At 35.4% G+C, this 126298-nt stretch overlaps 5 protein-coding genes across 12 annotated transcripts; 1 reads left to right on the top strand and 4 right to left on the bottom strand.

Moving 5' to 3' along the window:
• Positions 1-4681: 4681 nt before the first annotated feature.
• LOC132608762 (protein IQ-DOMAIN 22-like) lies at positions 4682-9592 on the bottom strand. The gene is made up of 4 exons (XM_060322497.1): positions 9162-9592; positions 7232-7432; positions 7016-7093; positions 4682-6432 (listed from the first exon to the last, which is right to left on the bottom strand). The coding sequence occupies exons 1-4, from the start codon at positions 9483-9485 to the stop codon at positions 5902-5904; spliced, it is 1134 nt and encodes a 377-aa protein (XP_060178480.1). The 5' UTR covers positions 9486-9592; the 3' UTR covers positions 4682-5901.
• A 5004-nt stretch (positions 9593-14596) lies between these two features.
• On the bottom strand, positions 14597-71396 carry LOC132609881 (uncharacterized). Of its 2 annotated transcripts, none has more exons than XM_060324073.1 (16): positions 71257-71396; positions 21696-22095; positions 21351-21476; positions 20732-20836; positions 19601-19890; positions 19159-19472; positions 18290-18330; positions 18133-18201; positions 17944-18044; positions 17165-17243; positions 16955-17053; positions 16802-16870; positions 16185-16234; positions 15306-15387; positions 15125-15219; positions 14597-15025 (listed from the first exon to the last, which is right to left on the bottom strand). In XM_060324073.1, exons 1-16 carry the CDS (start codon positions 71307-71309, stop codon positions 14920-14922), a joined length of 2079 nt encoding a protein of 692 aa, XP_060180056.1. In that variant the 5' UTR covers positions 71310-71396; the 3' UTR covers positions 14597-14919. The 2 variants fall into 2 exon arrangements, with proteins under 2 accessions (XP_060180056.1, XP_060180055.1); XM_060324072.1 differs by lacking the exon at positions 71257-71396 and adding an exon at positions 23637-23997.
• A 5897-nt stretch (positions 71397-77293) lies between these two features.
• LOC132612323 (uncharacterized) lies at positions 77294-77761 on the bottom strand. Its single transcript, XM_060326613.1, has one exon. It carries the CDS (start codon positions 77759-77761, stop codon positions 77294-77296), a length of 468 nt encoding a protein of 155 aa, XP_060182596.1.
• Positions 77762-104296: 26535 nt separating this feature from the next.
• On the top strand, positions 104297-112461 carry LOC132609879 (F-box protein PP2-A12-like). Of its 7 annotated transcripts, none has more exons than XM_060324066.1 (5): positions 104297-104808; positions 105121-105243; positions 106548-106666; positions 110582-110662; positions 110747-111314. In XM_060324066.1, exons 1-4 carry the CDS (start codon positions 104494-104496, stop codon positions 110652-110654), a joined length of 630 nt encoding a protein of 209 aa, XP_060180049.1. In that variant the 5' UTR covers positions 104297-104493; the 3' UTR covers positions 110655-110662; positions 110747-111314. The 7 variants fall into 7 exon arrangements, with proteins under 7 accessions (XP_060180049.1, XP_060180050.1, XP_060180051.1 ...); XM_060324068.1 differs by having other exon boundaries at positions 104298-104808; positions 110636-110662; XM_060324067.1 differs by lacking the exon at positions 110582-110662.
• Positions 112462-119882: 7421 nt separating this feature from the next.
• On the bottom strand, positions 119883-121175 carry LOC132612322 (uncharacterized). The gene has a single exon (XM_060326612.1). The coding sequence runs from the start codon at positions 121173-121175 to the stop codon at positions 119883-119885; it is 1293 nt and encodes a 430-aa protein (XP_060182595.1).
• Between the last annotated feature and the right edge of the window lie 5123 nt (positions 121176-126298).

Below are 126298 nucleotides of genomic sequence, written 5' to 3'. Positions count from 1 at the left end.
AAGAAAGGGGGTCAGTACGAAATATGTACTGAATATGTAAAGCAGAATCACATAAGTCAAATCATATTGGTTACAGAAAATGAGTACAGAATCCAGAGTGTCAAATGCATATTTCCAAAACAGACAGAATGCGTACAAAAACATATGTCATATCATATCATATCCGGTCCCTGACACGGGACTCGGCAGACAGAATGTGACCACCCTCCCGACGCTGGTGCCACTATACAGAGGAATCAGAAAAAGGGGCGTGGCCCCGTATCATATAATGTCATATCAAAATGGCCATACAGATCAGATCAGAATAGGCGGACATGGCACATCATACTCCACAGACCCATGTACGCGTATACCTGCCCCCTCACAACGGGACGCGGCGAACAATGCAGAGAATTACGCTTGACAACATATCCTGGCCCGGGCTCAGTGTGGGAAACATTGGGACATCCACGAATGGAGTAGTGAGAGACTAATGCAATTTAAAAATATCATAAGTATTTTCAAAGACTCGATGAGGCGTAGCGAAGACAAACAAATCAAATGGAGTCGGACGGAATCAGAATTAATACAATTCGGATATCATAATAATTTACAAAAATATAACTTTACTGAAGTCATTCCGAGTGTCAAAATAATTTATAAGATTTAATAGAATATTTAGAATAATATTCGTTAAGCGATTAGTAGGGTAATTAAAACACTTCTTTCAAAAATCGCTTAAAAAGGAATCTTTAGCATATTAGGGGCAAAACCGTAAATAGCGGGCCCGCCTCGGGACAAATAAGGCGGCGGGCTCAAATTGTGCCCTCTAAGCATATCGAGTCACCTAAAAAGGTTCTACAGACATTCTTTGACTTTCTGAGTAATTTGGAGCAAAATCGCATAATTTCAGAAAAAGCGTATCAAAGTAGTTCAATTCTATTGAAGGAAAAACTGAAATTTTGTCTTGCGGATTCCGAGGGCCAAGAGGTCCTTCGAGGCCCGGATCCGACCCTAACATACTAGGGGCATGCCAAGGGAAGAATTGGGTTTGCTTTACATACCTTTCACGCTCCTTAAGCCTTTCCAATCTCACTTCCCGTTTCGTCGAAAAACTGCAATTGGTCAAGTTTACCAATTGTAAGCTAATAATACCAAAGTTCCAATTTGATGCATAATTGGCTACCGAAATTTCGGCAGCACCTCTCCTATACATATAGCACCCCGAGAATTCAACTCGGCTATAATTCATCAACAACAACCCAAACAACAACATTAACATCAACAAAAAGCATTAACAACACAATTATCCTTCAACTAGTCATTGTTTCCACAACTTGCCATAACTTCCCTTCTAATCCAAACTTTCAAACTAACATCATTACTTTCACATCCATAATTACTCAAGATCATCACAACATAGATTTAGAGGCATTTCATATCATTTTCCTTAAGATATACACTTGATATACATAATATACAATTTTCCGCCAAAGTCTTAATTTATGCAAAACATCAAATCTTTGGCATATAACTTCATAACAAGTTTCCAACTTCCAAATTCATCAATGATCATCACTATTAGCAATCAAACAACTTCATTTCCTTAATGTCGGAAAATTATACTAAAACGACATAAGTTTCTATATTCCAATTCAATACAAACTTATATCATTCTAACTTCATTCACATATCAAGCATTACAATAACACTCCAATACACTAAACAAACTTAATCCATTTTATTCTCAAGCCAAATACACCACACGGCCAAGTGCTATTTTAGCAATTCAATCAAATTTATTCCACTTTCATTCTCAACATGAATTCCATCACATTCACAACTAGAATACAACATAGTTTCAACACATTTTTGGCTATACAACATATATATACACACGGCTACACCTCCAATTCCAAACCCACATTGCAAACTTCCATTTTTCCATCCAATCAACACATTTCTACATACTACAACACAAACAAAACTCAACAACACAATAAAAAGGTAGAAATTCTTACCTTTTCCTCAAGTCTCCTTCACTTGAATATATGATCACCTTGGAGATTCTAGTGCTCCCCACTCCAATCCAACTATACCAAGATGCAAAGGAACCTTGAATTAGTAGGAATTTAACAAGAAATGAATTTTTGAAGCAAGATTTTGGAGGGTCAATTTTGCCCCTCAAACCCGAAACCCTCTCCCTTTTCTTTCTTATTTTTGCTTTGTTTGGTCTTGCCTTCTAATGTCTTGAATCTTCTTATACATATAATATCAAGACTTGGTCACATGACCAAGTAAAAATGGGCTTGGATCAAGGCCATTATGTTAATTAATCTTATGGAAATTAAATACAAATTTTGGGCTTGGGCCAAGGCCATCATGGCCGGCCACCCCCTAATATTTTGGGCCTCAATTGTTTCTTATTTTACAAGCCCAAAAACTTGTGAATCGTATTTTGTAATTCCCGAAACAAATTTCCAAAATTCCAAAATTACCCTTAGCCTTGTCCCACACTTTCATGACTCTATTCTTTCATGCATAACTCCTATGTTCAACAAGATATAAAATTAATCTTATATCTCAAGAATCCCATATAATTCAAGTTTCTCCAAACGTGTGAAAACACGGGATATAACATTTTCGAATCCAAAGGTTTTGCTCCTTCGAAATTTTCTTTCCGATCTGTCAAGATATCGTTTTTCAAGGGATTTTCTTGATTTTCTGGTTTCAATTCTTGGGGGTTTCTTCAATCTAAAAAAAACAATCCGGTATGGGGAATTATTCGAATCCCCCAAAATCCCCCCTTCTGACTTAAAAAAAACAAATATTTATAGGGCGAACTAGGGTTTGTTTGAGAGGAGCGGGGGGAGACAAAATTAAGTGGGGTGACAGTGAGCGTGGAGGGAACAGGATCGAGTGGGGTGTGATGGAGGTAGTGGAGGTGTCAGAGTAGTGGAGGCGTGTGATGTAACGTGGTAGGGAAAATCAGTGGGGGGTGTGTGCGGCGGCTAGGGTTTAGGGTAAAGGGGAGGAAGAGAACGATGGGGAGATGGTGGTGTAGAGGTGACGATGGTGGTGATGGTGGTGATAATTGACGGGAAGGTGGAGAGGTGGAGAGGCGGAGGATGATGGAGAAGAGGCGATGATGAGGCGGAAGAGAAAAATGAGGGGAAACCCTAAAAGGGTTCCCCTTATTTTGAGTAAACGAGTCAGACCCGGTCCATTTGTGGACTGGGTCAATTTTTAGACCGGGTATTAAGAGAATAGGCTAATAAATTAAAACACGAATTATTCTAAAAATTGAGATAAGTGATATGGACTAGTCCAAAAAATATTAGGAGTCAATCGGGATTTGATTTGGAGCCCGGTAAGTCAAAACACGGACTGAGTGCAAGAAACAGTTTGACTTCTAAATTTGAATAAGAGACCCATTTTAATTAATGAACATACCGAGGGTGACAAAATATTACTTAATACCAAAAAATATGTGATTACTAGACTCGGGTAATAAAATCATATGGTGTTATAATAGCCGTGTAATAATATATGTTACTTTTCTTTGAAAATCCGCACTAAATAAATACTATTATTTATTTATGCAAAGATAAATGCGTAAGCTGGTAAAATGCCGAAATGATAAGAATTGTGAATTATAATAATATTAATAAATAATAATAATAATAATAATAATAATGATAATAATAATAATAATAATTATTATTATTATAATAGAATAATAAAATGTCGGTATTGATAAGAGGCTAATAATTATAGTAACCAGAATGTATTTTTTTTATTTTTTTTCAAAATATTAGAAGCTTAAAAATAGGTATTTTGGCAGAGAGACGGGACAAAATTGGGTGTCAACATATGACATATATCCACGTGGGATTTATTAATTCATAAAGAACGTGAAAAGTCAAAAGTGAACAAGTAAAAGTGCACGGAGAAAATAAATATGTGTCGGAGAATTAAAATTGAAGTGCATACGTATATACATGAGAAGAGAATAAATATTCAGTACTATGACATATATCCACGTAGGGTTTGTTAATTCTTAAAGAACCTGAAAAGTCAAAAGTGAACAATTAAAAGTACACGGAGGAAATAAATTTGTGTAGGAGAATTAAAATTGAACTGCATACGTCTATACATGAGAAGAGAATAAATATTCAGCAAGAACGTGAAAAGTCAAAAGTGAACAAGTAAAAGTGCATGGAGGAAATAAATGTGTTGGAGAATTAAAATTAGAGTGCATACGTCTATACATGAGAAGAGAATAAATATTAAGTACTATAACATATGTCCACGAGAGATAAAAAAATAGTTGGGTAAAGTGTACAAGTTATATAGCTGATGGTACAAACATTCATTGCGTGTATAATTTATAAAACTTTTGGTACAAGTTGGTGATATTGTGTTAGTCCTCCTTATCCGTTTATATATAATAGAATTATATAGGCAGAATAGCTTGGGACCCCCCTGAACTTGTCGATTTTTATTCGATGTACACCTAAATTATGCGTCGGCTTAATTACCCCCTGAACTTGGTCATATGATAGTCTCGACCCCCCCCCCCCCCTCCCCCCAGATGCTGACAACCCATGGACGTGTGACACACACGCTGCCACATGAATTTTTTTGGTCCATGTGGCACTTTTTAAGGATAAAATATATATTTTTTACCTTTTTAAGTTCACCAATTATTTAGATCATCTTTTTCGGGCCAGATCTGTACAAAAAGAACTTGAAACAACAATATTTTGACCATACTTTTTTTTATTTGGCTAAAGATAATGATATTCTAATCAAGTTATTTTTATATATTTGGCCAGGAAAAGAAGAAATACACAGTTAAAGCAAATAATCATTGTATCTAAAAAGAAATAAATAAAATATCACCCAAATATTTTAAGAATTTGACCCGAAAAAATGATGCAGAGTTGAAATAAATAGTAATTGCATGAAAAGAAAAATACGCAATTTTTTTTGTAGAAAATTCACTGGCTAAACTTCATTACTTTTGCTAAACCTTCTTTTTATTTGGCTAAAATAAATAGAGTTTCAACTAAGCTATTTAGATTTGGACCCAAAAAAAGAAGAAAAAAATACATAGTTGAAATAAATAATCATTATATCTAAAAAGAAAAAAATACAATTGAGATAAAATATGCAATGAATATTAAGAAAAACTAAAAAGAAACACAATTGGAAAAAATAAATCATTATATTGATTATATAACGATTAATAGTTGGAAAATACTCCACTTGAAAGCTGATTTTTTTTATTTTTGACACTTCCACGAGCCTAAAAAAGAGTGTGTTCACGCTCTTTGCCACATCATTGTCTAGGGAGGTCGAGACTATCATATTACCAAGTTTAGGGGGATAATTAAGTCAACACATAGTGTAGGTGTGCACTAAATAAAAGATGACAAGTTCAGGGGGTCCCAAACTTGGGCACCTAACTTGGACTCAAGTTTGCGACCATGAGCGGCGAGGGTGGTAAGTAGATGAACAAGCCAAACGTCAATTTCTCCATTTTACACTTCTTGGCTTTCAAATGAGGAATGTCATTTTGCCTTCTTACTCTTTCAAATTGCAGGATATAAGGCGCTTGTCTTTCTTCTTCACCATCCAACATGGATGTATGTGGTTTAATTCCCATATCACCATATAAATCCAATGTTGAAAAATGCTAGGAGTGAGACTTCAACCTCCCAATTTGCAAATTTGTCCGAATTTTGACATTCTCATTTTCCCCCGAACAAAAGTCAATTTCAACCATATTTTCCATGACACGGTTGACTCTAATTCCTTTTCTTTTTCTTCGGCATCTCCAATTAGCATAAAATCGGTTGGAAGATGCTCAATTCTTGATTCCTCAATTCAAACTTACAAATTTGAACACGAATCATCCTAATATATATGAGAAAAACCGCGACTAAAATCATCCGAAAAGCGCCTAACAGGCATTCCAATCCTGTCTAATCTACCAGAACCTTGATAAGTGCCTTTGCTGATGAAGTTAGAACCCTTTTGCATGTTATTTCTTGAGTATCTCTTTGTTGAGTTTAACATATCATACTGAGGCCTTAGTTTTGGTGCACTCATTGATCTCGTTTTTGCCTTAGCTGCCTCTGTGTAAGACATGTAATTCGGATGATTATCAGAGCATCCACTAGTACTCTTAGTCGGCGTAAATGGTCTTGTCCTTGAACGAGCACATCTAGATGATGCTGTATTATCGGTAGAGGAGTAACATGTTTCATCATAGCTAAAACTTAATTGGTCCGAAATCAAGCTAAGTTCAGAGGAATGAAATAAATTCTTTTGTTTGGCATTGGCATATGGTTTTATGGTGTATATGTCAAAAATCTTGTCATCATCAATTGACCCATTTCTTGCAAAATATTCTTGTCTTTTGCCCATATGGTTTGAAGAATTCCTCTGCATAAGTACACATTTTATGTTAGGCATAAGTTTATGCAAATAGATAATGCAGAAAAGGTACAAATCTACTCTCTACTATATAAAGGGCAACCCAGTGCACAAAGCATCGATCTCATGTTAGATAGTGAGGTCAGGGGAAAGGCCGCACCCCAAGGGGTGTGACGTAAACAATCTACCCTGATGCAAGCATATAGATATCTTAATTGTATCCTCTGTTATACTTTAGGGTCATTCATACTCTTGTTATCAGTAAATCTTCTCGTATTTCCCCTTGACTCTAATGGACCTCTAGCACGGATTGAGTGGATTTCACGCGTCAAAATACTTCCAGAAAAAAAGTCCAAATTTACCCTCTGCTTTTCACTATCATCCAAAATTACATCTGTTATACATAGGGTGGAGCTCCGTTAAGTTTAAGGGCAAACATGTTACGAGACAATTTGCTAACGACAAGGGTATGAATGACCCTAAAGTGTAACAAAGGGAAAAATTAATTTCATTTAATAAAAAAGGATATTTTTGATTGTTTTCCCTAGATTATGTGTTTCCTGAAGGATAAAATATCTAGCAAATTAAATACCTTGAGCATAAACATTTGATCATTCTTCATGCTCCTTGCACGAATAATATGCTCGAATTTCTCAGGAGTTGCAGGACCCTATATATCAAGATTCAAAATGAACATGTTTAAATAACATGATCAGCCAAACACCATCATATGAAATGAAACGAAATGGTTAAGCATATTCATTCAGGAGCGATTTTTTAGAAAATAGGAAGATGTTACGTTACTTACATGATGAAGAAATTGAGCAGACTTCGCGCTCAAAGAAGGGGATTCAAAAACCTGAAATCGTCCAGCTCGAGCTCTTGATTGAGCTCTTATCAACGTCTGCATACGTCTTAGCATATCCGCAGTTTGCTTCCTTACAATATGACCTCTTACTAGTGCTTGAAGCTTCACAAGTCCCTTCAATGCACGTAAAGCTCTCCTTGACTACAAATTAACACACGAAATGGAAAATTAGTAAACTAGTAGTTCGATCGAGTGTCACTAATTTTGGCAAATAAATGGTACATTGGTGGAGAGACGAATACAGAAACTAGAGTCGGTGAATTCTCACAGTTTGACCAATGCTTTGTATTAACAACTTGAGACTTGAGACATACCTAAAGGAAATAAGTTTAAAGGCGGATGTATTAAGCTCTCGCGACGCGCAAAATTCGAAAAAATATTGAACCACATTGAGTTTGTTATACACAACTTATTTTGCATTTTTATAAAAAATTATTTTTAAGGTTCTAAATAAGGTTCAAAACATAACCCAAAATTGAAAGCGTAAACGAATTTTACACGATTTGTGTAATTTAATATGTTATAAAAAATTATTTGTTTTAATTTTCATTTTGTTAATTTCACTTATTATGATTCTTAATTACCTTTTAAGGTAATCTAATAGTGAAAAAGATCTTCATAGTGTGAATGTATAGACAAACTTCATCGAATTTTTAAGTACACTTAGGTTCATTCCCTATATTTAATGAAACTCGAAAACTCTGCCCCCGACCACAACATTCTGGTCCACACAGGTCCAAAATAGTCTACTATCCTCTTTCATGTATACATTTGACTATGTGGTAGCCATCCACCCACCACCTGCCGACCACAACAACAACCATGCACTCCCAAACAAAATTTGTTAAATCTGCAATATTAATTTGCACGTAGCTCGACTATTTCGTCTGACACATTTTACCTTCCATCAGTATATGTAATAACAGATAATTCAGCTCACCAAAACTTAAGTAGAAGGAATGAAAGCATTTATTTCGTCTAATTTTCATTCTATTTTATTGACCATTAAGATACCCTGGTCGCATTAACATGTGTGTGTGTGTTAAATTTACTATTTTGAAATATTACTTCATTCGTTTCACTTTTGTTTGAAGTACTAGTACTATTTTTGTATTAGTTCGTTTAAACAAGAATGAAGCATTTTTATTACTATATTTCTGGAGAAGCCTTTATAGTTATACAAATATTATGACATATTTTAAGATTACAAGTTTCAAAAAGTCTTATAATCACACAAATATTATAATTATTTAAGATCACAAATATTAAAAGAAAGTATATTACTTCTTAAACTCCGTTCTCAGTTAGATTAAGAGTAAAAAAAAGTAATTAACCTATTTAATTAATTGTCCATTTCATGACCGACTAATAAACTGTCCGACATCTTTGTTCCATTTTTAACAAAACCTTCGATCACCGTCTTGCCGTCCTTTACAGATTACAAGTAAACTCTTCCTAACAACAAGAATTATTCGTATAATTGAAAATGATTTTTTTAAAAAGGTATAAATACTTTCTCTCTTCCATTTTATGACTTATGTGGCACGTTATTCGTCTCATTTCGAAAAAAATCTATCTTTATAATTAAAAATAATTTAATTTTAAATTTCTCATTTTTATTCTTAATAACTTATCTACTAGTCGTGACACTGGAGTGGACCACGTTCACTCTAACGTTGTTTTTTTTTTTTTACCATGAACTGAGGAGGACACATCGTATTTTTTTTTCTTTTCTAGAAATGACTTATTTTCTAGAAAACTCATACCAACCACACTCTAAAAGTCTCCAAATTTCAAATTTCAATATATTTCGTGCCAACAAATACCTTCACATAAAATGAAACGAAGAAAAAGAGGGTATATAACTAACCAAATAAGCTCGGAAATGTGACTGTATCACTATGGCAGCCCACTCTTCACCGTTCCACGTCCTCACGACAGCTGTATGGACACTACTTGTCGTCGTGATGATGGAGTGGACCGCACGATTAGTGGGGTCCACTCCAGCATCATTTTTACGGTGATCGTTGTAGTGCAATTTGTCATGGTAGTTATCGTGGTGGTGGTGTTGAAAATCTTTATCTTTGTAGGATTTAACATCACTCCATTTCTTCTTAGTGGAAGAAGAAGAAGAAAAAGAGTCATTTTTCTTGAAGCCAAGGAGTGCTTTGAACCATTTTGATGCTTTGCCCATATTGTTGTGTGGTTAGAAAAAAGAGCATTTGGTTTGTAAGAAGTTGAGTAGAGAAAGTGGTTGAAAAGAGAAGTGAGTGAGAAAAGAGGAAGGAAGATTTGTATGAGTGTTGGAGAAGTCAAATAAAATGTGCTATCTTGTAGGACATTTGGGAGAATATATTAGTATTGACGTCGTCTTCTTTGGATCACCAATTCCTTTATTTTGCCCATTCTTATTTTATTTTTCTTTTGGTTTCCCACACGTATTGAAGAAAAAATTGCATGGTTTGCACTTCAAATGGGTTGGTCTTTAATTTTTTCCCTTCAAACGGGCCGGTCTTTAATTTTTGTCTTTCAAAATCGAATCGGGACATAAGTTCTTTAAAGGTGCGAGATGTCACTTGTGAAAATATAAATTTATACTCCGCGAAAAAAATTGTTTGTTATGAGGGGAAAAAGTGCAAATGACCCACACATGTTTGGTATCGTATTGAGGCTCGACTAATTCGAATCCGGGCAGAAAAGTCTCACACTGGGGTAAAAAGGGCTCGCTAACAAAGGCGACTACATATCTAGAGTTCGAATTCGAGACTTCTGATTAAGGATGAAAGAATACTTATATCACTCCACTAACAACCTTGTTGGGTTCCCATTAAGAAGGTTTAACCTTACACTTGCTATTGGATATAATTTTGAGAGTGTTTTTTTTAGCCAGTTGTAATATGTTAGTTGTTTTACTTTTCGGGTTATAAATCTCACTTTTTATATGGATGGTTACCTATTCATAGGGGATCTAGAATTTTTTCTTTTTGATGGGAACCCGTAGCCGCTACCATTCGGGTGCACACCGGGTAAATCCAGCTCCCGTGCAATACCTCACAAACTATACAGGAGAGGTAACTCACACTAGGCAAGCCCAGTGCAACGAGCTCGACCCAGAAGGCAAATCCCCTGTTATCGTAGGCAGGGGTTTTCGAACCTGAGACCTCCATTATGAAAGCCTCATGCTCAATCAACTGAGCCACCCTTGCGGGTTAGGGGATCTAGAATTTTAAGTTGATGATTTCGATCTTTTAAAAGTATAGGTAAGTGCACAAATAGCCATTTTAGGACCATTATTTAAGAAATCGAAGCTTATAAAGTTTTTAAAATTTAGCCGCTTCAGAATCAAAGTTAATATGTCGGGTCAATCTAAACATAATTATCCTATATTCATACTGTCTAATTAAGAACCCTATCATCTGTTTAGTTGACTCAAAGCTATTCAACAGGCTTTGACATAGTTTAGCTTCTACTTAGAGGTGTGAATTCGACCTGTATTTAGATTCTGCTAGTCCAAACTTCATGCTTGAAGTTTGATTCTAGACGGCTAAACATTAAAAATCTTGAATGGGTCCTAAAAGCGGCTATTTGTGCACTTTAGCCTAAAACTCAACTTCATTATAAGAAGAAGCATTCCAGTTTGTGGGCTTCACTAAATTATATTTTTACCTTTAAGATTATGACATCTTAAGATACTGCTAAACATATGAATCTTACAAAATCTATAAAAGATAAATTATAAATCGGACTGTCAAATACAGTTTAGATGATTCACATAAGAAAATAGGATAATACAGGTCTAAATGCCCCTCTTGATTTCCTAAAGAAATGAAAGAAAAAAAAATACTCATACCCATGGCTTTTAATTAATAGTAGCAATAACTTTTTTATATTTTCCTCCTCCTCTATGGCTCATAAAAATATAATACTTGCCAAGACAAAGTAGCATGTTGAAATTTTGAATTCACAAAATCTGTTTAGATTACAAAGTTTTGTCTGTAATGGAGTAACATATTGAAATTTGGAGATTCCACTAGTGAGTCATCAACGTTTTTTGTAAATTTGATGTAAACACTTTTGTTGGTATTTATTTCTCACTTCTCATTTCTATATTTTGTGTATCTTTTAGCCTTATATGAACAAATGAATATAAAAAGCAAAGCCACTTTCTTTGTCTACTACTACATTGTACTTTTGCTGTCTTAATTTGTTTTCATTATTTCCGTCCAAAAAAATAACATTTTTTTATTTAAATTAATTTTAAAATTTTCATTTTATCCTTAATGAAAAGCTTTTATAGTCACATAAATATTATGAAATATTTGATATCACAAATTTCAAAAGTCGTATCACCACACAAATACTATTACATGTTTAAAACGTACTTAAAAATTCTAATTTTTTATTTCTTACATTTCATGTTGAATCAAACTATACTAATCAATGTTAAAACTTGAAATTATAATGTCTCACGTTCTGTACTACATTGCAATATCTATACATATGTACAAAACCACCAAGAGTTATAGTGAGATGAACGAATTCAGCCTAGTTGGACTATTAAATTTCGAACAACGAAACTTGAACGAAGAAATATCATTCATTCATTCATTTCAGGCAGAAATATATATACACAGAGACTATAAATAATTAGGACTAACATAAGAAAAACGACAAAAAACGTTTACATCAAAATGGACAAAAAGACTGGAATATAATCTTTAAGAAAGTAGCAGTATGTTATTCCTACAACTGACACGATATGTCGTGAACTAATTGGTGACTACATTTACTTGGCACGTGAAAGTTGTTTTAATACCATAATAATTAGGAAAATAAATTCGATAAAAAATTGCACAATCTTTTACTACGTTTTCTTGCTATTTGTAGAATTTATATCTCAATCTGTGGTATGATTTCATGCTAGATTTAACATATAAGCTTTTATATCATGTACACTATATTATATTTTTGCAATGGATCAAATATCTGGTAATTAAATAATAAGGTTGCCTATATCGCATTCCTTTGGAATGCCATCATTTTCCTTTCCTGAATTCTACATGAACATGAAGTGTTTCATACATCGAAGCGTATTTTCTTATACAGTCAAACCTCTCTATAATGGCAGCGATTGTCCGAAAAATTTCATGACTGCTATAGTGAAGTGTGTTGTTATGTATGTAACTGGCATTTGATGTTTGAATCTTATTTAGCTGTTATAAATAAAACTACACACAAAAAAATTATTTTATGTACTTTTTATGTTAGAAACGAAAACAAAATGCTTGTTACTCTTAAAATCTCAATTGATTTTCATATTTCTTTAATTAAAAATTGAACTGACTAATAAATTCATAACTAGGTGTACCGTACCGACAAAGAATTAGAATCTAAAAAATATATGCATTTAAAATTAATTAAAAATTTAAATATTTCAAGTTTGACTTAAAAATTTTACAATCGTAGGTTTTTTCGTAAATTCCAGTATCTTAGTGGTAATATAACGCTGGAATTGATGAGGATTTTTGTCCGAACTTTCAGCAAAAAGGAATTAAATAGCTTTCTCTTGACGATTACCATAAATATTTTAATACATAACATAATTCTTACAAAAAATTATCAAAAAATATTTGAGTAAGGCTTTCATAGAGAGATAATTTTACAAAGAGTATACCACTATAATGACTGCTACTGCTGTTATAGGTAGAATGTTGTTATAGAGAAGTAAAATATAACATAAAAAATTGATTCCAGATAAAATCAAGTCGTTATAATGAAATGTTGCTATGAATGATAATTATAGAGAGATTTCACTGTACGAAGAATAGAAAAAAACTTAATTGAACAAGGAGCAAAATATCACTGAAATTTAAACTAATAGCAGCATTATTATTCAATTCAAATACCTGCACCGACACTGACATCTCAAAGGGAGAAAATTGTCTTATTAATCTGTTTCAATTCTTCTTAATTTCCAAACTAATTAAGGGCCCACTGAAGATTGATGGAGTCATGGAGAGTCGTAAATCATTGCGTAGATTTGTGCCATTCATTCTTTTCTGATATATTTAAAGAGTTTAAGTTACATATCCGTCAATATAAAGTATTTTTTTCACTAAGGTTACTAGAAGAACATTTACAAGTCACCCTTTTAAATGAATTTGCAGTCTTAAAATAAAACCAAATTACTTAATAGATAAAATTGATCTGATTGTACTCCCTCCATCTCATATTACTTATCACTTTTTCTTTTACACGTCTCTTAAAAAATCATAAATAAAAGATGTATTTTATTACCTTATTCCTATCTCTCGCCAATAAATATATTTTAATCAATATTGACCGTCTTCAAGAATATTTAATACTAAGGATAAGATGAGAAAGATTTAATTAATTTTATCTTGATTTTATAAATGAACAAGTAATTTGGGACATATAATTTTAGTAATGTGGCCAAGTAATATGAGACGGAGGGAGCATAAAAGTTTCTTATTACTGGGTATATATAACTTAAATGCATGCTCCCTCCGTTCACTTTTACTTATCCACTATACTAAAAATAAATTTTCACTTTTACTTATCCACTTTAACATATCTCCAATGAAATTATACACCAATTAATATGAATATTATAATAAAATATATACTTTATTTATTAAATTGTAAAAGCGTTAAAAGTGAACAAATAAAAGTAAACGGACGAAATATTTAAAATGGCGGTGCATAGCCAGTCAACAATAATGAACTTAAGACAGTCAACAATTGCTGTGCTTCCTTTTCCAATAACAGATCTTCTGCATGCATTTCACAATCAAGAATATTTTTGCTGACCTGATTAATGATCAAGAATACAAGTAGCACAAGGTGCACATTTTGTGTTGGATTTAACCATTAAGTATTGAAAATCTATTGACCCGACCAATCAAGATTGAGAATAATCTTCCCGACAATACACGTGTCTAATGTTTGTTGGTATATTACCTAAAACCTTATAGATAAAGAAAACTAGATTGTCGTGTAACATTTACAATTTTTAGATTGTATCCTTACGTTGTACTATAAAAAATTTAATTTACTCAAAAAGAATCTTTAGACCTTGATCTAAAAATCCATAAATTACAAGAAAAATATATAAAGGGTCATTTATTAAACAGGTAACTCCCAGGTTCTACTCTCCCAGCCGAAATATTCTCAGTTCACATGGCCGAAGAAATGGTCAAGTCTACTCCCATAGAACTTGCCTACATGTAGTGGCAAAGCTAAAATTTTCACTAAGAAAAATCAAAATAAAACTAAGTAAACACATGAAGAAATCAAAGTGGATTCAACATATGGTATACATACATAAAAAAAACAAAGGTTTACCTATCTACAGAGTGTAATTGCCTACTCCCTATATTCTAAAAGACTAGGGATTCCAACATATATGCTTCTAACAACACCCCTACACTATCCGGGTAAATGGAAAACATTAGCCTAAACCTTAGAACAAGAAAACAATGTCAGAGAGAAAGAAAGAAAGCTGTAGACTGTCGTGCCTTATGTATTTTCTCATTCACATTCACTAGGGATTCCTATGAATTATTATCTGGAGTAGTAACCCGATTCCTGTCGATTTGTGTTTGATATTATGTCCCTGTGTTCTTCCTAGCTGCCGTCAATCCTGTAAACGGGAGAATTATGTCTGTCGTCCTTTGGATTATGTCTTCGAACGATGGACGGAGTGCTGGATTGCTGTTTGTATTTATCGAAGAAAACGAGGTTTAGTTCGAGTTCATGTTTGCATACTTTGATGATAACATCAAACGGAAACAAAAATGAGAGAACGAGTACCTTTGCCAACAATCATTGATAATTGCAGAAACTCGAGTATCAAGATTCTCAGGAATTTCCAATCTACGATCCATAAATCCAACAACTCCTACAACCTTTAAAGGGAAATATCCATTGGTTCCAATTGTAATTACTAAGACGAAAACCTGGCCAGAGAGTTAAGAACTAAGAAGAGATTCACCTGGACAGAATTAAGGTTGCTCCATGGAATAGATTCAGTCATTAACTCCCATAGGATCACTCCGAAACTAAAGACATCAGATCTGTGCGACAGTGGAAGAACTCCGTTAGAAAGCTATCCCAATTCCATTCCAGGAAAAGAAAGCTCAGGGTGTGTTTGGTATGAAGGAAAATGTCCACGGAAAATGTTTTCTTGCAAACTGAAAATTAAGTGGTTTTCTTACATCTTTTCTTGTGTTTGGTACGTAAGCAGAAAATATTATCCCAAAAGCATTTGTATCTAATGTAGGCAAACACTATAAGAGTTGGGGATAGGGGTGTGGGGGTGGTGGGGATGGGGGCTATGAGGGTAGGGTGGGGTGGGGTGGAGCTTGGTGGAGGTGAGGATGAGACAATCAATATGTCATGTCATTTGTGGAACTTGTTTTCCCTACTATTAAGAAGTCATTTTCCTCATTTTTAAGGAACTTGTTTTCCTACGGAAATGTTTTCCGAAAATTTTGACCAACCAAACATGGGAAAATTGAAAAGTATTTTCCTCCATACCAAACACACCCTCAATGTTGACCAATTTCCGGCAAGCTATTAGTTGTAATTGATAGTAGAATGTACAGCAATATAAATATATCCACACACAAAAAGAGAAAAGAATTCTTGCATAGTAAACAACATTTGGCACCAGGAAACAAACACTGCTACTCTTTAGGGATAAAATGGTTCCCGCAGTTCTATCATTGTCTTCCTATTATTGAACTTGTTCCTTGGGGAAAAAAGGCACAAAGGAGCAAGGGCTCAAGCAAATGAGTCTCAACCATCCACCTAGTCACCTACCCAAATTAACGGACACAGAAATATTTAATGCAAGGTTTTGGGAACTTACTTTTCTGTTGAAGGTTCATTTCGAAGTACTTCAGGAGCCATCCACTGGGGCTGCAGTGATCAAGAAAAAGAAAACAGACAGGTAAAGGCATAAGTAGGAGTGGCAAATGGTCGGGGCTGATCGGACATGGGCGGGTCGAAAACGGGTTAAACAAAAATGGATAAAATATCCTACCCGTCCATATTTAACATGGATAAAAAATGGGTTAACTGACGGATGATATGGATATCCATATTATCCATGATTTTAGGAATAGTAAGGTGAGAACATAAGCTAAAAGCCAAAATAAGCTTAGACACTCAAAAAGCAAAAACTCATGAAAGATAAGAAGCAGACAAATAGGTATTGATAATATGGTTAGCCACATTATCCATCTAGATATCCATTTTCAGTGGATAATATGGATATTATATGGATAATATCCATATTTGATGCTGTCTACATCACACCCCCTTGTAGTACGGCCCTTCCCTAGACCCTGCTTTCGCGGGATGCTTTGTGCACCAGGCTGCCCTTTTTTTTTTTTTTTTTTTTTTTTTTAATATTCATATTTTTAAGAAGTCAGCTATATATGATGCGACCAGAGAAAAGGGAAAAAACGAAGTTAAGATGCTTACTGTCCCTCGCCCAGATTTTGTTGTTAAAAAAGTTGCATCCCTAAATCTTGATAGACCAAAATCTCCAACCTGAAGAGAAAAAATGTCATACTTATATTAACTAAAAGGGCTTTCACTCAGAAAAATTTGAAGCATCCATTTAGCAATCAGTACCTTGACGGTCCAACTTTTATCAACAAGCAAGTTTGAAGATTTCAGGTCTCTATGTACAATAGGTGGGTTTCGGCGATGCAAATAATTCATACCTCTTGCCTGAAGTCAATTAAACGAGTGTGAGAAACACCACGACTTTTTTACTAGGTCAAGTTTCACACTGAAAACATATTAGAGAAGAAAATTGATGAGTCCAAGTAGAAACCACACCACATCGAGGGCCATCCTAAGACGCCGTCTGAAGTCTAATGGCTGACTATTTCCATGTAGTGTTTTGAAAAGACTTCCCCTGAAGGACATGATGAGAATGTTGTCAAATTATTATTTAAAAATCAAACTGGACGGAGTGGCCAATCATCTGCCGTTTGTCAGTCCAGTTTTATGAGAAAATGGTCTCTTATCTTTGGTAGTAGGTTCAAAATAGTCCCTGAAGTATCACATGAGCAGTTTTGATCCCTAAGTTTGTCAACAGTGAGCACTTTTGGTCCTTTAAGTTTTCCAAAGGTGTCCACTTTTGGTCACCATCAGATATTTACCAAACTCTGATTCTTCAATTTTGATCAGGACTGTGGAAAAAAAATTAACCAGGAAGACCGGAAATTTCTGTGAAAATTACAGAAACGCAACATAAAAGACTACACCAGACTAAAAAAGACAGACGAGAAAATTCCAGAAATTGCACCTCAAAAAGTTGCACCAGATTCTTGAAATAGACCAAAAATAACATAAACTGCAAAAACTATACGTTCCAAATGTGAGTTCCCGTCAAATATTTTTTATTTTCCAGTTTCGATTAAATTAACAATCAAAGTTTGATAAATATCTGACGCATACCAAAAGTGCTCACTTTTGACAAACTTAAAGGACCAAAATAGCTCAGGTGATACTTAAGGGACTATTTTGAACCTACCACCAAAGATAAGGGACCATTTTTGTCATTTAAACTTTTCCATGGCATTCTCCCCCGGGGGAGTAGCTCAGTTCAATACCTGGGTAAAAACTCTGTTACGATGGCAGGTTTTTCTTGAGAAAATACGGCCCCCATGAATAGCAACACGTTAGGATGTCTGAGTCTTTTCATTATTTCAACCTGAAAAGCATGGTTGAAAGTACATTAAGAAAATTTTGTTCTATCAAGGCAGTATGGCAGTATCCATTTTGCTGCTGGTATCACATACCTCCTTTTTATAATCGAGCAATGTTTCCTCGCTGCATTGATTCGCAAAGTAAACCTTAACAGCAACATCCTAAAGAAAACTTTGAGAGAATTAAGAATTTATATACTATTTAGTAACCTTCAGAACATAAACAAAAACTTGGGAACTAGAGGAGTACCGATCCATTCCAGATTCCATGATACACAACACCATATGAACCTAAAGGAAAGATATTGAGGTCAGTGAGAATTTCAAAAACTTAAATGTTTTTGTACTTGATAAAAGGCTTGGCATTACATAATGATACATGCAAAGACTAAACTAGGCACCATGCTTCTTCCAAAGCATACTGCTTTCTGGATGTAGAAGATGATATCTATACATATGGATCTTATATATATAGAAGAATGAAGTACCACATGGGTGGATATATATACATGAATTGTACCAAATTCAGGTAACAATTTCTGCCCTTAAATGTTTTTGTACTTGATAAATGATAAAAGGCTCGGCATTATATAATGATTTATGCAACGAGTAAACTAGGCCCTATTTTACCAGTTTCAGGTAACAATTTCTGCCCTTCTAGCAGATTTGGGCGGATCAAAAATGGGCTAAGTTAATAAACGGGTGGGTCACAGTTACTTAGGCTGAATTGAGTTGGGCTTAAATTGGCTAAGAAGTGACCAACTCGACCAATTCTTACTAAGGTTTAATTTCTTTGTTTGTTCTTTTATAATTTTTGAAGTACATAATAAACTATTTTTTCTTCATTGTGGCTATATATAACATATCAAACAAAAAAACGTCTTTTTGAAAATATTTTGACAAGATTTCTCATGGGTCAATTTGGGCAACATTTCAGCCCAATTTTAAGATGGACTGAACGGGTTGGGCGGCGGACATGTTCTCATAGGCTAATTTTCCACCCCTAGTACGAACGATCAACGAAGGAACTACTCCTTGAATAAAATTTTGTCCAATGGTACATTAGCTCAAAAGAACAAAGATCCATATGTAAATAATGGCGAGATCACTCTACTTTACCTCGTCCAATTTCCTCCTTTAGGCTAATATCTTCCCATAAAATTTCACAATCTACTATCAGGCTCGACTCATTCTCAATTTTATTTGATGAATTTCCATGGCTGTCGGTGCTCCCCACTGACTGTGGTGATTGGTGGTACTCCAAAAGCTGCTGCAGTGAATTTTCCGCCCCTGACGATTTTGAATTCTCAAACTGTCTCTTAAGCTCTTCATTATTCATAAATGTTCCTGGAATCTCTTCATGAACTTCAACTGCCTCGAAAAATTCATTGGCGTTGGCAAAGGCGGATCCAGGATTTGAAGTATATGGGTTCCTATAACAATCTCAAATTAATCTATAATGATAACTGGGTGCACAATCAAATATTTATAAATTTTTTATGGAATTTTTAGTACATAGATAGAGTATGAGCAAAAGCAACTGGTTTCCGGGAACCCGTACCTAAAGTTTTGGATCCGCCCCCGTCCATCAGGACCCTCTACAACACCATGACCAGTTGTAGGGGCACACATTATTCCTGGATCACAACAAGTGCCTTTCTGGTTTCTCTGAAGGCGAGGTTGTGCATCAACAAAGTGACAACATTTTTCCGTAGAATCGGGTGCTGTTGGGGAATGTGGTTCAGCTACATTCTCATGAACAGGAGTATCGTCACCCCCATTATGCTGACCCTTCTCTTTACCAAGGTGCCCAAATCCTGCAATATTCAGCTTTGACATAACCTTTGCTGCCTACAATTGTTGCAAACTAGTCATTAGAAAAAACATCCAGCTTTAAACATATAGCATATAATTATCAAAAACTCTTATTTGGACCTAAATTCTTCTCTTTAACTTCTAATTTCTCCCCAGTTTTGCTTAGTTCAAGTGAACCCCAAGGCCCCAACAGCATTCAGTTTTCCAAGAGAAAGCTACGGGCTCGGCAGAACCCAGTAATTTTAGTCAATATCCTGTATTTTTGTTACGAAATTCACTTAATATGTATAAATAATTTATCAAGAACCTAGTAAGCTACATTTTTTTAGAATTCTGAACCCATCTCTACGCTGAACACCTCTTATCCTCCCCCCTCTCCACCTCTGTTTCAATTTGTTTGTCTTACTTTCCTTTATAGTTTTAGTCTATTTCAGAAAAAAATGTCTGTCTCTAAATTTAGTAACTCTTTACACCCAACATCCTACAGCCATATTTAAGACCACAAGATTCAAAGGGCATTTTGGTACATTACACACATCTTTAGTTTAAGACTACAAGATTCAAAAGTCTTCTTTTATTTTCTTAAACTGTGTGCTGAGTCAAACTAAGACAAACAGATTTGAACAGAGGAAGGTGTTTGGTTTCAGTATCACTCCTTGTCACAGAAGGTTTACGATCGGTTCTAGAACTTCATCTAGATCCTTCCATGACTACTCTAATAAACCTTATCAGATAATTATTGGCACAAATAAGCGGTATACAAGACCATGAAGGCAATTGCCAGCTAATCTTTTCAAAGAAATTAATAAAGCCAAGAAGGAAGAGAGCGACATCAAATAGAACAATACTCCAGACATATAAAGAATCAGGAAATTACAATTTTGGAAGGCTGAGCGATGTCAAATGTAGATTCATCCTTCTCAGAGCTCTCTGCATTAGCTCTATTCTTCCCACCGAGCAAACTGAAACTCAGCCGCGTCGCCTGAAATGATAATATTACCTCATAAAATGTCCTTTCAATCAATGAGAAGCAAGCAAACCAACTACCTCACACTTACAGGTAGGGGTGTCAAATGGGCGAGTTAGGCTGGATTTTTGAGCGGGTCAATGAGTCGCCTAAAGTTACATGAGCTGAAATCGGTTGGACTAAAATGGGCTCAAAAGCAAGTCATAATCCAACCAGCCCAATTCTTACTAAATTTTAATTTCTTTATTTGTTCTTTTATAAAATTTTAAATACCTAACAAAAAGTTATTTTTTCTCTTTATTATGGCTATGTATAACATATCAAATAAAAGAAAAAGTCTTTTTGAAAATATTTTGACAAGGTATCTATGGGTCAATTTGGGCTACATATCAGCCCGGTTATTGCATGGGCTGAAATAGGTTGGCTAAAATGGGCTGAGCTAATAAATGAGCGGGTTAATGACCAGCCCAAACTTGATCGGGATGGGCGGGCCATTTTTTCATGAGCTAATTTTGTCACCTCTACTTACAGGTGCTCTGGGTGGCTTCAGTGATTTCCCTTCTTTGGTGTCTAACTCAGACTCATCCCTGTGCCCCACATCTGCAGAGGTATCACATGCATCTTCTCCACGCTTCAGTGAGAAAACTTTCGAGGCCTGAAAAAATCAGGAAAAAACTAGGGATAATTATTCAGAAAGTTAGACTAAATTCACTACTAATCAAACAAGAACTAGCGACGAACAAATTTTGTAGCTAAACAGCAAAATCCGTCACTAATCCTATTTAGAAACGGATTAGCGACGAAGTTCGTAGCTAATTCTAGTTTTTTCGTAGTGATTGTTCATGAAGCACAACGATAACACGATAATAAGCACCAGATTCGAAACAGATGATGCGATTTGTGGTCGTTGATTCCACTGAATCCTTTTGAAATTTATTCCTCGTGCACCAGGTTGATGATCATTATCCTCCTCATGAGTACTACTTGTGTCCTTTGAGTTTACATTAATGAATGAAGCTGCGTCGTTTGAAACAGTGATAATACCAAAAAGCTCACCATCCTCATACAACGGGCTTTTCGTCATCATTGCCATAAATATCTGACCTGACCTCTTCTTACAAGGAAACAGACCCGACCATGATTGTCCACAGCTCAATCTTTCCCTGGCAATCCTAGCCAGTTGATGATAGTCTTCACAGATAAGAAATTCAGTGGTAATCTGTCCAAGTACTTCATGCTCTTTATAACCATAAAGTCTTTCAGCAGATCGGTTCCTGCAAGAGAAAAACTTCCTCGTGTCATATGCAATTCACAACAGACAAGAGCACCTAGAGTTCTTTTTTTTTTTTTTTTAATAATCGTGGTGTCCGGTCCAGCTTGCGCGCACCTCGACTAATTTCACGGGATACCTGCTACCTCCCACCAGCAACAGGTACCACGTAACTCTGTCCACCATGGCTGGGACAGATGGGAAGAAAGCACCCAGTGTTTTTTGTCTCTGCTGGGAACTGAACCTAAGACCTCATAGTTCTCAACTCACTTCATTGACCACTAAACCACACCCTTGGGTGCGCACATCATGAGTAGTTATTAGTATTGAAAAAATATTGGGAATTGAACTTGAGACCTAATAGTTCTCAACCCAAGAGATGCGGCCACTTGTTTGCGGATATGATAAGTGTCAAGACAAGGTTGTGGCCTAGTGGTCAATGAAATGGTAGAAGAACCATGAGGTCTTAGGTGACAAAAACACTAGGTGATTTCTTCCTATCTGTCTAAGCCTTGATAGACAGAGTTACCTGGTACATGTTGCTGATGGGAGAAAGTAGGTATCCCATGAAATTAATCGAGGTGCATGCAAGCTGACCTGGACATCACGATATAAAAAAAGGACTAAAAGACGGCACTAGCAGAGATCTGTTTAATTTAATTCCTAATAATGTTTGGCAGGAGTCACTAAATCAATCAACTATGCCTCAGCCTCAAACCAGTAGGGGGTTGATGAAATGGACCCTCTAAATATATTTCGATATCAAGCCCATTCCATTCCAATATCATTTTAAATCTGTCTTTTAAAGCAAATTAGTTTTCTCAAAGTCCCACACTTACCTCTTCTCGGACCTTATGTAACAACATCCTAACTTAACTCAAACTAGTCTTTAGCTGAAGTAGTAAATGCGAAAGAGTAAAAGTACAATCAATAGTGGTGCCTAATTGATTTACTACTTACTAACATAACTTTGAATAGGAAAATTTGATCAACGACACAACGTTAACTGATGAAGTTAGTCTTAGCAGCTATAAAGGTTATCGCAAGAATATGATTCTTCCAGTGTTCAAAACTGGAAAAATGCAATCTCCAGACAAATCCCACTAAGCATCAGCCATCTTATAAGCAATGAATCGCATGATCACTAACTCCAAACGACTAATTCAGCTTTTCAAACATAATTAGAGCTAGGCAGTCACATTCAAAGCCTTGTTTTTTCAAGAAAAATAAATCAAATCCTATACAAATCTTAAACTTTAGTGCTAAAAATTGAACTCATAAGTTTAAATCCTAGATATGCCTCTTCTTGTAGTTAGCTATACAAATCCTCTAAATCCATTCCTTCACACATAACCAATTGATGGCATTTAAACAGAAAAAGAAGCAATTTTTCAAAGTAAATCTAGCTCAAGTCAACTTCAATTTACCAAGTCATAAAAACTCAAAATATCAACAAAGACCAACTCAAATCAAACATCACTCAGTAATTTCACTTCCAAATTCAAAGTTTAAAAAAATAAAAAAATAAAATTTTTTTTTACTTACCAGTAGATAATTTCCCCTGTAACAGCTTTACTAACATGAAGTGCATGACCCATACAATTCAACACATTCTTGTACGGACTACCAGTATTAAAAAAACCAGGAATACAAAATCCCATTTCATTTGAATCCATTAATTTCTCTCTTGTAATAGCAAGTTGAACTGTTCTAAAAGTTCCTTATGACTCGATTCAAGTGAAGAGAAACGCTTAACCAAAGTATTTGACTTGTCGGCGGCTCCACCGTGCTTGGCGGCCGGAGGCAGTGGTGAGAAATGAGCATTTGGGTTGTCATTATTTGGATATTGCTTCAATTCTTGATTTAAAAATTGAGGTTTTTAATTGTTTCTTGTGGTCAAGTGGGTGTCTGACACGTGTAGTTTGTCAGCCAAGTGAAGCTGTTAGATATTGTCAACTGGGGTGGTGGGGTTTAAACATTTTTAATGATGAGAATTGACTCTTTCCTATCACAAATTATTTGTCGTGTTTTCTGATGATTGTTGTATCAAATTGTTTGTTGTTTTAGAAATTTAAGATAAAATTAATTATTTTTTACATTTTACTTTAGTAGTTAGTGTTTAAGTGAGTAGAATCATTTGACCAAGACTCGGTATAAACCCGGGTTTGATTACTCGTCGCCGGCTCCACTATGCATGGCGGCTGGAGGCGGTGATAGTGTTGGTGGTGGTGGTGGTGGGTGGGGAGAAATGAGCATGTGAGTTGCCATTAACTTTTTTTGTTTTTGTTTTGTATTTGGATATTGTTCAATTCTTCATTTAAAATTTGAGGTTTTTAATTGTTTTTTTGTGGTCAAATGGATGTCTGCCACGTGTTCTTGATTTTAAAATAGGGGCACTTTTATTGTTTTTTTGGGGGCAAGTGGGTATCTGCCACGTGTCATTGGCGGGCCAAGTGAAGCTATCAGGCATCAGCCTTCGTCAACTGGTGTGGTGAGTTTTTAATGATAATTGTTCTCTCCATCTCAAATTATGTGACGTGTTTTTTAAAAATAGCAGTTTCAAGCAATGATAAATTTAGAATTTTCATTGAGAGGGTTCGAAAAAAGAAAAATATAGTGATTAGAATTTGAATTTGAAATTTTGAACACCCTAAACTATTAAATCAACCTCTTTTTTTGTTTTCAGGGTATTCAAAATCTATATATGTACATAAAAAGTGAAAAAAGACTTTATATATACAGTGTAATATTTTACCAAGGGTGTTCGGGTGAACACCCTCGGGGGCCCTAGATCCTCCCCTGATCTCAAATTATTTGTTGTTTTGAAAGTGTAAGATAACATTAATTATCATTTTTCATTTTATCCTTAGAAGTTGTTGTTAATGTTATAACTGTTCAAGAACAATGAAGGGTAAACAGTAAAAAACAAACTTCCTAATTAATGTTTTTCAACGAGCATGTAAAAGAGGATAATTTGAGATAGAAGCGTATATAAGTCAAGAAAAGGGTAGAATTGGTAAAATAAATATAAGCTCTTTGATTCATCAAAAAATAAATTTTTGACTAGTCGATATAATTGAACACATTCCTGTACCTACTACCAGAAAAGAGAGCTCCAGGAACACAAAAACCCATTTCACTCGAATCCATTAATTTTTCATTTGAATCCATATTCACAGTCTATTAACTTTTTTTTTTTATTTGGATATTGTTCAATTCTTGATTAAATTGAGGTTTTATATTGGTTTTTTGTGGTCAAGTGGGTGTCTGCCAGTGTTCTTGATTTTAAAATTGTTGTTTCAAATTATTTGCCTTTTAAGAATTTTAAAATAACTTTTGTCCATTTTACCCTTAACAATTATGTCCATTTTACCCTTAGTTGTTATTGAAGAATACAAACAACTCAATTATTGGATGATGTTATAATTGTTCAAGTATCAGTGAAGATAAAATAGTTTGACCAAGACTCAATATAAACACGGGTTTGACTCGTTACCGGCTCCACCACGCATGGCGGTTGGAGGCGGTGGGGGCAGTTGTAGTGGTGGTGGTGGTGGTGAAGGAGAGAAATGAGCATGTGGATTCTGATGGAGGTGGCCATTTACTGGTAAAATTTTCAGTTTTTGAATATTGTTCAATTCTTGACTTTAAAATTGGAGTTTTTTAAATTGGTTTTTTGTGGGGCAAGTGGGTGTTTGCCACTAGAGGCGAATTTAAGATTTTAAGAAGATGGGGTCCCCGCCAGCTTACCCACCCACCGTAAACGATTACTAAGGACCCTCACTAAGGAACAAGGAAGCTTGACTGAGAAAAGAAGTCAAGGAACGAAGCGAGGGGGTTCGATTTATACGCGATGTGGCGAAAAAGACTGATTCAACGAGATATGCCAATACTATTATGAAAAATGAGAAAAGAAGCTGTGAGGGAGGGCTCCCTTGGTGGAATAGAACGAGGAGTCCGATGCCCAACTAATTTGAAAATTCTCTGCAAGTAAATTGTTAGTGTAACTTCAAAGCTATTGTAAAATTAAAGAAGCAAAAATAAAGAAGAGTGCGGAGTGCAGAAACTAAAAGGCACAAAGTATATTTATACTGGTTCGTGTACCAATATGGTATCTACATCCAATTTCCCTTGGATCACAAGGGTGTCCTTAGAGCTTATAGCAAATATGAGGTTATCTGAAATTGACTACCACTGAATATGGTATAGAAGATAAAAAATTTGATTATCTAGGTGAATATCATAGATTGATTGGTAGACTACTCTGTCTTAGAACTACTAGATATGACATTATGTGTGAGATATATGATATATCAAACAATCTCTGGGACTTCGTATTTTGCTGTCATCTCACAATTCTACTTCTGTAGCAATATTTTATGATGATGATGGGCACCATGCCCAACACTAAAAAGTATGTGACTAGTTATTTTGGTTAAGCTGAGATTTTTTTTTTCCTCGAAAATTCAAGAAGCGAACTACCATTTTCAAAAGTTCAGGCGAGGCTGAAAATATAGGGCCTAGCCTCCACTATTGTTGAAGTCATTTGATCATTGGCCTACTTAGAGAATTGGGTTTACAACTGATTTTTTCAATTCTTCTTTAGTGTGTTAGTAAGTCTTTAATGCATATTGCAGAAATTTCAATATTCCATGAATATACTAAACACAAGAACATTGATTGGCATTTTATCCAAAAGAAGATTGAGCAGGGTCTTGTCAATGCACTATGCCTAGCCTCTTCTGACCAACAAGTTGATTTGCTTACTAAGGAACTTGGTAGGGCACAATGATCATCAATTGTTTCCATGTTAGGTATGAAAAATTGTACATATCGCCTAACTTGAGGGAAGGGAGTAAATAATGCACATACGTTTTGCTTTATTCTGATCGTTTATTAAGTTGCAAGAACTCTATGGCTGAATTTTCAGTAGTAAAGGGTACCGCATGTGTGTCTCAAATACTCACAGTAAGGAAAAATTTCTCTCACTTCTCGGTGAACCTTTGAATCGTAGTAGTTCTGAGACATCCCAATTCTTCCTGTTGCAAATTGCAGCACATCAAGTTAATTATATTTATAAGAACTTCACCAGAGTAAATTCCAACAATTATCCTCCTTCCACGAAAAGCTGATTTAGCAAACTTCATTTGTATACATTAAGTAGCCGTTTGGCCATAAAAATTATTCACTTTTTTCCGGAATTTTTTTTCACTTTTTTAACTTTTGGGCGTTTGGCCATAAATATTCGGAATATTCCGGAATACCAAAAACAAGAAAAACTTGTTTTTAAAAAAAAAATCACTTTCTTCACTTTTTTACAACTACATTTCACCAAAAACTACAATTTCAAAAACTATGGCCAAACGCAACTCCAACTCCAACTTCAACTTCAAAAATTCCAAAAAAAAGTGAATTTATTTTTGATATTTATGGCCAAACGGCACCTAAATTGCATGATTACACTTTTCACTTCATTAAACTTGCATGAAACAAGTGTCAAATTAGGCTTTGGGCCTAACTCACACTCCAAAAGTTAGCTCAAAGGGAGGAGGATTGTCCAAGCCTTATAAAGAGCTCAGGATTCTCGTGTGTCACCGATGTGTTATATTCTCTTCACCCCTTCACGCTCTATGAGTGCATTTTTGTTGAGATAATTCAGTCATGGAAGAATCAGTTATCACAAGGAAGAGAGGAGAAAAGAGTTTAGAGAAAAATGCTTTATTATTGAATATGAACTAAATGTAAAGTACAGGGATATATATATATATATATATATATATATATTCACTAACTAATCGTGTACAACTAACTATTTTCACCTAACTCCTCTAACTATAAGTTATTGCATCATTAGTCCCACAACCTTCTACACTCCCCCTTAAGCTGATGGAAGAAAACAGGCTTTTCATTCCAAGCTTGCATACAAGATATTCATGTTGTGGTCTGCACAAGGCTTTTGTGAGCAAATCTACAAGTTGTTCTTTTGTTCCAATGTGTTGAGTTTGTATAAGTCCTTCTTGAATTTTTTCCCTTACAAAGTGACAGTCTATGTCAATATGTTTGGTCCTTTCATGGAAGATAGGATGAGCAGCAATCTGTATAGCAGTCTTGCTATCACAAAAATAGAGTTATTGGTAACATTAACTTCAAGCTCAGTTCTTTAAACAGCCCATTCAACCATGTGATTTCACCAACAGTAGAAGCCATACTTCTAAATTCAGCTTCTGCAGAACTCTTGGAAACTGTTTGTTGTTTCTTGGATTTCCAAGATACCAGTGCACCTCTGTCATGACCCAGCCCCGTGGACCGTGACTAGTGTCCTAATTGGACACCCAAACCCATTCGCTTATCAAATCGACATATCAAAGACTTATTCAAATTTAACATACGTTATTTTGTACAGATACTGAAAACAGACGTCATCTTAAGCGGTCACCTGTAACAGAAATATCATACAAAAGCCGATGGGCTGGCGGAATACACATCGCCCGAATATACATACATACACAAACATATGGGCCGTTTTGGCCATAATAGCAAACAGGACCGCTTAAGGCATAAGTCACGGACATAATCGAACAAACACGACCCATGACCCGCATATACATCAATAGGCCTCTACAAACCACAACAGAAACATATGACGGGACAGGGCCCCGCCGTACCCCAAATAGTCATATATATACATACATATATACAATGGAAAAGTCTATACCAGAATGTGGGCTCCAGAAACAAAAGGAGCACTCCAAAGTAGCAGAATATGTATACTAAGCTGGCGGGTCACCAAAACGAACGTTTGTACCTGCGGGCATGAAACGCAGCCCCCGAAGAAAGGGGGTCAGTACGAAATATGTACTGAGTATGTAAAGCATGAAATACAGTAATCCGAATCATAACTGAAATCAGAAGTATGGAAAATGAATACAGAATCAGTATATCAAAGCCTGTTCTGAAAATAAAAATCATGCATAAGGCTCAGGAACGTGGTCGCCACTCCGATGCTGGCGCCACAACACATCATACTCCAGAAGGTTTCAAATCTCCGTACAATCCCGAACATATCGTATCATCATAACATATCACAACATCATAACACATCATATGCCATAACACATCATAACGTCGTATATATATCAGCGGTACCCGGCCCCATGGCAAGGGACTCGGGAACCGTAACACATCATACTGCCGAATATAACATAGTGCGCACGATAACAAAACCGGCCCGGGACCCGGCGAACGATGTAATAGTAGTATGCACGAGCGGAGTAGTGAGTAGACCATATGCATATAAATAAATAAATTAATTAATTTCAAAACTCGATGGACAAATATATTTACCGTCATTCGAAGGCTCAGAAACAAGTTTCGGGTCAATCGGAATTAGTATGCGAAAGTTACGAGCTTTTGAATTACAGAACCTTCTAAAAGCGCTTCAGAAGTCATTTTGGAAATCCAAGTAACATTCATATTAGGGAACTTTCAACTATCGCTATGGAGCAAATCAAATGGAGCCTTTAGAATCATATCTACCTATCAAAATATGTATCCAAGACTTTAACCATATCAAATATTTTTCGAACAACATTCGGAAACATATCAACTAGAACTTCGAACATCATAATTACGTATCAAACCATATGGAATAGCTTATGGGAGTAAAAAACATTGGCCATCTTAGTGTCTCTAAGGATAGGATTTTCGTGAAATTATACATATACGTCGAATGCTCATTTCATAAAGACCAAGCCAAAAGAAAGAAAGGTTAGGCTTTACATACCTCGCTCGCCTCCTAAGCTAATTCCAACTTAAGTTTCGGGCTCCCCAAGATCTACAAGAACGTCATTAATTACCAAACATTAGCTACAAGTACTTAGAAATTCAATTCTAACTAGTGCTTGTCTACAGAAATTTTGGCAGCATTTCCCCTATATATTCGCCTATCCAAATTTCCAATTGCTCTCCTGTTGACACAGAAATACCAACAATAACATATGGACACAACCATATCTTCAATTCTTTTATTTCAACAAGAACAACTACATATCAAAACAGCCCCCAACTATAACATAACGATGCCCGAAATTCTAACGAACACCTACAATACACCAAGCAGCCCATATACACTTCTTATGCCTTATTTCATGCAATCTTTTCAGTAAATTTCAGGGAAATACAACAGTAGCCACACGACACCACATCATCTATTCATATGCAAGTAAACCACATTATTATCTCTATAATTCTTACAACAACCCACAACAATTTTAACTCCAACTCTAACCATTAAATTCCTTCATTCTCATCACATAATCCATGATTACAACAACCAAAATATTAATTCAAATCAGTCCATCAAATTTTAATTAAAAACAGCCCCTATGGCATTCAACAACATTTCAACAACATTCCAACATTCGTACAATTCATGTTACCAAGTTACAACTATGTTTCAACATCAAGCTATATAATTTTGTGGCTTCAACCATGCTTCAACATCAAGATACATAATTTCAAATTTTTCTTTCATTTCTACTCACCATAACACGTTCAAACCATCCACAACACATGCAATTTCATCCTAAAACATATAGAAAATGATCAACTCTTACCTTAGCAAATTGGTTCCTTAATTTGCTGAATTTAATGGCTTCAATTAACGACCACTCTTGCTTCTCTCAAGGACCAATTCACGTTCCCATAGACCTCCATTTGATTTAAAACACCATGGAAAATTAATTTGAATCAAGCTTGGTGAACTTGAATTTTTTTTCCACCATAGCCGTGAGCACCTCTCTCTATCTCTAGGGTTTTTCTTTTCTTGTAATGTTGAAGATGATAAATGGTTCCTTAGTGCATATTTTTCCCTTATATAAGCAGCCCCTAAGAGTGACAAGTGTCCCACTCAAGGCTTGAGTCAATTAAATTTGGCCACATGTCTTGGTGGGGCCCACTTAGTGCACTAGTGACTTGTTTAATGAATAATTAAATTTTAATCCCCACTTAATAATCTAATCATGGTAAATTAATCCCAACTTTCCATTAATATTTTTACACTAAGTAAAATTTATAAACAATTCATTTTCTAATAGAGACCGGAAATTAAAGATTTCTATTTCGTGCCCGAAAATGATCCCGTCTTTAACTTGAGTCGATTCTCTTGGGAATAACTCGACGTATAAAAATACGGGATATAACAACCTCCAAGTTTCACCACATATCCTGTAACTGACTTTCCAGTCTCAACACATGAGCCCCAATCTGAGTCACAATATGCAGTTAACTTCATGTCACCATCTGAGGGCATAAACAGACCAAGACCAGCAGCTCCCTTGATATATATAACCACCTTCTTAGCAGCTTCCATATGAGAGCTTTTAGGTGCGTGTATATGTTGTCTTAGAACCTGAACCACAAAGGCTAGATCAGGTCTTGTCATGGTTAAGTATAGCAGTCTACCAACAATTCTCTGATAGTTGATCAGACTGTTATGCATCATGCTTAGCTACTTCAGATTGAAAAAAAGTGTCATACTCAACTGAGGTGATTTTGTGATTGAATTCAAGATGTGTGTTAGATGGCTTGCAATCAGTTATCCCCAATTCTGATACTAACTCAAGTGCATACTTTCGTTGGCACAAATGAATCCCTTTTTCAAACCTGGCAAATTCTATTCCTAGAAAGAACTTCAATTCACCCAAATCCTTCATCTTGAACCTGGCTTGGAGATCTTTTCTCACTTGTTCAATCAGTCTTAGATTACTACCAGTTCCTAGTAGGTCTTCTACATAGACTAATATAATCAGAATAGCACCATTTTTCTGTTGAGTAAACAATGAATAATCATAGCGAGATTGTACAAACCCCATATCTGTCAGAGCTTCAGTCAACTTCAAATTCCATTACCTAGGGGCCTGTTTTAGACCATACAATGATTTGTGATGTTTGCCCACTTTCCTCTGAGACTCCCCTTGGCTTGTAAAGCCATCAGGAATGTGCGTATAAACATCTTCTATCAGATCACCTTAGAGAAATGCATTGTGCACATCCATCTAAAACACATACCAAGCAGAAGAGGCAGCCAAGTTAACAACAACTCTGACTGTGACCATCTTTGCTACAGGAGAGAAGGTCTCAAAATAATCTAACCCTTTTTGTTGACTATAACCCTCAGCCACTAGTCTGGCCCTATATCTCTCCACCTCTCCTGATGATTTATACTTTACCTTGAACACCTATTTACAACCAATAGGTTGTTTATCAGAAGGCAGGTCTACAATGGACCAAGGGTGATTGTCATCCAATGCAGCAAGATTAGATTCCATAGCCTTTACCCACAATAGGTCCTTACTAGCCTCAGCAAAAGATGTTGGTTGAACAATAGCAGAGAAAGCAGTCAAAGCTATTTTGTATTGAGGTGATAAATGATCATAAGAAACAAAGCTAGCAAGAGAATGAGAAGAAGTTTTAGGTTTAGAAGGCATGACATAATCAGTCATTCAGGTAGGAGTTTGGTGCACCTAGAAGATTTTCTCACATCATCCGAAAGAACAGAAGGAAAAGTAGGAGGAGGAGCAAGACTAGATGGAGTAGGAGAGGAAACAAGATCTGGTGAGGGTATAGTTTGATCAGTGTCATAGCTAGGGAAGTCAGGGGAAGAGGACAGGGCTAGAGGAGTTTAAGAGGAGGAAGAAACGCCTTCATCATCAGAACTAAGAGTCAAAACAGGAAAGATAGGAGAAATATCAGGGTGAGTGGATTCGAAAGGAAAAATATCTTCCTTGAAGACAATATCTCTACTGACAAAGACATCTTTAGAACTTAGATCAAAGAGTATGTAACCCTTTTGAGAAAGAGAGTAGCCAAGAAAAATAGAAAAGACTGCTCTAGACTGAACTTATCAGTTTTTTTTTACTCTAGAAGCATAAAATAGGCTCCCAAATACTTTTAAGTTATCTAGAGATGGAGGGTTTTGATACAACTTATCATAAGGAGATCGACCACCTAGAGCTTGACTAGGCAACCTGTTTAGCAAGTAGACAAAAGTGGAGACACAATAACCCCAAAATTTCAAGGTCACATGATCTTAAAATCTTAAAGCTCTAGCCATCTCCAAGATGGTTCTATGCCTCCTTTCCACCACCCAATTTTGCTGGGATGTGTACACACTGTCACACCCCATTTTAACCGGGGTCAAAATTAGGAGTATGACGTATTGGTGATTCCCGTTTTTTTGTTTATTTTTTAAGGAGTCGCCACCTAATTAATTTAACGATGAATTAGGACATCTAAATGTTAACTAAGGTAAAGTTAAAACTAAACCTCAATTAATAGTCTGCTTAACCAGTGTGATTCTAGGTAAGGGCTCTATATTATCCTAAAGGGAAGGGGTTAGGCATCCTTTAGAATCCGTTAACTTACGGTTATCCGACCAAACTTAGGTTAATTAATTAATGCTAAATAAGACGTTAAACCTTAAGAAAAACAAAAAAAGGTTAAGAAATGTTGCTAAGGTTTTTTAAGAAAAAATATAAGAATGTTGTTGAAGATAAGATTTAAAGAAAATATAATAATTTGCATGAAAGAAGATTTTCAAATGCCATTTCAAACAAAATTGATAGAAATTGATAAAACTTTAAATAAAAAATGCTATTTAGAATGAGACCTGTAGAAAACGTGATGATTTGCATAAAAGGAAATTTCAAATGCCATTCAAAATAAACTTATAAAATGTTGCTAAGACCTTAAATAATAATGCTCTTTGAAATAAAATTTACATATAATATATACATAGAAAGAAGAAATGCGAATTTGTAACATACTTTTTTTTTTTTGATAACTATATGAAACAATTTTAACAATTATGTATTAATTAGCTTGGCGCTTTAGAAATACCCGAGATTATGTTTCGTTAACTACATTTGACTAAAGTGTGCATAATTTTGGATGAAACCTTAAGATGTCTACAAAATATTCTTTAGTTCCTATTTGCGTGTTAGCGTGTTAGTGACGTTTTGAAATTCCTAAGATAGTAAAACATGATTCCTATTGAAAAAATTAATTATCCTAAATATTATAAATGCTTCAAATCACTTCAATATAACGGAAGAAAATGAAACTTACAGGACTAATTGTTAGTTTTCCTTAAACTAAACTACCCATTACTAAAACTAAACCTATTAATTCATTAGGATTTATCTAAATTAAGAAAACAAAACAAGCAAAGAGTTAGTTGCATAATACAAATTAATATGCACAAAATAAAATAAAAGAGGGAAATAAATATCAAATGGGCCAACCCATTTTTTGACTGCTGGGAACTGTCCACTCTATTGGGCCTTGGCCCAGAATTTCCATTTTTTCTTTCTTTTGGGTTTTTGCTGCGGATTGGGCTGGGCGGAGATGGTTTTGTTGGGCTTTTAGCCCAACCCCGAATATGGAAGAAGAACGAGTCCCTCGGACTCGTATGCGGTGATCATGCAAAAAAAACGAAAGGAAAAGGATCAGTATACGATCAGTAAGGCTTAAACAGGTAACAGTACAAATCCAAAGTAAACTCCATAGATTATATGTATATACTTATGTATATTCGAGTATATCTCGTACACACACAATCATAAGGAGGTACTAGACATGCTAACATATATGAATTTAAAAAAAAAAAAACAACCCAAAATCATCACAACATTTCGCGTAGATCTGATGCACATAGGATTTCCTAAGATATGTTCCAAGTAGACAGAATATTTCAGTTAAACATCAATAATTGTTCTAGTATTTATGCAGTTAAATCAGCTAGCAAAGGGTTCAAACCAATGTTATAAGTTAAACACACAGAGGCAAGCTGATATGCTGACCGATTCCCAATTTGATAGACAGTGATACAGTTCAAACTTATAGCTAGGTCATCGGGTAATTCTAATTATGAAATGTCCTCTGATTTTTAAACCTTAACAGAACTCTAACAGGCCTATAAGTTCTATTTTTAGGTTGATTTTTACAAACATGGGATAGACTAAGACACTCTTGGCAAAGTATAGACTCCAACTAAATTTACACACATTTTTCTTATAATATCATTTCTAACTTATTATTTTATTATCAGTCATATCTGCTGCATACCTAACAAATCATTTAAATCATGGATTCAAATAGTTAAGTAAGGAATGGACGGGATTTAAAAGATTTCATTCATCAAATCACACACTTTTATGCACACGCTGCCTATGATCCTTAAATTAGGCATGTTAGGCTATTAAGAATAAGAGAACAGACACAGACTCTCAAATGACCAGATCTTCCTTAGTTCAACAAAAATAATACTAATTTACTGTCCGAATGGAACAGGTTTTCAAACACAACAACATTCAAGGTAAGCTCACTATGGTTTATCTGATCAAAGCTGGCTAAATATGCCAAGGAACTGGTCACTTATAGCACCTGCTACCAAGTCAGTTCGATCCTTAAGTCCAGCCAACTCCCTTAGTTACATATGTCCATAATTCTAGGTGATCAGTGTTACACTTAAGTTTTAAACTAAATGATGCCATTTTGTAATCCTGAGTGTTAACTAGGAGCCATTCAGCTTAATCCTATATCACATAGTGAACCATACTTCAAAAAACTTCTTCTCTCAATTCAAAAAAAAAAAAAAAAAAAAACTTATGTGCTTAAACATTCAGAAGTCCAACTCACATACAAATCCATAGTATTCTTATGAACAGCCTTTAGTGCATTCTAACAGTCCACTATCGAAGAGAACAACATAAGGTCTTTATTTTTTGTTGACTTCTTAATTCATTCCTAGAGTCTCATGCTTCAACTAAGAGACTAAAACATCTTTGAGGTTAAACTTAGATGAGTTATACGCATTAGTATTTTCAGAGGTTCAGACAAGATCGAAAGATGTCATCAAAATTCCTTCAAGTCATTAGTGTTAAATCTCATAGTCATGTATCCTCACACTAAAGGACTAGGCAGTAAGGCAATGACTCAAGTGGCATGGAAGAGAACATCCAGGTTTACAATATCCTTATCAACAAATCACATTATCCAAATTGGTATTCTAACAAACATATGTTACAACATTGGTTATCTGAGTAATAAATAACTAAAACAAGACTTAAGACAAGCATGCTGTCCAGAACAGCTTATCTTGATCCCAGCAAACTCAAATAAATGCAAGGGCAGTACTCACACTAAAAACTAATATTTAAACTAAAGCATTCATTAGCAGAACAAACTACCACCAGCAGTTATTTAAAATGGACATTCAACTGCCTCTTAACAGGATAAACATATGTTTATGACCACGACACGTTTTGACATAAATTTGTAATGACATAGATTTAAACGAGTATGCTTGATCACGCAAATTGAACAAAAGGTAAGATCATGTCTGTCTAGGACTGCTTTAAGCTATGATAGTGCACAAGACATGACCAACCTTAATGGCACAGGCCATCCAGCGGGAAACAGGCTTATTAGCATACTCAACTTATTTGTTTCAAACCACAATATTACACCTACCAAACAAAAGACTAACTAGACTAATACGTATTCTGCCTATATTGTTTGAAACCCATTCAACATCTAATCTTCATTATAGAATGGCCAACTTATTGTAACAGCCGAATTAATCTACGTGGAATATTTTCTCAACATGGTCACTGACCTGAATGACATTTTAAGGGAGCTAAACTAATATATTGGGCTAACGACCAATTTTAAGTTTAACGTAGCAAGCTGTAACAGATAGGCAAGACGTAAAGAACTAAATCAAGGTAGCGAAGAAGGGAAATTATTCATCTAATCTGTGACTAGCACATGAACAGACTCACACATTTAAACCAGCTAAAACCAAACTGCCATACCTAACATGCGTTAAATAGAATTTATTTAACAACTAAACCATCATGCAAAACTGGTTAAACCCGGATTAATATCAAACACAACAGACTTATCCATTAGATTAAAATAATCGAACCGAACAGTATGTCCTACATCCTTCACATCGATTATGAGGTACAGATAAAAACAGAAATATAAAAAGGGGAGGGAGAATTACCTTCTCCAGGTGCAGCGAAGTGGGTGCGAGTCTTCGATTTACACTCGAACACTACCAAATTAGAGATTGCGATGCTCGGATTTGCAACAACATCAAGGCAAACGAAAACAAAATTGATTTGATATTTTGATTTGACGATAAAACAAGATTGAAACTGCTAATAGAACTCATATTTTGGGGAATTATAGGCGACTAAAAGACTCATATTTTAGAGCTTTTCGGGGTTTCAAAACTAGTTTCAGAACTTTGATTTTCAGAGCATCTTTTGCGATTCGAAAGCCATATTTTGTAGGGGATTTATGGGGTTCAAGAACTCGTTTTTTGTAAGGGGATTCTTTGACTGACCAAAATTGATTCTTGGGAGGGGTTTTTACTGATTCCAAAAATCTTTCTTTTTTAGATCCCCCTTCTAATGGCATTCCCCCTTTTCTTGATTTGGAGATGAGTATTTATAAGGCGATTTAGGGTTTTCTTGTGACGAAGAGAGAGAGGAGCGTAAAGAGGAAAGGAGCGTGGGACAAAGACGAGTGGGGAACAGAGGAAAATGGGAGTGGGGTAGGCGGCGGTGGTGGCGGGGTGACGATGAAAAGGAAACGGCGGTGGTGGGGACAGGGGTAAGTGGAGAGGAGCGGGGTGCGAGGAAGAGGGAGAAGGGAGGAGGAAAGGGAAAGGGAGAGACGAAGGAGGGGAGCGGCGGCATAGAGGAGAAAAGGGATTAGGGTAAAGGGAGGTGAAGAGGAAAAAATGAAGGGGAAACCCTTATTGTGAACGGGTATGGGTCAGATCCGGTCCATTTATGGACTGGGTCAATTTTTGGACCGGGTATTAAAAGAATGGGCTAGCGAATTAAAACACGGACTGATTTAAAAATTGAGATCAAAATATGGGCTGGTCAGGAAATATTTATGAGTTGATTGGGCTTTGATTTGGGATCCGATAAATCAAAAATACGGACTGAGTGCACGAAATAGTTTCGCTTCTAAATTTAAATAAAATACATGTTTAAATAAATTGTGTTAAAATATTGCTCAATATGAAATATGCAATCATTAATGCTCAGATAAAAAATGGCGTTGTAATAGCCGCGTAATAATATTCCGAAAATCTACAGTAAAATAAATACTATTATTTAATTATGCAAAGATAAATGCGATGCGTGTGCGTAAGCTGGTAAAAATGTCGAAAATGATAAAAATTACGAATTATAATAATTGTAATAAATTATAATAATAGTAATAAATAATAATAATAATAATAATAATAATAATAAATAATAACAATAATAATAATAATAGTAATAATCATAACTAATGCAGTAATAGAATAGTGAAACAACGGTATTGATAAAAGGCTAATAATTATAGTAAAAAATCTAAATATATATTTTTTAATTTTCCAAAAATATTAGAAGCGTAAAATAGGTATTTCGGAGGAGAGGCGGGACAAAATTGGGTGTCAACAACTTGTCCCTCTTTGTCCGGTAATGATGAAAAGAGTTGTCGGGCAAAGACGTTGACTCAATAGCCTATTTTGTCCCGGCTAAAGGAAACTTGAGAGGATTATGACCGAACACCGGTCTCTGAGTTGCCTACATATCTCGGGCTGCACGAGAATCAGGTCGAGTGTAGTTCTGGAATAATTACGACACCTGAATCTTGCAAAATATTGTCCTAGTGTTGAATTATGATAACACTGGGTATTATGATAGAAACTTGAGAATTCAATTGCTGGAATGCAAAAGAATACTTGTGATTAGAGACGAGTGTTCGAGGTAGATCTTTGACCCGTGTCGGGAAGTCTGATTATCCTTCCCGACAAATTACCCCAGTTCGCTGCCGAAGAAAAAGTTCCACGATTTGATGTGTGATGCCAACTTCGATATTGTTCAAAGCCAACAGCTAAAAACAAATGTTAGCAATAAAGAAATATATGTGTAAATAAGACAGGGTTGGAGAAGTTACATTTGCAACCCCTGTTTTGAAAGTTGAATCCACATTCGGAGGTGGGTGCCTGAACTGAAATATAAAATACCCGCATTCGGAGGTGGGTGCCTGAACTGAAATATAAAATATCCGCATTCGGAGGTGGGCGCCTGAACTGAAATATAAGATACCCGCATTCGGAGGTGGGCGCCTGAACTGAAATATAAGATACCCGCATTCGGAGGTGGGCGCCTGAACTGAAATATAAGATACCCGCATTCGGAGGTGGGCGCCTGAACTGAAATATAAGATACCCGCATTCGGAGGTGGGCGCCTGAACTGAAATATAAGATACCCGCATTCGGAGGTGGGCGCCTGAACTGAAATATAAGATACCCGCATTCGGAGGTGGGCGCCTGAACTGAAATATAAGATACCCGCATTCGGAGGTGGGCGCCTGAACTGAAATATAAAATACCCGCATTCGGAGGTGGGTGCCTGAACTGAAATATAAGATACCCGCATTCGGAGGTGGGCGCCTGAACTGAAATATAAGATACCCGCATTCGGAGGTGGGCGCCTGAACTGAAATATAAGATACCCGCATTCGGAGGTGGGCGCCTGAACTGAAATATAAAATACCCGCATTCGGAGGTGGGTGCCTGAACTGAAATATAAAATACCCGCATTCGGAGGTGGGCGCCTGAACTGAAATATAAATCCACGTCCACTTCCACAGTTCAAAAATATAAATCCACGTCCGCATTTCACGGTACAAAAAATGTAAATCCACATCCACTTCCACAGTGCAGAAAAATAAATCCACGTCCACTTCCACAGTGCAAAAAATATAAATCCACGTCCGCATTTCACGGTACAAAAATGTAAATCCACATCCACTTCCACAGTGCAGAAAAATAAATCCACGTCCGCATTTCACGGTACAAAAAATGCAAATCCACATCCACTTCCACAGTGCAGAAAAATAAATCCACGTCCACTTCCACAGTGCAAAAAATATAAATCACGTCCACTTCCACAGTTCAAAAAATATAAATCCACGTCCGCATTTCACGGTACAAAAAATGTAAATCCACATCCACTTCCACAGTGCAGAAAAATAAATCCACGTCCACTTCCACAGTGCAAAAAATATAAATCCACGTCCGCATTTCACGGTAAAAATGTAAATCCACATCCACTTCCACGTGCAGAAAAATAGATCCACGTCCACTTCCACATTGCAAAAATATAAATCCACGTCCGCATTTCACGGTACAAAAAAAAAATGTAAATCCACATCCACTTCCACGTGCAGAAAAATAAATCCACGTCCACTTCCACAGTGCAAAAATATAAATCCACGTCCGCATTTCACGGTACAAAAAAATGTAAATCCACATTCACTTCCACGTCCGTATTATACGGTACCAAAAATAAATTCACATCCACTTCCACGTCCGTATTATACGGTCCAACAAATAAATCCACATCCACCTCCACGTCCGTATTATACGGTACAAAAAATAAATCCACATCCGCTTTCACAATGCAAAAAGAAATACATCCACATCCACTTTCCTCGGTGCAAGAAAATAAATCCACCTCCACTTTCACAAACTTTAAAAATATATCCACTTGCACGTCCACAATGTTCATATGAATCCACATTCTTTCCCACGATATAAATCTACTTCTACTTCCACGTCCACATCCACAATGTAAATCCACGTCCACTAAAAAAAATAGTATTGTAGAAAGGTATCCACATTTATATCCACATCTTAATCCGTGTTCCGTTTGTGAGGGAAGTGAAATCCATAATTATCCCCACAATTTAATATACGACGCAAGATTTCAATCTTGTTATCTTATTAAAATACCACATTCTAAAAGAACTTGTTAGCGACTTGAAATAAATAAAAATGTACAAAGTGATGACAAAGTTGAGGAATTCAAACCAATAACAGGTGTCCAATGTCAGTATCCACTTTGAAGAAGGTTAAATCCATGATTATGTGCACTTGATCCATCGAGAAATGCCACGAGCTAAAACAACTGTTAGTGGTGAGAATATGTAAATAGCTGGGTTTGAAAGAATTACGCTCGCAGTCCCTGGTTGGGAAGATAAATTCATGTCCACTGTTGCGATCAAAATTTCATGAAGAGTGGAACAACGTCCATCGTTTAGCGCAGGCTGACTTTACATCCACATTGAAGAATATTTGCCTTTTGAAGAAAGCTAACTCTTTGATCACGTGCATAATTAAAATTTTAAGAAGAGTCAAATATGCACCACATTCATATTAATGAACCTGTCTCATCAAAGAAAAATTGTGAGTTTAAAAGAAAATTGGTTGACTTGTGCAAGTCGGGGAACTTGGCTTTTGAATTGATCCTTGTTTCGGTCGCGTTCACGTTCTTCGATACCTCATTCCATATTTTGCCTTGCCTGGGGAGTTTCAGTCATAAAAGTGTATTTTGCAAAAATAAGAATAACGAGATTTGGACGATTTCGAAGGGAAATACTTAGTGGCTCTAATAGGTAAAATGATTAGGAAGACTCTATTTTTGAATTTATCCGCATTTTAGAAATATATGGATGGACTTTTATTTAAAATTGTTAAACATTTAAGACCACTTTTATGCTACTTCTAAAAAATTTGTCCCAGTTTTCAGTCCTGAAGACACTTGGCTCTAAACGATTGAAAAGTGAGAACTTATAATGAAAGTTTTTGGAAGCGATTTGACCGATTTCAAAATTTTGTCCCAGTTTCAAGTTACTAGGACATATGAATTTAAAAAGTAGGAAGGCCAAAATCTTATATAAAAATCTTTATGTATTTTATAGGAACCAAAATGGTTGGATAAACCGAAGGTATTAAAAATTTCAAAATAGAAGGGCCGAACCCGCCTCGGGTTGCCTACGTATCCAACAGGAAGTCAGGCCAAACGTAGTTCCAACCATAAACAAAGATACTGAAATATTTTGAAAAAGTGGCCGAACCCGACATGGGCTGCCTACGTATCCAACAGGAAGTCAGGCCAAACGTAGTTCGTTACAAACAAATGACAAAGTCTTAAAAAAAAGCCGTAACAAAACTTAGAGGCAACACAACAAAAGGAACTAAATGTTCTAGTTGATGCCTCCGGCCTACTACAAAAAGGAAATTTAAACTTAAAATACTGAAACTCCCGGCGGACCGGGGCTAAGATAAAAGTCCAATTCTGCAACTCAGGTCCTGGCTCAACAGCCTATAAAGTCAATATTTCAGCAAAGTCTTTGATTATCACAGCATGATCATCTTCATCTTCCACAAACAGGTTCTTGATTCCCTCCACGATGTCATCATAGGCAACCTCAACAATCAGATCCGAAGGTTTTGAGAAAGTTTGATCAATGGTAGGAATAGGTTTTGGTAATGGAATCTCCTTCCTTTTATTCTTTCGTGCTTTCTTTACTTCTTCCTCAGTTGGATCATATCCCAAACCGAACGTAAACTGTTGTGTAGGTAGAACGACTGGCTCGACCCGCCCATTTAATGTCTTACCCAACCCGAATCCAGGTTGGTACCCATTTCTCAGCATTTCTTTTGCAACCATAATTGCGGCGCATGATCTTTTGAACTCTTGAGTTTGACACACTTCACTCTCTTTAGTGACATTCACAACCTCCCAAGCGTGGTAAGCTGCTCCGTCGAACCCTCCTTCTGCCTCAATGAATGGGATGGATTGCTCTCGATAGAAAGACGTATCCCCTTCTCCATGTATACATATTTGTTGCTGATCCCACTCGAATTTGACAGTTTGGTGCAAAGTAGATGGTACAGCCCCAGCCAGATGTATCCACGGTCTTCCTAACAGCATGTTGTATGTCGTGGAAATATCCAGTACTTGAAAATCCATAATGAATTCAACAGGACCAATCAACACTTTCAACTCTATTTCTCCAATAGGGCGCCTTTGAGCCCCATCAAATGCTCGAATATTCACATCACTTGTCTTGAGCTCACTAACATTATATCCGATCTTCTTCAGACTTGTTAATGGACAGATGTTAAGTCCAGAACCCCCATCAATCAACACTTTAGCCACAAACATGTTACGACACTTGACAGTTATATAGAGCGCTTTGTTATGCATGCATCCTTCTGGCGGCAGTTCTTCATTATCGAAACTGATTCGATTGCTATCAAGTACGCGCTCAATCATCCCAGCTAACGCCTCACTAGTTGTTTCGCTCGGGACATATGCTTCATTCAAGATTTTCAACAGTGCATTTCTGTGCATATCCGAACTCAAAAGCAAAGAGAGAATAGGAATTTGAGCATTGGTCTTTTTCAACTGATCCACGACCGAGTACTCACTGGCCTTAATCTTCCTCAAAAATTCTTCTGCTTCGAATTCTGTCACGACCCTTTTGGGAGGTACATTGGTTTCCTTAGCTTGCCCCAATCTAGCTAGCTCTTCTGGGGAATAGCATCTTCCAGACCTTGTCATTCCTGATGTCTTAATCTTGTCAGTGATCGTGTCCTTTTCTCGACATTCCATCACAGCTTGTTGATAATTCCATGGTACGGCTTTGGTATCGAGCACTGGTAACTGATTTGGTGCTTGAACTACTTCCACAGGTGTTGATGAAGCTCCTAATATCTCGACAGGTACACAACCCCTTATCACTACAGCCGGAGAAGCAACAGCTACAAAACCATGATCTTCCATGCTATCCACAGACACTATGAATTTGGCTGGATCGTCATCATTTTCATCTATTCCAATCATATTTATCGTGGCCCCATCATGGGTCGGGAGTGGATTGTTAACCACGTTTGGTGCCGGTTGTTTGACCATGATCTGTTTTGCTTCAATAAGATCTTCAACCTTGTGTTTTAATGAGTAACAACGATCAGTGGAATGGCCTTTTACCCCCGAATGATATGCACATGTTTTAGTGGGATCAAAACCTCTAGGTAATGGATCTGGAATTCTACCTTCCACAGGATACAATAAACCTGAAGCTTGCAGTCTTTCAAAAACAACGCTCAATGGCTCTCCTAACGGTGTAAAATTGCGGAAAGGTCTATTTGGGCGAGGTGCGGATGCATTGTTTGGATGATGAGATTGTGATGGTGGAGCTGGGCATGTTGGTGGTCGTGGAGCTCGATATGCTGGTTGTGTGTTGTAAACAGGGTAGGATATTTGTGGTGATTGAGGTTGGTAAGATAAAGCTTGGTCGTATGGATGTGGAGAATATTGGAAATATTGTGAGTGGTGAGCGTTAGAATGATATCGCGGGGGTTGTTGATGGTGGTATGATGTGTTTCCCAAAGCCATTACCGATGCTGCTTCTTTCTCTTTTTTCTTTCCGTTTCCGAGAGTACCAGTTTGTATGGCCCTACTAGTAGACTGTAAAGCCGCAAGACTTGTTATTCTCCCTGTCTTAATGCCATCTTCAATCATGTCCCCGACTTTGATCACCTCTGCAAAAGTCTTTCCACCCATTGTCACCAAACGTTCATAGTATTCCGGCTCTAGCGCTTGAATGAAGAAAGTAACCATTTCTGTCTCCTCCATGGGTGGGTGTACTCTAGATGCTTCTTCCCTCCACCGTATAGCATATTCTCGAAATGATTCGGTGAACTTCTTCTTCAACTTTGTAATTGAGATTCTGTCAGGAGCGATCTCAACATGAAACTTGTAGTGATCCACAAAAGCATTTGCCAAATCATCCCAAGTACGCCATTTGGTTGTATCTTGCTTAGAATACCACTCCAAGGCTTTTCCACTCAAACTCTGATTGAATAGTTTGACTCTTATCCCTTCATTCTTCCCCACACCAATCAACTTTTCACAATAGACTTTCAAATGGAAGAAAGGGTTCCCCGACCCATCAAACTTCTTAAATTTTGGAATCTTGTAACCTGGTGGCAATTCTACCTCAGGAAATGCACATAATTCTTCATATCTCACGCTTTGGTTACTACCAAGTCCACGCAAACTTCTCATGGCATCCTCCAAACTTTTGAGCTTTCTATTTATCATTTCATCATTAATTGACCGTGCCTCATTTTCAACTTCGACATAATGATCGACATCTGTGCGACATTGTCCCTGGATTTGTGTCATGGGTGGAGCTGTGGTATAAGTATATACTGGCGGAACTTGATGTGTATTGGTAACATCATGTGCCGGCGGTATGAACTGAGTTTTTAAAGAGGTGGCTGTAAATAAAAGGGGAGCATTTTGAGTGAGGGGTTCAGAACGAACCGGCTGAGAGGTGGTAAAATAATTTGCTTGGTTAAATTCGTCCAAATTTGGGAATGGATGTGGCATAGGCAAAGTCTGACGAACTCCCTGGGACGGAGTCATATGTGGCGGTGTTTGAGAAAATGACCGGTTGTTAAGTACCATATGACTTAGTTCGGCAACTCGTCGCTCCAGACGAGCAATGGTCTCCAAATGTGTTTCTGATTCTTTGGAGGATGTGGGATCACTCGTGATCGGTAAACTAAGAGATGGCTCAGATGAAGTGGTTGCATTGATCAAACTTTGCTCCATTTTAGAACGAGTCTTTTTAGTTAACCAGGCGATTAGTGATGAGTCAGAGTCTGATTTCTTGGCTCTAGACCGTGTGAAATATGGATGCTCCGCCAGTTCCCCTTTAGCACAAGTCAACCTTCTATTTTGAAAATGATTTTTAAAAAGAAAAATGATAAAATAAGAAAAGAAAGAGAAAAAAAAATGAGTCAGTATACGGTAAGGACATATTATTGCATATAAACACATTATTGCACATAATACATCGCGTTTTATAATGCAAGGGACCTCTTTATGCCAGAGGTAGGCCTAACGAATATTTGAAGGACAAACATGTCTTTTATGTATCATTCCACAACTCCTCCTAAAAGTAATTTGCAAGAATAAAAATTATTACATGCCAATAATACCTCTCAAAATCAACCTAAGATATCTAATACTTCAACTTCACTAATTTCCTTTGGTTGTCTTCAACCTCCGGCATTAATTTAATACTCCACGGCAACCTGCAACAAAATGTCAATTTCCTTGAAATATTTATCTATAGAGTACTAGGTCCACATATTCCACATATTTGTCCTTCAAATAATGCACATAGATAGTGAATAGTGTCACTTAGAGTCATAGACTCATTTGGACATTTGGTAAGGTTGACTAATGAACTTAATACACCAAGGGTATTAAGCCTCCTAGGTTTAAAATGATGCATGTCCTTACAAGGTTTTGTTTTTCGCTCTACCTAGGTAGACTAAGAGTGGTTTTCCAATGACACAAGGCTCCCCCAAGCGGACAACTTGGAAGTGGAAAGTCCGTGGCCATCGACTGCACCGCCGATCGACTAAATCCACAAGACCAATCCAACTAAAGGGGTAATTTAGTAGTGCACGGGCGCAAACTGCGAAGCCGCTTTAAGTGTGTGAATATGTGTGAGTTTCCAGGAGTGGAAGAAATATGAACGGAATGCCAATTTAAGGAAAGCAATAACATACATATTACATAGAAAATGCATATAAAGAATAAAACAATAATAAAACATTTAAAAACATATAAAGCAAAAAATACAAAAAAAAATAAATAAAGCAAAACAAACAAAACATCCAACAAATTATTTATTAACCTAAGTTGTTATGGTTAAGAACCTAAAGTCCCCAGCGGAGTGGCCAAGCTGTCACACCCCATTTTAACCGGGGTCAAAATTAGGAGTATGACGTATTGGTGATTCCCGTTTTTTTGTTTATTTTTTAAGGAGTCGCCACCTAATTAATTTAACGATGAATTAGGACATCTAAATGTTAACTAAGGTAAAGTTAAAACTAAACCTCAATTAATAGTCTGCTTAACCAGTGTGATTCTAGGTAAGGGCTCTATATTATCCTAAAGGGAAGGGGTTAGGCATCCTTTAGAATCCGTTAACTTACGGTTATCCGACCAAACTTAGGTTAATTAATTAATGCTAAATAAGACGTTAAACCTTAAGAAAAACAAAAAAAGGTTAAGAAATGTTGCTAAGGTTTTTTAAGAAAAATATAAGAATGTTGTTGAAGATAAGATTTAAAGAAAATATAATAATTTGCATGAAAGAAGATTTTCAAATGCCATTTCAAACAAAATTGATAGAAATTGATAAAACTTTAAATAAAAAATGCTATTTAGAATGAGACCTGTAGAAAACGTGATGATTTGCATAAAAGGAAATTTCAAATGCCATTCAAAATAAACTTATAAAATGTTGCTAAGACCTTAAATAATAATGCTCTTTGAAATAAAATTTACATATAATATATACATAGAAAGAAGAAATGCGAATTTGTAACATACTTTTTTTTTTTTGATAACTATATGAAACAATTTTAACAATTATGTATTAATTAGCTTGGCGCTTTAGAAATACCCGAGATTATGTTTCGTTAACTACATTTGACTAAAGTGTGCATAATTTTGGATGAAACCTTAAGATGTCTACAAAATATTCTTTAGTTCCTATTTGCGTGTTAGCGTGTTAGTGACGTTTTGAAATTCCTAAGATAGTAAAACATGATTCCTATTGAAAAAATTAATTATCCTAAATATTATAAATGCTTCAAATCACTTCAATATAACGGAAGAAAATGAAACTTACAGGACTAATTGTTAGTTTTCCTTAAACTAAACTACCCATTACTAAAACTAAACCTATTAATTCATTAGGATTTATCTAAATTAAGAAAACAAAACAAGCAAAGAGTTAGTTGCATAATACAAATTAATATGCACAAAATAAAATAAAAGAGGGAAATAAATATCGAATGGGCCAGCCCATTTTTTGACTGCTGGGAACTGTCCACGCTATTGGGCCTTGGCCCAGAATTTCCATTTTTTCTTTCTTTTGGGTTTTTGCTGCGGATTGGGCTGGGCGGAGATGGTTTTGTTGGGCTTTTAGCCCAACCCCGAATATGGAAGAAGAACGAGTCCCTCGGACTCGTATGCGGTGATCATGCAAAAAAAACGAAAGGAAAAGGATCAGTATACGATCAGTAAGGCTTAAACAGGTAACAGTACAAATCCAAAGTAAACTCCATAGATTATATGTATATACTTATGTATATTCGAGTATATCTCGTACACACACAATCATAAGGAGGTACTAGACATGCTAACAAATATGAATTTAAAAAAAAAAAAAAAAAAAAAAAAAAAAAAAAAACCCAAAATCATCACAACATTTCGCGTAGATCTGATGCACATAGGATTTCCTAAGATATGTTCCAAGTAGACAGAATATTTCAGTTAAACATCAATAATTGTTCTAGTATTTATGCAGTTAAATCAGCTAGCAAAGGGTTCAAACCAATGTTATAAGTTAAACACACAGAGGCAAGCTGATATGCTGACCGATTCCCAATTTGATAGACAGTGATACAGTTCAAACTTATAGCTAGGTCATCGGGTAATTCTAATTATGAAATGTCCTCTGATTTTTAAACCTTAACAGAACTCTAACAGGCCTATAAGTTCTATTTTTAGGTTGATTTTTACAAACATGGGATAGACTAAGACACTCTTGGCAAAGTATAGACTCCAACTAAATTTACACACATTTTTCTTATAATATCATTTCTAACTTATTATTTTATTATCAGTCATATCTGCTGCATACCTAACAAATCATTTAAATCATGGATTCAAATAGTTAAGTAAGGAATGGACGGGATTTAAAAGATTTCATTCATCAAATCACACACTTTTATGCACACGCTGCCTATGATCCTTAAATTAGGCATGTTAGGCTATTAAGAATAAGAGAACAGACACAGACTCTCAAATGACCAGATCTTCCTTAGTTCAACAAAAATAATACTAATTTACTGTCCGAATGGAACAGGTTTTCAAACACAACAACATTCAAGGTAAGCTCACTATGGTTTATCTGATCAAAGCTGGCTAAATATGCCAAGGAACTGGTCACTTATAGCACCTGCTACCAGGTCAGTTCGATCCTTAAGTCCAGCCAACTCCCTTAGTTACATATGTCCATAATTCTAGGTGATCAGTGTTACACTTAAGTTTTAAACTAAATGATGCCATTTTGTAATCCTGAGTGTTAACTAGGAGCCATTCAGCTTAATCCTATATCACATAGTGAACCATACTTCAAAAAACTTCTTCTCTCAATTCAAAAAAAAAAAAAAAAAAAAAAAAAAAAAAAAAACTTATGTGCTTAAACATTCAGAAGTCCAACTCACATACAAATCCATAGTATTCTTATGAACAGCCTTTAGTGCATTCTAACAGTCCACTATCGAAGAGAACAACATAAGGTCTTTATTTTTTGTTGACTTCTTAATTCATTCCTAGAGTCTCATGCTTCAACTAAGAGACTAAAACATCTTTGAGGTTAAACTTAGATGAGTTATACGCATTAGTATTTTCAGAGGTTCAGACAAGATCGAAAGATGTCATCAAAATTCCTTCAAGTCATTAGTGTTAAATCTCATAGTCATGTATCCTCACACTAAAGGACTAGGCAGTAAGGCAATGACTCAAGTGGCATGGAAGAGAACATCCAGGTTTACAATATCCTTATCAACAAATCACATTATCCAAATTGGTATTCTAACAAACATATGTTACAACATTGGTTATCTGAGTAATAAATAACTAAAACAAGACTTAAGACAAGCATGCTGTCCAGAACAGCTTATCTTGATCCCAGCAAACTCAAATAAATGCAAGGGCAGTACTCACACTAAAAACTAATATTTAAACTAAAGCATTCATTAGCAGAACAAACTACCACCAGCAGTTATTTAAAATGGACATTCAACTGCCTCTTAACAGGATAAACATATGTTTATGACCACGACACGTTTTGACATAAATTTGTAATGACATAGATTTAAACGAGTATGCTTGATCACGCAAATTGAACAAAAGGTAAGATCATGTCTGTCTAGGACTGCTTTAAGCTATGATAGTGCACAAGACATGACCAACCTTAATGGCACAGGCCATCCAGCGGGAAACAGGCTTATTAGCATACTCAACTTATTTGTTTCAAACCACAATATTACACCTACCAAACAAAAGACTAACTAGACTAATACGTATTCTGCCTATATTGTTTGAAACCCATTCAACATCTAATCTTCATTATAGAATGGCCAACTTATTGTAACAGCCGAATTAATCTACGTGGAATATTTTCTCAACATGGTCACTGACCTGAATGACATTTTAAGGGAGCTAAACTAATATACTGGGCTACGACCAATTTTAAGTTTAACGTAGCAAGCTGTAACAGATAGGCAAGACGTAAAGAACTAAATCAAGGTAGCGAAGAAGGGAAATTATTCATCTAATCTGTGACTAGCACATGAACAGACTCACACATTTAAACCAGCTAAAACCAAACTGCCATACCTAACATGCGTTAAATAGAATTTATTTAACAACTAAACCATCATGCAAAACTGGTTAAACCCGGATTAATATCAAACACAACAGACTTATCCATTAGATTAAAATAATCGAACCGAACAGTATGTCCTACATCCTTCACATCGATTATGAGGTACAGATAAAAACAGAAATATAAAAAGGGGAGGGAGAATTACCTTCTCCAGGTGCAGCGAAGTGGGTGCGAGTCTTCGATTTACACTCGAACACTACCAAATTAGAGATTGCGATGCTCGGATTTGCAACAACATCAAGGCAAACGAAGACAAAATTGATTTGATATTTTGATTTGACGATAAAACAAGATTGAAACTGCTAATAGAACTCATATTTTGGGGAATTATAGGCGACTAAAAGACTCATATTTTAGAGCTTTTCGGGGTTTCAAAACTAGTTTCAGAACTTTGATTTTCAGAGCATCTTTTGCGATTCGAAAGCCGTATTTTGTAGGGGATTTATGGGGTTCAAGAACTCGTTTTTTGTAAGGGGATTCTTTGACTGACCAAAATTGATTCTTGGGAGGGGTTTTTACTGATTCCAAAAATCTTTCTTTTTTAGATCCCCCTTCTAATGGCATTCCCCCTTTTCTTGATTTGGAGATGAGTATTTATAAGGCGATTTAGGGTTTTCTTGTGACGAAGAGAGAGAGGAGCGTAAAGAGGAAAGGAGCGTGGGACAAAGACGAGTGGGGAACAGAGGAAAATGGGAGTGGGGTAGGCGGCGGTGGTGGCGGGGTGACGATGAAAAGGAAACGGCGGTGGTGGGGACAGGGGTAAGTGGAGAGGAGCGGGGTGCGAGGAAGAGGGAGAAGGGAGGAGGAAAGGGAAAGGGAGAGACGAAGGAGGGGAGCGGCGGCATAGAGGAGAAAAGGGATTAGGGTAAAGGGAGGTGAAGAGGAAAAAATGAAGGGGAAACCCTTATTGTGAACGGGTATGGGTCAGATCCGGTCCATTTATGGACTGGGTCAATTTTTGGACCGGGTATTAAAAGAATGGGCTAGCGAATTAAAACACGGACTGATTTAAAAATTGAGATCAAAATATGGGCTGGTCAGGAAATATTTATGAGTTGATTGGGCTTTGATTTGGGATCCGATAAATCAAAAATACGGACTGAGTGCACGAAATAGTTTCGCTTCTAAATTTAAATAAAATACATGTTTAAATAAATTGTGTTAAAATATTGCTCAATATGAAATATGCAATCATTAATGCTCAGATAAAAAATGGTGTTGTAATAGCCGCGTAATAATATTCCGAAAATCTACAGTAAAATAAATACTATTATTTAATTATGCAAAGATAAATGCGATGCGTGTGCGTAAGCTGGTAAAAATGTCGAAAATGATAAAAATTACGAATTATAATAATTGTAATAAATTATAATAATAGTAATAAATAATAATAATAATAATAATAATAATAATAATAAATAATAACAATAATAATAATAATAGTAATAATCATAACTAATGCAGTAATAGAATAGTGAAACAACGGTATTGATAAAAGGCTAATAATTATAGTAAAAAATCTAAATATATATTTTTTAATTTTCCAAAAATATTAGAAGCGTAAAATAGGTATTTCGGAGGAGAGGCGGGACAAAATTGGGTGTCAACAACTTGTCCCTCTTTGTCCGGTAATGATGAAAAGAGTTGTCGGGCAAAGACGTTGACTCAATAGCCTATTTTGTCCCGGCTAAAGGAAACTTGAGAGGATTATGACCGAACACCGGTCTCTGAGTTGCCTACATATCTCGGGCTGCACGAGAATCAGGTCGAGTGTAGTTCTGGAATAATTACGACACCTGAATCTTGCAAAATATTGTCCTAGTGTTGAATTATGATAACACTGGGTATTATGATAGAAACTTGAGAATTCAATTGCTGGAATGCAAAAGAATACTTGTGATTAGAGACGAGTGTTCGAGGTAGATCTTTGACCCGTGTCGGGAAGTCTGATTATCCTTCCCGACAAATTACCCCAGTTCGCTGCCGAAGAAAAAGTTCCACGATTTGATGTGTGATGCCAACTTCGATATTGTTCAAAGCCAACAGCTAAAAACAAATGTTAGCAATAAAGAAATATATGTGTAAATAAGACAGGGTTGGAGAAGTTACATTTGCAACCCCTGTTTTGAAAGTTGAATCCACATTCGGAGGTGGGTGCCTGAACTGAAATATAAAATACCCGCATTCGGAGGTGGGTGCCTGAACTGAAATATAAAATATCCGCATTCGGAGGTGGGCGCCTGAACTGAAATATAAGATACCCGCATTCGGAGGTGGGCGCCTGAACTGAAATATAAGATACCCGCATTCGGAGGTGGGCGCCTGAACTGAAATATAAGATACCCGCATTCGGAGGTGGGCGCCTGAACTGAAATATAAGATACCCGCATTCGGAGGTGGGCGCCTGAACTGAAATATAAGATACCCGCATTCGGAGGTGGGCGCCTGAACTGAAATATAAGATACCCGCATTCGGAGGTGGGCGCCTGAACTGAAATATAAGATACCCGCATTCGGAGGTGGGCGCCTGAACTGAAATATAAAATACCCGCATTCGGAGGTGGGTGCCTGAACTGAAATATAAGATACCCGCATTCGGAGGTGGGCGCCTGAACTGAAATATAAGATACCCGCATTCGGAGGTGGGCGCCTGAACTGAAATATAAGATACCCGCATTCGGAGGTGGGCGCCTGAACTGAAATATAAAATACCCGCATTCGGAGGTGGGTGCCTGAACTGAAATATAAAATACCCGCATTCGGAGGTGGGCACCTGAACTGAAATATAAATCCACGTCCACTTCCACAGTTCAAAAATATAAATCCACGTCCGCATTTCACGGTACAAAAAATGTAAATCCACATCCACTTCCACAGTGCAGAAAAATAAATCCACGTCCACTTCCACAGTGCAAAAAATATAAATCCACGTCCGCATTTCACGGTACAAAAATGTAAATCCACATCCACTTCCACAGTGCAGAAAAATAAATCCACGTCCGCATTTCACGGTACAAAAAATGCAAATCCACATCCACTTCCACAGTGCAGAAAAATAAATCCACGTCCACTTCCACAGTGCAAAAAATATAAATCACGTCCACTTCCACAGTTCAAAAAATATAAATCCACGTCCGCATTTCACGGTACAAAAAATGTAAATCCACATCCACTTCCACAGTGCAGAAAAATAAATCCACGTCCACTTCCACAGTGCAAAAAATATAAATCCACGTCCGCATTTCACGGTAAAAATGTAAATCCACATCCACTTCCACGTGCAGAAAAATAGATCCACGTCCACTTCCACATTGCAAAAATATAAATCCACGTCCGCATTTCACGGTACAAAAAAAAAATGTAAATCCACATCCACTTCCACGTGCAGAAAAATAAATCCACGTCCACTTCCACAGTGCAAAAATATAAATCCACGTCCGCATTTCACGGTACAAAAAAATGTAAATCCACATTCACTTCCACGTCCGTATTATACGGTACCAAAAATAAATTCACATCCACTTCCACGTCCGTATTATACGGTCCAACAAATAAATCCACATCCACCTCCACGTCCGTATTATACGGTACAAAAAATAAATCCACATCCGCTTTCACAATGCAAAAAGAAATACATCCACATCCACTTTCCTCGGTGCAAGAAAATAAATCCACCTCCACTTTCACAAACTTTAAAAATATATCCACTTGCACGTCCACAATGTTCATATGAATCCACATTCTTTCCCACGATATAAATCTACTTCTACTTCCACGTCCACATCCACAATGTAAATCCACGTCCACTAAAAAAAATAGTATTGTAGAAAGGTATCCACATTTATATCCACATCTTAATCCGTGTTCCGTTTGTGAGGGAAGTGAAATCCATAATTATCCCCACAATTTAATATACGACGCAAGATTTCAATCTTGTTATCTTATTAAAATACCACATTCTAAAAGAACTTGTTAGCGACTTGAAATAAATAAAAATGTACAAAGTGATGACAAAGTTGAGGAATTCAAACCAATAACAGGTGTCCAATGTCAGTATCCACTTTGAAGAAGGTTAAATCCATGATTATGTGCACTTGATCCATCGAGAAATGCCACGAGCTAAAACAACTGTTAGTGGTGAGAATATGTAAATAGCTGGGTTTGAAAGAATTACGCTCGCAGTCCCTGGTTGGGAAGATAAATTCATGTCCACTGTTGCGATCAAAATTTCATGAAGAGTGGAACAACGTCCATCGTTTAGCGCAGGCTGACTTTACATCCACATTGAAGAATATTTGCCTTTTGAAGAAAGCTAACTCTTTGATCACGTGCATAATTAAAATTTTAAGAAGAGTCAAATATGCACCACATTCATATTAATGAACCTGTCTCATCAAAGAAAAATTGTGAGTTTAAAAGAAAATTGGTTGACTTGTGCAAGTCGGGGAACTTGGCTTTTGAATTGATCCTTGTTTCGGTCGCGTTCACGTTCTTCGATACCTCATTCCATATTTTGCCTTGCCTGGGGAGTTTCAGTCATAAAAGTGTATTTTGCAAAAATAAGAATAACGAGATTTGGACGATTTCGAAGGGAAATACTTAGTGGCTCTAATAGGTAAAATGATTAGGAAGACTCTATTTTTGAATTTATCCGCATTTTAGAAATATATGGATGGACTTTTATTTAAAATTGTTAAACATTTAAGACCACTTTTATGCTACTTCTAAAAAATTTGTCCCAGTTTTCAGTCCTGAAGACACTTGGCTCTAAACGATTGAAAAGTGAGAACTTATAATGAAAGTTTTTGGAAGCGATTTGACCGATTTCAAAATTTTGTCCCAGTTTCAAGTTACTAGGACATATGAATTTAAAAAGTAGGAAGGCCAAAATCTTATATAAAAATCTTTATGTATTTTATAGGAACCAAAATGGTTGGATAAACCGAAGGTATTAAAAATTTCAAAATAGAAGGGCCGAACCCGCCTCGGGTTGCCTACGTATCCAACAGGAAGTCAGGCCAAACGTAGTTCCAACCATAAACAAAGATACTGAAATATTTTGAAAAAGTGGCCGAACCCGACATGGGCTGCCTACGTATCCAACAGGAAGTCAGGCCAAACGTAGTTCGTTACAAACAAATGACAAAGTCTTAAAAAAAAGCCGTAACAAAACTTAGAGGCAACACAACAAAAGGAACTAAATGTTCTAGTTGATGCCTCCGGCCTACTACAAAAAGGAAATTTAAACTTAAAATACTGAAACTCCCGGCGGACCGGGGCTAAGATAAAAGTCCAATTCTGCAACTCAGGTCCTAGCTCAACAGCCTATAAAGTCAATATTTCAGCAAAGTCTTTGATTATCACAGCATGATCATCTTCATCTTCCACAAACAGGTTCTTGATTCCCTCCACGATGTCATCATAGGCAACCTCAACAATCAGATCCGAAGGTTTTGAGAAAGTTTGATCAATGGTAGGAATAGGTTTTGGTAATGGAATCTCCTTCCTTTTATTCTTTCGTGCTTTCTTTACTTCTTCCTCAGTTGGATCATATCCCAAACCGAACGTAAACTGTTGTGTAGGTAGAACAACTGGCTCGACCCGCCCATTTAATGTCTTACCCAACCCGAATCCAGGTTGGTACCCATTTCTCAGCATTTCTTTTGCAACCATAATTGCGGCGCATGATCTTTTGAACTCTTGAGTTTGACACACTTCACTCTCTTTAGTGACATTCACAACCTCCCAAGCGTGGTAAGCTGCTCCGTCGAACCCTCCTTCTGCCTCAATGAATGGGATGGATTGCTCTCGATAGAAAGACGTATCCCCTTCTCCATGTATACATATTTGTTGCTGATCCCACTCGAATTTGACAGTTTGGTGCAAAGTAGATGGTACAGCCCCAGCCAGATGTATCCACGGTCTTCCTAACAGCATGTTGTATGTCGTGGAAATATCCAGTACTTGAAAATCCATAATGAATTCAACAGGACCAATCAACACTTTCAACTCTATTTCTCCAATAGGGCGCCTTTGAGCCCCATCAAATGCTCGAATATTCACATCACTTGTCTTGAGCTCACTAACATTATATCCGATCTTCTTCAGACTTGTTAATGGACAGATGTTAAGTCCAGAACCCCCATCAATCAACACTTTAGCCACAAACATGTTACGACACTTGACAGTTATATAGAGCGCTTTGTTATGCATGCATCCTTCTGGCGGCAGTTCTTCATTATCGAAACTGATTCGATTGCTATCAAGTACGCGCTCAATCATCCCAGCTAACGCCTCACTAGTTGTTTCGCTCGGGACATATGCTTCATTCAAGATTTTCAACAGTGCATTTCTGTGCATATCCGAACTCAAAAGCAAAGAGAGAATAGGAATTTGAGCATTGGTCTTTTTCAACTGATCCACGACCGAGTACTCACTGGCCTTAATCTTCCTCAAAAATTCTTCTGCTTCGAATTCTGTCACGACCCTTTTGGGAGGTACATTGGTTTCCTTAGCTTGCCCCAATCTAGCTAGCTCTTCTGGGGAATAGCATCTTCCAGACCTTGTCATTCCTGATGTCTTAATCTTGTCAGTGATCGTGTCCTTTTCTCGACATTCCATCACAGCTTGTTGATAATTCCATGGTACGGCTTTGGTATCGAGCACTGGTAACTGATTTGGTGCTTGAACTACTTCCACAGGTGTTGATGAAGCTCCTAATATCTCGACAGGTACACAACCCCTTATCACTACAGCCGGAGAAGCAACAGCTACAAAACCATGATCTTCCATGCTATCCACAGACACTATGAATTTGGCTGGATCGTCATCATTTTCATCTATTCCAATCATATTTATCGTGGCCCCATCATGGGTCGGGAGTGGATTGTTAACCACGTTTGGTGCCGGTTGTTTGACCATGATCTGTTTTGCTTCAATAAGATCTTCAACCTTGTGTTTTAATGAGTAACAACGATCAGTGGAATGGCCTTTTACCCCCGAATGATATGCACATGTTTTAGTGGGATCAAAACCTCTAGGTAATGGATCTGGAATTCTACCTTCCACAGGATACAATAAACCTGAAGCTTGCAGTCTTTCAAAAACAACGCTCAATGGCTCTCCTAACGGTGTAAAATTGCGGAAAGGTCTATTTGGGCGAGGTGCGGATGCATTGTTTGGATGATGAGATTGTGATGGTGGAGCTGGGCATGTTGGTGGTCGTGGAGCTCGATATGCTGGTTGTGTGTTGTAAACAGGGTAGGATATTTGTGGTGATTGAGGTTGGTAAGATAAAGCTTGGTCGTATGGATGTGGAGAATATTGGAAATATTGTGAGTGGTGAGCGTTAGAATGATATCGCGGGGGTTGTTAATGGTGGTATGATGTGTTTCCCAAAGCCATTACCGATGCTGCTTCTTTCTCTTTTTTCTTTCCGTTTCCGAGAGTACCAGTTTGTATGGCCCTACTAGTAGACTGTAAAGCCGCAAGACTTGTTATTCTCCCTGTCTTAATGCCATCTTCAATCATGTCCCCGGCTTTGATCACCTCTGCAAAAGTCTTTCCACCCATTGTCACCAAACGTTCATAGTATTCCGGCTCTAGCGCTTGAATGAAGAAAGTAACCATTTCTGTCTCCTCCATGGGTGGGTGTCCTCTAGATGCTTCTTCCCTCCACCGTATAGCATATTCTCGAAATGATTCGGTGAACTTCTTCTTCAACTTTGTAATTGAGATTCTGTCAGGAGCGATCTCAACATGAAACTTGTAGTGATCCACAAAAGCATTTGCCAAATCATCCCAAGTACGCCATTTGGTTGTATCTTGCTTAGAATACCACTCCAAGGCTTTTCCACTCAAACTCTGATTGAATAGTTTGACTCTTATCCCTTCATTCTTCCCCACACCAATCAACTTTTCACAATAGACTTTCAAATGGAAGAAAGGGTTCCCCGACCCATCAAACTTCTCAAATTTTGGAATCTTGTAACCTGGTGGCAATTCTACCTCAGGAAATGCACATAATTCTTCATATCTCACGCTTTGGTTACTACCAAGTCCACGCAAACTTCTCATGGCATCCTCCAAACTTTTGAGCTTTCTATTTATCATTTCATCATTAATTGACCGTGCCTCATTTTCAACTTCGACATAATGATCGACATCTGTGCGACATTGTCCCTGGATTTGTGTCATGGGTGGAGCTGTGGTATAAGTATATACTGGCGGAACTTGATGTGTATTGGTAACATCATGTGCCGGCGGTATGAACTGAGTTTTTGAAGAGGTGGCTGTAAATAAAAGGGGAGCATTTTGAGTGAGGGGTTCAGAACGAACCGGCTGAGAGGTGGTAAAATAATTTGCTTGGTTAAATTCGTCCAAATTTGGGAATGGATGTGGCATAGGCAAAGTCTGACGAACTCCCTGGGACGGAGTCATATGTGGCGGTGTTTGAGAAAATGACCGGTTGTGAAGTACCATATGACTTAGTTCGGCAACTCGTCGCTCTAGACGAGCAATGGTCTCCAAATGTGTTTCTGATTCTTTGGAGGATGTGGGATCACTCGTGATCGGTAAACTAAGAGATGGCTCAGATGAAGTGGTTGCATTGATCAAACTTTGCTCCATTTTAGAACGAGTCTTTTTAGTTAACCAGGCGATTAGTGATGAGTCAGAGTCTGATTTCTTGGCTCTAGACCGTGTGAAATATGGATGCTCCGCCAGTTCCCCTTTAGCACAAGTCAACCTTCTATTTTGAAAATGATTTTTAAAAAGAAAAATGATAAAATAAGAAAAGAAAGAGAAAAAAAATGAGTCAGTATACGGTAAGGACATATTATTGCATATAAACACATTATTGCACATAATACATCGCGTTTTATAATGCAAGGGACCTCTTTATGCCAGAGGTAGGCCTAACGAATATTTGAAGGACAAACATGTCTTTTATGTATCATTCCACAACTCCTCCTAAAAGTAATTTGCAAGAATAAAAATTATTACATGCCAATAATACCTCTCAAAATCAACCTAAGATATCTAATACTTCAACTTCACTAATTTCCTTTGGTTGTCTTCAACCTCCGGCATTAATTTAATACTCCACGGCAACCTGCAACAAAATGTCAATTTCCTTGAAATATTTATCTATAGAGTACTAGGTCCACATATTCCACATATTTGTCCTTCAAATAATGCACATAGATAGTGAATAGTGTCACTTAGAGTCATAGACTCATTTGGACATTTGGTAAGGTTGACTAATGAACTTAATACACCAAGGGTATTAAGCCTCCTAGGTTTAAAATGATGCATGTCCTTACAAGGTTTTGTTTTTCGCTCTACCTAGGTAGACTAAGAGTGGTTTTCCAATGACACAAGGCTCCCCCAAGCGGACAACTTGGAAGTGGAAAGTCCGTGGCCATCGACTGCACCGCCGATCGACTAAATCCACAAGACCAATCCAACTAAAGGGGTAATTTAGTAGTGCACGGGCGCAAACTGCGAAGCCGCTTTAAGTGTGTGAATATGTGTGAGTTTCCAGGAGTGGAAGAAATATGAACGGAATGCCAATTTAAGGAAAGCAATAACATACATATTACATAGAAAATGCATATAAAGAATAAAACAATAATAAAACATTTAAAAACATATAAAGCAAAAAATACAAAAAAAAATAAATAAAGCAAAACAAACAAAACATCCAACAAATTATTTATTAACCTAAGTTGTTATGGTTAAGAACCTAAAGTCCCCAGCGGAGTGGCCAAGCTGTCACACCCCATTTTAACCGGGGTCAAAATTAGGAGTATGACGTATTGGTGATTCCCGTTTTTTTGTTTATTTTTTAAGGAGTCGCCACCTAATTAATTTAACGATGAATTAGGACATCTAAATGTTAACTAAGGTAAAGTTAAAACTAAACCTCAATTAATAGTCTGCTTAACCAGTGTGATTCTAGGTAAGGGCTCTATATTATCCTAAAGGGAAGGGGTTAGGCATCCTTTAGAATCCGTTAACTTACGGTTATCCGACCAAACTTAGGTTAATTAATTAATGCTAAATAAGACGTTAAACCTTAAGAAAAACAAAAAAAGGTTAAGAAATGTTGCTAAGGTTTTTTAAGAAAAATATAAGAATGTTGTTGAAGATAAGATTTAAAGAAAATATAATAATTTGCATGAAAGAAGATTTTCAAATGCCATTTCAAACAAAATTGATAGAAATTGATAAAACTTTAAATAAAAAATGCTATTTAGAATGAGACCTGTAGAAAACGTGATGATTTGCATAAAAGGAAATTTCAAATGCCATTCAAAATAAACTTATAAAATGTTGCTAAGACCTTAAATAATAATGCTCTTTGAAATAAAATTTACATATAATATATACATAGAAAGAAGAAATGCGAATTTGTAACATACTTTTTTTTTTTTGATAACTATATGAAACAATTTTAACAATTATGTATTAATTAGCTTGGCGCTTTAGAAATACCCGAGATTATGTTTCGTTAACTACATTTGACTAAAGTGTGCATAATTTTGGATGAAACCTTAAGATGTCTACAAAATATTCTTTAGTTCCTATTTGCGTGTTAGCGTGTTAGTGACGTTTTGAAATTCCTAAGATAGTAAAACATGATTCCTATTGAAAAAATTAATTATCCTAAATATTATAAATGCTTCAAATCACTTCAATATAACGGAAGAAAATGAAACTTACAGGACTAATTGTTAGTTTTCCTTAAACTAAACTACCCATTACTAAAACTAAACCTATTAATTCATTAGGATTTATCTAAATTAAGAAAACAAAACAAGCAAAGAGTTAGTTGCATAATACAAATTAATATGCACAAAATAAAATAAAAGAGGGAAATAAATATCGAATGGGCCAGCCCATTTTTTGACTGCTGGGAACTGTCCACGCTATTGGGCCTTGGCCCAGAATTTCCATTTTTTCTTTCTTTTGGGTTTTTGCTGCGGATTGGGCTGGGCGGAGATGGTTTTGTTGGGCTTTTAGCCCAACCCCGAATATGGAAGAAGAACGAGTCCCTCGGACTCGTATGCGGTGATCATGCAAAAAAAACGAAAGGAAAAGGATCAGTATACGATCAGTAAGGCTTAAACAGGTAACAGTACAAATCCAAAGTAAACTCCATAGATTATATGTATATACTTATGTATATTCGAGTATATCTCGTACACACACAATCATAAGGAGGTACTAGACATGCTAACAAATATGAATTTAAAAAAAAAAAAAAACCCAAAATCATCACAACATTTCGCGTAGATCTGATGCACATAGGATTTCCTAAGATATGTTCCAAGTAGACAGAATATTTCAGTTAAACATCAATAATTGTTCTAGTATTTATGCAGTTAAATCAGCTAGCAAAGGGTTCAAACCAATGTTATAAGTTAAACACACAGAGGCAAGCTGATATGCTGACCGATTCCCAATTTGATAGACAGTGATACAGTTCAAACTTATAGCTAGGTCATCGGGTAATTCTAATTATGAAATGTCCTCTGATTTTTAAACCTTAACAGAACTCTAACAGGCCTATAAGTTCTATTTTTAGGTTGATTTTTACAAACATGGGATAGACTAAGACACTCTTGGCAAAGTATAGACTCCAACTAAATTTACACACATTTTTCTTATAATATCATTTCTAACTTATTATTTTATTATCAGTCATATCTGCTGCATACCTAACAAATCATTTAAATCATGGATTCAAATAGTTAAGTAAGGAATGGACGGGATTTAAAAGATTTCATTCATCAAATCACACACTTTTATGCACACGCTGCCTATGATCCTTAAATTAGGCATGTTAGGCTATTAAGAATAAGAGAACAGACACAGACTCTCAAATGACCAGATCTTCCTTAGTTCAACAAAAATAATACTAATTTACTGTCCGAATGGAACAGGTTTTCAAACACAACAACATTCAAGGTAAGCTCACTATGGTTTATCTGATCAAAGCTGGCTAAATATGCCAAGGAACTGGTCACTTATAGCACCTGCTACCAGGTCAGTTCGATCCTTAAGTCCAGCCAACTCCCTTAGTTACATATGTCCATAATTCTAGGTGATCAGTGTTACACTTAAGTTTTAAACTAAATGATGCCATTTTGTAATCCTGAGTGTTAACTAGGAGCCATTCAGCTTAATCCTATATCACATAGTGAACCATACTTCAAAAAACTTCTTCTCTCAATTCAAAAAAAAAAAAAAAAAAAAAAAAAAAAAAAAAAACTTATGTGCTTAAACATTCAGAAGTCCAACTCACATACAAATCCATAGTATTCTTATGAACAGCCTTTAGTGCATTCTAACAGTCCACTATCGAAGAGAACAACATAAGGTCTTTATTTTTTGTTGACTTCTTAATTCATTCCTAGAGTCTCATGCTTCAACTAAGAGACTAAAACATCTTTGAGGTTAAACTTAGATGAGTTATACGCATTAGTATTTTCAGAGGTTCAGACAAGATCGAAAGATGTCATCAAAATTCCTTCAAGTCATTAGTGTTAAATCTCATAGTCATGTATCCTCACACTAAAGGACTAGGCAGTAAGGCAATGACTCAAGTGGCATGGAAGAGAACATCCAGGTTTACAATATCCTTATCAACAAATCACATTATCCAAATTGGTATTCTAACAAACATATGTTACAACATTGGTTATCTGAGTAATAAATAACTAAAACAAGACTTAAGACAAGCATGCTGTCCAGAACAGCTTATCTTGATCCCAGCAAACTCAAATAAATGCAAGGGCAGTACTCACACTAAAAACTAATATTTAAACTAAAGCATTCATTAGCAGAACAAACTACCACCAGCAGTTATTTAAAATGGACATTCAACTGCCTCTTAACAGGATAAACATATGTTTATGACCACGACACGTTTTGACATAAATTTGTAATGACATAGATTTAAACGAGTATGCTTGATCACGCAAATTGAACAAAAGGTAAGATCATGTCTGTCTAGGACTGCTTTAAGCTATGATAGTGCACAAGACATGACCAACCTTAATGGCACAGGCCATCCAGCGGGAAACAGGCTTATTAGCATACTCAACTTATTTGTTTCAAACCACAATATTACACCTACCAAACAAAAGACTAACTAGACTAATACGTATTCTGCCTATATTGTTTGAAACCCATTCAACATCTAATCTTCATTATAGAATGGCCAACTTATTGTAACAGCCGAATTAATCTACGTGGAATATTTTCTCAACATGGTCACTGACCTGAATGACATTTTAAGGGAGCTAAACTAATATACTGGGCTACGACCAATTTTAAGTTTAACGTAGCAAGCTGTAACAGATAGGCAAGACGTAAAGAACTAAATCAAGGTAGCGAAGAAGGGAAATTATTCATCTAATCTGTGACTAGCACATGAACAGACTCACACATTTAAACCAGCTAAAACCAAACTGCCATACCTAACATGCGTTAAATAGAATTTATTTAACAACTAAACCATCATGCAAAACTGGTTAAACCCGGATTAATATCAAACACAACAGACTTATCCATTAGATTAAAATAATCGAACCGAACAGTATGTCCTACATCCTTCACATCGATTATGAGGTACAGATAAAAACAGAAATATAAAAAGGGGAGGGAGAATTACCTTCTCCAGGTGCAGCGAAGTGGGTGCGAGTCTTCGATTTACACTCGAACACTACCAAATTAGAGATTGCGATGCTCGGATTTGCAACAACATCAAGGCAAACGAAAACAAAATTGATTTGATATTTTGATTTGACGATAAAACAAGATTGAAACTGCTAATAGAACTCATATTTTGGGGAATTATAGGCGACTAAAAGACTCATATTTTAGATCTTTTCGGGGTTTCAAAACTGGTTTCAGAACTTTGATTTTCAGAGCATCTTTTGCGATTCGAAAGCCCTATTTTGTAGGGGATTTATGGGGTTCAAGAACTCGTTTTTTGTAAGGGGATTCTTTGACTGACCAAAATTGATTCTTGGGAGGGGTTTTTACTGATTCCAAAAATCTTTCTTTTTTAGATCCCCCTTCTAATGGCATTCCCCCTTTTCTTGATTTGGAGATGAGTATTTATAAGGCGATTTAGGGTTTTCTTGTGACGAAGAGAGAGAGGAGCGTAAAGAGGAAAGGAGCGGGGGACAAAGACGAGTGGGGAATAGAGGAAAATGGGAGTGGGGTAGGCGGCGGTGGTGGCGGGGTGACGATGAAAAGGAAACGGCGGTGGTGGGGACAGGGGTAAGTGGAGAGGAGCGGGGTGCGAGGAAGAGGGAGAAGGGAGGAGGAAAGGAAAAGGGAGAGACGAAGGAGGGGAGCGGCGGCATAGAGGAGAAAAGGGATTAGGGTAAAGGGAGGTGAAGAGGAAAAAATGAAGGGGAAACCCTTACTGTGAACGGGTATGGGTCAGATCCGGTCCATTTATGGACTGGGTCAATTTTTGGACCGGGTATTAAAAGAATGGGCTAGCGAATTAAAACACGGACTGATTTAAAAATTGAGATCAAAATATGGGCTGGTCAGGAAATATTTATGAGTTGATTGGGCTTTGATTTGGGATCCGATAAATCAAAAATACGGACTGAGTGCACGAAATAGTTTCGCTTCTAAATTTAAATAAAATACATGTTTAAATAAATTGTGTTAAAATATTGCTCAATATGAAATATGCAATCATTAATGCTCAGATAAAAATGGCGTTGTAATAGCCGCGTAATAATATTCCGAAAATCTACAGTAAAATAAATACTATTATTTAATTATGCAAAGATAAATGCGATGCGTGTGCGTAAGCTGGTAAAAATGTCGAAAATGATAAAAATTACGAATTATAATAATTGTAATAAATTATAATAATAGTAATAAATAATAATAATAATAATAATAATAATAAATAATAACAATAATAATAATAATAGTAATAATCATAACTAATGCAGTAATAGAATAGTGAAACAACGGTATTGATAAAAGGCTAATAATTATAGTAAAAAATCTAAATATATATTTTTTAATTTTCCAAAAATATTAGAAGCGTAAAATAGGTATTTCGGAGGAGAGGCGGGACAAAATTGGGTGTCAACACACACAAGAGATCTGATAGAGAATACCATGATCTTTGAGTAAGGAACTAACTTGCTCATTGAGGAACTCAGTTCCATTATCAGTTCTCAAGCACTTCACCCCTGTGTTAAATTGAGTTCTGATCATAAGAAGGAAATTTCTAAGAACAGCTAAGGTGTCTGCTTTAGTAACCATAAAAAAAACCCAGATGAATTTATAGTTAATCATCAACAAGAGTTAAGAAATATCTTTTAACATCATAGGTTAGCAACCTGTAAGGGCCCTACTTATCAGCATGTAACAATTCAAAAGCACATGTAGACTGAGATGTACTAGTAAGAAATGACAGTCTTGATTGCTTTGCAATGGGACACACAGTACAAACATGATCTTTAGACTTCATATTATGAAACAGAGTAATTTGAGCTAGCACTTTAAGTGGGGCATGACCTAGTCTCTTATGCCATAAATGAATATCACACATTTTATTCTCAGCAATCATACTACTAATATTGACAGTGTTAGAAGTAAACTGATTAGATAGCTTTACAGTAGGAAGATTATACTGCTCATGGTTCTTCTTGTGTAGAACTGCTTGATCTGCCTATAGGATATAAAGGCCATTATCCTTTCTACCAATCCCTAGCACCTTTCTACTTGAGATATCCTGAAAGACACTTGAGATGTCCTGAAAGACACAAAAGTCAGGAAAAAATGCCACTAGACAGCCTAGTGCCCTAGTGATTTTAGAGACTGACAACAGATTATATTTGAAATCTGGTATGTACAAAACATTCTGAATGGTTTTATTTTGCAAAGTAGATGCATCAGCAATGTGGCTGATATCTACCTGTTTACCATTTGGTAAGTTCACTTTGTTCTTATCTTTCACATCCAGCACTCTAAGCCTTTTGAGTAAATTTATGTTATGTACTATGTGATTAAAGGCACCAGTATCAATTATCCAGTTAGATTCAACTAACTTAGACAAAAGAGCAAGGTAAGTCTCTTTACCTGCAGTAGCAGATGTACCTGGTGTGTTTCCTGAAGAGCTAGCTTCTGAGTTTAGCCTAGCACTATTTGCAATAGGTTCATGGTCCTTCACCTTGAGCATTTGCAGGATCTGAGAGTATTGCTCCTGAGTAAAGAATGAGATAGGTATGTTTGGTACTGGATTGCTTGATCCTGAACCAGGAGTGAAACTAGGTGCATTAGAGTAGTTTGACTGGTATTGATCTTCTGTGGTCATTGCATTGTTAGCATAGGAGTTTTCAAGTCCTCCTTTCTTTTTGAACTTGAAATGAGCTGGATAACTATGCAGTTTGAAGCAAGTATCCTTTGTATGACCTTTAATCTTGCAAAACTCACAGTAAAGGTGAGACTTATCAGAACTATTAGTCCTAGACCTAAAACTGTTATTGTAACCACTATGAACACCTCTGTTAGACAAGCAAGCAGTGGGATCACCTGTTTGAACTATGTTAGCCATAGCAGGTTGAATTCTATTAGCCATAAGAGCATTAGTGTCACTTGCATCATTAGTCATTCTTGTAATATGACTTTGTCCAATCCTTCTTTGACTCACCACATTAATAATCATAGCATAGGCTTGATTTATGGTAGGAAGGGGGTAGATCATAAGGACTTGACTCTTAGCCTGATCATAAGTTTCAACCCTATGAGAAGCTGCCATAATCTCTACAACTGAACATGTTCAATATATTTCTTTGATTCAGGGCAAGGATAACAAGGAGGGGGGGATAAGTGCTTGCAATTCATCCTATAACTCTCTAAGTCTCAAAAAATATACAGACACAGATGCAGTTCCTCGTGTCAAAGTAGCAATCTCTTTATGAAGATAAAAGGCCCTAGATGCATCCACCTTATCAAATCTCTCTCTGAGATCTTCCCAGACCTTGTGAGCATCAGAACCATATATCACTATGCTATACAAATCCTTAGACACAGTGTTCATAGTCCATCCTAATTCTATAGCATTACATCTATCCTATGTTTCATGAAGACTAGAATCATACATTTCTTTTGTTCAGGTGCCTAGAACAAAACCCAGTTTGTTTTTGCCTTGCAACACTAGTTTCGTAGACTTGCTCCATAAGGAATAATCCTCAGATCCTTGAAGTAAGATAGAAATTAGAATCGAACCTTGAGTATCAGAAGAGTGACTATACAGCGGATGATTGTGATGAACTTGCTCCGATTGTTGAGTGTTCTGAGTGTTTTGATTTTGAATTTCAGTTTCTGTAGCAATTTCTTCATGAACCGCTATAGTTATAAGCTACTTTTTGCAGAATTTACTCGATTTCAATCTCAAAATTGCTCGAATATTTGTTCGCAATGCACGAACACAAACAATTTCTCACTAGAAACCCTAGCTTCGATCAAATTCAGATTGCAATGAATTCTCACACAAATGAACTCACAAATCTCTAATCTCACTCTTAATCTCCTTCGCTTATAGCTAACCTAGCTATTTCAACCTGGCTGCTCTAATACCATGTTGAGATAATTCAGCCATGGAAGAATCAGTTATCACAAGGAAGAGAGGAGAAAAGAGTTCAGAAAAAAAAAATGTTTTATCAGTGATTATGAATTGAATGTACAGTACAGGGATATATATAAAACTAACTCCACTAACTAATCATGTACAACTAACTATTTTCACCTAACTCCTCTAACTTTAAGTTATTGCATCATTAGTCCCACAACCTTCTACAATTTTCAACCTCTATCGATCCGGGACCGGTTAATTGTTCCAGAGGCATTCTGCCCTCCTCTTTTTCAGGGCATAACAAATCGGACCTGCATGTTTTTGGCCCAACTCACACCCCAAAAGTTAACTCAAAGGGAGGAAGATTGTCCAAGCCTTATAGCCCAGGGTTCTCGTCCGTCACCAATGTGGTATATTCTCTTCAATAAGAATTTGAAACATGAGAGGTGAACTAGAGATCAGAGAGAGTCATGAATGGGTTAGACTTGGTAGAGTATGGGGCTAAAATGAAGATCACTTGAAAAATGGGTTATGTTGGGCGGGCTAAATATTAGCCCAATATGAAATTATCTTGTGTCCAACTCATAAAATTTTGGGCGAGTTTGGCGGGCTATTAATTTTTTAGTCATATTTGACAATCTTAGGACCAATTATTTCTACATGTTCTATTAGTAACATTCCCTTAAGCTGTCACTGCGAAAAAGTGTAAGCTCTATTAATGATCTAATACAATCTGTATGAAGAGTTCATAAGGTCAAAACTTGATACCTATAAATATATGGTCAGGTCCTCTCTCATTTCTCAACTCTAAAGCAAGTGTCCCATCAACTGCCAATTAGAAGAAGATCAATGAGAGGAAGGCATAATCAACACGTTACACATTTTTGAACGCTTTCACATTGATGGATTAGACAGCTTAATGGGTGCACGTCTTATTTCCCTTTTATGATATTCTGGATCTATGGAATATTATTTAGGTTTGTCATGATTTATTTACAGTCAAACCTCTCTATAGTGGCAGTATTTGTCCAAAATATTCCATAGCTGCTATAGTGAGGTGCTGTTATTTATGCATACTGGCATTTGATGTTTGGATCTCAGTTAGCTGTTATAAATAAAAGTACGCATAAATTTATTTTTTTATACTTTTTTTTTAAATATATGTTATAAACGAAAACAAAATACTTGTTAATTTTGAAATCTCGATTGATTTTTTTGTTTCATTAATAAAAATTAAAGTGACTAATAAATTCATAACTAGTTGTACCGTACTAAGGAGCATATGCATTTTAAATTAATTGAAAATTTAAATATTTCAAGTTTGACGTAAGAATTCTACAATTGTAGGTTGTTTCGTAAATTCCAGTCTCTTGGTGATAATATAACGCTTGAATTAACAAAGATTTTTGTCCAAACTTTCAGAAAAAAGGAATTCAATAGCTTTCTGTTGATGATTACCATAAATATTTTAAAATTTTATTTTTATACATAATATATTTTTTACAAAAGATTACTTCCCCCAGTTCAAAAAGATTGTCCACTTAGCCAGGCAAAAATAGGTAATTTGACTAAACTATCCCAAATTAAATAAGTATTGGGATTTGGTCACTTAATACCTAATAAGGGCAAATCTGAAAAAATAATGTTAATTCTTTCTTGATTAGGTAAGTGGACACCCTTTTTTAACCCAAAAATAAAGGCTATGTGGACACTCTTTTTGAATCGAAGGTGTATTACACAATATTTGAGTATGACTATTATAAAGATGTAATTTTAGAAAGAGTGTACCGCTATAATGAACGTCACTGCTGTTATGGGTAGAATACTGTTATAGAGAAGTAAAATATAACATAAAAAATAGGTTCCGGAGAAAATCAGGCCATTATTGTGAAATGCCGTTATAACGAATGACAATTATGGAGAGATTTGACTATACTTTTTTAAAAAAAAAAGAGGTTACATCTTTCTGAAGAAGCCAAAGATATATTGAATGCTTCGTATAAGTGACAACCCAATTGCCTTGCATTTGTGTTAAACTTTTGACAAAGACTTTGTTCTCTTCTCCCAACAACTGTGAGCTACCTTCTTCATGATTGTCTTTGCGGCTTAGAATTTTTCTTTTGAAAAATGACTTCAAAAGTGTATTTGATAGGGTTCAATCCGAGGGCCTTACGGGATTAAACTCAACACTTAACTAGTGCTCTACTCGGTCTTGTTTGATCATGTGTTCCTTCAGTTAATATAAGATATATTTTAAGAATAATATACTGAGTTTAGTTGGGGAACCATGAGTTCACGTGACTCATTTTTTAGTGATAAATTCGCCCCTGTTTGCCACGTGTTGTTTGCCGGGTGAAGCCTATAAGCTGTTGTCAACTGGTGGGTGGGTTTTAACGATAATTATGAGTCAAGCAAATAGTGTAATTGGGAATAAGCAAATATAAGTTTGTTGATTCGTGGAGAAGAATCACCTAAGATTGGTGGAAGAAGTCTTTGAAATTAGCCAAGGTTATTTTTGTTTTGCCGTATTTGCCCTTTTTCGTTTTGGATATTTTGATTATAAAATATCAACAATTCCCCATTCAAAACAAACATCACCCATTAGAAACAGAGACTAAAATGGAGTACACTAAAATCCTCTAAATCTGTTCCTTAGATTGAAAAAATTACAAAAATCAATAAAATAACCAAATTATTTTTCAAAGTAAATCTAGCTCAAGTCAACTCCAATTTTCCAAAGCATAAACTCAAAATATCAACAAATCCCAACTCAAAACAAACATCACCTATCATAAACAGAGAGTAATTTCATTATCAGATTTGAACTTAAACTAGTACTTCCTCCGTCCCAATTTGTTTGACTTGTTTTGACTTGACACGGAGTTTAAGAAAGTAAATAAGACTTTCGAATCTCGTGATCTTAAACTAAAGATACGTAGAATGTACCAAAATGACCTTTAAATCTAGTGATCATTATCAAGACAAAAGGAGAAAAAAAAAACAGACTAAAAAGAAAAGTAATACAAACAAATTTAAACGGAAGGAGTATTAATTTAACTTACCAGTAGATAATTTCACCAGTACCAGCTCTACTAACATGAAGTGCATGACCCATATAATTCAACACATTCTAGTACGGACTACCAGTATTAAAAAAACCAGGAACACAAAATTCCATTTCATTTGAATCCATATTATTCCCAATACTCTTTCTCTCTTCTTTTTTTTCTTGTAATAATAGCAAGTTGAACTGTTCTAAAAGTATCTTATAACTCGATTCATAGTCTCAAATTATTTGTTGTTTCGAAAGTGTAAGATAACATTAATTATCATTTTTCATTTTATCCTTAGAAGTTATTGTTAATGCTATACTGTTCAAGAACAATGAAGGGTAAACAGTAAAAAACAAACTTCCTAATTAATGTTTTTCAACCAAAGCACCCACTGCACCTTTCGTTTAATGGGTGCGACTGAAGTTTATATAGTCAATCCAAAGAAATTTCTAATTAAAAAAAAGAGTTCGTGTCGGGATTAATGGGCGCTTGAGAACCAGAATTTTAAATGTGGGTCCGCCCGTTATACACTCCCCTTTCTATCAACTGTTGGGTTTTGATATTGGTGAATGAGAAATGATGGGATGAAAAGTGAAGGTCTCTTTTGCTTTGGGGAATGTAAAAGGTCCTTTTTGCTTTGGTTAAAGCATTTGTCCCACATAGGAAAAAGAGAGGAAAAGAGAGGTGCATATATTACCTTACACCTTCTCTAGTCACTAAAAGGGTTGAGGGGGCAAGGACCCCTCACGTCGTCGTCGTCGCTCGGCTTTGGATTTGGATTTGGATTTGTCAAAGATTGATTGATTATCTTTTTGGACAAACTTTTCTTTAATTAATTAATTAATCCAATGCGGATCGACCCTGACCCGCGACTTGTGACCGATCCGGTCCGTTTTTCCTCTTCCCGGATATTTTCAAATTTCTCTCCAAAAAAACCTGGTGACTGATCTGAATGGTTGCAAACATTCAGAATCATTACCTCCAACTGCTATAAATCTCTGTTTTGTTCCAGAATTCAGTACGGATTTTTTCTGCGCTCAAAAACAAAATAAAACTTTTCTCTCCAAAACTCTCTTGTTTTATTCTGTGTGATACACTGCCGCTGAGTGGTTCGCCGCTACCGGAATTTGGAGTACTACTATTCTGGTAAAATAATCGTTCTATCCTGGGAGGGGGTATTCCATTAACCTCGAGTACTGTGAGGGGAATAATTTCCTTAAGGACACACTTTGAACTAAGTGGGCTCGATTATATTCTGAAAATATTTTTTTCTTTTTCCAACACTGTTTCTGTTTATTTTTCAGTTTCTGTAGTTTACTGATTTTAAGTATTTTACTGTTAAGTATTTTATACTGTATAATCTGTTTTACTAAGTATTTTACAGATTGTGTTGAAAGTTATTTAAATCTATACAGATTATTTTGCGAACATCAACATCCCTATTAAAAAGATTTCCACGTTTCAAACCTGTACTAATTATTTTGCGAAAAATAAACATCCCTATTAACAAGATTTCCAATTACCAACTAATATGGGCCCCACAGTAATCTTGCCAAGCACATATGAAATGGCTGTATAAAAAAACTTCCTTCTTCATTCTTTTCATTCACTCTCTTTATAAAAACAACAAGGCGACAATTAACTCGCCATTTATAAATCATCAATGGCGGAAGAGAGGATTGGTTTTGTGGCAACATTCTCCCAGCTGGCAATTGACTGGCTAAACCTTCACCAGCAAAATTCGCAGGAAAATCTGTTTCAGACTCATCCCAGAACCATGAATGTTGTAGTGAAATCTTCGGTAATGTTTTGGCTTTCATACGGATTTCAGCAGAGATATCCCAGGCTCCATGGAGTCTATCAGGGTGTTGTTCCTCTTGCCGTGGACTTCTTCGGATCACTATCAACGGCGAGTGCCCTCTCATGTCTGCTCCCCGACTCTGTTCGACCAATCATGTATTTCCTGGGACTCCTTATGCCGGTGAGCAACATCTTCTATTGGATTTTCCAGAATTTTCGTCCTGCTTTACTCGACTTCATGGCAAGGAGGATGAACAGGGGACTGCGCAGGCTACCCATCTAAAATTGAAGTCGTTGTCAGTTATAAATGTTGAAAAATAAAAAAAGTATTACATTGGTGATTTTCTTATATGGACTTGAACAGTCCTCCCTTATGAGCTAGCTTTTGGATTAAGTTAGCTACATGAGGTGGATAAGTATTTTTCAGTGACTATCTCTATTCTCTAAGTGGTCGTTTGGTTTGAGGTCAAAATATGTTGGTATTATCTTATACCATCTGAAAGATGGTATAAAATAATCCCAGTATAAGTGGGTTAAGAAGGTATAAGTTGAGTTATTCCAACACTAATTTTTATACCACGTTTGGTACAAGGTATAAAATAATCCCAGGATAATTCTATACCTTATACCAAACGTGGTATAAAAATTAGTACCGGCATAACCCATGTTATACCTTAAACCAAACGACCCCTAAGTATTTCTCCTTGCCTAGTTTCTATTTCTAGAGGGGAGTGGAACCCTCAACGTAGTTAATAAGATTTCCCTAGTTGAAAAAGTTGGTCCTTACGTTGTATTTTACTTTTTTGTTTTACACATGTACTTTCTGCGGTCCGTATGTACTTTCTTTCTTTTTAAAAAACATTATTATATTATGAGGAATCTCTGATGCTGCTGATTTGGTTTGGTTTTGTTTGTACTAAAGTAGGGAAACAAGTCTGAATGAGAATGATTCTTGAATACATAAAAAATGTATGGGCCAATCATTTGGAGTTCTACTAACTTTTTGAATATATAATTACTCTTATTTATGTAGGGTACTTACAATTCAGCAAGAGGGAGTAACTGACAACCGACTTTCAGTTTCCCACGTATACTGCAAAGTTTGAACCCCCCGGACAAGATCCAACTGCTCGACTTTTTATTTTTTTTTCTTTTTACTTTATCGTTTTGTGTGATGCTCTTCGACTGACTTTTAATCTAATCTGAATTGCTCTTCTTCGGAAACAAAGGTGAACTGTTTGATATGAGTTTGAAAAATGGTTATTGTGGCTCAATTTTGCCCGTTTTACCTCTGTTGTCGGATTCTTGATCCTTTTCAGATCTGAGTTTTATAAATGGGTCGCATAGCAATTATTATTTTTGCTTTTTTATGAGCTGTTGAATCAGATTTTCTTTCAAATGTAGTGGTCTTTTTTTTTTTTTTAATTGATGAACTATGTTTCTTCTTATTTATCTATGATGGGTTTTAACGAGCAACTGTGAATGCAGTCTGGAAAATTAGATTCTTTTACATTTGCTTATGCTTAATTAGTTTTCAAATCAGATTATCATTGTAGAAGTATGTTGGTCTTTCTTTATTAAATATTTTTTGATCTGCAGGGATGTTTTTAACTTGAAAATGTGGGTCTTCCACGAAGGATTAGTTAAGGTTGTAATGTTTAGAGATGTTTATGACCTTCCTGGGATGAAGACAGATTTCTTTTTACTCCTCTTCTTTGGTTCAAAAGAAGCTTCCTATTTCAACAACTTTGATAGGAACTGCGAATTAAAATCAACATGCTTTTTTTTTTTGAAAATCCACAGTTATTCACTTTTTATAACATGGCCCGTGCGTGCAAGGGCTGTCACCATCTAGTTCCAAATATACAAGCTCCTCCTAAATTTAACAAAGGGTTGGGCCCATTTTATTAAAGACCTTTGGGTCTTTAAGTTGCAGACTATCAGCCACATGGCATGCTAACTGACTACACGAATCCTTCTTCTTCTATTACCTCCCAAATTTACCAACACCTTCATCATACATACCATCTCACCAACATAACCTGCTAAAATCGAAAGGGACAAAAATCAGTAAAGATACAAGAATATTTGGGGAGAACTTTCTCTGCCTTTGTACTCACAACAAGAGACCTCCTTATATACAAGTCATAAGCCGCCGCCTAAGCTAACTCTATTCCAATAGGATTACAATATTCTCTTGCTCCAATAGGACTAGATTTCGATATTACCATATTTTCATTCAATCCCCCCCCCCCCCTCCCCCCCTCAAGTTGGAGCATGAGGATCTCGAACGCCCAATTTGCGGAGTGGACGTTCATACTGTGATTTTCCCAGCACCTTTGTAAAAATAGTAGCCAACTGCTCACTGGTTGGGACGTAGCTAGGGAATATATTACCGTACTGGAACTCATTTCATATAGAGTGACAGCCTACTTAAATATGTTAGGCTCCTTCATGAAAGACCGGATTTCGGGCAATATACAATGTCGCTTGGCTGTCACAGTTTACATAACCGAATACTCGTGTTCTACTCTCAATTGATCATAACTGATGACTACATACAACAACATGAGCACACAACATTATTAACCAAATGAGACTCTATCACGACTTTCTGGTCTTCATATTGTCCTCTTTCAAATCTTTTCACTTTGGCTTCCCATATCATACACCTGTGTGCTCCTTATAGTTGCTTCCTAGCCGAATTAACTCATCTATTGCACATTCTACCAACAACGGACGTAGGTGAAAAAAATTCATGACAAAAATAGTTTGTTGGTTCTGCAAATGCATATCAAAAGTATAATACGAACAACTTTTCAAGGCCTGACCCAAATGTTCAAAGTACTCTCATTTCAACGCATATATCACCATCCGGCAGCCATCTATCAGAATCAGAGTCACCGACCTAGAAAACAAAGGTCGAAGCAAGATTAGTACATTTCAAGTGCTGCTTTGACAAAGGTAGATATCTAAAGTACTACAAGTGCAAATAAGCAACTAAAAATATGCCATATTTCCATTTAACTGCATTATGGTGATGGATTGAGTATGCCTCCGTCGTCATTCATGCCTAGGGATGCTAATTCGATGGATTCCTCAACAAATGGTGGCAGTTTCAGTGATTATCTTCATGAAGTAGACATGTGATGCAACAAGATGTACATGCTAAGTTTTGCTCGTCGTCGTGGTATCCTGCTCGGAATCTCTTCACTTTGTTGGTAAGCAGTTAAGTGTGGTCAATGAAGCTGGAAAACGTTTTCCTCTCCCATCTTTCTCACCACGATATACCTTTTTCTCCTCTCTTTTAACTTACCTACTTTTTTGTAAGATCAGTTGTATGTTGTAAGCAATTTGCTTATTTAGCTGTTTACCTGTAGGGGTATAGGTTTTTATTTCTTGTTCTTTTTTCTCTCTCTAACACCTGTTGTTTCAGAGACGTGTTTTTATAACACAAGGAAAGTGGCCTGAGAAACATTGTACAGTTGATTTATTCATTTATTGAGGAAATGAACTCTTATTTGATAAATTTTGAATTGAAGTATATCTCTATGGAAGAGACTGAACAAGTTAAGAAAATAAGTTACCGTCGTTTCTCATATTCAAATGTAATGACCGGTGGAGATGCTGTGCATCATGTTTATTTTTTTAGTTGCATATCTAATTTCTTGTCTCATGTCATGCCTGGAAAGTCGTGCTTCTTTGTGAGGAGGGGAAAAAAAAAAACTATTTTGAACTCTTGTACGAACTACTTGACGTCGAAAAATTATAAATTACTTGACAAAAATACAAAGATACAAAAAAGAAAGTTAGCAAATTACATCACTAGTCTCAAACGTGAGGACATCCTCATCCAATGTTCCCTCAAAAACATTATGCATGTAATAAATTTTCAAGAAACAGGAAAAAGTTACATGTTACAAATTAATACTATTACAAAAAAAGTCTCTATCTTTTCTAGTCTCTATCTTTTCTGAACTTTCTTTCATCATTCTTTCACTTTTGTTCTTGTATTGTATTTCACATTTGAAAACAGAGCAAGTGTTCGAAACATCCCTTGTGTCTCTTGTAGTAGCAACAATGATTGATAATGGCGATTCAAATATTCCATCTTAACAACACGATGACTCTCTCTCTCTCTTTTTTCCACATTAAATTAAACAAATTCTTCGCAATCTCGAACGTCACAAAAGCATCAATAGCACCATATTCAACTTGTTCATAACACAATTCCTCAGCATCTCATTTACTCAATGTTACATTCAATGGCTTCTCCATTACTTTCCAAAGTACCTCTTTCGCCATTCTCTTCAATCCCATCTTCCCATATAACGCCAATCGGTTCAGTATTCGCCACGAACAGCCTGTGATCGCAGAGCAATTTCTTAGCATCCTCAGTAACCCCGACCCCCACGAATTTGAAATTCGGGTTCCCCAGAAAGTCTACGAGGAATCCGGGAACGGCGTCTTTGTGGAGGAGTTGGAACAGGAGGCAGCAAGGACCTACACAAAGCTGGAGGAGAGCGACAGGGTGACTTTCCTCCGGGTTGAAACAAGGGAGCCACTCGATATCGATACCCACGATGAGCTTGCGGAGCCTACGACGATGAGTCTGCAATGTTTGCAGAATCCAACTCTTGACGACTGAGGAGTCTTTGGTGACGGTAACTTCGATTTCTTCACTGTAAAAAGAGACTTTGTAAACCTCAGCCATCGACAAAAGAGTACTAAAGCAGAGAAATATTGTAAATATGAACTAAGTTGTGGAATGGAAGTAACGGGGGCTGTATATATACGAAACGGGGTTTCCTAATTAAAGTGGGATTGGAAATGAGAATTCCAAATTTGGAAATTACCAAAAAAAATTCCTATTCGAAGTATTGTTGTTTGCTGCAATAAATTTATAACTTTTGTTTCCTATTTCTTGCTAATATTTCGTTAAGGGCAACTAGTGATAATTTGTTTGCTGTCATAATAATTGTAGTAGTCTTGTTATTATATAAGACTTTATGTTTCCTACTTAAAATGGGATTTGGATTTGTTTTCCTATTTTGTGTTTGGTTTGGGCTTGGAAGCAAGAATGTAAAGACGCGCATTTATTTAGGAATAAAGTCCACTCGGTAGACTAAAAGTAATCTATGAAAGATTAAAAAATGGAGAAAGTAGAAAGAAATAGGAGCAATTTCTAATTCTATACCGTACGAGTGAGAGGGAATTTAAAAAGGAAAGACATAAAGTAGTTCATTTAGAAAGAAATAAATACTTTTGAAATTTATGGTCTAAAATAAGTCATAAATATTTATGTAGCTCAAATCAATTCGTTAAGAGTAAAAGGAAAAGGGGATGTTTTAAGTTAAATTATTTTTAAATATAGAAATGTATTTTTTTTTTGAGACAGACTAAAAAGAAAAGTATACCACTTAAATTGGGACAGAGAGAATGGTAATTACTAAAGGGTCATTTGCCTCTTTTTTTAAATTATTTTTGCATTACCGCTTATAACTGTATTTATGATGTTATTATGACCTGTTATTTTTCACTTGTATAAATAAATGTTAAAGTTTTGATTATTTTAAATAAATTAATTTTTTGTTTATTCTGCTAATTTATTTTATCATAAAAAATCATTAACTTATATACTCAATTAATATTTCTCATTTTTTTTGTTTCCGCTTAGAAGATACTATTTATTTTTTATAAGAAATTTGATACAAAAATTAAAAAAATGAAAAGTATCATGATTTTAAAGAAGTTAAAAAAAAAAGGACAAAAGTTGATAATGTAAGGGTAAGATAGACAGTTAAAAAGGTCAATTAAGATAAAGGCGAGAGAATGTCTATTGTTCAAAGTTGAGGGGGGAGTTTGATTTTTAAAGCATAATTGGGGGCTGTAAATGATTTTCACCTATAATAATAATAATGAGTTATAATATTTAATTGTTATAATATTAGAATTAACAAGAACGGAACGGATGGCAAAATTTAATTTGTTCTGTTTCCCATAGTTGATAGGCAAATCTGAGCAATCCACTAAAGAGTATAAAAATACTTGGGACCAAATTCAAGCTGTGGGCAAATTTATTTTTTTTCCCCATAGTTATGACGCAAATATGAGTCAGTCCACTAATAGAGCATAGTTGGGACAAAACTCAAATGAAGGACAAATCTATTATTTTTTTCAATAATGGAGAGGTATTTTTTGCTCTTTTAGTTAACTTTTTCATGCAAAAAACAATATTGAGAATCGGATAGCATATTTTCATATAATTTGAAAATCAATTACCTCTCTGACTTTTGTCAAAGAAACCTCCCTATAACATGAAGTCCTTATACAAGATTTTATCACTTGTTATAAATAGATAATCTTACTCTTACCCCTCATTTTGTCTGTTCACGTTCTATAAGTAAGTTTTGGACGTATTTATGCGTTGTTACAATTATTTATGACTTGCTAATTTCAGCTTGAGTAAAATACGATTGAGAGCTTCTAGCGCGATTTAAACAAATTAGAATTAACATGACCAGTTGGGTCGCAACCGTAGTGATATCTGGGCCTAAAAGGAAGTGAAAAATTCATAAATAGCTATAGTTTAGAGCGTAATTATGAAATGTAGTTACAGTTAGTGTATTTATGAAATGTAGCTATAGTTATTGTATCAAACGGGTATCAGCTCATATGTATCATGCGAGTTAGCACATACTTTTTTTTTCCCACCCGGTGTCCGGTCCCGCATTGGAGCCCGACTATATTTCTTTATTAGCGCCGCGTAAAGCCCCATTTTGATTGGGCTTTTTTTTTCTTTCTGTTGTGGGAGGGGGGGGGGGGGGGGGTGAGCCCTCCTTCTCTAGGATTTTTTCCATACTTCCAATGGGGATAGCTTTTCTCTCAACTCCTCTCACAGAAAGGCCACAAAGTCAAAGATGATCCATAGTGTCAAATTCTAGCTGCTAAAATGTTAGCATTTTTGCCCTGATTTTCTTATAATATTAAGTTTTATTTTTCTCTTGAAGGAAAGTCAAAGTATTATCATAATTGCTTTTACTTTTCCTGAAAGGAAAATATAATTCTCTTTCATATTTGGTTATTCCTTGTCTTGGTGGAAAAGTATCTATAAATTGAAGACACCATCCCCTGAACTAGAACATAGAAAAATATCCACAATGTAGTCCTTTAGAGAGTTTTGCTTAAGGGAGATTTATTCTCTCAATAGTTTTAGAATTTTTTTTATATTAGTATTATCATATGTAACGTCAATTGACCAAACTCATATCATATAATAAAGTCTTTTTTATAGTTTTCTTTGTCGTCTGATTTATCACCATCAATATTTGCAATTGTTAGCTTCCGTATGACGCTCTGTTATTTCGATCCCAACATAAAATACTCACTATACTAAAATCTATCACTTTCGAAAGACTCATGTGGAACTAACATGCTTCGTGTTCTCATTTACACATATGAGCCAACATTAGAGTGGAAGCTTCATAGGTAAGTTTCAGTGTTTCACTATATAACTTTTGCTCGAATAGGCATAGTTTGCTATGAAATCTAACCTTGCAGAATTGTCTGTTTTTTGCCTCTGCGGGGTTCGGACCCGAATCTCTAGTTTCATAGACCAGCGAATAACGGTGCTACGACCACAAATTTTCATTAAATGAGAAGTAGGGGTAAAATTAAAGACCACCAATTTGAGGGACAAAAATTAAGACCAGTCCATATGAAGGGCAATTCGCAATTTTTTGAATTTTCATACATACAACCTTCAAGCGGTCAGTTTAGCAAATCCTAATTTAGGCCCCTAGACCATTTATGTAATAACCATTAGGTGGATATTGCAAGGGAATTTTCATAAATAGCACAATTTATGCCCCTAATAACAAATTATGGCGATATTATTGAGTTTTCAAAACATATCATACCTATACAAATACACATCAGTCATCTGCCTGCATGCGATGCATACATACACTAGCCGTCGTACATACAAACAGTCATACATACATACACTGGTCGTCATACATACAAACATATGTACGTACGTACGTACGTACAGACAAAAAAGTTATTATAAAATGAAAAATCTAGCTATTCTCTTATAACAATTTAAAACTGCTAAAACCAAAAATTAATGGGCTTAAAGTGTTGTATCGTGTATTGTTTCCATACAAGGTGAAAGGTTTATTTTTCTTAGACTTGATGAATGGTGAATTGCGCTTTAATTTTGTTATCTTGTTATAATTTCAGAGTTTATCGTAGTTCTCTTTTAGCAACATCTCTTGATTTATACCATAGTGAGGTAATTCTTGTATGAGTTTTCTATTTTCCATCTTTGATATCTCTTAATTTGAATGCTAATCTAATTGGTGTTTAGTTTTTCTTTATCGATCTTTGTAGTTTTCTTGGACAGTTAAATTCATAACTTGTTCTCTAAAATCTTCTTGGGTTGGTTCGTATCATATAGTCGACTAAATAATGCGGTTTATAGCAAATAGGTCCGAAAATAATGATCCCTGGTATTTTAGATTTATATATGTGCGATTTTAAGAACATGTAATCGATTTACTGTGAGATAGAAATTAGAAAATAATTGTTCGACCTAAATGAATCGAGAGAGCAAAATTCAAAAACGAAAACTAAGAAACGCCTCAACAGTGATTAGCACTGACAACAGGCGTTTTGACTGATAATTGTATTATGTACACTGATAATACAATTTATTTTTATAGTATCAATGAATTTTAACTTGTGATGACAAATTATTGGTTATCATTTTTATCATATTATTATTAACTACTAGTAACATTTATCTAGAGATTTGCATATAATTATTTATTAAATAATTTGACTAAGTGATGTATCTTTTACACCGTTAATATATAGATTTTAAGGAAAATATTTCCTTGTAGCTGCCCCCATGTAGCTTCGTTTATATATAAAGCTTGTGCGCGTTTGTATATGTACGCGTTTTTATAAACTTTGATTCATATTATTTGTCTTTTGTTGTGTTTGCAGACATTTCTAGGGTTGGGCATAAAACACCGAAAACCGAATTACCGAACCGAATCGAGGGTTTCGGTATTTCGGTATTCGGTATTTCGGTTTTCGGTAATAAAATTAAAAAAGTTCGGTATTCGGTATTCGGTAATTATAAGTTCGGTAATTCGGTATTTCCCGAATACCGAAATATTTATTAAATAGAGGGCCATTAAATTCTATACATGTCTTGTTTGTGGAAATAAGCAAACTGAGAACTCATGAAAACACAGTTCTGCATGTTTCCATGGTGAACGAGCGCTGTTTTTAGTGTCTGCTGGTCCTTCGAATTTTGTTAGAGCTCTTACAGTGTTATTGCTTGTATCTGTATGCATGGAAACACATGTAAAACTCCTACATTAGCTAGGAGTTCTGGAAATAGGATTTTATTCTTGTGGCCAATATAATCTTTTTAGGTTAATTTGCAACAAGAATATGAGGAAGTAATTACGAACCAAAGCTAAATGACATGCATAGAATTCTTCTATGAAAAAAAAAAATACAGTGAACTCGACTTAATATGGTATTACAGAATACCGTACCGAATCGAAGTTTGATTTACCGATTACCGAATTACCGAACCGAAGTTCAAAAGTTCGGTATTTGATATCTACTTTCAATTAACGATTACCGAACCCGAACTTTAAAAATACCGAACCGAATACCGAACTCCCACCCCTACTTAAAATAGTGTATTGGAAGTGAAGCTGGTTAAATATATGGAAGGTATTTTAATTAGCTGCAACCAGAATGGACTCACTGTTGAATACTGTATATAATGTCAAAAATAAAACTATTAAAAACAAAACTATATGCACATGTTCATATTCAAAGGAAATGTCAATATGTCGTTGTATTTATTATTTTAAAAGCTTGCAAGCATTCGTAGGTTGCATTCCATCTCGTTGAACCATACCAAAACGTACGTTGAATCCCTAAAAGGGCAAACTAAACTACTTATAGAAACTGGACTAATTCGAAGCAATCAGTCCAATAAATTAAAAGAGACTACGATAGTGAACCTGATAGATGCGCCAAATTCAAGAAACCATTCCGTCAAGTCCAAAAAGGTAATACCAGGCTATCCAAAATATCATAGCATGAAATAGAGTATAATTCTCAAAAGGAGGGTCAAGTCCAAAAAGGTAATACCAGGCTATCCAAAATATCATAGCATGAAATAGAGTATAATTCTCAAAAGGAGGGTTAAGATTGTTGCATATATATTATATGTGTGTGTTTTTAATGGATGATAATTGCATAGGATGTCTGTTCCTGCAACGGATTTTCAACTCAATTCGCAGAAGATTGTCATATATGAAATATATTGAGATTTGAACCTATAAACTTTAATTAAGACCCAAAAAGAAAGAAGAGAATTGTGCAAAAAGGAGCTGTTGAAAGCCCCATTAAAGGACAATGAGAAAGAAGAGAGATCAAGACTATATTTAATTTGAATTTGACTTTTATTCTTATTCTTTTGCAATTTTACCTTTTCTAATCTTTAAGATGGTATCTTTTATTTTATTGGTTCCGTATGTCTTTAGAAAGTCTCTTTTTTTCCCTTAGCTAATAGGTACAAGCCAAAAATCAGGTGCTAAAATAAGTACAATTAATGTTTTCCGCTATTTCAGTATGAAGTAAGATAAACTTATTTGTTAAAAAAAAAATGAGGTTAAGCATGCAGAAGCTATGAATAATACTAGGATTAAGAAGAATAGAGAAATGAAAAATTGACAGAAAATTAGAAACCAAAAAATAAGAAGAATAAAAATTATGACATGCTTGAAAAAGGGACTGCTGACCAATCAGAAAATAGAAATAAAAAAACTAGAAAAACATCGTGTGGTCCATTCAAGTCATTTTTTAGCTGGACGAACACAACAACAATAAGTGTACAAAAAGCAACTAAAATTATACTCTAAACCAGGGCAAACAAGTGTACATTTCAGAAGTTTAACATTAATATTACCTCTTGTGTGTTTACTTTTTATGTCCCCACGTGTCCGCAGTGTCTCAATTTTCCTTTCATTTCTTTCATTTGGCATATACTCCCTCTGTCTCAATTTAAGTGTCTACGTTTGACTAGACACGGAGTTTAATTAATAAAGATAGATTATCTTGTGGTTCTAAATTAAAAGTATGTATACAACAACAACAACAACAACAACAACAACCCAGTGAAATCCCACAACGTGGGGTCTGGGGAGGGTAGAGTGTACGCAGACCTTACTCCTACCAAGGTAGGATGGCTGTTTCCGAGAGACCCTCGACTCAATAAAAACATAAAAAGAGGTCAGATACGGCTAAGAGATTCAAAGCGATATGGAAATGAAGTAACGCAAGCGACACAGATAACATAGAATAATCAAAGCACAGGAAATAACAGATAATAGCATAATAGCATAAATTAGAGCACAAGAAATTATACTACGATAATGCGACTATTAATAAGGCAGGGTAATGAGACTATCTACTAGCCTTCTACCCTAATATGGGTCCTCCAAACCCTCCTATCTAAGGTCATGTCCTCGGTAAGCTGTAACTGCGCCATGTCGTGTCTAATTACCTCTCCCCAATACTTCTTTGGCCTACCCCTACCTCGTCTGAAACCAAATTAAAAGTATGTATAATATAATAAATTATCCTTTGAATCTTGTGATTATAAACTTGACAGGTAGAATATTTGAATTGTCAACTTACTAATTATAAAAAGAGGCGGACATAACCAAAATAAGACAAATTTTAACAATAATTGAGAAATTAAGGGGAAAAATAAGACGAAAAGAAAAAAAATATGGAGACTCACTAAGGAGGATCGCGGTATCCTTTGCAAAATATACAAACAATAAAGTCAAACTAAATTGAGTAACCAAATTAATCATGTTGGGTCATGTGCATCGCACGGGCATAGTTTGCTAGTATATATATATATATATATATAAATTGTTTAATTTCGCTAACACAAGAAAAGTTTCTATTGAAGTGGAAAAAGTGACTCCAAATTTGCGTTAGACCGCATGTTGAATTCCAAATGTGGCATTTTGATGTTTCCTTTTAATTTCCTTGTTGGAATTCTTAGCTCTGTCAATATGGTTCACTACTAAGCGCGTTTGTGCTGCACATCAGTGGGTACTTTACTAGTTCAAGAAAACACCTAGAATTACTATCTTTTTCGTTAACAAAGAAAGAGGCTTAAAACCTTCACGGACGACACCAACACGCTGACAGGGGAGCAGCCACTTAATGAGAAAACAAGACTGGAGAGAAGAAGTTTTCGTAAATATGATATAAGACTCAAAATAATTGTATACAACTCTTATCTACGATAAAGTTTGGCTCCTCTCCCTATAAACTCCTCGCTCTATCTTTCCACTACTAAAAAATCTCTATTTTTTCACTGATTTCCCAATGAAAAATGTTCACTATTTCCCACTGAATGTCAGTGGGAAAAAAATTAAATTGTAGTGTTTCACACAGAAAAAGTAGGAAGTTTCCCAGCGTTTCGGTGGAAACCTGTTTCTCACCATGCGTTTTCCTAGTGAACTGGTTCGGTGGGAATGAGGTGGGAAAATTATGCCTTATAGCACAAATTTTTCACTGAATGTCACTGGAAAAAACATCTTTTTCTAGTGGTGTTCGGTGCTCCAACAAAAGATATTGATAGTACCATATATATCTTCTTAGTGAATTTTTTCCCAAGATCATATAATGAAATGTTAGAATTGCTAACAGGGAATAAAGTGTAGCATCCCGTAAATCCGAATTAGGTATGGATGTATGAATCTAGTATAAAGGTGATATTTTAGCTATGCGAATCTATTTGGGATGAACTCGGGTGATAAACAGTCGTTTTGAAGTCAAATCAAAAAGTGAAGTTCTTAAGGCCTCCTAAATTCGTCTAAGTCTGGGACAGTCTGTACTTATAGCCTGTTTTAGGGTATTGCGTTAGGAATTTGTGAAAACTGCCTTCTTGAAAGTTGTAACTCTTTGAAATATCTTTCCAACGGTATATTATGGGGGTCAAGTGGACATCTGTACAAAAAGTTATGACCATTTTACTGAAGGATTACAGAGCAGTCCGTTCACTGGTCATGTTATATGAACTTGTTATACAACCCATATAATTTTATACGGACCGTATAACTAGTCCGTACTTCATGAAACTTCAAATCGACATTCTGTTTTCAGCTATGATAAAATATGGTCATATTATACGGACCGTATAACTTTATACGGACCGTATAATATGTCCATATAATTTCCGCCTCACTTTTGTATAAATTCAAGCCATCAGTTCTTTTATTTCATTATTCACAATTTCAAGCCTTAGCAACAATCCAAAATATCAAGATAAGTCAATCCAAACCCTTCCAACTCAATTCTATCATACTCTAATAATCTAAGCAAGAAATCATTTTTCCTAAACTAGGGTTTTCAAGAAAACTCATCTCAAGTTTCAAGAATTCAAGATTTTAGAAATCTTCTTCAAAGTTAAAATCTTTAATTCAAGTTTGGAGCATTACCAGGTATGTAGAGTTACTATCTACGTGTGGGAACATCATTGTTCTTCCACACGCCTCATAATCCATAAATTATGATTCTCTACTAAAACTAGGGTTTCTACACCATGTTCATGACAACCCTAGGTCCATGTCCATGAATAGATTATGTATGAATTGCTATTAGTCTATCATTGTGTTCTTAATAACTCCATATGATTATTGAGAATCAGTCCGTAATCCATGAAAACTTATATCTTGTATTCCATAGGTTCTTGCATGCATATTTTAACTAAGAATGATTATTTCATGAATATCCTACATGTTTACAAGTTTTCATGCAACTATATTATATAATTACTTTCATGCCATGATACAAGATACATACATGCTAAATACAAGCTATTTCACAAAACCATGTTTACAAGTTATTTCGTGGAATCATGATTACAAGTCAAGTACAATTTAATTCACGAAAGTCATGGGCTTCTTAGCCAATAATATCATGTTCATGTTTTTGGGAGTTGCACGAATTATCGAGAAGGCTCAGATAGCCTGAAACTACGTAGCCACCGTAGGACAAGAATTGCTCCACCCAATTAGGACGATTCTCTAATTTTACACTGAATGGATCCATCAGGCACGTTACCACCTTATACCCTGGCAAGGTATGGGGGCCCTGCTGGTCCGGCGAGGTACCAGACTCTAAGTATCCACGTGGTGATATCACATGGTCGGTTTATGAAATGCTCTCCCTACTTATCATGTTTTACTTCTGTTATATATGTATGTACCCATGCTCATGTTCATGTCTAGGTTTTCAGTTTTAGTTCTTATCATGTTATTTCATGTCCCATGTTATTTCATTCAGTTGCTTTACATACCAGTACATTAAATGTGCTGACGTCCCCTTTTATTGCCCGGGGGCTTGCATTTCACGATGCAAGAACTAATTTACAGGACGACGCATCTGCTCAGTAGGACAGCATTCGTATCAGCTTATTGGCGAGCCCCATCTCAGTTAGGACGATTCTCTAATTTTACACTGAATGGATCCATCAGGCACGTTACCACCTTATACCCTGGCAAGGTATGGGGGCCCTGCTAGTCCGGCGAGGTACCAGACTCTAAGTATCCACGTGGTGATATCACATGGTCGGTTTATGAAATGCTCTCCCTACTTATCATGTTTTACTTCTGTTATATATGTATGTACCCATGCTCATGTTCATGTCCAGGTTTTCAGTTTCAGTTCTTATCATGTTATTCCATGTCCCATGTTATTTCTTTCAGTTGCTTTACATACCAGTACATTCAATGTGCTGACGTCCCCTTTTATTGCCCGGGGTCCTGCATTTCACGGTGCAGGAACTAATTTATGGGATGATACATCTGCTCAGTAGGACAGTATTCGTATCAGCTTATTGGCGAGCCCCATCTCATTCGGGGTTTAGTCAACTCTTTATTTTATAATTAGCGATGCATCTAAGGTATGCTTGGGGCCTTGTCCCAGCGAGTATGTTTTCCATGTTCAGGCTTATGTTAGAGGTTTCATAGATTAGACAAGTCAGTTATGTCATGTCACACTTTCAGAGTCGTATAGCCATTTTTGGCTCATTCATGTTATTTCCGCACTCATGTTTAAACAAGTATTTTGATTAAGTATTATGACTTATTGCATTTTATAATGGCTCATCATGCATTCACGTTAAATTCCGCTCAGTTTATGCCTCATGATGATTCAGCAAGCCATGTGGTTCGCTCGGTCACATGCAGTAAGGCATCGAGTGTCGTGTTTCGCCCAGGCCATGGTTCGGGGCGTGATAAAGCTTGGTATTAGAGCCCTAGGTTCAAGTGTCGTAGGGAGTCTATGAAACCGTTTCCAGTGTGGTCACTTTTATATGTGCGTGGCGCCCACATATATAAACAATTGACCACCAAGACATTTAAGATTGTCTCACTTCTTTCAACTCTAGATCAAGCAATAGAGCTATGTTCTCAGAAATCACTTTGACTCGTGTGTTGTTTCCCATTCTACCCAATACGCCTCGTCTCAATGGATGAGGAAGATGTAAATCTAATCATTATCGATGTATTAATTTCAGATTGAGTCATTAGGAATTATTCTAACTCGTGCGTATTGTGCTCTTTCAGAAAATGTCCACTAAGAGAAAGGAAACTTCGAGCCCGAGGGCTACCATTGATGCGACCCCAGAGACAGACTCTCAAAATTCGAAAGTTCTAATTATTCAGTTCTGCGAATGTAGGTCATCAGAACCTGCTTCAATTACCACTAATGCCCCAGCTCAGACCAATGTAAGGAAGAGGGGTTTTTATAATCCTATTTGCAGCAAGTGTAATAAGAGACATCAAGAGGTGTGCCACTATGGCACGCATAGATATTTTGGGTGTAGCCGGCAGGGTCACTATCTGACACGTAGGAGTATGTTGGATGGGTTTAGGTGTGTGCTATAATTGTGGTCTCCAAGGCCACATGCAAAGAGAATGCCCTTCAGTCAAGTATAGTAGTAACACCAAGGGTGGTGGTGCAATTCGATCCCCCAGACCAGGCGCAGCTAATTCAACAACACCTTTCACAGCCTATAGTACTCAGGCACTAATAGACCAAGGCACAGATAGGGGTGAAGTATTAAGATAAAGTGGGGATCAAACACGTTATCATGATATGGTAGATCGCCAGGACTCCGAGGTGCCATCACATGTGTCATAGGTATGCCAATAATTTCCCCTCCTTGTTACATATGAAATAGTATGCCCTAGATCTATTATGTCCTATGTGGTTATTATGCAGTTGAAAGTTCAAAGTAGAGTATATTTTTCTTCTTCTTATCTTTTTGTTATTTTCCCTTCAAGGAGGTGGACAGACTTTAGGATGATAGTGTATATGGCTAAAAGTAAGTAGTGATATGATAGACCAAAAGGTATAATCAGATTATATTGAATCTCTTAGTATAGTCCCAACTTGTGTAAGTGTTTTGGCAGCTTTATAGGGCGTGATGTTAGTAAGTTGCCTTGAGAGGATTATTTCGATGGGAATAGAAAAGCTAAATAAGGAAATTAAACAGGTAAGTCTCATGGCGATAGTCTTAGAGTCAGAACCAAAAGAATGATTAGATAGCGACTTATTACTAGACTTAAGGAATCTTCAGGCTTAAAACGTCAGCTTTTGAACTGAGGGGGAGATCATACGATAAGGTACCGATATAGATTATGTATTTCGTAAGTTGATAGGTGTTAAAGAGATTATGTCAGAGGATCACAGTTTTATGTAGCCTTAAAGAGATTATGTCAGAGGATCACAGTTTTATGTAGCCAAGATAAAGTGCGTAGAATGTGATTTTTGTCATGCTGTTGAGATCAAGCACTAGGTAATTATGTTATGAGATAAATTTCTAGATCGAATAGCGGGTTTCAAGGGTATAACGGTTTCAATTCAAGAATAATTCATGCACTATATAGTACCAATGCCCAAACGTACTCTACACATGCCTAACATACCTATCTTATGCCCTTGTTAAAGTTTTACACTCCATATTTAAGATACAAGAATTAAGACTCCATACGATAGTAAGATATGCAAGGGAATGTTCTTACATGTTTCTCACATCAGGTTGTACTCGTGTCCAAGGTTAAAGACCGCATTCATGTCTCACGTATTTATCTTGCTTTTATACCCATGATCTCGTTCTAACTTCTAAGTGATTTCTTATTATGATGTTGACGTTGATAAGGATCGAAGGGAAGGTAACATAATAGTTTAAAGTCTGAGAATCCTATGGAATGCACACCTATTCCTTGGACAAGAGGGGAATGCCTTAGGTGAATGACTTATTTCGACTCTAATGGTATACTACCTATGTTTTCACGTACTCATGTCCACGGTAGACTTATTCGAGTACCCACCTAAAGAAATAGTATAAAATGATGTTGGTAGGCAATAATGAGAGTAAGTCATGATGGATGTCCTATCCACTATTCTATGTAACACATGCTTATATCCCTTTAGCTAATGTTTTACGATCATGATGACATAATCCCTTTCTCATTTGGCTGAGTATCTAGGCCTCATTATGTTCAAGGTGACTATCTACCCATGTCTTCGATGCTTGAAGAACGAAGTATTCATGCCTATAATCCATTCTTTCATGAACCTTATTTATTAAAAAAAGAGGGGGGGGGGGGGGGGGGGCGTTTACTCACAGTGATAAAAGTAAGCTATGTTGAAACATGTCCCATTCTTTTAGTATATCTAAATCCTAAAGGTAATATTTTATCCATGCCCTATGTCTTTGACTCAAGAGTGAAGCCTACAAATTGTGCTCCATGCAAGTCACGCTTATGTCTTAGTCATACTTCAATGCTCATAAACTCAAGTCCATACGCTATGGTATGCAGGTACCCATGTAAATGCCATGTTTCTCATGTACCCATGTCCTGCTACTCACGTATTCATGCTTTATGCCATATTAATCCTGTTACAATGAATATTCCATGTTACGTCCTTCCGTTTGATGTACGCATGCCACGTTTATGTTCTAAGACAAAGTGCTTCCTATGATTCGAACGAATTATTCCTCGCTCTCAAACCTTTATGATCCGTTCACGATAATAATCAAGGTATGCCAAGATATTCCTATCTATGTTTCAGATCAAACAAGAGTTCTTTTCCTTCACCCTATGAGGCTTATCTTAGGAGTATTCTACTCAGATTTGACGTATTCATGTCATGCCTATGCTAGCCTTTATGAATATGTAGGTAGGACAATATTCCTATTATATGACTCAAATCTATCTCATTCGCACCGAGTTGCGCCCACATTCAAAGCCTAAGGCGTACTCATATCTTATGTGTCAATCGTGATGGTGATATACGAACATTTATGATCAAGCCTCTAAGTGTTCAGATCTCATCTCCGTTCATCATACAAATCCCCTGCTGTAACAATCATGTTTTCGATATCAGATCTCATGTTATGATATCCATGTTTACACGTATTCGTATCTCATGACAGTTTAGCACTCATGTATTCATGCCAGACAGTTTTATGCATTTATGTCCCATGTCATGTGTATTACGCCCAGGTAATCATGTCATGTTCGTGCATTTTCAGTACTCATGTCATTCGTGCCTATAGATTTTATTCCAAACCCCATGTATAGTAATCATGTAATCATTTAACCAATATTCGTATGTTCAAGCCACCTCAGTATTTATGTTAGCTATATTCAAGATGCAGTAATCACATTATATCACATCATACGTATTAAGATACCGTATGAGTTGTGAATAGCTGACAGACGTTTGAGAAATGTCGTGAAGGTCCAAATTATGAAGGAAGTCCTGCCATAAATTCTATAGATTCCAGAGTTAATAGCGATTCTTAACCACTAGTCATAAATCGAGGACACATGTTTTATGATTCTCATTCATGTAGGCGCTACACAGTTTCATGTTCCCCATGTACATGTTTCCATGTAATCACGTATTCAGGTCTCATGATCCATGACCATGTTCCCACGTAATCATGTTTAGATTTTATGTTTCATGTCATGTTTCTTCACGTTCATGTATTCAAGCCATGTCCAGTCCCATTCTTAATCAAGACCTATCATTCAAGGACGAATGATCCCAAGGGGGAGATATTATAACATCCCATAAATTCGAATTAGGTATGAATGTATGAATCTATAAAGATGATAGTTTAGCTATACAAATCTATTTGGGATGAACTCGGGTGATAAACAATCGTTTTGAAGTCAAACCAAAAAGTGAAGTTCTTAAGGCCTTCTAAATTCGTCTAAGTCTAGCATAGTTTGTACTTATGGCCTGTTTTCGGGCACTTGCGTTAGGAATTTGTGAAAACTTCCTTCTTGAAATTTGTATCCCTTTGAAATAACTTTCCAACAGTATATTATGGGGGTCAAGGGGACATCTGTACAAAAGTTATGGCAATTTTACTGAAGGATTACAGAGCAGTCCGTTCACTGGTCATGTTATACGAACTTGTTATACGGTCCATATAATTTTATACGAACCGTATAGCTAGTCCGTACTTCATGAAATTTCAAATTGACGTTCTGGTTTCAGCAATGATAAAATATGGTCATATTATACGGACCGTATAACTTTATACGGACCGTATAATATGTCCATATAATTTCCGCCTCACTTTTGTATAAATTCAAACCTTTAGTTCTTTTATTTCATTATTCACAATTCCAAGCCCTAGCAACAATCCAAAACATCAAGGTAAGTCAATCCAAACCCTTCCAACTCAATTCTAACATATACTTTAATAATCTAAGCAAGAAATCATTGTTCCTAAACTAGGGTTTTCAAGAAAACCCATCTCAAGGTTTTGGAAATCTTCTTCAAAGTTAAAATCCTTAATTCAAGTTTGGAGCATTACCAGGTATGTAGAGTTACTATCTACGTGTGGGAACATCATTGTTCTTCCCCATGCCTCATAATCCATAAATTATGATTCTCTACTAAAACTAGGATTTCTACACCATGTTCATGACAACCCTAGGTCCATGTCCACGAATAGATTATGTATGAATTGCTATTATTCTATCATTGTGTTCTTAATAACTGCATATGATTATTGAAAATCAGTCCGTAATCCATGAAAACCCATATCTTGTATTCCATGGGTTCTTGCATGCATGTTTTTAACTAAGAATAATTATTTCATGAATATCCTACGTGTCTACAAGTTTTCATGCAACTATATTATATAGTTACTTTCATGCCATGATACAAGATACATACATGCTAAATATAAGCTATTTCATGAAATCATGTTTACAAGTTATTTCGTGAAATCATGATTACAAGTCAAGTACAAGTTAATTCACGAAAATCATGGGCTTCTTAGCCAATAATATCATGTTCATGTTTTTGGGAGTTGCACGAATTACTGAGAAGGCTCAGATAGCCTGAAACTACGTAGTCACCGTATGACAAGGATTGCTCCGCTCAGTTAGGACAATTCCTTAATTTTACACCGAATGGATCCATCAGGCACGTTATCACCTTATACCCTGGCAAAGTATAGGGGCTCTGCTAGTCCGGCGAGGTACCCGACTCTAAGTATCCACGTGGTGACATCACATGGTCGATTTATGAAATACTCTCCCTACTTATCATGTTTTATATATATATATATATATATATATATATATATATGTACCCATGCTCATGCTCATGCTCATGTTCATGTCCAGGTTTTCAGTTTCAGTTCTTATCATGTTATTCCATGTCCCATGTTATTTCTTTCAGTTGCTTTACATACCAGTACATTCAATGTGCTGACGTCCCCTTTTATTGCCCGGGGTCCTGCATTTCACGGTGCAGGAACTAATTTATGGGATGATACATCTGCTCAGTAGGACAGTATTCGTATCAGCTTATTGGCGAGCCCCATCTCATTCGGGGTTTAGTCAACTCTTTATTTTATAATTAGCGATGCATCTAAGGTATGCTTGGGGCCTTGTCCCAGCGAGTATGTTTTCCATGTTCAGGCTTATGTTAGAGGTTTCATAGATTAGACAAGTCAGTTATGTCATGTCACACTTTCAGAGTCGTATAGCCATTTTTGGCTCATTCATGTTATTTCCGCACTCATGTTTAAACAAGTATTTTGATTAAGTATTATGACTTATTGCATTTTATAATGGCTCATCATGCATTCACGTTAAATTCCGCTCAGTTTATGCCTCATGATGATTCAGCAAGCCATGTGGTTCGCTCGGTCACATGCAGTAAGGCACCGAGTGCCGTGTTTCGCCCAGGCCATGGTTCGGGGCATGACATAAAGCTAAATGGAGCATCTCGAAATTTTATGGCTTTTGGAGGTGGCATGAGATTATGTATTGGAACAGACTTTGCTAAGGTGCATATGGCTATTTTTCTGCACTGCTTCGTGACCAAGTACAAGTAAGTGTTACAAATAGATTGAAGTAAAATTTGAAAGAAAATATTTGAGGCATTATATGATTATTGTCTCAAAAGAGGGGTGAAGTGCATTTGTGTCAAGTTGAAGTGTCTAGATGGTCATTGAGTAAGTTTAAGTGTCAAATTGATAGTTGGAGCGAAGTTTGAGTGTCTGTTTATGTACTTTGCCTTTTATATATTTACTCACTTTAGAGCAACTTCAGACATGGGGCATATGAAGTCAGTCTTGGCAAAATATTTCAGACGAAAATGTCTGAAGTTCAGACATTTTTGAATGAATGCTTGAACTTCAGACACATATAGTCGAGGTTCAGTCAATCAATATTTTTTGCCTGAAGTTCATGCAGAAATAATGTGTTTTCAGTTGTGGTATCTTTATAATATTTCACTTATGGTATTTCAATAAATAAACTTTAAATAAATTTCTACAATAAGTATCTCAGTCATGATACCGCAATAATAATACTTTAAGGAAATTTATTTAAATTAATTATTTAAGGAAATTTATTTTACTCAAGTATTACAAATTATATAACTGTAAGAACATTACTTGATTTACATTTATGCTTGTGAAAAAGCTATAAAACTGAACAAATTTGGATGTTAAAAAATTGTCAGGTGGGAAACAGAGGAGATATGGTACGAACCCCAGGTTTACAATTTCCAAATGGTTACCACATTAAAATCTCCGAAAAAGATAAATAAGGTATGTATAGAGGCGAATTTAGATTTTGAAGTTTACGAGTTCTTGCAGCAACTTCAAGTTATTATATATAATAATTGGATTTGGATCCAAATATTTCTTAATAAATATACAGGAGATGAACAAAAATTACTAAATTCTTGAATCAATAAGTGTGACCGTAGATCTTGTGCCTTTGGATGTGCATAGTCTGCATAGTCTTTTGCTATACATAAGTGTGTGTTTCTAAGTTATCATTGTGGCTAAGTTTATAGAGCCCGTTTGGATTGGCTTATAAGTTAGCTTATAAGTTGTTTTCAGCTTTTTTGAGTGTTTGGCTGGCCAGCTTAAAGTCATTTTATGCTTAAAATAAGCTCAAAAAAATAATTGGACCCATTTGACTTAGTTTATCTAAAGCAGCTTATAAGCTGAAAACAGCTTATAAGCCAAAAAAAATAAGTTGGACTACCCCAACTTATTTTTTTCAGCTTATAAGCTGCAAACAGCTTTAAGCTGTAAGCCAATCCAAACGGGCTCATAGTTTATGTATGAATAATGCATTTAAAGTGCACGTCTAGAAGATCATGTCGACACCTATAAAAGAACCCTCTTTATAAAATGTTGTTATATAAGAGCGAAGTTTTACTAATGATCGAATGTACTTTATGTTTACTTCCTTTTCCACGTCTTTGTGATCTTATGATATTACAAAGGTACCTAATATTTGAACGGCTACAATAGTTCCATGTGGTGGCGACCCTATATTATAAATAAAGTCCGGACAAACAACGCCACTATATATATAAAAAATCTGATTATATCTGTCAAAATGTAACTTTTTACCTGAAAAATTAGGTCATGGAAAATTACCGATGATTTAAAAAAAAAAAAGGAGGCGGACAAGTACCAATATAACAAGTCTCACTTTTAGCAATTTCTTAATGTGTCTTAACTGATTTTAGCCTTTTTGCTTTATGTTCTAATTCTACCCTTCATAAATTGTTTAAGGATAAAGAAAAATTAACAACTTGCAGATTTGTTTAATTAATTATTTTCTAAATATAATAGGTATGAGGTCAAGTTCAACTATGGCACCCCCTACTCAATTGTGTTTGCAGATGCACAACAACGTTTTATATATAGTTTTTTTCTTCTTAAACTACCTTTATAGATACATAAAGAATTAAATAATGTCCATTATTTCTAAGGTTTCTAAGTGTAAATTAATGTTCGATGACTCCTAAGATTACTTGACGCTGATGTTTAATTTTGTCATAGTCATAAACAGTGGCGGAGCCAGAATTTTCATCCAAGGGGTTCAAAAATTCTAAAAGGTAAATACACGAAGAAGTCAGGATGTTCAACATCTACTATATATACATAATAAAATAATTTTAACTTTAAAAATACACTGTAATTTTTTGCCGAGGGGGTTCATCTCGGATGAACCCCCTGGAGCCAATGTGGCTCCGCCCCTGGTTATAAATACGATAGACAACTCGTATGTCTTAGGAGTTAAGTCTCATGGGTTTAACCCGTTTTGTTAAGCTTTTTGGAAGTAAAAAGTATTTAAAGAGCCCGTTTGGATTGGCTTATAAGTTGCTTAGTGTTTGGTTGGCCAGCTTAAAGGCATTTTATGCATAAAATAAGCCCCAAAAAATAATTGGGCCCTGGCCTAGCATATCTAAAGTAGCTTATAAGCTAAAAAAAATAAGTTAGTCTACCCCAACTTATTTTTTTGACTTATAAGCTGTTTTCAGGTTATAAATTGCTTATTTTAAGCCCATCCAAACAGACTCTTAATAATTTTGTGTAGTAATCGAAGCTGTTTTTCATATATTGAAAAAAAAATAGCTTCTCCCTCAAACCATTTACTGAAATTTTGCCCAAGCATAATTAAATTGCCATCTGATATTTGATATAACTGTTTTTCAAACTGATTAATCGTTAACACAAAATTACTATCCTTCAAAAGTATTTTTTTCGAGAATAGTTTTATAAAATATATTTTTTAAATAAGCAAATTTGACCATGTCCCAATGAAACACTTTCTGACAATGACCTTGATGGTTGAGTAAGGAATAATTAACACTCTCCTAGTGATTGGAGTTAGGTTTGAAATTCCCATCAGATTTTCCAGATTATCCACGATGTTAAACATCAACGACAAGATTCTTGCATATTTTAAATCAAACCAGCTAAAAAAATTATATTATTCAAAGCTAACTTGCTAGTGATTTGGTTTAAGATTTATATCATAGTGTTACTACTGTTACTTAGAGGTAGAGCTTGGGCTCCGCAAATTTAACTTTTAAGGTTTTTAGTATTGAATATATTATATTTTTAAATGAGTTTAAATTTATTATTTGTTATTACATAGTAATTTTTTTATACATAAATTTGTATTGTGTATTACAAGTACTCGATTTAAATGAACACGGTGCTTCAAAACTGCATTAATTAGTCTATGTTGTTATCTAGTTGACCTTCCCTGTTGTCTTTGTAACTATATATGTGCTTCCTCGATTTTATTTTAGGGATAACTACGTATATATACATTTTAAGGAGAAATATTTACGAAACGTGACGATAGTTTTATATTTATAAAAGATAACATTATAAATCCTATACAAAACATGCTTTCAAAAAAAATTAAAATTTTTATTTTTTATTTTTTTAAAAAAAATATTTTTTATTTAAAAAAATATAGTTTTTGAAATATTTTTTTATATTTTTTTCGCTCAAAATTTTATGTATGAAATGTGTATATCTCGCTCAAGGCTTAAAAAGTTCGCTCAAAATTTAGTGTATGAAACAGTATGAAAAATGTATGAAATGTGTAAATCTCATTCAAGGCTTTAAAAATCTGCTCAAAATGGTGTGTATGAAACCAGTATGGAATTTGTATCTTGCTCAAGTCTTATAAACTCGCTCACATTTTAGTGTATAAAGTTCATGTTAGATTTCTGTAAAATTAATACAACTGCAACAACATTGTATACAACTTTGATACAACATTCAAGACTTAAAATAACAACTCAAATTTTTGTGTATGAAATGTGTATATCTTACTCAAGGCTTAAAAGTTCACTCAAATTTTATGTATGAAGAATGTATGAAGTGTGCATATCTCGATCAAGGCTTAAACATTACACTCGAAATTTTATGCATAAGAATAGTATGAAATGTGTATATCTCGCTCAAGACTTAGAATTTCATTCACATTTTTCGTATATAGTGTTCATATTAGGTTTCTGGAAAATTAATACAACTGCAACAACATTGTAACAACTTTCATACAGTATTCAAGGCTTAAAGTTTTCGCTCGCAATTTTGTGTATGAAAATTATATTAAAAATTTCGCTCATACATACACATTTCGTACACATTTCATACAGCTTTTATACACAAAAATTTGAGGTAATTTTTTAAGCCTTTGAGCAAAAAAATATAAAATATAAAAAAATTAAAAATTAAAAAAATATTTTTTTTTAAAAAAATATTTTATGGAAAAAAATAAAAAAATAAAAAATATATGAAAATTCGTCATGTTTCATAATATATCGTTAGTTTTGTAAATAAGGAAAACTATCGTCACGTTTCGTAAATACTTCTCCTTAACATATACATATACATAGTTTTACCTTTATTTTATAGGATATCGTTTTTATTAGTCTATCTCAAAAACATTGTTGATACTTTTGTTTATCTTAAAAATAAAAGCACCCTAATTTTAAGTTTCTCGATTTACTCCTTTTTTTTATTAATTAATATAAATCAGTTAGAGCGTACATCCCACCTGCAAAAATAAAGGAGAATTCCCCCCGCCCCCTCAAGATTTAGACATATAAGAAGAATATAGTTACCTACATCTAATTTTTATTTCTGTTCAGATTTGAAGTTTGATCTACCACAAGTTTTCACTTATTTCATTAACAGTTAAGTCGCACTATTGGGTCTTTTCTCATTTTGCTTTGCATCTACCACAAGTTTTCACTTATTTCATTGACTGTTAAGTCGCACTATTAGGTCTTTCTCATTTTGCTTTGCGGGTGTTTTTGGTACGATGAAAGAAATTTTTCATGAAAAATGCTTTTCATGAATAATATTTTTCTAAAAAATATTTTTTGGCGTTCGGTTGGTTAGTCATAAGTTTTTTATAAAGATTGATAATACTATCAACAAATTGAAAAGTGTTTTGATGAAACTTATTTTGACGGCCAGAAATTAATAATTATGTGTAATTAAGAATTAGTTGAAGCGGGTTACTTAGAATTTAAAAATTAAGATAGTTGTAAGAAAAATGACTTCCACCCATAAATGAGAGAAGTCATCGTCCTCCTTCTGATGAAAATGTTTTTCATGAAAAATGACGTCTATCATCCATATACCAAGAGCCCGTTTAGATTGGCTTATAAGTTGGTCAAACCAGCTTATAATCCATTATTTAACTTATTTGGGTGTTTGGTAAAATAGAAAACAACTTAAATTAAGTTAAAAAATGCTTAAAATAAGCCAAAACCAAGAGTTGCTCAACCCCAACTTATGTTTTTTTAGCTTAATAACCATTTTGGTTTGATCAACAACTTTACCCTTTTATCCCTTATATTTTCTGTTAATTCCAAGATTACCCTTACTTCTAGAAAGCTTTTAAGCACTTTTATCCAAACACGTAACTGGTTATTTATAAAACGGAAAAGGGTCAAAATTACCCCTGAACTTTGAAAAATAGTTCATTTATACCCTTCGTTATACTTTAGGGTCAATTATACCCTTACAGTTATACTATGGGGTCAATTATACCCTTATGACTAACGGCTGCCACGTGGCATCATCCCAACCCTTCAAAAATTATTTTACCCTCAAATAATTTTTTACCTACTAAAATAACTCAACAATTTTTTTTCCAGCAAAAATAATACGAAATTATTTTTATTTTTTTTCCTGGAAAAAGTATCCGTATTATTTTTGCTCGAAAAAAAAATCGGGTCGGGTTGAGTTATTTTAGTGGGTAAAAAATTATTTAAGGGTAAAATAATTTTGAAGGGTTGGGATGATGCCACGTGGCAGCCGTTAGTCATAAGGGTATAATTGACCCCATAGTATAACTGTAAGGGTATAATTGGCCCTAAAGTATAACGAAGGGTATAAATAAACTATTTTTCAAAGTTCAGGGGTAATTTTGACCCTTTTCCGTTTATAAAATAACTTTGAGCACTTAAAGTACTTTAAACACTTAGCTTACAAGCTGCTTTTTTCAAACTAATCCAAACGGGCTCCAAATACGACTTCTTCATGAAATTAATATTTACCTAAAAGTCATGTTCCGTCCCGAACATATCCCTCGTAACATACTTTTATAGGCACATAATTGTCATGTCATGGTTCAAAATTACAAGTTCTAACTATACTTTTAGCTTTAATATACAATTGTTCCTTCTTTTTTTCTTAAAATATGCCCACTTAAGTTAGTGTTAGCTTGATACACCACTTAGTAATTACACAAAAATCAACTAGCAGTATCAGGTCTTTAACTTGCAACAATCACCCAACAGGCCAACACAACTAAAAATTTATTAATCGAAACTCCAATTTCCAACTATGGTATGAAAAGAAAGGAAATGAATAATTAACAAGACAGAAATATATATATATATATATTTCTTACTTTGAATAAGGCATGCTCTTGACAATTTGTGCTGATTCAACACGCATTGAGCTAATTAGACACTTGGCTCCTTAGTGCTTTGACACTTTTAATTTTGGGAAAATGACCTAATAATACCTATTTAAGACTCTATATTATGAAACATAAGAATACTTTTCTTTATTTATAAAAATACCAATAAAATTACAAAGTATACCAGATTTGAGCTTAATGAGATACCCACGATTTTAGGCTTTTTTTAAGGAAGAAAATCTGATTTTAAATGTGGACTTAATTCTAGAATAGTTACCATTCAACTTCTTCTTCTTTTTAAAAATATTTCTCTCTCTCTCCCTCCATGGTAGACACCATTTTCATACCTAAGATCCATCTTCTCTCCTAGTATAAATTTTCAAACCGATATTACAAAGTATTTTTGATTTCTAACTTGTGTATTAATTGTATATAAAAATTGATTTGTATCGTTTTGAGATATATATGATCATTGTGTGTTTTAAAAATATGTATAAACTATATAAACTTTCTCATAATCTATACATACTTTGATCAAATTTTACACAATTTATATGTACTTTATCATAATCACAATATACATACAACTTACATATTTCATACGTAAAAATTATAACGAATTTATACATTTATACATATTGCATACAAAAATTAATACTATTTTCTGGTGTATGAACTTTGTATGGAATCTGGTCTGTATCAATTACAATTTTATTATACATATTTTTCTCAAAATTTATACATACTTTGATTAGATTTTATACAATTTATATGTACTTTATAATAATCAAAATACACATACAGTATTTATACATATTTCATATATAAAAATTATAAGAATCTATACAGTTATACATATTGCATACGAAAATCATACATATATATTTTTTGATGTATGAACTTTGTACATAAAACTTACCGATTATAATGGACTTTTTGAGTAAAAGTTGGAGAAAATTATGTAATAATATCTCTTAATTTTGAATGGGGAGAGAAAAGTGGATGAAATAAGAAAGCAAAAGTTGAAGAAAATAAGGGAACTATATGTCTAAATTTTGAATGGAGAGAGAAAATTGGATAAAATAAGTAAAAGGTTTCCTTACCCTATTTAATGTGTCTTATTTGCTTCTTTTTAATTTACTTCATTCGTATAGATTTTGTAACAAGTCTATTAATATATTTTGTAAACTAAAAAATATCGTCATATTCAAATATAACCTCTTATCATGTACATATATGTCTTTTGCCCTTTAATTTTAACCCCACTAATTTTATTAAAAAAATGTGAAAGGGACTTGCAGTCCGATATTATATATCTAGTACATTGTAGATCCTTCTTTTATAAAGTTGGAACGTTGAATTTCAATATTTTAATTAAAAAGCTATCATCGATGTGGAAGTCGTATTCACAAGTTTATATTATAGCATATCGTTTTATATTGGTCGTGCACTTCTAGAGAATCCAGCAAAATAGTTTTTTCTGATGTCGGTATTCGATATTGGCTTTATGATTTAATTAATTTAAATTTGTGTCAAAATATTTTACTTCGGAAGATAAAACACTTCTTACACATTACTCGCATTTGAGACATATATAATAAGAATATAGAAAAAACTTACTATTCAACTATGATCTTAGTAATCAAAGTTAACAGTAATTTTTTTTTTTCTCTTGATTTGTTCATATTGTTTTTTTTCCCTATGGTTATTACAGATTGAAGAGTCATGTAGTATTTGATGCAACAATTTTCTTTTCTCAAATCACTATATTTATTCATAGAAAATTAAAAATCATCTCAAAGTATGTTTTAATATTGAGAAGAACATTCAATATTCTATTTCAAAATAACTTGAATTTATTAGGATACGTACTATTAATCGTCCGTTTGGTATAATTGTTTATTCAATTAAGTTAGAGGTTTGATGCAAATTTCGAATGCGAATAAATATTTACTCATATTAGAATTTTGACTTTTGATCAATATTATTTCTTAATAAAGAAAAAAACATTAATCCGTACATTTTGTTAGTATCCATTTATTATCGGACCATCAGTCAAATGAATATCCATTTCATTAATCAAAATATCCTTAATTCCGTACAGAATGAAGGATTATAATTGGAATTTCCACAAATTTCCGACATGAGTGCTATGTTGACTAGTTAGACCATTGTTATTTCCCAGAAAATAAAATACAATATCCTGACACTTTGTTATCTAATACTTCTCAAATTATCTGTTATGCTTTCTAAAAACGGAAAAGGGTCAAAATTACCCCTGAACTTTGAAAAATAGTTCATTCATACTCTTCGTTATACTTTAGGGCCAATTATACCCTTACAGTTATACTATGGGGTCAATTATACCCTTATGTCTAACGGCTGCCACGTGACATCATCTCAGCCCTTCAAAATTATTTTACCCTCAAATAATTTTTTACCCACTAAAATAACTCAAAACGACCCGAATTTTTTTTTCCAGCAAAAATAATAGGGAATTATTTTTCCAGAAAAAATATAAAAATAATTTCGTATTATTTTTGCTGGAAAAAAAAATTCGGGTCGTTTTGAGTTATTTTAGTGGGTAAAAAATTATTTGAGGGTAAAATAATTTTGAAGGGCTGAGATGATGCCACGTGGCAGCCGTTAGACATAAGGGTATAATTGACCCCATAGTATAACTGTAAGGGTATAATTGGCCCTAAAGTATAACGAAGGGTATGAATGAACTATTTTTCAAAGTTCAGGGGTAATTTTGGCCCTTTTCCGTTCTAAAAATAATTATCTCGAATTATTTATTATTTTAATTTTTTTTTTCATTTTGCTCTTAGTAAAAATATTCTTGAATATTACAAACACCTTAATAAAGGTGAGATGACATATAGATAGAATACATATTAAAGAAAGTTTATATCTTAGGATATCAATAGAGAAAAAATAGTCAAAATCTCTCCTAATTACTTCATCTTGTCTAAAATAATTGATGTTTTAATCTCTAAAAGTTGATCCAAAATAATTGATGTTTCACAAAATCAAGAAAGTATTTAGGACCCATTTGAATTTTTTTTTCACTTTTTTCAAAAATCAGGATTTGGCCATGAAAATTTTATATTTGGACAAGCAAAACCTTGTTTTCACAACCAATTCCTTAGTTGAAAAAGTACTTTTCAACAACAAATTATTATTTGCAAAAACTATGACGAAACACAACTCCAACTTCAAAATTCTCAAAAAAGTGATTTTTTTTTTTTTTGGTTTATATGGCCAAACGCCTACTTAGTTTTCTTTTCCAAAATTTGCCCTCGGCACATTTCCAAATCCGCATAATAATGATGTCAACATAAAAAGAAATCATAAGCCTAATTCGTGTGCTTAACCTTAAAACCTCACTTATTTTGGACCGGAGTAATATTTATTTATTGGAGTACTATTATTCAAATAAATATCCATTTCATTCATCACAAACTACTCCATTACCTCCTTCATCAATAATCTATGTATCTTCCTTTAATCTCCTGTAATATTGTACAAACTATAGGGTTATAACTGTAATTCACTATTTCCCGATATGGGTGTTTCATTTTCCCTCCTTATTCCACCTATCTCCGCCACTCCACCGCCGTGTCCCGGCATCGTTGACTTGCCGGAAAATTGCGTGGCATCAGTTATGACATATTTAGATCCACCGGAGATATGTAAACTTTCGATGTTAAATCGAAATTTTCGGATAGCTGGTTATGCTGATTGTATATGGGAATCGAAATTGCCTACAAATTATGAGTTAATTATTGAGAGATTATTTGAAAATTTTGATGAGAATTTGTGTAAGAGAGATGTTTTTGCCTTGCTTTGTCGACCCATTTTGCTAGATGATGGCTCAAAGGTAATATACTTTTTAACACAGAGCTCTTATTAAAATTTGGCTTTACTCCAATTCAAAATTTGTTATTTGGCTTTGAGACCTCTTATTAAAATTTGGCTTTACTCCAGTTCAAAATTTGTTATTTGGTTTTGAGACCTCTTATTAAAATTTAGCTTTAGACCTCTTATTAAAATTTGACTTTACTCCGGTTCAAAATTTGTTATTTGGCTTTGAGACCTCTTATTAAAATTTGACTTTAGACTTCTTATTAAAATTTAGCTTTACTCCGGTTCAAAATTTGTTACTGCCTCTATAATTCCGTACAAAATATAGGGTTATAATTGGAATTTCACAAATTTCCGATATGGTGATTATGAAAATTTTGAAGAAAATTTGTGTAAAAGAGATGCTTTTGCCTTGCTTTGTCGATCCATTTTGCTTGATGGTGGCTCAAAGGTTCAATTTTTTACCCATCTATTTTTGTTCTAAGGGTTCATTTTTTTTTTCCATTGACAAAATAATTGGATATGTATCCACTATTTATTTTGCATATATATGTGTGTGTGTGTGTGTGTAAAATTTAAACTTTTTCCTGTTTTTATTCATCCTGGGAGCTCGGTTTATTTGTAAATTAATCATTTCTTTGTTTGTTTTGCATATATTTTTGTGGGTATATTGAAAAATTTAAATCTTTTTCCGCTTTTGTTCATTCTAGGAGCTCAATATATTGTAAAAATTATCATTCTTCTTGTTGTTTTTTGAAGGGTTCGTTTTTTCTCCATTGACAAAAGAACCGGATGTGTCTCCAGTATGTATTCTGCAATATGTATGAGGGTTTATTGTCATATTTTTTTTTTCTTTTTTCGGTTCATTGGGAACTCAGAATTTACCTATGTTGTCCGGACTCTTCAAAAATAGCTAGGGTGTGTGTCGGATACTCCAAAAGTAGTGTATTTTTGGAGAATCCGACACGGGTGGGGCAACATTTTTGAAGAGTCCGAGCAACATAGGAATTTACATAACGGATTTTAGGTTCGAATAAAGGAGGATTGCTATAGATTGACTGCCATAGATATTCGTAATATGATAAATCCTTTAACATTGAATTCATTGTGGGGTCTTAATAGAGCAGGGGATATATAGGAGACGATCAATTCTTTTTCAAAGATAACATTTTTATCATAGAATCTTCAACAGTATATGGAGAATTATTTGAATGAATAGGGGAAACCAATTTTTTTTTTTTTTTTTAATGACGGTGGTGTTCGGGTCAGCTTGTGCACACCTCGATTAATTTACTGGGTATTTGTTACCTCGCATCTGCACAGGAAATTACCTAGTATTTTTTGTCTCTGTTGGAATTTGAATGTTCCGTTGATAGGAGAAACCAGTTTTCAGGAAATATGTCGAATTTGTCCCCTCCCCCCGCGCCCACCCCCACCTGCTACCTCTCACCAGCTCAGGTATCGGGTAAATTTTCCCATCAAGGTTTGGCCAGATGGAAAGAAATCACTTAGTGATTTTTGTCTCGGCTGGAATTTGAACCTGAGACCTCATGGTTCTCCGCCATTTCATTAACCACTAGCCACTCCTTTGGGTGCTAGGGCAAAGGAGTATGCTAACTCAACCCCCTCCCCAGACATAAAGAAAAAAAGAATTTATTTCTGCATTATTTTTTTGAGCTAGCAATGCAGAGGCTTTCATAGTTTCTGGTGTTAGATGAATGCTGACGGTTTATGTTGATTTTGGGCTGTCTGCAGAAGGTTTGGTTAGATAAGCGTACGGGTAGAGTTTGTCTGTCAATATCTTCTAAAGGCTTGGCCATAACAGGCGTTGATGATAGGAGATATTGGAGTCGTATTGAAACAGCTGAATCAAGGTAAGGAATAGGATTTCTTTTGCTTCTGATGTTTATATAGCAGTGTTTGGATGTTTGTATCTGTTGGATTATCGACATGTGCTGTTAGATTGGCTGATCAAATCAACTGTTCAGTTCATTTCTTTGATGATATCCCTCCCAAGAAATGGTTCTTATGTTCTATGTTGCTCGGAATTTCCAAAAATGTTGCTGCACGCATGTAGGATCCTCAAAAACTGCACTACCTTAGAATGACCCGATACGCACCCGTCGGCATTTTTGAACGAGCACCGTAGCTTCTGTAACAATTTGTCTAGCTTGTGATTACTTGTTTGATATGCTTATGTGAAAATGCATGAATTGAGGTTCTTTGTTTTGGTCTTATCTGTCTGTTTGATGCTTGTGCTGGAAAATTAAAAATATTAGTGTTGTAATCTAGTTCCACGTGCAATTGTAGTGCTTGGTACTACAATTTCTTTAGGAGTTTGCCGATAGTCTTTCACTTAGTCGATGTGGTTTAGCCGTTTAGCATTGCTTAACGGCAACTTACTTTCTGATTCTGTTAAATACTTAGGGGGTGAAGGGCAGCGTACTTTTCTTGAGAACAGAAATGTTCAAATTCCACTGTCCGTTAACGTGGGTTTTTACACGATTGACCTTGGAGTTCCAATTAGAAACTCTATTTGAGAATTCAGGGCTCAAATTTTCCAGAAACGTTTAATAAGTCCCTCAGCTTTTAGACACCCACATATGTATTTGTGTATGTATATAACGGAAAAGGGTCAAAAAGCCCTTAACGTGCTAGAAATGACTCAAAAAATGCCTTCTTCCACCTATTGGATCAAATTTTCCCCTCCTTCCACCTATTGGATAAAAACACCCCTAACATATTAGAAACGGAAAAGGGCCAAAATTACCCCTGAACTTTGAAAAATAGTTCATCCATGCCCTTCGTTATACTTTAGGGCCAATTATACCCTTACCGTTATACTTTGGGCCAAATATACCCTTCAGTATAACGGCGTGCCACGTGTCAAAATCTCAGTGGCTAACTTATTTCCCCCTCTTTTATTTTTCATCCGGATGCCTACTCCTTCAGATCCGACCCAAATAACATATCATTACCCAAATAAACACAAACCTAACCCGTATAACATATCTATAACGCTGCTCTCTCTCTCTCTCTAAAAAAACGCAGACCACCTCTTCTACAGTAAATCACTGCCTTACCTCTCTCTACATCAAACCTACTTCGTTTATGTCAAGATTTCTGTTGTCATGACTAAACTTCGTCCATTGTCTGCTACTGTTGTTATCTTCTTGTATTTTCAGTTTTCTAAGGTTTGTTGCGGATTCTCTGTTTTGTTAGTTTTTTTTTTTTTTTTTTTTTTTTTGTGTTTAATATGTTTGGCATATGCTTTTTAATGTGGTCCCGAAATGGGTGGATATGGTTAAATAAGGTTTGCTTTTGAAATTATGTTTTAGTGGTTTTAGGTTTGGTTTCTTCTTTTGTAGGCTTGTGGGGTTGGTGGTCATTACTAAGCTTCGTCCATTGTCTGCTACTATTGTAATCTTCTTGTATTTTCAGTTTTTTCTAAGGTTTGTTGCGGATTGTTAGGTCTGAATTGTTGCACGTTTATTGTTTTGAAAATCTGGGGTTTTGCACAAAGTTAATCTATGTTGAATTTTGTGTAGTTATCTCAGTTACTCTAACCCCAACTTCAATCTTTTTGCGATTTTCAGTGAATTTAAGCCTTACAATGTAAGATGATAAAAGTCAACTTATTCTTCCATCGTGGTGGTGATTGGATTCGAGAACCACATGTATTGTATGAAAAGAAATGGGTTCACTATTGGAGAGAGTATGATCCTGATCTCTTATCTTATATTGACATTGTAAATGAGTACACTTTCCAGTTAGGATTTGTCGGTGTCCAACAATTAATTGTTGCTGGACCATCTGGAAAGTACTTTGAATTAGAAGGTGATGAAGGTATTAGGAAATTATTATCATTTGTCTTCGAAGAATACCATGTCATTCATTTCTTTGCTACTGATGAATGTGAAATAGCTGTGCATGTTCCAAATATTCTACAAAGTGATGAATCATGAGGCAAATTGGTGCAAAAGGTAGAGTAAAGGTGAGTTGAAGAAGCTTTTGTGGTGGGGTGCATGGTCCTCCTATGCTGAGGAGTTTGGAGACCAACTTGAACAGATGAAGCAGTTGGATGAACCTGCTGCAAAGGACTTAATCAGCAGGTATCCTCCAGAAACATGGTGTAGAGCTTATTTTGATACAATCTGTAAGAATCAAGGAGTGGACAACAATTTTACTGAGTCATTCAACTCTTGGATACTTGAAGCAAGGTATAAGCCCATCATTGGGATGTTGGATGATATAAGGATTAAGGTGATGAATAGGTTGAGAGAAAATGATGAGTTTGTGAATAAGTGGTATGGTTTGGAACATGCACAACTATTTCACATTCATCAGTAGCAAAGAAATGAATGACATGATATTCTTCGGAGACAAATGATAATAATTTCCTAATACCTTCATCACCTTCTAATTCAAAGTACTTTCCAGATGGTCCAGCAACAATTAATTGTTGAACACCGACAAATCCTAACTGGTAAGTGTACTCATTTACAATGTCAATATAAGATAAGAGATCAGGATCATACTCTCTCCAATAGTGAACCCATTTCTTTTCATACATTACATATGTGGTTCTCGAATCCAATCACCACCATGATGGAAGAATAAGTTGACTTTTATCATCTTACATTATAAGGCTTAAATTCACTGAAAATCGCAAAAAGGTTGAAGTTGGGGTTAGAGTAACTGAGATAACTACACAAAATTCAACATAGATTAACTTTGTGCAAAACCCCTGATTTTCAAAACAATAAACGTGCAACAATTCAGACCTAACAATCCGCAACAAACCTTAGAAAAAACTGAAAATACAAGAAGATTACAATAGTAGCAGACAATGGACGAAGCTTAGTGATGACCACCAACCCCACAAGCCTACAAAAGCAGAAACCAAACCTAAAACCACTAAAACATAATTTCAAAAGCAAACCTTATTTAACCATATCCACCCATTTCGGGACCACCTTAAAAAGCATATGCCAAACATATTAAACACAAAAAAAATAACTAACAAAACAGAGAATCCGCAACAAACCTTAGAAAACTGAAAATACAAGAAGATAACAACAGTAGCAGACAATGGACGAAGTTTAGTCATGACAACAGAAATCTTGACATAAACGAAGTAGGTTTGATGTAGAGAGAGGTAAGGCAGTGATTTACTGTAGAAGAGGTGGTCTGCGTTTTTTTAGAGAGAGAGAGAGAGCAGCGTTATAGATATGTTATACGGGTTAGGTTTGTGTTTATTTGGGTAATGATATGTTATTTGGGTCGGATCTGAAGGAGTAGGCATCCGGATGAAAAATAAAAGAGGGGGAAATAAGTTAGCCACTGAGATTTTGACACGTGGCACGCCGTTATACTGAAGGGTATATTTGGCCCAAAGTATAACGGTAAGGGTATAATTGGCCCTAAAGTATAACGAAGGGCATGGATTTTTCAAAATTCAGAGGTAATTTTGGCCCTTTTCCGTATTAGAAATGGCTCAAAAATGCTCTCCTTCCACCTATTGAATCAAACTAGTTGAAATCGTCTATATCGAATAGTTTGTGTCATAGTCATTCAGACGTATTCAATTGATTCTTCGTAATTGGGATGTTTTAATAAAAACACCCCTAACATATTAGAAATGGCTCAAAAATGCTCTCCTTCCACCTATTGAATCAAACTAGTTGAAATCGTCTATATCGAATAGTTTGTATCATAGTCATTCAGACGTATTCAATTGATTCTTTGAAATTGGGATATTTTAATATTGGCTGTCAATTTTTTCCAAGGGACACTTCTGTATTTGGGTTTGGAACCGGCTATGGTTTGCTGGACTCACATAGACAGAGTTACAACTTATGAATTATCAGGTAAAAGAAAGCAATAAAATGAGGAGCCACCAATATCTTGGCTTTCACTTTCTTAATACTTTGTTCCATGCTTTGAGAGTGCAGATACAAGGCTATTTGGAATCAGAAGGCCTGTGAGGGTTAGAATCACATAAGCCAAAGGGGGCAACAACTAAGGGGTCGTTTAGTTGGGTACTAGTTTTCTAGGGATTATAATACCGGAATTCAATTATGACGAGATTATTTAGTGGATATACATTTATTGTTAGATGCTTGGTTTATTGGACTGGAAATGGTGTATTATTTAAAACGTGTTTGGTTTTAATACTGTAAACCAAACAACCCTCTCGTGTACTGTTTATGTTATTAGCTGCTGGCGATATCTTATCGAACCAACTTGTTTCTCGAATTTCTGAAATTGAAATGATAATTCCCCATCTTCCATAATTTTTTAATATAGGTTCAAATCCCAATTTTGATTGTCTAATATTTCTTTATTTGTCCAACAAGTTTTGTTATAGAGTTACGTAGTACCTGTACTGGTGGAAGGTAGTAGGTATCCCACGGAATTAGTCGAGGTGCGTGCAACCTGGCCCCTTTTTTTTTTTTTTAAATATATATTCCGTACATAGGGGGTAGGGAAAGGTGATTACAATGTGGGGATTCGAACTCTCACCAACAAGGTGATATTTCAGGTGGCCAACCAACTGAGCTATTGGATCCCTACACGCACCTGACCCTTATACTATGGCTAATACTAACCCAAAAAAAAAAAAAAAAGAGTAAGAGGGTGTTTTTGTGTAGTCAAAATGGACTTCATTTTATCAGAATAAGCACTAAGAAAGCAAACCTTTTCGTTATATCGTAATATCAGGCTAACTGTTTTAAGAAAACCTTTGTTGCTTGTTTGAGCTAAAGAGAAAGATAGATACCAAATTCAGTTGAACCGACATTCTCGTGACGGAGTATCGATAGACATGTGAAAAACTATTAAAATATCAACAAATATTAAATTTTGAACTCAAAAATTCTCGTAACAACTTCAAAGTTCATCAACTCAAAATCTTGGATCTGTCTTTGACCAAATGTCTGTCATTTCTTGATGTACTCCTTTTGTTGCTGCTGTCTTCTGAGCTTGGAATGCAATGCACATTTAATTTTATTTTAACTGCCACATATTTTGAACAAACAAGAAGTTATTACTACCCATTGGACGGAATAATAAAGATTTTTCCTTCCATGTAGATTCAAGTCCGTTGCGTACCTCCAACAGATCTGGTGGTTTGAAGTCGATGGAGAGGTCGATTTCCCATTCCCTGTAGGGTCCTACAGCGTTTTCTTCAGGCTACAAGTCGGGCGTTCTTCTAAGAGATTCGGTCGCAGAATCTGCAACTGCGAGCACGTTCATGGATGGGATAAAAACCCAGTCAGGTTCCAGCTTTCGACATCAGACGGTCAACAAGCTACAAAACAGTGTTACTTGAAAGAACCTGGAAAATGGATGTATCACCATGTAGGTGATTTTGTAAGCTCGGGATCGGAAGTGTCGATGAAAGTTATATTTTCGATGGCACAAATCGATTGTACACACACGAAAGGTGGACTCTGTGTAGATTCTGTACTGATATGCCCGCGTGAGTTTATGCAGATGTCGAAGCGTTTTTAGTTGCTGATGAAACTCTGTTTAGGATGTTGTTGGTAAGAGTCTTTAGAGGTAGCACTATACATAGTTGATGGAATGGTGTTGTTAGTGAGTGAGTGACAATTATGTATATAAAGCAAGCAATGTGTGTATATATGGCGGACTTTTTTTAGTGTGAGTTTAAGTTCTACGCACCGACGATAAAAAAATCACTTATTAGGCAAGTACAGACAGGTACATCTTATGATAATCATTAATTGGTAATATGTTTAAAAATAGTAACTAACTTGTTATCACATGTTAAAATATATTGATCGTGAAGAATTTTTAATTGTCGGTGTATATAATTTAAATTCTTCTTGTATACAAATTGTTACTTTGCATCTAGTTAGCATGGCTACATTTTCATGCTTAGTTCTGATACTAACAGGAAGCATGACTATATCAGGTCGTAATACAAAGGGAAGTGCTACAAACACAAAACACACAAAGAAAATAAAGGGTTTAATTGCGAAATCTCGTGAATTGATGCAACGTTTTTTTTAAGGGGAGGGGATTGATGATATGGTATTGAGTTTGCACGTATTTCAACAAATTAATCAAGTAACTTGCTACGATCTACAAGCACAGGTGTCGGCCAAAGCTATTTTCAATAAGGCAAAAAACACATGAAAAGGCATTGAGCATCGTTGCTGGTATTGGAACTTGAGATCTTTATTTGTACTCCCACATTCCTTTTTATTTGTCGCTTTAGAAAACTAGGATGATATTAATAATTTGTCTTCAGAATCAACCAACATATTATCATTAATTAACATTGTTCCCTTTACTGAACCCTATTATAGAGTAGTAATTGAGAATATCTTTATTTATGCCTCCTGCTAGTCCTGTATTCATCCATCTAAAAAAGTCAGAGTAATTCAAATTCACGAGATATATGATCCATTTAAGAAAAAACCATTACCTACTAGGAACTTTTAAAGGTGTCCCATTCCAGACATGAGCTATGATTTCCCAACCTGTGAGTAATTCCCAAGCACGGCCCAATCGATGTTTTCTAGGTACTAAAATGGAAATTTTACTTGTCATAGCTACTTCTAAGACTTATTTATGAATAGTAACTATCTTTTATTTTATTTATTGTTCATAACTAAAATATTTTCTTAAATTACACATCATAACTAGTGTCCTGTATTTCACAAGTTTCTCTTTTAAATTAATTTTCTCTCACCTCTCAAATCTATTTCTCCCTTACCCTTCTCTTTCTCTTTCCGTTCCCTCTCCTTCAGATCTGTGGGATCTACTTCCCTTGCCTGGACTTCTATTTTTGTTTTTTAATGCAGACTTCTAAATGTTTGCATATCTGAATTCTGTAAAGCATCAAATTACATCTTTATTTTGTAGTTGAAGCAACCAAGAAGTCACTTTTCCCCAAACAAAACAAGATTGTGAATGCAAATAAGAAAACAAAATGGTAGAGGGAGGAATAAGCAAAGCAAATAAAACAGAGTTCACAAAGAAGATTTTAAAGAAGTCAATTTTAAAGGAAGATTTTAAAGAAGTTGATGAGAAAACATGGCTTCAAGAAACTATTGTTAGTATGGTTGTTGCTGGTGCAATTTTTGGTGCTGCCTTTGGTGGTTGGCTTAATGACAAGTTTGGAAGGAAAATTTTAATTCTCATAGCCGATGTTCTCTTCTTTATTGGTTTAGTCGTTATGGCTTTTGCTCCGGTCCGTGGGTGATTATCCTTGGAAGGATATTCGTCGGTTTAGGATTTGGAATGGCCTCAATGACATCTCCTCTTTATATATCAGAAGCTTCTCCTCATAAGATCAGAGGTGCCCTTGTCAGCACGAATGGTCTTCTCATTACTGTAGGACATTTCCTTGCGTATCTAATCAATCTGGCCTTCACTAATGTAATTATTCCACCTCCGATGAGAGTTGTGGAGCTTCATGCTCACCAAGTGTTTGATAAAACGTTTCAGTATATTTCGTTGTATTTCAATGTATTTCTAATTTATGAAACAGTTTCTGATATATTTCATTGTATTCCATTGCATATACACATACAACAATTTTATATTTCTTAAACAATCAATCATATTTTATTGTATTCCAGTGTATATTTTTCTGTATTTGAAAGTATTTCTAAAAGTTTGGAATGGAGTAATTTGGAGAGAGAAACGTGGGTTGTTATGGAACTTCAACAGTTATGCGTGATACATGATTAATTTAATTTGACTTACCATTTAAAATGAAAGAAGAGAATCTGTTCCATAAATACAGCCTATTTTGACTCTGTCAGATTTTGTATTTCAGTGTATTTCAAAAATGCGAACTCTGCCGGATTTTGTATTTCCGTGTATTTCCCTGTATTTCAAAAACGCGAAATACAATGGAATACAACAAAAACTAGCTACGATTTGTAAATATAGAAAAAGTAGCTATAAATTGTTAGAAGCTATTAAAAGGTAGCTGTTTATGTAAGTTTACCTACTAAAATGTCCATATCACAACATAAATATTACTTAACTAGTAGTCCGTAAACAGTGGCAGAATTTGGAATTTTACTTAGGAAATTTAAAATATAAAAAACTAAACATGTGAAGAAGTCAAGAGAATTCAACACATAATAACTATATAAAATTATCTGTCTAGACAGTATAATTTCTTGACAGAGCGGTATCAATTGACCCTCCTTGATCAAGGATCAATTATAACTCCGCTCCTGTCTGCAGACTGCAAAAGAAAAAAGAAAAAAGAATTTATGTCAAATTTGGAGATATTCTGAAGATTAATAAAAGCTTTCAAGTTCTCTATATTATGTTTTATGACAATTTTGGAGATATTCTGAAGATTAATAAAAGCTTTCAAGTTCTCTATATTATTTTCTTTGGTAATAATTTCATTATATGGGATTGGAATATTTTGTAGGTTTAGTGGTAGATTCACACTACATGCTAATGCAATAGAATTAGAACTCCTGCATGCCTTAATAAACACAGATAATAATCATGTACCGTAACAGCTTCAAACTAGTATCATATGGATAGCAAATAAAAATGTATCATCTTATAAAATTTGTAAGGAACTTTGATATCGAAATCAAGACTTTATTTTAGAAACAGACAGAACATTATAACCGAATTCGCTTAATTTCTGGTTTATTAGTGTTATTAGAGAAAGAGGCTAGAATTTTTGTCCGATTAAATATAAATGTCCATCCATTCAGATGGTCTTTAATATTTGTGATTTTAAAATATTATATGCCAAAACATATGTATACTTATACTATGATACAAACCAATCTAATGTCATAGATCAAATATAAATGTCGGAAATAATACTATAATAGACTAATGCTTCATCTTTATATAAGAAGCAAAGCCAATACCTTGTGTTGTAATAGTCAATTGTCCGCTCTACCCCAATTTTTGGGACCCACGATTTTATCCCTTTTTTAGTTTTTACTTAACATCACCTTAGTAGTAGTTGATTTTAATATCCCGTTTTATATAGCTCTTTTTTCCCTCTTGTTCTGATGTGCTGTGTAAGACAAGTTTCAAAGTGAACTTCCTTTCGAGTTAACTGCCAATAATCGAACGAATCTAATCATTTGGTGATACCTAAGTTAATCAAAGAGCTTTACTCTCTTGTGCGGTGGACAGTCTTGTCCTTGCGACAGTTTTACAGCTGTCAAGATTATCTCTCTTTTACAAAGTCGATTTTTTTTATTTTTTGCCTCAATTGGTTGATTGTATACCTGGGATACCTTTTGCGCAGCCAATACATTTCGTCGATTTCTTTTAACGCATCCATCTTTTCAATACTGAATTGAATAACGATTTGCCTTTCTATTATGAGTATTTCTTCATCGATTAAACCGAACATCTCCCGGACCAACGAAACGTGTCTGGGTCAATGTACCATCTTGATTGAATTGAAGTTGTTCCTACTTAGAACAAAAACTTAAAACTTACTCTCATAACTACCCTCAATATAACAAAATTTGACTCTCATATCAACAATTTCGTATTACAAGCAAGTTGTCAAAAATCCAAGAAGGGAGAGGAGATACAAAGATAGGAGTAAGGAGTTGCTTATGTTACCTGTTGTTCGACTGAGATTAGATGACACACGGTGTTCTTGAGAGATTCTTGGTGAAATTTTGTTTGAGCTTTTGCGTCTGACAAATATGGAACTGTCCGTGTTTGTGTTTTAAGAAAAGAGCGCGAGAAAAGTCTAAGCGGGTCGGGTTTCGACCCGTCGGGATTTCATTTAAAATAATTTTTTTGCATGGATTATCCTTCAAAGGCACTGATCTTTAATTGTTGGTCTTTAATTTTTGTCCTTCGCCTAATACCCCGGCTCGGTAAAAAAATAAAAATAAATCGCAAGGCAGAGTTTTGTAGTAAAATTAGGCCTATTCGGGCAAAAGCTTTAGGGGTCGTTTGGTATGATGGATAAGCAAAAATAGTCCTGGGATAAGAATTTACTACCATCTTATCCCACGTTTGGTTGGGATAAAACCACGGGATAACTAATCCCGGGATTAGTTATCAAGGTATTAGAGTGTTATTTTATCCCACATAGAGGGTGGAATAACAATCCCAGGATACCTTATCTCATGATTAGTTATCCCGGGATAACTTGTTCCCCAACCAAACAAGTTAGGGTTTAGGGTTTTGTAAAATTCCAACTGAGTAAAAAATAAAAGAAATTTTTTTGCCTGATCAATATAAACCGTTTGCCTTATATATGCTTGAAGGCAAAACTCTGCCTTAAGTAGAGTTTGCATTCAAACTCTGCCGTAAAGTAAAGTTTGAAACTCTGCCTTAAGAATCCCAAACTCTGCTTGCGAATTTTTTAAAATTTTTGACCGAGCGGGGGTTCGAACCCGGAACCCAAGAGTTTTATGCGAAGAGCAAAAATTAAAGACCATCAATTTAAGGGGAAAAAAATTAAAGACTACCTCCGAATAAGGGCAATCGTGCAAATTGCCCATTTAAAATAGACCAAGGACCAGTTTGGAAAGCCACCCAGGTAATTGGAATTGGGTGTAATTGGATAGTTTGACATGTTCGTTTGACCAAGTAATTATTTGGTTAGGTAGGAATTGGGTGTAATTAAGAGGGTTTAGTTACACTCTTTAATTCTCAGTTTGTGTTTGGGGGGGGGGGGGGGGGGGGGGGTTGAGAATTGGGTGTAATTACACTTTGTAATTATAGGGTCACTTTTTAGTTTCTTTATTTTTTTGTTTTATTTTAATTTCTTTTCTTTTCCTCTCTAATATATTTTTATTTTAACTTGTTTTTATTTTCACTTTTAATTATTTTTCTTTTCATATTAATTATCTTTCATTTCCTTTTTTTTTCATTCCCAACCTTTACTTCTTGTGATTCTATGTAATTGCTCGTATTGTTTTAATTTTTTCTTTTATTCATTTAGCATAACTGTGTTATTATTCTAATTTTTGAAACTACATCTCTTAGTATTAGATAGAGAGTCATTAACAAACTTGACATATAATGAGTTATGCTATTAAAGTAGACTGTCGTTGTGAATGAGGATATAGACATATATTTTCCCTTTCTTTTAAATTATAATTACTTAAGTTATGTTGAAACTTACTTATGTGATGTTGGAATTTGACATAGAAGTATTATGTTAAAATTTTTATTTTTATTGTGAATTAGGTTATATTTTCGATTTTAATTTATTTTCTTTAGTACTATTGACTTGTAATTTCATATTGCATGTTGTTTATTTTCACTTATATATATATATATATATATATATAGTTGATAGATTTTTTTGTATCAGACATTTGAATAATTTTATGGCATTATGTTTGTAAATATTAAATTTTTTGTCAACATCCTATCCATGGTATTCTCACAAAAAAGTCTGCTTTTAATTTTTAATTAATTAAAAATAAAATATTATTAATTTAAAATATATATATCAATTATTTTTTACAATATTAGTTACAAATATATGATTATTAGTTATTATATTTTCAAGAAATATAGTGTTATTAAATACGTAATTTAATATCATTGAAAATTTATTTTCTCTTTATATTTTTTATCTGCAAATGTATATGAGAGGGCTCGTACAAAAGGGAAAGAAGGCCGACATTTGAGTGGATTTTTTAGCACCATGCTTATGCAAGTTTTTTTTTTTTTTTTTTTTTTTTTTAAATTTTAACTGCGCATTTTATTCATCATCAAACTTGCCAATACAAAGGCTTTGCAAGAGTTGTACTAAAGTTATCAACTCTCTTAAACAAAAAGAAATGGAAACAAAGCCTATCACTAGTTGCCCTGAGATGAGGTAAATGCACCTTAGCAAAAGACTCATACTTGTCAAAGTAATGTATGTGAGGTCCAGCCTATACAAGAGGTGGGGTACCTCCCTAAATACACTAAACTGTGCACTAAACTTAACAGAAGCATGCTTCATGGAGGTTGGTAGGAGATCTCTGCATTCTTTTTTTGGAAGTGCGAAGAGTCGGGAGATTCCACCTGTCTACAGTTATGAGACCTTTGACAGGGCCTGGAAGTTCAGCAAAAGAGTTGTAGCATTGGGGTTGCATATAGGAATGGCTTAAGGATGCAAGCTTGTCCGCTACTTGGTTAGCTTCCCTAAAGCAGTGGCTTAGTGTGAAATTCCACTGGCACTTGATCATCTTTAGGTTTTCAACTTCTTTCAAAATTCTCCATGGCATCAAATTGTTGCCATTTACAGACTCAACCAAGAGCTTAGGGTCACTCTATGCTTGAATAAACTGATAGCCCTTGGCTATGCACCAATTAATTCCAATTAGCAAAGCAGCAACTTCAGCAAGATTACTAGTCCCATTGCCGAGTTTTATTGAGAAGGCATAAATAAAATGCCCTTCGAAATCCCTAACAACACCACCCCCTCCACATTCTCCCTTTTTACAACTCCCATCAGTGTTCAATTTAACAAAATTAATAGGGGGCTTTCTCCAGATCACAGAGATAATTTTGCTACAATGAATATTGCTATTCAAGAGAAGGACAATGCTGTCCCGGTTAGGATGAACGTGGATTTTGTGGAATTGCTTTCTCACCAGGAAGGACAAATTGAGAGAAATGAGATGAAAAACATTTTCAATCTTCAAGTTCTCATTTCCATATTTGATCCCACATCTGGCCTTCCATATCTCCCAAGTTGCTATAATAGGGAGACACTTAAAAACCACATTACAAACAGGATTGGAAGCTTTGAATTTCCACCACCTGATAAGATTATCTCTGTAGGAACCTCCAGACCAAGGAATTCTAAGAGGAGAAGAAATATATTTCCATACCTGTTGAGCAAGGTCACCAAGGTAGAAAAGGTGATCAATCAATTATGGACGGGGAGATCTGCAACAACTACAATCAGTGTTGATGTTGGTCCTCATTTTGGAAACTCTAATTCCTATAGGGAGCTTATTTCTTAAATCTCTCCAAACAGTGAAGCACATTTTAAAGGGGGGTATGTTTTGGCCAAGTCATCCTATCAATCCAGTTTATCTGGTGTCTTCTCCTGTGATGGTTCTAAGCAGATGCTACTGAAAAGGTTCATTGATCACTTAGATTCCAAATAGGTCTATCAGGTATGTCATGTTGAAGAATAGTGTTGAAGCTATGGATACATTCAATGACATCTTCAGGGAGGAATCTATCCCAGTCTTCTAGCATCCATTGTCCTTGTTGAATCATCTCAGAAATCTTGTTGTTTTTAGGCCTGGTACCTGCTGGTAAGAACTTGTAAAGAGGGCTAAGATCAGTCCAGTTATCTAACCAGAAAGCTATATCACCTCTGCCCACTTTCCAAAGTATATGATGGTCAATACTGTCTTTAATAAGACACATAGCATGCCAAGATTGTGAGTGACCAGAGTACCAATTTTTAATCACAGGATGACTCTTTTGGCAATATTTAGACATACAAAACATTTTCCAGAGGGAATTGCCAGTCCTAAGATTCCACCACTGTTTGGAAGTGAAGTCATTACAAATATCTTGCATATTCCTGATGTTTGCACCTCGCTCATTATAAGGAAGGCACAAGCTATCCCAAGCAGCCCAGTGACACTTTCTCTTGTCAATTGTACCACTCCAAAGAAATCTAGCCAGCATCTTTTCAATTTGCACAACAACACCCTTTGGAGGGTGAATAGCAGCTAGAAGATGGGTGTGAATCGCCATTTGCACATTCTTAATAAGCACAACTTTACCTCCAGTTGAGAGGAACTTGGTTTGGCAACCTGAAATCTTACTAACAACTTTCTGAATCATTTCTGAGAAGATGGAGATTTTTTTCCTTCCCACATAAAGAGGGCAACCAAGGTACTTGATAGGGAATTGTTTGTGATTTATCCCAGTAATTCTCATGACTCTGTTAACTTCTTCAGGTTGAGCATTAGGAGCCACAGCCAAAACCGATTTGTCTTTGTTGATTTGTTGTCCTGAAATACTTTCATACTTACTCAAGGTTTGCATGAGTAGTACGAGAGAGTACCTGCATCCACTAGAAAATAGAATAATATCATCAGCAAAAGCAAGATAGTTAATAATAGGGCCATGTTTATTCATATAAAAACCTGTAAAGTTAGCTCTATTGTTTAAATCATTGAGCTTTTTAGAAAGAAATTCAACACATAAGATAAATAAAGAAGGGTAGATAGGGTCTCCCTGTGTTAGTCCTCTTTCAGATTTGAAGAAGTCTTGTCTGATGCCATTTACAATGAGAGAATACCAGTTGCTGGATATATGCCTGAAGATCATGTCGATCCAGACTTCACAAAATCCCATTTTTCTCATCAAGATACAAAGATAAGACCAAGACACTCTATCATAAGCCTTAGCCATATCTAGTTTTAGAACCACATTCCTTTTATAATTAGGCTTGCTAATGTCTTAAATAATTTCTTGAGCCAGAAGGACATTCTCAGTGATAGATCTACCTTTAACAAACCCACTCTGATTGTTACTGATGAGTTTTGGTAGAATCTTACTGAGTCTGGAGTTAAGCACCTTGGAAATAATTTTACTGAAAACATTGCACAAATTGATAGGCCTGATATCAGAGAAGGATTGAGGGGAGGAAACTTTGGGAAGCATAACAATACTTGTATGAGTAGCAAACTTAGGTAAGCTAGCTTCACAAATGAAAGCCTCTATTGCAAGAGTAATATCAACAACAATAATATTCCAGGCCACTTGGAAAAAATGTGCAGTAAAACCATCAGGGCCTGGAGAGTTATCTGATCCATGCTATCAATGGATTCTTTGATCTCATCCTTACTAGGAATAGTTGTAAGCTCACTATTATCTTCTTCAGACACTATGGGATTGAAATCATCTAATCGAGAGAAATCTATATATTCAGGTTCTTAACTAAACTGTTTCCTAAAGTAGGACACATCAGCATCAGACACCTCTTTGGTACCTTCAACCCACTAAAAGTGCTCATTTTGGATTTTGTTAATATTGAGCCTTCTTATTCTTTCTTTAATAACACTGTGAAAATAGCCTGTGTTAGAATCTCCATCATTATACCATCTCACTCTAGCCTTTTGTCTCAAGACAGCTTCCTGAAGACCAAGATACTTTACATATTGAGCCTTGCTCATATTCAAGTTAGTTCTGGCAAGATCACTATTGTCATTCACCATAAGAAGTTCTTGATCAACTATTTCTTTTTCCAGTTTAGCACATTCAAAATAAATATCACCAAAGGTCTCTCTAGACCAAGTACTTAATATATAGGAAGTCTTCTTGAGTTTTTGATGAAGGGTCCACATAGGGTTGCCTTCAATTGGAGCTTCCCATGTAGTTCTAACCACCTCTTGAAATTGCTTATATTTGGACCAAAAGTTAAGAAACTTGAAGTACTTTATCCCACAATTATTTAAGCAAGTAAAGAAATCAAAGCTTTTGTCTATTCTGAAACTTGTACCTCCTTCCTTTTCAACAGCTTCACAAATGACATTGAAGTCTCCAACTATTGACCATGGACCAATCATATTATTTGAGATGTTCTCCAGATCTTCCCAAAGCTCTTTCCTCAACTGAGTCCTACACTTAGCATAAACAATAGTGACATGGTACTCATTACCTGTAGTGTTATGGGTAATTTTACAAGTCACTTGTTGTTCAGATTCACTCTTGCTATTAATACCAAGTTTATTTGACCAAAAAAGCCAATTTTTGTTGTTGCTATTCGAATGTGATCCTTGCATTCCTAACATTCTCATATAATTCTCCAATTTCTCTTTCATAACAAAAGGTTCTTGAAGGGAAATAAAAGAAGTCTTGTATTGGTTTTTGAGAGTTTTGAATCTTTCAAAAGCATTAAGAGTCTTGATACTCCTAATATTCCATGATAAATAATTAATCATTGGAAACTTGGTGAATAGGAATTAAGCTTTTCTTTTGATTGGAATTTGGTTTGGCTACAGGTGTCCAACCGGACTGGTCTGCTACCATACCCTTTTTTGCAACATTGATATAATGGTTATTATCGAGTTGATCCTGTCGAATAGCATATTTTTTTCTCAACTCATCCCCTTTCATATTTTGAGCTTCACCATCTGAAAGAGAATTTTGAATGGGGAATTGATTTTCCTCAACTTCTTCTTCAGACTCAGATTCATAATGTTCATACTCATCTATACCACTTTCCTTTCCTTGAGAAGGAGCTTCCTCAAATTCCATATCCATTGTTTCAGTGAATACCTCCTCTATCATGGGATATGAACCTGCACCTGTAGGGACAACATTGCTCCTAGAACAGTTTAAAGGAGGTTTGTCTTTGAGGGTGTCGGTGTCATTTGTAAATTCATGTCTCATACTGGTGTCATTTGTAAATTCATATCTCGTAGGATAGACATTAGTATTCTGATCAGTAAAGAGCTCTGAAAGCACTAGTTTGGGCTTCATGGACTCAAGCCCTTCAATTCGAACTTCCTGGAGGGAGGCTTGATTAAGAACATCATCTGTAACAGCTTCAGGTGCATCAGCTACAATCTTGCCTTTCTTCTTGGCTCTAGCCGTCATATAAAGAGGTTCAACTTGCTGAAATTTAGTTTTCTTGACCCTTTTGCTTTTCCTGATGTTCATTTGCTTAGAAGGATTAATGTCATCCACAACGTTTATTAGAACATCTTTCATTTGTTGTTCAATCATACTCTCATTTTGTAAAAGAATTTCACTAAATTTAGCACAATCTGCTATTTTCATTTAGGTAGGTATTTTTCATAACTCGGTACATTCAACTTGGTCATTCAGCTTTGCACCAGTAACCTGAGGTTTGAAATTCTAATTGTTAGCTTTGTTGCTAGCCTCCGCTTTGATGTGCTGATTGCTCTGTATGTTGGTTCTCGCTTTGTTGTTCTTTTTCCCTTTACCAACTGTAGTCCATCCTTCACCTTCTCCCATGTTTTCCATCTCCACATCATTAGAGTTGTTCAAATTTTTAATGTTGTTAGTTTCTGCCAAAGGGTCAACTTGCATTGGATTGTGGTTTTCTCCAGGTTTACCAACATTGTTGTTCTTATTGATAGTGCATTCTCGCTGATGATTTCCACTTTCACTATTGGTCTTCCTGAGTTCTGGATGCAATATTCTGCACTTAATATCACTGTGACCCTTGACACTACAATGGTTGCAAAATTCAGGTATGGTCTCGTACTCAATCTTCTGGGCAATGAATACATCATTATCATTAACATCCTTGGTCTTTATCATGACTTCATGCACCAGAGCTCTATTTAGATGTAATTTCACCTTAACTTTGGCAGTGGTGGGTCTAGATTTAGATAACGTAACTTTATCTGTGATGATGAGGGCGCCAATAGGATCAACAGTTCTTTTCAAAGCGTCCCATTCAAAGTAGTGCCATAGTAACTCTAGTAGATTTATCCATACTGTCGTAAGAGTTGTTTCTTTCCTCGGCTTGAAATTCATAGTCCATTTCTCGAGTTTCATTTGCACACCGCAAATGGTGAGAAAATCCCTGCCGTACACATTCCTATGGTCCTCTTCTAAATCAAAATCAATGAAAACATTGTGCATATTATAAGCTCTGATTCTAATTTCTCCTTTCCCTTGAATATAACGTTTAAAGTCAGCTCTAATTCGATCAATGGAGGGTCTAATTCTAGTAAACTTACCGATAATTGTAAGTCAACAAGTCTCGGCCAGCTTCCCATCTTCTTCCTTGGAGAAGCTTAGTACCGGTTTACCTTCGACTAAGTCATAACCTCTATAGTTCAGCTTAACTTTTCTCTTCGACCTAGTAGAGGTTGAATTCCCCATGATCGACATGAAATTGAGGGGGTTTTCCAGAATTGTCGATTTTCCAGTAGAGATAATGAGGGGGGGGGGGGTTAGATGAATCGGGAATTCCAAACTTTGTTATCGGGAAAGAGGGAAAAACTTGAACAATGGAGGTTGGTTTGGGTAGAGGAGGAAAATCTTGAGCTATGGAAATTCGTTTGGGTAAAGGAGTAAAAGCTTAAGCCATGGTGTTTAAGGGCTCTGGAGGAAGGGAAGGTGGTGGTCGCTGTGGGCCACCGCCGTTAAAAATCGGCCACATCTCCGGCCAAAACTTACCGTTAGGGTCTAAGTTACCGTTGGGCAGAGAGAACTTTTTTTTTTAACTTATGTTGTAACTTGCTCAAATTAGGTTAAATATTTAATTCTGTCACCCCCAGTCTTAAATTAGACAAAGGTGTCACGGCTGGTAGATACAAGTTTGAATCTACCTTGAACATTTTTTAACTCCCGTTTTTCTTTGTGCATTTTACTTCCTTTGTACCAGCAATTCCCTTTTCGGCTCTCCCAATTTTCTATTTATCTTTTTATTATTTATATTGCCTTTTCTCTTTTCTAATATTTTATCTGTGGTCTCTAGCGAGAACACACAAATAGAAACTTCAAAATCCCTTAAATTAGGCATTTCTCTTAATCTCAAATCTGTGAGTATTTAAATCGAAAACTTGGATCTCAATGGGAATTTGGATTGAGATCAAAATTCAATTTTTTTTAAATATAATTTCTTTTGTTTATTACTCCCTCCGTCCATGTTTATTTGTCTATATTTGACTTGGGACACTCTTAATAAGCAATAATAAAATTAGAAATGAATTGGAGTACTTAATAATAAGGGTAAAATAGGTATAAAATGGTAAATTATGTCTTGGTTTTTCGAACTACGGAAAAGGGTCAAATATACCCCTGTACTATCAGAAAAGGGTTAAATATACCCCTCGTTATACTTTGGGTCCAAATATACCCTTCTCGTTATACTTTGGGTCCAAATATACCCCTCTGTTATACTGTGTGTCCAAATATACCCCTCTTCCCTTAAAATTGTCCATGGTAGACATGAGCTATGACGTGACACTGACAACTCGGTGAGGTGGCATGCCAACCCATTTACCCCTCTCTTCTTCCACCACTACCATCTCCTCCCCCTCGACAACCTTTGGAAATTGGATTATGTCAATTGGAAATGTCAGGTTGGACGTTATTGATTTTTTTTTCTCTTTTCGAAATTTTAATGAGCTTAGACATATTCTTGTTTAGAGATTGGGTATTTTTGGAATTCTTATTTTTCTCTGTTGGACGGGACTTTACCCTTCCAAAAGCCTCTCGGTGAATTCAAGTCCTTTCACTGGCTCAAAATGAGTTTGCATTTTGACTTACATTAATTTTGTGTTCACATAAATTCTCATCATGTAATGGTTTTTAAAGAATAGCTCAATGTGCCAGTTTTCATTTCTTGTTTGTTGTGTTACCTCAATATTAATTCTGCTCTAGATTACTTTCGTGTTGCATGATTAAAATCTATGTGAGCAGTTGGGTTACAACATTATATTTTTCTGTGCATGTTTTCAGTTTGATAATTATGCCGTAAAGATGGTAGTGGTGAAAGAAGAAGGGGAAGAAAGGGGTAAATGGGTGGGGTGGTGAGGTGACATGTCATG

The sequence above is a fragment of the Lycium barbarum genome, chromosome 9 (assembly GCF_019175385.1).
Source record: "Lycium barbarum isolate Lr01 chromosome 9, ASM1917538v2, whole genome shotgun sequence".
Taxonomy (NCBI): domain Eukaryota; kingdom Viridiplantae; phylum Streptophyta; class Magnoliopsida; order Solanales; family Solanaceae; genus Lycium; species Lycium barbarum.
Note: the sequence above shows the minus strand (reverse complement) of the source record. Positions and strands in the feature narration are given on the sequence as shown.

Coding starts and splice junctions, on each gene's coding strand:
- LOC132609881 (XM_060324072.1), bottom strand. CDS start 23,767: ATGGATTCAAATGAAATGGGATTTTGTATTCCTGGTTTTTTTAATACT. Junction 19,473..19,600: donor GGGCGGATCCAAAACTTTAG/GTACGGGTTCCC, acceptor AGATTGTTATAG/GAACCCATATACTTCAAATC. Junction 18,045..18,132: donor TGCTCGATTATAAAAAGGAG/GTATGTGATACC, acceptor CATGCTTTTCAG/GTTGAAATAATGAAAAGACT.
- LOC132608762 (XM_060322497.1), bottom strand. CDS start 9,485: ATGGGCAAAGCATCAAAATGGTTCAAAGCACTCCTTGGCTTCAAGAAA. Junction 7,433..9,161: donor CACATTTCCGAGCTTATTTG/GTTAGTTATATA, acceptor GTTAATTTGTAG/TCAAGGAGAGCTTTACGTGC. Junction 6,433..7,015: donor ATCAAATGTTTATGCTCAAG/GTATTTAATTTG, acceptor GTACTTATGCAG/AGGAATTCTTCAAACCATAT.
- LOC132612322 (XM_060326612.1), bottom strand. CDS start 121,175: ATGGCTAAGGCTTATGATAGAGTGTCTTGGTCTTATCTTTGTATCTTG.
- LOC132612323 (XM_060326613.1), bottom strand. CDS start 77,761: ATGGCTGAGGTTTACAAAGTCTCTTTTTACAGTGAAGAAATCGAAGTT.
- LOC132609879 (XM_060324064.1), top strand. CDS start 104,494: ATGGGTGTTTCATTTTCCCTCCTTATTCCACCTATCTCCGCCACTCCA. Junction 104,809..105,120: donor TGCTAGATGATGGCTCAAAG/GTAATATACTTT, acceptor TACAAAATATAG/GGTTATAATTGGAATTTCAC. Junction 106,667..111,886: donor ATTGAAACAGCTGAATCAAG/GTAAGGAATAGG, acceptor CCTTCCATGTAG/ATTCAAGTCCGTTGCGTACC.